This window comes from Phoenix dactylifera, chromosome 9, assembly GCF_009389715.1.
Source record: "Phoenix dactylifera cultivar Barhee BC4 chromosome 9, palm_55x_up_171113_PBpolish2nd_filt_p, whole genome shotgun sequence".
Classification (NCBI taxonomy): domain Eukaryota; kingdom Viridiplantae; phylum Streptophyta; class Magnoliopsida; order Arecales; family Arecaceae; genus Phoenix; species Phoenix dactylifera.
The window spans coordinates 4,387,340-4,529,733 of NC_052400.1; the positions used below are offsets into that span (position 1 = coordinate 4,387,340).

Genomic DNA, 142,394 nt, shown 5'->3' on the forward strand with positions numbered 1-142,394 from the left:
GCCAAACATTGGTGCGGCTCCTCCTAACTTCTAGGAGGAGTCCACACCTAGGGCTTCAAAGAAAAAGAATAAAAAAGGGGGCAGCCCCCTTTGGGATAATTCTTGGTGGTTCTTTTTAGGCGAGCGGCCTCCATCTCTCCCTCTCTTCCTTCTTCCATCTGCAAGGTAAAAGAGGAGCAGCAAGGATGTTTGATTCTTCCTCCTCTTCATCAGATGCATGGAAGAAAACAAAGAGAGAAAGGTGTTTCTCTCTTCCTCCTTCTTCTTCCATGGTAAAGAAAAGAAAAGAAAGCGTTTCTTCCTTCTCCTTCTTTCTCCTCTTGGAAACAATCAAGAGTTGATTGCTTAGAGAAGTTCCAACCATCAAAAGGGATCTCTGCAAGGGAGCTAGCACCCCGGTGAGATCGCAACCTCGATCAATCCAGATCTTCGTGTGGATACCCGTAGAGGCCGGACACTTGTGCGGCTTCAAGCGAACCTGATTTCCACGATCATCAAATAGCGGTGAAGATCTACCCGCTCAAAGGTAAAGATTTGATCTTTATAATTTTAATTGTAGATCTGAAAATTAATCAAGTAATTAATTTTAATCCTTTCCTTCAGATTTCATGATCTTCTGAGTTAGAGAACTCAGAAATTTTTTGAAATCTACGTTCCTCTGGACGTTCATGAGATGAACGACCCCGCGCGCGTCTTTCCGCTGCGATCGTCGCAACGCGTGTGAGGGTAAACCGACAGTTAGTACGAAACCGAGAAACTTGCCCGAGGTGACTCCGAAGGCGCACTTGGCAGGGTTGAGCTTCATTTGATACTTTCTGAGGGTGGAGAATGCTTCGTCGAGATCAGCTATATGATGCTTGGCCGCCCGGCTTTTCACCATCATGTCGTCTACATAGACTTCCATGTTGCAGCCTATCTGATCTTTAAAGACCTGGCTGACCAACCTTTGATAGGTTGCTCCGGCATTCTTTAACCCGAACAACATCACTTTGTAGCAATAGAGGCCTTTGTCGGTGATGAAGGATGTCTTCTCCTTGTCCTCGGGCGCCATTCGGATTTGATTATACCCCGAGAAGGCATCCATGAAGGTCAGCAGTTGATGTCCCGAGGTGGAGTCGACGAGCTGGTCGATGCTGGGAAGAGGAAAGCTGTCCTTTGGACAGGCTTTGTTCAAGTCGGTGTAGTCCACACACATGCACCATTTTCTGTTAGCTTTCTTCATTAGGACTACGTTGGCAAGCCAATCTGGGTAGGAGACCTTCCAGATGAAGCCGGCCTCGAGAAGTTTGTCCACCTCCATGGCCGCTGCTTGTTGTCATTCTGGTGTGGAGCTCCGTTTCTTCTGCCTTACAGGCTTGCAAGTCGGTTTTACCTGGAGTCGGTGAACCATGACCTCGGGGTCTATCCCTGGCATATCCGTGGGCGACCAGGCGAAGACGTCCATGTTGGACCGGAGGAACTCAATTAGGTGATCTCGTTCATGAGAGCTCAGGCCAGAGCTGACCTACACGGTTAGTTCTGGGCAATTTTCTCTTAAGGGGATTTGGATGAGGAGCTTACCAGGTTCTACCCGTTCTTTCTGGTGCTCGTCCCGCACTTCCAGGGTTTCAATGGGTAGCGCCTGGTCCGCAACTCGGGCCTGCACCTCAATTGTTTGCTCTGCTCGGCTTGGTGCTTTAGCCGGTTGCTTTGCTTTAAGGACTGTCATGTAACATTGTCTGGCAGTCATTTGGTCCCCACGAACTTCGCCTACTCCTTGTTCGGTAGGAAACCGCACGAGCAGGTGATATGTCGAGACCATAGCTCGGAGAGCATTGAGCTCTGGTCGTCCAAGGATGACATTGTAGACCGAGGGCAGACGGGACCACTAGGAAGTCCATCCTCATAGTGCTCTCTCGAGTGGCGAGCCCGATGGTAACAAGTAGGTTGATCTCGCCTTCAACCGGAACTGTGTCTCCGGTGAATTTGACCAGTGGAGCATTCATTCTTCGGAGCTGGTTTTCTGTCATTCCTATTTTTTGGAAAGCATCATAATACAGAATGTTTGCTGAGGCTTCCATTATCAAACAAAACATGCTTTATATCAAACTTGTTCATGACCATGGAGATGACCATACCATCATCATGAGAAGTCTCAACTCCTTTTAAGTCCTCGTCCGAGAACGAGATGGCTTCAGAAATGCGTCTACGCTTCGAAGGGGTCCTTCTCCTGGTTAATTCTCCGGCCGAGCTCCCTTCGGCCAGGCCTCTTCCTATGGTGTTGATGGTGTCAGCGATGGGTCTGTTGTCATTTGGATTTTCGGGTGGAACAGCATTCCCTGTCGACCTCCTTTCCTCCCATTGGTTCTATACAAACCGGTTAAGCACCCCACGGCGGATAAGTGCCTCGATCTCGTCTCGGAGTTGGAAGCACTCCTCTATGTTATGGCCGTGGCCCTGATGGAAGCGATAATACTTCCCAGAGGGGCATCGGGCCCCTGACTCCTGCATCGGTGGTGGAGGTCGGAAATAATCCCTGCCTTCTATCTCCATAAGATTTTCTGCTCGGGGCGCGTTGAGGGGAGTGTAGTTCTTGTATCTCCCCGGAGGCATCCGTGGCCGAGACGGAGATCTCGGCCGAGGCAAGGATCTCGGTCGAAGCTATGCCCGCTGTCGAGGTGGACTCCTTAGGCGGGGTAGAGTCTTCTCACGGCGGGGTGACCGACTCCTCGGACGGCCGTGCTCCTCACGGCATCTTTTTTGCTTTTTCGAGGCCTGCTCGGTCGTGCCTCGTCTGGAGGCGATAGCCTTCTCGGCTTTTCGCATACTTTCGAGCTCGGGGCAGCATCTCAGTAAAGTCGGCGGAAAAGTTCTTCTCAATAGAGAAGAGAAACCTGTAGGACCGAGCTCCAGTCTTTAGCACTGACATGGCTATCGACTGATCGAGCTCGCGTACCTTTCAGATTGCGGCGGGTGAAGCGGTCGAGGTAGTGTTTGAGAGACTCTCCCTCCTTCTGCTTAATGTCGAGGAGGGAGTCCGATGTTCGCCGCTGACATGGCTGGCAGCAAAGTTGGTAGCGAACTGCCTGTCGAGCTACTCGAAGGAGGACACGATACTCGGCTTTCGCCCAGAGAACCAAAGCCGAGCTGTTCCTCGGAGTGTAGCTGGGAAGGCTTTGCAGAGTACGTCCTCCGAGGACCATTGCAGTGCCATGAGGGCTCGGTAGCTCTCTAGATGGTCGAGGGGGTCGGTAGTCCCGTTGTAGGACTCTACCTGGGGTATTTTGAATCGAGGTGGGACCAGTTCATCCTCGATCTGACGGAAGAAAGGCGAATTGGTGGTGAACTCAAAATCGCCTTCATGCCTTGCCTTCTGGCTGTGGAGCGCCTCGATTTGACGCTCGAGCTTCTCGACCTTCCTGTCAAGCTTTCCTCCCTGGGGGATTGTTACGGTGGTCTGCTCTAGTGCTGGTTCGCCTGAGGCTGACTCGGCCTCTGAGGGCTGCGACCATCTGTCCAAGTTTCTCCCTAGCGACTCTCTCCGGGGAGACACCCGGGTTGAACCCTGGTAGCCGCGTCGTTCCCCATTATTGACCTGCGAGGAGTCATGAGGATCCTGGCCATGGAGAACTGGTTCACCTGGACGGAGCACCGATTGGATCTGAATCTGGAGAGGCGTAGGAGGGGCCTCCCTCTGCTGCAGGCCTTGGACTACCGCAGCCAAGGCTTGGACTTGATGCACCAGAGTGTTGAACTGCTCTGGTTGGACCTGAGAGACTGGGTCCGCCGGGGGTCTTGGCAGTGAGTTTTGGACCGAATGTTCAGGACTTAGTGCGGGACGCCGGAAGGCGTTGGAGGCTCCTTTGCTTCTTAGCTTCATGGTCACGACTCGGGCCCTTCCTCTAGCGCCAACTGTTGCTAGAAATTAGACCCGAGGGTGGCCACTTGGCTGAGAAGGAGGAGCTCTGGTGCGGGCAGTATGTCGGCAGGCTGCATCCTCTGGGGGACCTGCAAGAAGCCGGTGGCCGGGGTTTCCGACGCCGATCCTCCGATGCTTAAGTCAGAGAGGGCTTTTGTGGAAAAAGAGAGAGAGACTGCCGATAAGTACTAAATAATGCATAAATTAATATCTTATTCATAGCACCTATCATTATTTTAATTCACATATTTTGTAAATTCAACTAAAAAAATATATTTTCCTTCAACATTGCATTCTAATAATTTATCAGAAGTAATTTAGGTTTGTTTGATTTTGGTTGAATTCAACGTATGCAGGTCGGGTCGAACCCATCATTTATCTGGCTCATAACCATGAAAACTGATCACACTAGAGCACACGTGGCAGCTATCCGAGTGACACATGCCTGTATGCCAAAGTACATGGGATTTCAAAAGGAGGATCATGAACACTTGGATGGCAGGATTACTTTGCAAACAAATTATCCATCTAATCCTTCCACGTATTAGAGTTCCCTCAAGTTCCTTTCTCATTCGGGATAAGCCCCTCATACACCCACATCCAAGTCCCAGGCACCCATTCTCTTCGTCACAGACATAACCCCGTGTCGAAGCCTTCTCTATTTTAGCTTCAAAACAAAGTCATTCCCCAACTCTTCCGACATTCCACACGGTCGTGAGTATCACCCGCGACGGATTCCTCCCGAGTCTATCCATAGCTCCAAGTCCAACAATTCCACATCATATTCCCTTGCTCCGAGTTCATCCTTATTTACAAGCTTCTCAGCATTCAGCCGGATCAAATCCAAACCTCCACGTCCAAAGAACAGAACCGGTGGCCTATTCCTAGTTGAATAAAAAACTTCAAACGCTCCTTCCAGATCATCTCCCAGCATCCCATCTCCTCCCACAACCGGTTATTCAGCGATTCATCTTCATCTTCTGAACCAACCCGTCCTCTTCTCCGAATCACATCCAACATCTTCCCAGATTTCTTCTCCGCCATATCCAGCCAACGGCAACACGTTCCAGCTCCCTTGTTCGTGATCTATCTTCATCCCGTATCCAAACAAAATCCCTTGCTCCAGCTGCTTCATCCTCCCGAACTCTGTGTTCATCTTCCAGCCTTGCATCCGTTCCCAGCTATCAGCCGAGATCCCAACTTCTCTCCCCTGTTTCACGTTCAATCCCGTTCAAGCCAAACTCCCGAGCTTCACGACATCTGAACAGAGCCAAGGACCCCCCCTCCGCATGATCCACGGGATAGAATCAAACCAATCTTCTTCCGGAGTGATCCCAATGTCCCACACTCCTTCGTTTCTCCCGCTAGATCCTAGCTTATCCACGGATAAGGTCACACATCTTTTTCTGATTCGGAATTATTTCCCAGCTTCATCCCGTTCACATTCCATCTCCACGGGATAAATTCAAATCCCCTGTTCCGTGCGGATGAGAACCAACAACCTTCTGCCGGATTACTCCCATCCTCCCAAGCTTCCCGAACTTCCTCTCGTTCCAGATCAACTTGTATCCAGATTAGCAGGGGATTTTCAGGCAACCCCCAAGCACCCGCGTCCGTGAATGGCGTCCTCCCGTCGATCCCCGCAGCATCCCCAATCTCCCCGTCGATCACGCTCCCAGCAGCCAAGAGCCCGTCGGCATTCATTTCAGCGCGTCCCCATGATCCCGCAGCATCTCCCTTCCGGATTCAAGACCCCCCTACCTCCGCCACTACTCACGCCCGTTGATTCGCGAAATCCCAGCCTCCCCGCGCACGACCCAGCCTTCCATTCCACCCTCCTGCTTCTAATCCGGCGTCCACGAAGTTTCAGATGGCTCCGCATCTCTTCCGGATTTGAAATCCCAAGCATCCGCCCTCTCCTTCCTCCCATGATCAAGCCATCTACAAGCATCCCGCCGTCCGAGCTCCACGGATCGCGCAATCATCCCGACCGGTCCAGCCTCCTCCGCATCCAAGCACCCGCAGCGCCCTTCATCCGGATCCACCTCCCGATATCACGCATACGTTCTTTCCTCCTCTCCATGCGAAATCATGTGGCTGATCTCTGGTGGGGATCTATAAAAGGGAGGGGAAAAGAAGAAGAAAAGAGGGAGTTCTCGGTTGGGGGCTGGAGGGTGGTCGGCTGGTTCAAAAGGGGGGAAAGAAGGGGAGCTCGGGTTCAAAAAGAAAGAAACAGGGGAAGAGCCCTATTTTCCGAGAAGAAGAAGAAGAAGAAAAAAAAATATTTTATTTGTTTTAGGTTCCACCGGGAGGGAGAAGCTTCTTGTTTTGTTTTCTTTATGTTATTTGCAAAGAGAAGAAACATTAGGCTTCCAATCTCCATTTTTATTTGTAATCAATTTTCTTTTTATGAAATCTATCAATTTTCTTTTATACAATCCGTGTTCTAGGTTTAGTTTAATTTTTGTTTTTTATGCAATACATTAAATTTTTTTATGCAATTTATGTTCTAGGCTTTTGATCTTCTTAGCACTGTTTTTCATCCATTTTAATTTATGCCAAAGCTCTTCTTTGATTAGTTTAATATATAAATGCTCTTTGAATCTAAGTACATGTCTTTAGTTAATTTCAATTTAAAAAATATTCTTTGATAAACAGAGAATCATTTAACATCCTCAAATAATATTTTTCTTCTATCATTCAAAAATTGATTTCGATATCCGAGTGAATGTTTTAATTTTTATGCACCTCCAATTGCCTTCCTGTGGATCGACCTCTTACAAACCCCTATTCTTCAAGTAAAACAGATAAGAGTAAAACTAATTTAAACTTTGTTTGTCGGTATCTAACAACGATCTGTTTAGCATATTTTTAAGTAAACAGGAATCGGACAATAAAATTTTTGGCATCGTTGCCTGGGGAGGCAAATCGAGAAGCAAGAAACGATCACGAATATCAAATCGAATTTTTGGATGCCCGGAGTGAACGAACTCTGGTAGTAAGTTTTTTTTTTTATTTTTATTAATTTCTCTTGTTTTGATTATTTTTAGTTAACAATTTTGTAGTTATTAAATTCTGAAATTTTGAAATTTGGATTTAAAATTTTGAAAAAAAATTCAAAAAAATAATAATTTAAAAATTAAAAAAAATTTCAAAATTCTAAAATTTAAAAAATTTAAATTCAAAATTTGAGTTTCTGAAATTCAAAAATTTGAAATTAAAAAAAAAAGAAAAAAAAGCTAGTAATTTGATAGGGTGCAATCCTCTAAGGTTATCATACCTCTATTGGGGCTCCTTCACGGAGTAATCTCTAGAGCCTTATTCAATGGGGCATTCGAAGATTGACTGATGCATTAGGATTAGTTTTTTAGTTTACATTCAAGTTATTTCCTATATAAAAAATTTTAAAAAAATATATAAAATAAAAAAAGATTTAAAGAAAAAATATATAAAAATTAAAAAAAAATATTTTTGCTTGCTCATTTAATCAGTACAACCTAATGACATTCCATAAACTTTAAAAAAGAAAACATTTGATTTATTTGCTGCATTTAGTATTAAGCATTTGCATAAAATAATTTAAGGGCAAAGCCCATTAAAAAGATAAGGGTCAGGAAGTCCATTACCTGTCCTTAGCGCCAAAAATCACCAACCCTTGGCATACATATCCCTACAAGCCCAAATTAAATTAAAAATCACTTAGACGTTGGCCTTAGAATTTTCTCGAGCTCAATTAGGCTCTTGAAAGAAGCGGCTGAAAGCCACTCTAGTGGAGAATTATAAATGGTGGTGTCTAGGAAAGTTTTACAACAGTGAGAACTGTTACGGATATTGTGGTATCGGTGTATCCCTTCTGGCACCATCAGCACACCACGGGACTTTTCTTGGTTACTGGTTACTGGGATCGCTTAAACTGGTAGAGCTCAAGCTTAATCTGAAAGGGAAGATTAGGAGCTGTCTAATCTAGAGAGAATTTAGGAACTTTTTAACCTGATAAATCTCTGTGCAACTAGATTTAAAAAGCTACTAAACCTCACTTAATTCTAAGACTAATAGGGTCAAATGGTTGTGTGGTGTTGGTTGTGGTCATCTATGTCTAGCCCTTCTTTTCTCTTAGAATTTCGTTCATTTTAGGAGTCAAATCTAATGAATTGTTGATAATGCATGCATGGTAGAAGGTCATTAAGGAGTAAGTTGAACACTATTTGATCTGAGATTGATAGAACTTTTCATCAATCAACGAATTATAAGCCAACCGTCAATCTCTACAATGGGTGAACATATTAGAACTTTGAATGAGTTGTTCGCACCGCATCCGCTAGTCCCCCCTACTTGCATAGTATTACCAATTAATAATGCAACCCAATTCGAGATTCAGGCTACAACAATAAATATGATACCCAAATTTCATGGATTTGAGAGTGAACAACTGTATATTCATCTAAACAATTTTTGACAATCTGTCAAACGTTTAGAAATCAAACTTAGATGAGGAGGGTATTAAATTAAGGTTGTTTCCCATGACTTTAGAGGATCGTGCTGCTGCATGGCTACATTTCCTTGCTTCAAATTCCATCACATCATGGGAACAACTATTAGGAAGTTTATGGTTAAGTTCTATCCATGGTAAAAACTGAAAAAATTAAGGATGCCATCAGAACTTTTAGAGAAAATCTGAGAAATTTTTTTCCAACTTTGGGAAAGATTTCATGATCTTTTGGTCAAGTGCCCGCACCATAGGCTTGACAAGGCTGATCTAGTACATTTCTTTTATAAAGGACTACTCCGGCACATAGAAACATGATCGAGTCTATGCACAAGGGTAGGTTCATAAACCAAACCCCGAATCAGGCCTATGAATTTCTTGTTGACTTAGCCGAGAACGTCCAAATTGGAGTAGCTATGGTGAAGAAGTAAATAGAGATGAGTTCGGGTCTAGAAACCAGGTATTATGAAATGGAAGCAGACCCAGATATCAAAAATGTTATATCCAATCTGGTAACTAGAGTAAACATTTAAGTAAAAGTTTGATGCTTTCACTGTGTCCACTGGTTCAAGTTCATATAAAGAGTCAAATCCATCATGAAAGTGGATCACGAGTCATATAGTTTGTGTGTCTTGTGTAACAGTCTGGAGCATCTAGTGGAGTGCTGCCTAATTGCCCACCATAAAGGCCGAGTAAGCAAATGCTCTAAATTCATATAGTGCCTTTAAGAAGCCCACTCCCAATCGTTCAGCCAGTTTACCTTCCTGATAATAGGTTCACCCAAATTTCTCATACAAGCAGAACGAAGCTATTCAGCGTCAAGGTGGTCCACCAGGTTTTCAGAACAACTTCTCCAGGATAGGTCCATCACAATGAACCAACCTTTCGTTCCATCTGTACTCCTTACAATATCCTATCCACAGAACCTTCACATTAGAAACCATGATGGCTAATATGATGAAACAACAATAAGATTTTATCAAGCAACACACAGACCAATACAGCCCAAGCCCCAGACTAACCATTTCATATGCAAGCAATTGCAAAACTTGAAATTAGTCTGAGCCAAATAGCAAACTCTCTAGGGGATAGGAAGAAAGGTGAACTACCTAGTCAACCAGTGCCTAACCTAGTAGACAACAAATCGAGGTCAGAGAGGTCAGTATCAAATCGATTCTAATAGAAATCCGACCTATAAAGTCCAGGCAATTACCTTTAAGGTCTGGCAAGCAAGTGGACAATAAAGTCCAACTTTCTGAACACGTAAAAGAAAATAAGAATGAATCCAATAAGAACCCTATTCAAAAAAGGGGTCAAGAACAGGACAAAAGTAAGAACCCATAGAAACATACAAACCTAAGGTTCTCTTTCCAGTAGACTTCAGGACAGGACTCTAAAAAAAATCTAACTTTGATGAAATAATGAAAGTCTTTAAAATATTCAATAAATATACTTTTCTCGATGCCATACGACAAATTTTCCTATACAAAATTCTTGAAAGACCTCACCATAGTCAAAAGAAAACCAGCATTCCTAGGCAAGCTGTTATGGCTGTACAGGCTTCATCTCTCATTCAACAACAGATTGCCCCAAAATACAAAGATCTGGTTGCCCACCATTGAAATAAAAATAGGAGAGACGATCATCCAGAGAGCTCTATTAGATTTAGGAGCCAGTGTGAACATACTTCCCTACTATATGTACCAAAAGTTAGATTTGGAGAAATTAAAGCCCACAAATATTACCCTTTCCTTAGCAGATAGGATGGTGAAGTACCCAAGGGGATTGTAGAGGATGTAATAGTGAAGGTAAACAGTTTTACTATCCTGTGGACTTCGTTATCCTTGAGACCGAACCTGTAATACATCCAGATAGTCATACACCTATAATTTTAGGTAGATCTTTCTTAGCCACAGCAAATACTGTGATAAATTGTCGAAATGGCATGCTGAAGTTATCTTTTGGCAACATGAAAGTCGAGCTTAATGTCTTTAATATAAATAAACAACCACCAGACGATGAAGAAATCAATGAAGTTGACATGATTGAAAGTCTGGTTCAGAAGACTTTCTTACAAACTTATAGTAAGGACCCTTTAGAGGCTTACCTTGCCCATTCCGAGGAAGGGGTCGAGCATGCGCTCCCTGATTCTGTTCCCTTATGAGCATAGGTCGTCATCAGCCGACTGTTCTTCTCGGACTCTTCCAAAATCTTCTTAGATAAGGTTGAAAAAAAAGAATCTACATTTTGTCTAGCTGAAGACATAAAACTTAGCGCTCTTGGAAGGCAACCCACATGTAAATATTATTAATAATAATGAAATAAATATATAAAAAAAATGCAAATTTACTAACATGCAGGTTTGAGGGTTTTTAGCCCCAATTGTCAATTTGCCTACACCATATCAGGTAACTTCTTCCTCTAACTCCTATTGACTGCTTGTAAAAATTTCCTTTAACATTTAGGACAATGTTAGATTTAAGGTATGGGGGTGAGAATCATTTTTACGATTTCTCTAACTAAAAAAGATCATTAAAAAAAAAGATTTTCAAATTTTTAAATACTCAAATTTAATCTTTTTTGGCTGTGTACACTAACTAGGAATTGCTTTGACAATGAGCTTTGAGTTTAAGGCATATGAGTAGCAGTTCTAGCGTTGAGTTTCGTCACCCCTAAATTCCTTCTGCTAACATGATAGATAGATGATTTCACATCTAACACGTAAGCACATGAATAGTGGGGTAATGTAAAACTACAACTAATATGAATACTTTTTTCTGGATAGATTAAAATAATATATGTGTGGAATTGAAACACCTTATTTATTTAAAAAAATAAAAATAAATATAAAATAAGCTAGAAGAAGCAAAATATGAAAATGAGTTCATTTTAAGTCTTCTCACTGAGTAACCGGGTCTCTTGCTTGGCAAGCAGCGTGTTCGCGTAAAAAGGTGAGGATGGTCGAGATTAAACTCTGAGTGACTAATTTGGCCTTGGGAGCCTAGTTGACTTGAGTTATTAAGCCTGTTAGGGTGTCTTTACACCTAGTGCCCTGGAGCCATCTGGATTAGGAGTCATTGGCCCTAACACTCGCTACATGGTTAACTAGAAAGCTTAATAAGGCTAGATATTGCACAAGTCATTCTTCTTAGCATTCATTCTGAATAAAAGATAAATTTTGGGTGTTCATTACCATTGAACTCTAGAAAGTCTTAAAAATTAGAGTGATCATGTTGGAAGTAAATGAAAGCACTCATTTATATGATACTATCTTGCACCTCACTACATTCTCGACTTGTTAGCAGATAGATGGGGTGTAATGGAACTTGAGTTAGAGTCTGCTTAAATATGATAGCAACAAGTCTCTATTGTCCTTGCAATTCTAGTTTCATACAGTAATACTTGTTCAAATTTCAAGTTGAAAATTAAAAATCCCTGACTGATGAAGTTTGTAGGTAACTTCACTGCAAACCCTCACGACACAACACTCGTCCATTAGGGTAACTTAGGAGTTTAAAGGCTTGTTGCACGTGCTAAGTGTAATCGTGATACTCTACGAAAGTGGGTACATATCTTAGTTTGGTGCTTCAATAAAAAGTCATAGGTTAGACTACATCTTTTGTGCCCTCATTTTATCATTTTCACACTAAATTGCTAGAGACTAGCAATAAGCTAGTTGGAGGGTGTGATGAGAGCACAAAAGTGCAATCGTCATACCATCTTAATTAGTATTATAGCTAATCATTAATAAGAAAATTAACTAATTAACGTTGTATTTGTGTTTGAGTGCAAGTAATCCAAGAAACTTAATAACATTGGGTTTGAGCCCAATGCCCGGCAGCCCGAGCTCAAGTCAAGCCAGCAATTTCACGTGATGGAGCTCAGCCCGCGATGAAGGTCCCAACCGGAGTCCCAGTAATCACCCATGATGCATCCAATATCCAGTGTCCAGCCCGCGTCTCCTTCGACCGAGCAATCTCCCAGCGCCCATCAAGCCGTGATCGGCTCCCTCCCAGCAACTTCTTCCATTTCCAGTCTCCCATGTGCATTCCACATCCTCCAAAGTTCCTCTCCCGCGATCAACACTCACACGTCCGTTTCTTCTTGAGCCAGCAAATCCCAAATCCCAGCAGCCCAAGAGTCACAGGCGTCCATCTTTAGCGTCCCATGTCCTGTCCGTATCCATCTTCCACGGCACCCTCCAAGTCATCCCGTCGATCCTGCGGCCAGCCCCTCTTCACTGCGTCCGTGATCAACGTCCCAGCCGCTCGTGAAGCTCCTGTGATCGCATCCAGCCGCGTCCAAGCATCTTCCGTGATCAACGCCCACAGCATCCCGTATTCATCTTCCGCTTCATCACCGGCATCTTCCCAAGTCCGTGATCGGCTCCTCCCAGCAATCCCACGGCGTCCTCCCGTCGATCTTGCGGCCAGCCTTCCGGATTCGAGGCGTTCTCAGCGTCCGCCCTCTCCCTCCTCCCGCTTCCAATCCAGCACCCAAAGAAGGAAACCCATCTCATCTTCTTCCGTTCACGCCATCAATCCCGGAATCCCAGCCATCAACAGCCACCGTGCCAGCAATGTTCGCGTCCAAGGATTCCAGCTTTCCGATTCTTCTCCGTGATCCAAGATTAGCAGGGGATTTCAGCAACCCCCAAGCACCGCGTCCGTGAATGGCGTCCTCCCATCGATCCCGCAGCATCCCCAATCTCCCGTCGATCACGCACCCAGCAGCCAAGAGCCCGTCGGCATTCATTTCAGCGCGTCCCATGATCCCGCAGCATCTCCCTTCGGGATTCAAGACCCCCTACCTCCGCCTCTACTCACGCCCGTTGATCGCGAAATCCCAGCCTCCCGCGCACGACCCAGCCTTCCATTCCACCCTCCTGCTTCTAATCCGGCGTCCATGAAGTTTCAGATGGCTCCTGCATCTCTTCCGGATTTGAAATCCCAAGCATCCGCCCTCTCCTTCCTCCCATGATCAAGCCATCTACAAGCATCCTGCCTCATAGATTGCGTCCGAGCTCCACGGATCACGCCATCATCCCGGCCGGTCCAGCCTCCTCCGCATCCAAGCACCTGCGGCACCCTTCATCCGGATCCACCTCCCGAGATCACGCATACGTTCTTCCTCCTCTCCACGCGAAATCATGTGGCTAATCTCTGGTGGGGATCTATAAAAGGGAGGGGAAAAGAAGAAGAAAAGAGGGAGTTCTCGGTTGGGGGCTAGAGGGTGGTCGGTTGGTTCAAAAGGGGGGGAAAGAAGGGGAGCTCGGGTCCAAAAAGAAAGAAATAGGGGAAGAGCCCTATTTTCCGAGAAGAAGAAGAAGAAAAAAAAATATTTTATTTGTTTTAGGGGTTCCACCGGGAGGGAGAAGCTTCTTGTTTTGTTTTCTTTATGTTATTTGCAAAAGAGAAGAAACATTAGGCTTCCAATCTCCATTTTTATTTGTAATCAATTTTCTTTTTATGAAATCTATCAATTTTCTTTTATGCAATCCGTGTTCCAGGTTTAGTTTAATTTTTGCTTTTTATGCAATATATTAAATTTTCTTTTATGCAATTTATGTTTTAGGCTTTTGATCTTCTTAGCACTGTTTTTCATCCATTTTAATTTATGCCAAAGCTCTTCTTTGATTAGTTAAATATATAAATGCTCTTTGAATCTAAGTACCTGTCTTTTAGTTAATTTCAATTAAAAAAACATTCTCTGGTAAACAGAGAATCTTTTAACATCCTCAAAATAATGTTTTTCTTCTATCATTCAAAAATCGATTTCGAATCCGAGTGAATGTTTTAATTTTTATGCACCTCCAATCGCCTCCCTGTGGATCGACCTCTTACAACCACTATTCTTCGAGTAAAACAGGTAAGAGTAAAATTAATTGAAACTTTGTTTGTCGGTTCTAACAACGATCTGTTTAGCATATTTTTAGGTAAACAGAAATCGGACAACAATAAACTCCATAAAATCTTGTGACCATGGTCTGAAAATAAATTGTCGAACACCTCCATAGTCATTTCCCTCTTCACATCTTCCCTATGTGTTCATCCTTGGTGGCTAGAGTTGGAATACTTCTTTCTTTCTCTCTTTTTTTCGGGTACCATAAATCAAAGATTTTATTTTTCTTTTAAATACTTAGCAAGAGAAGTAAGAGAACAGGTGCGACTCTTGCTTGGAAAGTGGAAGAGGAGTCATTGGTCAAAATTAATGTTTCTAAAAGGTTCCTTGTCAACGTATTTTATGAAACTTGAGCTAAAAATTGAAGTTCTTATTATTCATTTCTATCTGAACCTCTTTTTGTCAGAATGTTTTTTTAAGATTATATTATATATTTGTCATACCGTTCATGATGTGTTTTTTCTAGAGTTAATTAAAAAAGTAAATTATATTTCAGATTTGAGGTTTTTCACACTAAATATCAAATTCAATAACAGCTATTTTCTTTCCTTAACTGCATTAAAATCAGAAAAAGAAAAGGGAAAAATCAATAATGCAGTTTAATGGACACGATTGCAATGGAGACTAGTCTTTAAACGTTAAACAAAGAAAAGACACTGTTACCAGCATCATTTCCACTGGCATAGGAAAATAAATATAGAAATAAGAAAAAAGTGGAAAGTGGTAATGGACTGATAAAAATAACAGAAGCATCCCATAATTCTATTGAAGACCTTAACAAAAAGCATCAAGAATTGCCCAAGGAAAAAAAAACTTATAACAAAAGTGATTCATAATTTTGTAAAATATAGTAAGCAGATCATCGTTGGAGTTCCATTCGGATAAAAGCCAACTGTGGTATTTGTCATTTGATTCTATAGATGCTTAATAAGAGTAAGATTGTTATATCATTGTGCTAATTTTAGATATACCAAATACGGGAGAGATGATAACAATTGAATTTGGCATTTTTCTCAAAAGAGAGAAGATGCATTCCTCCACTGGCAAGTGTGATGAGCAAGAATTGAACCCCAAACTATTCTCAGGTTTAAACAAATATAACATACTCAATCGTAAGCAAAGAAAGCATGAAGTTAGATTAGATCAATTGGATAACATCTTAGGTAGCCATAGTTGGCTGCATGAAATGCTCTATGATGCAAATGAACATCGGTGAGGACTCAGCTAAGTGATGCTGGTGAACAAAATTTACAACCCGAGGTGGACAAGTTAACCTTGTAAATTTTAATATATTGCTGAACATAGGCCTAGGGGATATCGGACTAAACATAGACAGCTACAAAAAGATCAAAAAAAGATAATCCCGCTAAAATCTCAATGAAGATATGCTTTTAATCAAAAGAGAATTTTTAAATGATATGAAGCTTGGCACTTAACATCCATAGCTAACCTCTTCCTCAAGTTCTTTTTGGTCTGCATGGAGAAGGTCCATGCCCCTAGAGTTTTCAAATTTGAATTTAACCAATTAACCAGATAAAAATGCTCTGATCTTTCTTGGTAAATCTTCAAATCTTCTTCTTTATCAGTTACTATGCGCTCTGCACCCCCTTCCGCCACCTCCCCGCCCCACTCCGCGCATGCTGGGGCCGGAAGGCTCCATGTGCTGGGTCCCACAGGGGGGGGGGGGGGGGGCGCATGCATCGATCCACTGGATCTCACACTCTTGTGGCTCTCGGCCTCCCCCGCCCCCTTGTTTTGGAAGACTAGTATTTGTTATGTAACCGAAAACAACTACTTAGTTTTTTTAGTCTTTGAGATTTAGTTCGTGCCTTGTGATTTTTTTTCTTTCTGCCTCCTTTGAGGCTTGTTGCTCTTCATTATTTATTGTTTAATAAATTTGGGTGCATTCTACCCTCTCTTCTACTCAACAAAAAAAAAAGAGAAAAAAAAAGTTATGAAGCTTAAGAAACTTCTTGACCTTGTGAGCCAGATTCACAAGAGGACCCTTTATGATTCTTGAACATGTAGTATCAATCTTTAACAACCTTAGAAAACTAAAGGCAACTGTTTCTATGGAAATGCCAGACTTTGGCATGAAATTTAAGGCAACAAAAGAGAATTTCCTAAAGTCCTGATGATATCAACTTTGGTAAGAAAATTTTTTCCAAGCGCAAGACAAATTAAGTTCGGATGGCCAGATAGAGACCTATAAGCCAAGGTTAGTGGCGAAAGGTTATAGTCAACGCAAATGCATTGAATATCAGAAAACCTTTTACCTGTAGCCATGCTGAAGTCCATTCGAACATTGCTAGCCATTGTAGTATATCATGATTATGAGATATGACAGATGGATGTAAAAACTGTATTCTTAAATGAATATTTTGAGAAAGATATCTATATGAAGCAGCCTTTGGGTTTCACTTTCCGTAATGGTGATCACAAGGTCTGCAAACTACAAAGGTCGTTTATGGACTAAAGCAAGCGTCTCAAAGTTGGAACACTCGTTTCAACGATGTAATCAAATCATTTGATTTCATCAAAAACGAAGAGCAACTATGTATTTATAAAAGGGTTAGTGGGAGGGCTGTTGTATTCCTCGTATTGTACGTGGATGATATTCTCCTAATTGGGAATGATATTCCTATGTTTACTTCGGTCAAGGTTTGGTTGTCTAAAAAAATTTTCATGAAAGATCTTGGGGAAGCATCCTACATTTTGGGGATTAAGATCTATAGAGATAGATCTAAAAGATGCTTGGCCTGTCATATAAAATATACATAGAGAAAATACTGAAGAGGTTCAGTATGGAAAACTCTAAAAGGGGATTGCTACCCCTTAGGAATGAGATTCATCTCTCCAAGAAGATGTGCTCCAACACATCTGAAGAGATTCAACGCATGAGCAAGATCCCTTATGCTTCGGCTATAGGGAGCATCATGTATGCCATGCTATGTACACGACCTGATATAGCACATGTGAGTGTCACGAGCAGATATCAGTCGAATTCAGGTGAGGAGCACTGGACAGTTCTAAAAAACATTCTTAAGTACTTAAGAAGAACTAAGGATATGTTCTTGGTCTTTGGAGGAGGATCAGAATTAAAGGTAGAAGGATACACATATTCAGACTTTATGATTAACATTGATGATAGAAATTCTATATCAGGGTATGTGTTCTTGTGCAATGGTGGTTCGGTAAATTGGAAGAGTTCCAAACAACCGATCATTGTAGATTCTACCATAGAAGTTGAGTACATTGCCGCCTCTGAAGCAGCAAAGTAAGCATTATGGTACAAAAAGTTTATTGAAAAGTTAGGCATGATGTCATCAGATGCCATCACACTGTACTGTGACAATAATGGCGTCACAACACTGGCTAAGGAGTCGAGGTCTCATCAGAAGTCCAAGCATATAGAGCAGCGATATCATCTGATATGTGACTACCTCGAAAAAAGTATGTAGAGGTGTAAAGAGTAAACTCCACAGACAACGTGGCGGACCTATTCACTAAGCAGCTGAGTCAGCAGAAGACAAAAGCACATCTTGAGAAGATGGATCTTAGATATATGTCTGATTGGTTTTAGTGCAAGTGGGAGATTGTTAGAAGTATGCTCTAGAAGCCAATTTGGCAGACACATTATAATTGTTCTGGAACATAAAATTTGTACTTGACCTTTTCATTGGTTAATAAAATTGGGCATTTTGTTCATTCATGTTATTATGTGTCCTTGAATCGTCCTAGGAATTAATAAGATAATAACACATATTCTCAAGAGTTGAGAATTTAAGACATGTGTCATTATGTAGTAAATTCCTGAATTGTTCCTGATCGATAGATCATCACGAAGGATGGTGATCGAACCGATAAGATTAGTACATAGATTACTTTTCTTGATGGACGAGTTTTAAGTCCACAGTGTGGAGACACTGGAGTGATTGTGCAAATTCTTGTTAGAGAACAAAGGTACTGATGAGAGCACAAAAGTGCAATCATCAGACCATTTTAATTAGTATTATAATTAATTATTAATAATAAAATTAACTAATTAACGTTGTATTTGTGTTTGAGTGCAAGTAATCCAAGAGACCCAATAACACTGGGTTTGAGCCCAATGCCCGGCACCCCGAGCTCAACAAATTCTCCAGCTACCATGCAAGCATGAAATCCCGCACCGTCCATCAGATCACCTTCCAAATCAGTCCCGTATCAAGGCCCCGCGATCAAATCCTCCATGCCATCAACGCAATCAAAGCAACCATCCACGTGCAAACCCAGTTCATCCCACGCACACCCCATTCCGTGCGATCACGAGAGATCCCAGTTCATCCCACGCGAGTTTCCTCCTCCGCACCAGCAGCTCTCCGCAATCCACCCAGCAAGCCCGTGATCCATTTCTTCCGCGTCCGCCTGCTCCAGCACCCGTCCGCGTTCATCACGGACCCTGCATCTGTCCGTGGGCCAAAGAAGAAGATCCATCTACTTCCGTCCGTGATGCACTCCTGCCTTTCAACGCCCAAATCCCAGCACACCGTCCGCATCTCCGGTGATCCCGCAACGTCGTAGCTTCATTCCATGGCAGCCTCCGTGTCCGGACATCCCGCAACCAGCCGGGAAATGAGCGCTCGCCTCCTCCCAGTAAAACTTCTTCCATTTCCGCATCATGCACGACATTCAACCTTCAGTCTGTGATCACGATGCCCTCCGCCCCATCCGCCCGCGATCAGCGTCAAGCTCCGTCGAGTCAAGCATCCCAGCTCCTCCCAGCATCACGCGACCGTGAATGGTGTCCTCCCGAGATCCCGCGGCCAGCCCTTCATCCGAATCAAAAGTCTCAGTCCCTCTCCCGTGATCCAAGCCTCCCACGGCCGCTTCTTCCATGAGCTCCAGTGATCCCACCTCACAGATCGCGTCCAAACCTCGGATCACGCCATCAGCTCCCGATCCAGCCTCCTCCGCCTTTGCTTCCGCCATGGTGCAGCCGAGATCCCGCACACGACCGTCGATAGCGCCCTCCTCCTCTCCCGGGATCCATCGGTCTTCGGCAATCTATAAGAGAGGACGGGAGGAGAGGAGGAAAGGAGGAGGGTGGGGAGCTCGGGGGGTGGTGCTCGTTTGGGCCAAAGAACAGGGGAGAAGAGGGTGGTCGGCTGATCCGGGAAAGAAGATGAAGAAGCTCTGTTTTTGAAAAAAAAAACAGAGCACGTTATTTTGTTTTTTTTTAGTTCTTCTTTTTCTATTTAGTTTTATTTTAATTAAGAGCAATGTTTTATTTTTAGTTTTATTTTAATTAAGAGCAATGTTTTTCTTTAGTTTGAGTTTATGAGAGCAATGTATTTTTTTTTAGTTTAATTGAAAGTTTTAATTGAGAAGTTATGTTTTGAGTTTCAGAACATGTTGTTCTTATTTTTAGTTTTATTTTAGGTTTTTCTTTGAGTTTTAATTTTTGAGAGTTTATTTAGGTAGAAAGTTATATTTATTCTACAATTTTAATTTCTGTTCTGCAATACATTAAATTTTCTTTCATTCAATTTATATTCCAGTCTCCAATTTTTCTAGCACTTTTTTTATCCATTTTCTGCCAAAGCTTTTCTTTGATTAGTTCAATATGTAAATGCATTTCGAATCTAAGTACCTGTCTTTTTTTCAATTTCAAGTAGAAAACATTCTCTGGTAGCCCAGAGAATCATTCAAACATCATCGAAATAATGTTTTTCTTCTATCATTCAAGAATCGATTTTGAATCCGAGTGATCGTTTTAATTTTTATGTAACTCTAATCGCCTCCCTGTGGATCGACCTCTTACGACCACTATTCTTCGAGTAGGAAAGGTAAGAGTAGAAATTAAATTTAACTTTTGTTCGTCGGTTCTAACAACAATCTGTCTAGCATATTTTTAGGTAGACATGAATCGGACGAATAGAATTTTGGCGCCGTTGCCGGGGAGGCAAATCGAGAAGCAAGAACGATCCCGAAGATCAAATCGAATTTTGGATGCCCGGAGTGAACGCACTCCGGTAGTAAGTTTTTATTTTTATTTTTATTACTTTTTCTTATTTTGATTATTTCTAGTTAAAAATTTCGTAGTTATTAAATTCTGAAATTTGAAATTCAAAAAAAAATAAAAAAAATTGAAAAATATTTCCAAAATTCAAAAATTTAAATTCAAAATTTGAATTCTGAAATTCAAAATTTGAAATTTAAATTTTAAAATATATATATAGAATTAAAAAAATAAAAAAAATAAAAAAATAAAAAAATGGAAAAAATTTCCAAAATTCAAAAAGTCAAAAATTTAAATTCAAAATTTGAATATTCTAAAATTCAAAATTTGAAATTTAAATTTTTTTAAATATATATATATAGAATTAAAAAAAATAAAAAAAAATTGTTAGTAATTGATAAGGTGCAATCTTCCGAGGTTATCATACCTTCATTGGGACTCCTTATAGAGTAATCTCCAGAGCTTATTCAACGGGCATTCGGAGATTGACTGACGCATAAGGATTGTGTTTAGTTTACAGTCAAGTTATTACTATATAAAAATTTAAATAAAAAATTAATTAAAAAAATAAAAAAATAGTAAATATAAATATAAAAAAATTTGCTTGCTCATTTAATCAGTACAACCTAATGACATTGCATAAACTTTAAAAAGAAAAATTATTGATTATTTGCTGCATTTAGTATTAAGCATTTGCATAAAATAATTTAAGGGCAAAACTCATTAAAAAGATAAGGTCGGGAAGTCATTACCTGTCCTTAGCCCAAAAATCACCATCTTGCATACTTATCCTAAACCAAATTAAATGAAAATCAAATTAGACGCCTTAGGGTTTTCGAGCTCAATTAGGCTCTTGGAAAGAAGCGGCTGAAAGCCACTCCAGTGAGGATTTAGCAATTGGTGATGTCTAGGAAAGTTTTACAACAGTGAGAACTGTTACGGGTATTGTGGTATCGGTGTATCCCTTCTGGCACCACCACACACCCCGGAACTTTTCTGGTCACTGGTTACTGGATCACTTAACTGGTAAGCTCAAGCTTAATCTGAAAGGGAGATTAGGAGCAGTCTAATCTAGAGAGAATTTCAGAAACTTTTTTAACCTGATAAGTCTCTGTGCAACTAGATTTAAGAAGCTACTAAACCTCACTTAGTTCTAAGACTAATAGGGTCAAATTGTTGTGTGGTGTTGATTGTGGTCATCTTGGTCTAGCCCTTCTTCTTTTCTTTTAGAATTTCGTTTAGGAGTCGAGTCTAATTAAGTTGTGGATAATGTATGCACGGTAGAAAATCATTAAGGGGTAAGTTAACACCATTTAACCCAGAGGTTGAAAAAAAAAGTATCGTCACATCCGACGAATTATTGATCAACCACCAATCTCTACAATTGGTGATCATATTAGAATCCTGAATGAATTATTCGCTCTTGCATCCGCTAGTCCACCTACAGTGTTGCCAATAAATAGCGCAGCCTAAATTGAAATTCGGGCTGCGACAATAAATAAGCTACCCAAATTCCATGGGTTTGAAAGGGAGGCAACCCAACATGTAAAAATTATAATATTATAATAATAATAATAATAATAATTAATAAATTACTAACATGCATGTTTGGGAGTTTTTGGTCCAAATTGTCACTTTATCCATCCATATCAGGTAACTTCTCCTATGTCCTATTACTGCTTTAAATCTTCTTTAACATTGAGGAAAATGTTAGATTTAGGTATTGGGATGAGAATATTTTTGATTTTTATGCAAAAAAAAAAATAAAATTAAAATTAAAATTAAAATTAAAAAAAAATAAAAAAAAGGAGTTCAAATTTTTAACTCAAACTCCAATCTTTTTGGCTGTACAAACTAGAAATTGCTTTGACAATAGCTTTGAGTTAAGGAATATGATAGCAGTTTTAGTTTGAGTTTTCGTTCCACCTATCTTCTGCTAACATGATAGAAGACGATTTAGCACCCACACGTAAGCACATGAATAGTGGGGTATGTATACTTGCAACTAATATGAATACTTTTAATCTTCGGGATAATTTAAAGTTATATGTGTGATGAACACCCTAATCCAAAAAAAAGAAAAAAAAGAAAAAAAAGATAAAATAAAATAAAATAATGAGTTTATTTTAAGTCTTCTCGCTGAGTAACCGGGTCTCTTGCTTGGCAAGCAGCGAGTGTTCGCGTAAAAAGGTGAGGATGATTGAGATTAAACTCTGAGTGACTAATTTGGCCTTGAAGCCTAGTTAACTTGAGTTATTAAGCCTATTAGGGTGTCTCTACACCTAGTGCCCTGAGCCATCTGGATCGGAAGTCATTGGCTTAACACTCGCTACATGGGTTAGCCAGAAAGCTTAATAAGGCTATATATTGCACAAGTCATTCTTCCTAGCATTCAGTCTGATAAAATAAAATAAAAAAATAAAATAAATAAATAAATAAATAAATCTGGGGTGTTCATTACCATTTAACTCTAGAAAGTCTTGAAAATTAGAGTGATCATGTTGGAAGTAAGTAAAAGCCACTCATTTATATGATACTATCTTGCACCTCACTACATTCTTGACTTGTTAGCAGATAGATGAGGAGTAATGGAACTTGAGTTAGAGTCTGCTTAAATATGATAGCAACAAATCTCTAATGTCCTTGCAATTCTAGTTTCATACAGTAATACTTGTCCAAATGTTGAGTTAAACATTAGAAATCCCAGACTAATGAAGTTTGTGGGTAACTTCACTGCAAACCCTCACGAGACAACACTCGTCCACTAGGGTAACCTAGGGGTTTAAAGGCTTGTTGCACATGCTAAGTGTAATCGTAATGCTCTACGAAAGTGAGTATCTATCTTAGTTCATGTATATATAATAATACTTTTGCACTCTCATTTCTGCACTAAATTGCTAGAGACTAGCAATAAGCTGGTTGGGGATTCAACGCCCAAATCCCAGCACACTGTCCGCATCTCCGGTGATCCCGCAATGTCCTAGCTTCATTCCATGGCAGCCTCCGTGTCCGGACATCCCGCAACCAGCCGGGAAATGAGCGATCGCCTCCTCCCAGTAAAACTCCTTCCATTTTCGCATCATGCGCGGCATTCAACCTTCAGTCCGTGATCACGACGCCCTCCTCCCCCATCCGCCCGCGATCAGCGTCAAGCTCCGTCGAGTCAAGCATCCCAGTTCCTCCCAGCATCACGCGACCGTGAATGGTGTCCTCCCGAGATCCCGCGGCCAGCCCTTCATCCGAATCAAAAGTCTCAGTCCCTCTCCCGTGATCCAAGCCTCCCACGGCCGCTTCTTCCACGAGCTCCGGTGATCCCACCTCACAGATCGCGTCCAAACCCCGGATCACGCCATCAGCTCCCGATCCAGCCTCCTCCGCCTTTGCTTCCACCATGGTGCAGCCGAGATCCCGCACACGACCGTCGACAGCGCCCTCCTCCTCTCCCGGGATCCAAGAGAGGACGGGAGGAGAGGAGGAAAGGAGGAGGGTGGGGAGCTCGGGGGGTGGTGCTCGTTTGGGCCAAAGAACAGGGGAGAAGAGGGTGGTCGGCTGATCCAGGAAAGAAGATGAAGAAGCTCTGTTTTTGAAAAAAAAAACAAAGCACGTTGTTTTGTTTTTTATTTTTTTTAGTTCTTCTTTTTCTATTTAGTTTTATTTTAATTAAGAGCAATGTTTTATTTTTAGTTTTATTTTAATTAAGAGCAATGTTTTTCTTTAGTTTGAGTTTATGAGAGCAATATATTTTTTTTTAGTTTAATTGAAAGTTTTAATTGAGAAGTTATGTTTTGAGTTTCAGAACATGTTGTTCTTATTTTTAGTTTTATTTTAGGTTTTTCTTTGAGTTTTAATTTTTGAGAGTTTATTTAGGTAGAAAGTTATATTTATTCTGCAATTTTAATTTCTGTTCTGCAATACATTAAATTTTCTTTCATGCAATTTATATTCCAGTCTCCAATTTTTCTAGCACTTTTTTTATCCATTTTCTGCCAAAGCTTTTCTTTGATTAGTTCAATATATAAATGCATTTCGACTTTAAATACCTGTCTTTTTGTCAATTTCAAGTAGAAAACATTCTCTGGTAGCCTAGAGAATCATTCAAACATCATCGAAATAATATTTTTCTTCTATCATTCAAGAATCGATTTTGAATCCGAGTGATCGTTTTAATTTTTATGCAACTCCAATCGCCTCCCTATGGATCGACCTCTTACAACCACTATTCTTCGAGTAGGAAAGGTAAGAGTAGAAATTAAATTTAACTTTTGTTCGTCGGTTCTAACAACGATCTGTCTAGCATATTTTTAGGTAGACAGGAATCGGACGAACAGGTACTGAGCATGACCAAAGCAAAAGTCACTTAGATGTCTATCCACTCGTCAGTGACTTATTTGATGCTATAGTTGTATGACTAGTACTTAGACCTACGATGTCTCAGCTAATCACGGTGAAATTGCCGTAGTTTGACGAGCATATAAATATAGGCCCTAAGGGTCCTTGTGATGCAGATTGGCTATAGTAGTTCACCGTCGGATTAGGATTGCATTTAGATGGGATCTATCGATCTTGATAGATTAGGAGTGATCTTATATGATTTATGAGACTAAGTTTGAAAGACCTTGGCCAGAGCAGTTTTGTAAAAAGAGTTTTTCAAACTCAAACTTGAGTCAAATAAATTTGACATATGACAGACAATAGGATTTGACGAGTTATTCATAACCTCCATTATGTCGGGATCCACGATAGAGATACTGTATCATACGCTAATTGTATCTAGAGGTTCATCCATTCCGTTCTGCTGGATTGCTATTATATGCTGTTAGGTATCGCTAGTGAATTGTGAGACCGAAGGCATTCACTTGATGATCAGTGAACTCTGAAGAGAAGAGTTGAAATTATTTCAACCCAATGAAAGAAGTTTTCAATGATATTTTGATGGAGATCACAATATATCTCACTACTAGACAGAATAGTACCTATGGGGTCACACACATTAGAGGTTTTGATCGTTCCGACGGTTGGATTGTGATTTAGAATCGCAATAGATCTTGATTGTCAAGTTGATTGACAATTGGTTTAACCCACCAAGAGTTAGCGAGTTAAAGAAGAAGGATTTACAATTAGATTGCAATTTGATTGATTCAATTGGGCTTAATCAATTAGAACTTGTTATTAGATAAGGAACTTAATTCATGAAGACCAATTTGGATCCTAATTGGATTAAGATTCACATGAATCAATATGGGGACACATTGGGTCCTACTTAGATTATGATTCAATTAATCAAGAGGGACCAAATGTTTCCTAATTGGATTAGAAAATTTAAGCATGAAAGAAAGGGAGTATTCCTTCCTTCATGCGGGCCATAGCAAGGGAGAAAACAAGGAGGGGCATCCTTCTCGTCACACGCCTAAAGGAAGGAGGGGGCGTCCCCCTCCTTTCCTTCATTGGTTCCACACACCACATGGAGGGGCATCCTTCCCTCCTCTTTCTCCTCTTCCCTCGGATTGCCACACGGCTCAAGGAGAGCCCTTGATCCTCTCCAATTCCTTTTAAGTAAGGGGTGTGAAAGAATTAAGTAAGGGGTGTGTAAGAATTAAGTAAGGGGTGTGGTAGAATTTGGAGGGATGAATCAAGGAGTGATTTCTCATTGAAATTATTCCTTGTTTAGATGGGCAAGAGATGCCTATAAAAGGAGGGGTGGCGTGAGGGCTTAGAAGCATTGGATGTGCATCAATTTTAGCCACCCACCCTCTTCCTCCTTCTCCTTTCAGGCGTGAGCAAGAGAAGAAGCAACGTCTTCGTCCTTCTTCTTCCTCTCAAATCAATCAAGGAGTTGATTGAAAGAGAGAGAAAATCAGCCATCAAAGCGATCTCTACAAGGGAGCTAGCACCCCAGTGAGATCAAAGAGCTTGGAATGATCTACCTCGTGTGGATACCTGTAGAGACCAGAAGATTGTGCGGCTTCAAGTGAACCAAATTTAACGATCATCAGATAACGGTGAAGTTCTACCCGCTTAAAGGTAAAGATAGGATCTTTACAATCCTTTACAATTCTAAATTGTAGTAGATATGAAATTAATTTAGTCTTTAATTTTAATCTTTCCTTAGATTTCATAATTTTCTGAGTTAGAGAACTCAAGAATTTTTTTGAAATCTACATTCCCTAGGACGTTCATGAGATGAACGACCTCGCGCGTGCCTTTTCACTGCGCTCGTTGCAACGCATGCAAGGGTAACCCGACAGGTAAAATATCAAGTGATTAGATATTAGATAAGCGCCTTCCTTGCATGGGATGGGTAGGATGTGAACCCTGACAAGGCCAAGCAGGTGATCGAAGATTTTGACTCGGATGGCGATGGGCTAATGGACTATCATGACTTTGTTAGGCTAATGGAGAGGGACAATGATAGAGGGGATGAGGATATGAGGAAGGCATTTGAGATGTTTGAGTTGGAGAAGGGGTCAGGGTGCATTACACCTAAGGGAGTGCAGGGGGTGCTGAGTCCTTCAGGGGACGTGAGGTCTAGTGAGGAGCATTACTAGGCTTATAATCAAACTGATTAAATTTTCTCAAGATTTTCTCAATATAATGTGTTTGAGATAAATTTATTTTACCATCATGTCAAATTATTTTAATACCTAAAATTACAAAAATCTAAACAAATCATGGAAGAAAACAATACTAGTATTGGTAATTCTCATAATAATGAAAATAATAAAACTAAAGTATGAGTCAACGAGTCATTTGGGTCAGGTTGGGGTCAAGTATTTGTCAAATCCAACCCATAACGTGCAAGCTTGGGATGGGATCAAGCTAGGTTAGGTTTGCAGTTTCAGTCAAGCATTTAGCTAATTTTTTATAGCTACAATATAATAACTAATAGTTATACAAAATATCACTAAAAAATTATATAAAACTAAAAATAGCCAACACAAAGTTAATTTTTTTAATCAAAAACTTTTATATTCATTGATGTAATTGATCATTATTAAGTTTACATACTATGGTTTTTAAAATATCTACATGTATGTGCCTATATAGTTGGGGATATTATAAATAAAATTCTATCAAAACAATTAATGAAATATATAAATTTAAATATAATCAAGTGAAAAATAGGTGAGAGAAGATTTAAGATTGAGAAAGAGGAATTAATGTAAATGTTAGGTCATTTAATGATTATGGAAAGATATTTAGGACTCGTTTGGCTCACGGAAAGAGTCTTTCGTCACTAAATTATTTTTTTTTGGAAAATTGATATCTAGGTATATAATGCCTAAAAAAGTTATTTTTACATGTTTGGTTGATCATAGCAAAACGATATATTTTGGAGTTGCTTATTATATTTGGTTGAGCATCTACTTTTTAGAAAAAGTTATGTAAAATATCTATTATATCTTTAATAAAGAAAAAAATATTATCCATTTGATCTAAAAGCTTAATGACGCATTTGTAAAAAAAAATTACACTATTTTTCAGCTCATAGAAAAGTAACTTTCCGATATCCTACGTGGTTTTTTTTATATAATATGAAAATCTTATTCTCATGAAAAAACTATATTCTCTTTCTTTTAAATTTCAATAAAAAATGAGGCATTTTTTTAATTTTTCTTTAACTATATTTTCGTCGTGATTGAAACAAGCCCTTGGAGTGAAAGATGAGGTCTATATACCACTGAGGTGGTAGCCCAGTGGAAGCGTGGCCTTACTTTCAACCAAGTAGTTCTGAGTTCGAAATGTACGGGCGTCGATTAAATTGTGGAGACCGGATGCTCCCTGCTCGGACACGGGGTCTAGAAGGGCATACCGCTCTACTGGTAGCTTTGGTGGTGCCAGGTGTGACGTACTCCACGTGGTATTCGTGCTGGAGCCCAGAGGGGTAACCGAGCCGAGCCCATGGGTGGGGATGATATGAGTAAAACTGGCCGGGGTGCCCAACACACGGTAATTTCTGCCCGCATCGAACATTCTCCTGGTGGGGTGGGAGCCCAGTAGGGGCTGCTACATGGAGGTGGGCTTGTCCCTTTCTCCCCTCCTTCCCCTTTTTTCTAAGCAAAAAAAAAAAATAAGGTCTATATGATTTGGGTTCTTGATTGGGTCGGATCAAGTTTGGGTCTAAGTTTGGCCATTTTTTGTTTATCAAAATTAGACCCAGTGATATACATGCGAGGCAGGTTGAAAATATAAGATATTTCTACCCAAAAGAAATATATAAGATATTGATCTGATCGAAGATTTAAATCTGGTATAATTTTTGAATCTGATCCAATACATGAATGTTCAAATATCGATCGAATTTAGTTGGATGGGGACCGGATCGGATGATGGGTTAATCCGACCCTTTTGCTGCCCTAAATACAATTGGTTGCTTTCCTTGTTTCACAGGTACAGGGGAAACGAACGGGACCACCTCAGTCAGCGACAGTCCCGCAAAAGTCCCGCCTGAGTCTCGCATGAGAGGCGGCGTCAATCGGATAACGGAATCTCCCATGGCTTCGGTGGCGCCGCCGGAACCCTTGTTGAAGGTAGCCGATCTCCCCGGACGCGGCCGGGCACTCGTCGCCACCCGCCCCATTAAACCCGGCGAGGTCCTCCTCTCCGACTCCCCCCTCCTTCTCTACCCTGCTACCCTCCCCTCCGCCGCCGTCTTCCCCTTTTGCTCCCGCTGCTTCCGTTCCTTCCGCTCCGTCGCGACCTCCTCCTCCGTCTCCACCGGAGGAGGCCCCCTACCGTGCCCCTCCTGTGCCTCCCTCTCTCTCTTCTGCTCCCGCCGCTGTCTCTCCCTCGCCGTGACCTCTTCCCATTCCTCCTGGCTCTGCCGCGCCCTCCTCCACCTTCCCTCCCTCCCCGTCGACCTCCACGCCCCCGCCCTCTTCCTCCTTGCCGCCTACAACCTCGCCGCCTCCTCCCCGTCCGACTTTCTCCGCCTCCTCTCTCTGGAGGGCGCCCTCCCAGACGCCCCCGAGGCCGCCGCCCTCCACCCCTTCGTCGCCTCCCTCCTTCCCCGGCCCCTCCCCTCCGGCTTCTCGCCGGAGCTCACCGCCGCGCTCCTCGCCAAGGATAAAAGTAACGCCTTTGGCCTGATGGAGCCGTTCCGGGAGGAGGACGCCGGGGAGAGGAGGGTGAGGGCTTATGGGATCTACCCTAATGCCTCCTTCTTCAACCATGACTGCCTTCCGAATGCTTGCAGGTTCGATTATGTCGATGGTGATGGGGATCGGAACACTGACATTGTGGTGAGAGCTATCCATGACATCCCAGAGGGGAGGGAGGTGTGCTTGAGTTATTTCCCTGTTAATTGGAGCTACGCTGAGAGGCAGAGGAGGCTGACAGAGGACTATGGGTTCCAGTGCGAGTGTGATAGGTGTCAGGTGGAGAAGAATTGGAAGGATGATGAGGAAGTGGAGAGCATGGAAGAGGAGGAGGAGGAGGGAGGTGAAGGGATGGAGACTTTGGAGGAAGAGAATAATGAAGGAGGAGATGGGGATGGGGATTTTCCTCATGCCTATTTCTTTGTAAGGTATCTGTGTGATAGGGAGAACTGTGGAGGAACATTGGCCCCTCAGCCACCATCGCCTCATGGTACACTGTCGAATGTAATGGAGTGCAATGTCTGTGGCCAGTTGAGGATGGAAGATAACATCAATGAAGATGTTGCTGAAGATGGTGATGGTAGTATGATCGATGAATGAACTTGATTGCCAGTTTTTGCAGGTACGCAACTTCTCTCTTTCCTTCTGTATGTAAGTGCCTTGACCTCAGTCCTTGATTATTTCTCACTTTTCCACTTTTTGGAATCAATTTTAGTATCAATCTCCAAATGCATACTATCTATGAGTGGACTTTTTTTTTTTCCTTTATACTGTTCATTAACTTTTCATGGAATTACTTTAAATGTACCTAGTCCAATTTTTTGTAACAATTTAGTGACCTTATTCCTATATTTCAAATTATTGTCAATTAATTAAATGATTATACTGCATTAGGAAATTCAGATTTCCTTATGAATAAGATGATGAGGTAATGAGAAGTGATATAGTGATAATAAATAAAAATAGTGATATAGTTGAATGTTCAGTCCTGTCACAAAAGAAATGTTTTGCAAGTGTTTTGAGAGAACTAAAAGTCAACAAACTCTATATTCTTATAAAAGATTCTTTGAGATGAAAACTGAAGTAATTTTTTATGCCCATAAATGCATCATTCATGGCTGCCCTACTTTTATAGTGTGTTCATCATGGTTGCCTTTAGTAGGAGGCCCTCCTAATTCCAATAGATGAGCAAAGCTTAAATGCATCACTATGTAGCATCTATATCATGCTTCTAGCTTATATTTCAGTCATATAATATGCTGGGCTCAAGGATGTATATGACAGCTTGGAGATGTGTCCTCCACTGATATGGCATTAACCTTGGGCTTAAATTAACATGAATTGTTGTAACTGGGCATAGACTATAATATATGGAGACATTGTTTGAAATCTTGGAAAATTTGTTTTCTATTATCTTCGTAACGAAAATTTGTGCATGGAATTGGGCAATTAAAAGGTTTCAAATACCGGTATTGTGTCTCCTACCAGTTTTTGCTGGAACAGTACATTACTAGTCCTGACACATGGTATGGGATTGCATTCCATACTGATACGTATTATACCGGTCTAGAAACCTGCCGGAACTATACAATGCCATTTGTACCACCCAATTCTGTTGGTATTTGAAACCTTGGGTAGTTATATAACTATGGTATTGCCCGTAGGATTAATGTAGTTATCTATCAGAAGTTGATATGCAGATGTAATGCTGATACATTAAAAAAGAGGGCCATCAAAGGGCACTCCTAAATTGTGAACATGAGCACACGGAGATCTCCAAACCATAAATATAGCTCATGTGGTTGCATGGGCTTAATGATGCACCATCGCTTGATGAGTTGGTTCAGCAAATACTTGTGTTACAAATTTGCTTAGTGGTTATTTAGAAGGAACCAGTTACATGAGAGTACAGTGGTGGTGTCCTAAAGTTGCCTTAAGTACTAGTGTATAGAGAAAGCATGATGGGTCCTATCTGGTGAATCAGTCCAAAAAAAAGATATTGTTACCAAGAAAAGTCAGAGTGGGATTTTGATATTCTTAGTATCAACTACTGTGTTTCATGGACATTTCAGTTGGAGATGGAATACGAGGACGTATTTAGGACTAGCGGCCTATTCATGCTATAAGAACTAGAATAAAACATAACTTTTGTTTTTTTGACAAGCTTCTGTGCCTTTCAGTGGAAAAATTCATATTCACGAAACTTCAGATAGGTGGGAAGAGTGTTGTTAACAATTACTAGCTAGCATCGAGGTGCCCTCCTTTCTGAGAAAGGCATATGAGCATCTGGAGTTGATTTATTGTATGTTTATATGCTTAAGGACATGTTGAAAGATATTGGATAATGCACTATGAGTTTGATGAACTGAAAGTAAGTTTGTACTGTACAAACCTAATTCTATGTAGATATGATATAAAAAAGCATTGAAGCAACTGACTAGAACTTGATGATGTATCAATGAAAGACAACATGCCATGTCAATACACCTTGAGGATTAGTTTTAGTTTCTTACAAATAGTGTTAGGCATTAGTTTGTAACCAGATTTTACCAAACTTTAGCATTGTCATGGTCAAAATTAAAGAGTTATGGGTCTGCAATATGCCATGAGATATTCCATAGAGATAAATAATTTTTTAGGGTATTTAGGCAAAGCAAATTAGAAGTCTCTTTGTTTTAATGGTACAAAAATATAAGCGGTATGAGACAATTTATTTTAAACGTTGGAATTATAAGCAATTTTTATATAGTTTAAGGGGCCTTGGAATCATATGTATTTTTGTTTATAGATATTTAGAAATTATAGATCATATTTAATGATTTAGATTTTTATTTTGAATCCCCTTTTTTATTTTTGAAAATGAAAACATTGGGAAATTAAGCAACTTTTATATAGTTTAAGGTATAAATCATATATATGCAATTAATATGCATACATGTGCACACATAATACATACATTAACTCATACAAACACACGCACCCACCTCATTTATATACAAATGTATGTATGTAGACATGATATGTACATGTATGCATGTATAGATATATATGTGTGTATGGATACACAACTCTACATGTATATATGTATATATATCTGTGCGCGCGTATGCGTATATGTGCATGTGTATATGTGTGTGTTGTTTGTATGTTTCTGTGTATATATGTGCATATCTATATACATATGTACATACATGTACACATACATATGCTATATGTATGTATGCATATGTATAAATGCATGCATGTATTTATGTATGTATTTAAGTATATAAATTCTAGACATGCCTCGCTTCTTGCCTTGATGAAGGGTTGCCATGTGATATTCATTTAGGCCAATTATTTTGCCATTGCTAAGTGGAACAAGTTTGTGATGGCCACCCATTTTGAGCTTGTGAAAAGTGCTCTTTGTTCGATTATTTCACTCCAAGAAATATGTGTTCCTATAGGTTCTACTTGACTAGGTCATAGCATGCTTAGTTTAGCGGTTCTTCATGATAAGATAATATAAAAAAAGGCAAGATTACAATATGACATAGTGTATGATTTATCCAAGTTAAATAATGAATACAAAGGGAAAAATGATATGCACTAGATTGGATTCGGTTAAGGAGATAGGTTATGATCTCACCCCTCCTGCCTAAAATTTTGAAACCCCTTAATCATTCAGGAATGTTGAAACAATGCGTTAAATGCACAAGAAGAATGCAAGTCTAAGTTAATTGAAATTACAACTAAAAAGAGAAAAAAAAGAAAAGAGAGAAGGTGAGATAGAGAAAACGAAGCTTGAACCTGGTGAAGGATGTCTAAAGTTTGCAAAAGTAATACTCCATTTATGAATGGAGGAAAAGAGTGGGTTCTAGGGAGAAAAGTTGGGTCAATAGTATATACTGGATCATGGATGAGTGTCCCTAGGTTAGGCGTGGACATGTGAAAGTGGAACATTTAAGAAGAAGAATAGAAAGATTTTAGAAAATATGAAATATAAGAGCTCAGACAAAAGGAGGAAAATGGAAGATAATGATGGAAGAGCAGTCTAGAAAGGAAGGTTTAAGTTATCTTGTTTTGGGGCTGAAAAGGAAAAATTTTCAATCGGATGCATGTGCTAATATGTGTCCAACTATTTGGACACATAAAATCTATGCATGAAGCTGTATCATCTTTAATAGCGACATGTTAAAAATCAAAAAAATAAACCGCATGCGTCTTTTCAGTCAGAAGCATAAACACCATACATCTGATAAATAAGAATTTTGAATTTCAAAATTGGGCACATGGACAAAATCCTTTTTGCCTAATCAGACACATAGAAAATGCATCAATAAAGAGAACCTTGGATTTTGAAGAAATACAAAAAAATAGAGCACATTGAGAGCAAAATCTGATAGCTTAAAAAAATTCTCTGTGGTCATAGAAGGATGGAAAGCATGTTGTGCTCTTATGACACCTAGGTAGCCCTATAGAATGCTCCAAAGTGGGTTGTCTCCAACTAAACACCCTGCTTCCCTCCTTGACTGCATGCTGCGAAATGGAGGGCCAATCAAAAAAGAAGATAATACTTGCAAATGGTGTTCATTTGCAAAGGCATTTCTAATATCCAATTCTGATGGACTTTTATGGAATTACTCAACATAAATAATGGGAGAAGAGTATTATTGAAAAAAATAACTTTGGTGCAAGTCAGTTTTCTCTCATGTTTGGTCCCCTGGCTGTGGAATTTCAGCTGTTAAGGGAGCTTGCTTGAATTTAGCTTGGGATCACAAGTGTCTGCCAATTGAAGTTATTGACTAGCAACCGCCAAACAGGGACAGTTCTTACAAAACTTTGAAATCTAGACTTGTCAAAGCTCTTTGAGAATGAATACTTTGAAATTAAAGCATGTTTTAAAAGGAATGCCATGTTTGATTCTTGAAACATAAGCATTAAATGAAGAATTTAAGTTCTTCATGACCTCCTATATGCTTATGCATGTAGTTTTCAACAATCAGACCTATATGCATATGCATGTAGTTTTCAACAATCAGAGCCTAAAGACGGAAAGAACCAAAACAGGAAAAAGGCTTATCAATGCTTATTCCTGAGCAATGTTTAATCAAGAGTCTAGTGGAGTCTGTCATCTTATTAGTGCTTTTTTGTGGGCATTGTCCAGTCAAGAGTCTAGTAGAGTCTATCATCTGGAAACTTGTGTACTCATTGATGGCCATGCACTATGCATTACCTTGTAGGATTTTGCTCATATCTTATGCTTACGTGCATTTGCTACTTCTATGAGACTGTCAAAAGGCCCTAGAAAAGTATATTTCATGTTTTCTTTATTTCTTGTTCAATGTGCTTATTTACTCTTTTATTCCTCTTTTTTTTTTTTGTATCAAATGCATCATTTGTTTGTGTGTGATTAATCCAGCATGTCTATGTCTGGTTTATGTGCCTGATTTGTTGGATCAAAATCCTCTTGGTTTTACTGACTTTGGCGATTTTCTCATATAAAAATGGTCTCCCTTACCGTCAATGCATATAAGCCTTCCCCTCCTCCTTGTTCATGTCTACCCTCAGAAATTCTTGAGATGGCATTATCATATGTGATCAGAAACAGTTTTGGTGAGGTGCCACTTGCATTATTGTAGCAAAAAGGTCATTATGAGAAAAGGACATTATTCCCAGTTACAACTGCTGGAAACTAATAGATTATGCAAGGTGCAAGGCGTCCAATGGAAAATCATGTTGATTTTAGGAAATTATATGTCAATTGGGTTCTCTCGCCATCTTAGTTTTCTCTTTTCTTTCTTGTGACCCTTGGGCTCATGCGCGATGTTCATTCTTTGCTTCTCTCTCCATTTTAGGTCATGGCTTCTCAGCTTTGCAAAGTGGATGAGAGATTTTAAGAATTCTCCAGGATCTCTGGGGGATCCCCACATCAGGATATTAGTGCCAGTGACATCACATTGCCTCTTTTAATCCTTTGTAACTATGTTGACTGGACTTTGATTGCAGCAATCTGTGAGATATGGAACCTAGTGATTCTTAAGCCTGTAGAGATGGTTCTCAAGGAAGTGGGTTGTTTTCTTGAGATCACTCTCTCCCAAGGAAAAGGCTGTGATGTTGCATAGGAAGGTCGGGTTGTCACTAATTGATCAATCTGTTACCTTGACCATGTCTTATGAAGGCTTACCTAGAGTTGCTGACATGAGGATCTGATTAAGAATAATAAGCTCAACTTGGAGTCTCTAGCACATGTGCTCGAGTTGGGTGAGGATTGATTGGGCAAATCTGCAATCAACATCTTCTAATATGGAAATGAAACAGGATATTATACATACATACGTACTTTCATGCATACATATTATAGGTATATGCATGTAATATATGTATATATATGTATGTATGGATGTTTATGTTTGCATGTGTGTACACTCCAAGCAATGGTTCTACAAAATAAATGATTTTTGGTTTGTAGGTAGTTTAGATGTGGCATATCATATTCATTTGTTAGATCTTCTTTTTGGAAGGCTCCATCTTCATATTTCACCTACGCAAATCTAGCTTCAAATCCTATCGACCTTATCATAGTCCTCTCTCTCTCTCTTATATATTTGTATGTGTGTGTATTTACATACATGCATATATATTATGTATGTGTCTATGTGTGTGAACTGGAAAAATTGACCTACCCAACTACTTTTTGTCATCTGTATAAAACAGCAATACGGATTCTAGAAAATATGGAGGAAGCGTTTGATTGTGGAATAAATTTTAGAAGCTTGTGCTGTTAGTTAGCGGGATAGGCCTATTCAATGCAATAGGGGTGTTTTGGTGTTTGGTTGGAGGAATAGGTGTAGGTAATAAGTGGACAGAATAAGGTGCATTTCTTGTACATTGAATTACGAGATGTTGCTGATTTTATCACAAAGATGAAATTTCCCTTCTACTTGCTTTATGTATTTATAGAGTGGATAAAGGCAAAATGGTAATTGGAGGGAATAGGGGCAAGCCTATTCCACGGTATAAGTCTATACCATCAGAATGGTGGATAGAGTATACCATGCGAGCCCACTTATACCCCCACATGATATAAGACCTTATTTCTGGGCCTTTTTTTGGTGTTTGGCAAAGATATCCTTTCTTGTACTTATTTCACATCCAAATAGGCCCGAAGAGCATCTTTTTGGTACTTATTCCTTGTTAGCTCGGTTAAAATTGTGGAGGGGATAGCTTTTTTGATTAAATGGGAACAAATGCCTGAATAAATATATTTTTTTTGTTAACATGTTTCACTGAATGTTATTCAGGAACAAAAGCAAACTTTATGGTTCTCATATTTTCTTCTTTATGCATAACCTTTTTGCTCTAAAATTATAAGACCACCATGACCTGGACCCTAGCATTAAACTACCTCTGGTACCTCTTTCCTCATCGCAAGTGACATCCTAAGGCCCTTTTTGGTACCATTGTAGTTTTTGTATGTTAGCTTTTCAAACTAAAACATGAAACTTGAGATAAAATATTTGTTTGGTAGGGGAGTTTTCATTTTTGTTTGCTTAAAAAAAATTAATATGGCTTAGAAAAAAGTGAAAGCTTGAAATAAGTGGCTTTCTAATTTTTTTGAAAAGAGAAACAAGTTCTATTTTATCTCTAATATTACTGCCGCAACCACCATTGTTCTCACCATTTTTACTGCCACCATCGTCATCGTCATATTTGCCATAGTAATCATCGTCGCCACCTTCGCCACCCCCATCATTGCTGCAACTATGGCATCTTTGCTGCCACCACCATCACCACTAATATTGCTGCAATGCTAACACCATCATGATGCCATTGCCATCGCTACCACCTTTACTACTATTGCCGCTATTGCCACCATTATCAGCGTCATTGCCAATGCAATCATTTAAAAAAGTTTATGTTTTTAATAGGGGTGGAAATTTACTGTCTCATTGGGGTACTCAACTCGACCTGAATCGGGTGCATTTTACTCGACCCACAGTGGATCCAGGTAGTATGAATAATGGTAAAATCCATCTCGAACCTATCTTGGATATGCATAACTCTTTACAAATCACCTTCCTGAGGTAAAAAAAAAAAATGATTTGCATGTAAACAAATAGATTTTGTAACTTTACCTGACTCGATATGTCCAACCCATCCCTTCCCCCTCCCCCCTCATCGCCCTGAGGCAAGTATAGAGCAGGTAAGGGTAATGGACCACCTGACCTATACTCAGCCCATTGCCATCCCTAGTTTTTAAAATAAACGGCTATACCTTTGTATTGTTAGATAGGCTAGCATGTATTTTCCATTTGCCAGGTTTGCAATCTTAGTATTGGACCTCGTACTTGTACCATCTTGGTACAATATTGGTATGCTAGTATGGGGGTTGGTTCGGCATATTGACACTCAGTATACCTCTTGTTCTACTTATAGTTTGGTACTCTGCGCCAATATGCACTCGTATATACCAATGTTACATACTGTTGCCCAGCGATGCAACCCAAAAGGGTGGTGAATTAGGTTTTCAAAAATTTTATAATTATGTGCAATGGAAAAACAACCTTTAAAGTGTAAGTGAGGTGAACTACGACAAGTATGTGCAGATATAAACTTTAAAGAATGAATGCAGCAGATGAAAAGATTACAAACACAATAAATACCAAGTTTTATAGTGGTTCGGTGTCAAACTCAGCATCTGCATACACTTCCCAAGATACCCCTTATGAGAATTTCACTATAATTTATTTCAAGAGCTCGATTGTTTTTCACGGGCTCATAATCAAATGCAATTGATTTTCTCTAGAAATCAATTGAAATCAACCAAAACCAACCCAATCGCAGCCTTCCCTAGGCTTGGTTACCCTTTACAATCTAATTACAAGTTTAGATAATCTTTCCCCCAAGTTTCAAGCCTTTTGAAACTTGTTACACACAAAAATAGAAAATACAATCAATAAAATAGTAAGTACAGAGCTCCTTAATGAGCAAAGTGAAAAGCCGTTGAAGCACGAGCTGAATGCAGTAGAAGCCCTTCTTTAAAGCTTGGTTGCCTCACTTTGAATGCTCAATTAACTGCTCTCAAGAGTATCCGGATGTATGCTTGGGGCCCTCTCTTGAATATCACTTAATAGCACTTAATATTTTCTTTCTTCTATCCTCCGATTTGTTTTGAATGCATGTATACCTCAAGGAATTGTTGGAAAAGAGATGACGAAAAGAGTCATTGGAGGGGTGATTTTCCATTCTGCACTCGCATGAAAACTAGCCGCTTGAGCTGTCAAATGTAGAGCGGTCGACTCGTAAAAGTCTTGGGTCGACTCAAGAAATGGCTGTTTTTCACTGCATTTTGTCTTTCGCTCGAGATCATTCTAAGGTCGACTCATGATCGGTAGGGGTTAGCTCTTGTGCTGCTTGGGTCGACTTGTAGAAGACCAGTTTTTCACTGCGTTTTGTTTCACCCTGAGACTGTTGCTAGGGTCGACTCATGGAAACATGCTAATCCTCTTCAGCATGCTTGGGTCAACTTCTGAAACCGTCCAAAGATTTGGCTTAATGCCTAAGCCTGTGGTCATTTAATGATCGGCTCCACTTATCTTGGCGTCAACTCCTCTACTCCAGAACTTTAACAAAACTTGTAAATTTTTCTCCAACTTGGGCAAATTGAGTTAATTACTTCTCCAACCAATCAAGTTTTTTAGGGATTGTTTTTGCCTCCTACATCCAACCTTAAGTATTCCAAAAGCACACGATTAGTAGGCTTATAATCAAAAATATTTTGTATTCATCAAAATCAAACCTTTGGGTCAACAGATACCATGTTCCTTAGTGATGTTACTCTTGTCATTTGCATATATTCAAAATAAAGAAAAAAAACAATTGACTATACAAAACATGTTTATGTTTTTAAAAATTAGGGAGCAGGAAAATATAGTTTCAGTTTTTAGGTTAAAAACAAAAATAGAAAAATGACAGTCATGTCAAATGCAACCTAAATGTTTTCTTTTAAGCTTATATTGCTTTGTCACCACCATTTAGGTTTGAACCTGAGACCTCTCACTCAGACGGAGAGAGGTGTCAACCAATCGAGCTTAGGCAACCTAAATGTTTTGTTGGTGAATATGTGGCAATAAGGGTTTGTGTTACCAATGGGAAATATCTATTATCTATGTCATGCACTTTGGCCTCATAATAGGGTCCTTTTTGCAAATTCTAGTTTTGCAGGCAAGAGAATGGGAATACGCCAGTTGGTTTTTGTTTTAACCTTGTAGAACTGCCTCCAACTTTGGTTGCTAGATAATCTATCTTCTTTTTGTAGTATAGTATCATCAGTTTTGTCTCTTCTTTTAGTATAGTATCTATTATTTATTATCTATGTCATGCAATTTGGCCTCATAATAGGGTCCTTTTAGCAAATTCTAGTTTTGCAGGCAAGAGAATGGGAATACGCCAGATGGTTTTTGTTTTAACCTTGTAGAACTTCTCCAACTTGGTTGCTAGATGATATATCTTCTTTTAGTAGTATAGTATCATCGGTAATAGTTTCTCTTCATCCCATTTGTGAGCCAATGCTGAAATCTTATAATAATTTCCACTTCATTAATTTCCACATGCATGGCTTTTCATGGTTCCAACTCAATAATTATTCAAAAAACAATTTTAAATTATGAACTAGAGCAATTTGCTTGAAATCCTTAAGGCTTTTCTCCCCATAATCTCATATGGTTAATAGTTCCATAGCCTGGACACTTTCAGTTTGTTAATGATCATATACCATTTTTTCCCAAAAAAATTGAAGTTCGTTTTCGGTTGCATCGACAGTTTAGCCTCCCTTTTTTTGTTGATTGGTTACTAAATCACTGTTAGGCAAGATTGCTGATATTGAAGTTCTCACTTACTGATATTGAAGCTCTCACTTACCTCAGTACTCAATATGCTAATTTTAGCCACAGAATTTGTGCTACTCTTTTTTATGTGCTGACATTTTCTTGAATGTTTGTTCTTTGAGCTCAGGGCAAGCTCATAAATGCTGCAGGAGGTAGAATAGCTGATCTTTTAGATCTTCCATTTGAGATTCGAGTAGCAGCACTGTTAGTAGGGTTTGGAGGGACCCAGGGCAGAGTTACAAATTCCAGTCCTGTGACAGCAAGCATTTGGGATTCTGGAAGACTGAGATGCAAAGCTTCTTCAGGTTTGCAAATATTGTTGTATTGAAGGCTTGGGATGAGGTCGCCATGGCACCTCGTTTGGAAGTTTCTCACAACGTTTTGGGTTCTCTTGAGTGCATCATCAAAAGTATGAGCATTGTGTTTTGATGTACTGGCTCTAGATCCGACATCATAGTTATACTGCAGTCATATAATACAGAGTCAAAAACCACTACAGCTGTTTTACCTCATTGTGTGTGATGTTTCTTGTTCTTCTCTGATGAGAAGTATTCAGGTGATGGCCATAATACCATCTGGTTTGGGGTCTTTAGCGTTTATTTCATCTTTAGGAATTCTCAGACCGTCCTGGCTGGCCACAATTCACCGTCAACAGTGCACCACAGAAACAATCCGAGATCAGGTTGGGAGGCCCCAATGCATGATGAATAGGATCCACATGAACTAGAACTCTGATTGGTGTAGTGCCCCGCTGATGTGGTGCACCTGGTGTATAGTATAATTTCTCATCTACATGGAAGACACGAAGCCATGTCATCTTTTACAATCGCGATTTCAGAATAAAATAATTAGTTACACTGTTTGTCCCAGGTCCGCTTATGATTATTACCCAACTATTGCATGCAAAGCTGTAGATCCAACCTTGTTTGCGGGACTCGGACTTCCAAATTCTATATGTAGAGATTTGTGTGAAGCCTTCCACCTCTTTTTGGAATGACTGCTGAATCAGGAACCTCGAATCCAGTCCATCCCCAGCCTCTTTGATAACTCTCTCCACCCTGTTGACTCGGTGGCTAACTTACTAGATCGCGGTAACTGATACTTTCTCTCGACCTTTCGGCAAAGCAACATCACTAAGGTCACCAGACTTTCTGCACCACTCCACAGTGTAAGCCTAACTCAGTCGGATGACAATGTGCTGTGTAGGTCCAAAGTACAATTCCACTGTGAATAGTGCTTGCAAGTTCCCGGTAGATGATGGATGCCGATCAAATTCGTTTGAGGTGCTCTGGAAGCTCACCATCCTGGAGAAAGTTAAGATTTTCGTTTGGCTTGGTTTTCATAACAAAATACTCACTGCTGAAAACCTCAAAAAGAGAAGTTCGAATGCTCCCATTCCTTCTCTTTTTCGCGAGGCAGAGAAAAGGATTGACCCATGTATTTCTAGGCTGTTGCTACTCTAGATGGGCATGAAGTTTCTTCATTCGAAAGCTTGTGATCCCATCCCTGACACGGAAGAACAACAGGGTTTTCCATTTTGAAGCTATCACTGATGGACATGGTGATACATCAAAGATGTAGCAGTGAAATTTTAGATCTTTGTTCATGAATCTATGCTTAAAACATGTTCAAAGGGTTTAGATAATCTTACCAAGCTATTACAGTGATCTTGGAGTTGAATATCTTGTCACAAGAACATGCTAAGACTATTAAAGTATATGATCCTTCAGTCCTTACCATCTGCAGTTGCAACAGTTCAGGTGCACAATTCAAGGAACCAATGTTTGCCGAACTGTACTGGATAATGTATCGGTCTAGTATAGTACACTATCGATTTAGTACCCATGCCGGCAAACAGTACAGCATGGTAGTCACTATCTCCTTTATTTTTTGTTTTTATTTTTTTTGTTTTCAATCTATATTGTTTTCAATTATTATTTTAATTATTGGATTTATTTAATTTAGGACTTTGATATCCTTATTTGTCATCAAATAGACAATTTAAGAATATATAATTGAATATGCATATAACATAATAAATAGACTGAAAGTACAAAACACATATTGACATCTAAAATTTTATGCAATGCCTATATCCATTAGCGCAAAGCTTTTCTTCCCGTTTAGGGATGGACATTCCAGAAAGTTTGCTTGAGAAGTCTGACAGCAAAGGGTAGATAGATGGACAAGTGTGCCCACCGCTGTTCAAATAGCTAGAAAGAGGATAATTGAAAGGAATATGATTCGAATAGCGTGGATCCTAGTGCCTCGACCTTCAAAACTTTTTGCTACCATCATACCACCGATTCAATGGTTTATGGATAGAATAGTAATAGGTGTATTTGGAGCTATGATAGAAGAAATCTTCGTTACCGCTACTCCTAAGGCAGAGTCCTAGTGGTAATTTAAGAGTAAGATTATGTAAAGCTAATGCAAATATAATTAAAGATAAAATATGATTGACTGATGCGTCCAAGATCTCCTCTCAAAGTACAGTTCATTTACTTATACTAGAAAACAATCCATGTATAAATGCCCACTCTCACTAACAATTCATATTTGGCCTCCACCTCTAGTGGTTTTGATAACTAATGCTGGCTATCCTTTCACTGCTTATGTTCATCAAAACAGCCAAACCATACCCTAGTAGATTGATAATTGTACCTGATCGGCCCTGTATTGTTGTTAGCCTCCATTTGGCTTCTCCCAGATAGCTTGCTTCGGTCGTCTTCCTTTAATTGGCATATAGCATGGTCTTTTGCATTTGGAAGTACCTTTGAACTGATCAGTTTGCTACTTCCATATAGTAATTCTTCACTTTGGTCCATCAAATATTTCTTTTACTAGCCATCCAGGTGACTACACAAGCTTTTGGTCTTGGCTCATGGCTTGGGAGCCCCATGTGATCCTACTTTACGGCCTATTTTTTGGAGAGTAAAAAACTTATACAAAAATCTGTAATTTTTTCGACAAGTATTTTCTAGCAATACTTAGATTAAAAAATAATTTACTCATATTCTTTTATGCATCGGAAAATAGCTCTGGAATCTATTACCCATGTTCTTTTGCATTACTACTTTCACGGGTAGATGGCCAAGATCTATTATTATATATAATAATATAATATATTATTATATAATATATAATGTCTCTTATTTTATATAATATAATAATATGATAAATTATTTTATTTCATTATTATTATAGGGTTAGCGGTATTTTAGGAATAAAATAGAAAGGTCATTTTACCTGCTGGTGGGACAATAACTTACCCTAGGTGGGTAAGACTTTTCTTCCATTTTATGGATAAATACTACACGTGAAAAAATAGCTTGTCCACCTAGTGAAGGATGACGATATTGGTAAGTTGGTCAATAGAAAAGTTGACCAACTTTTTCATGATATTTTTCCATCCAAGAATGAGCCCTTATAGCCACCACATGTATTGTGATCCCCAGACATTAGGATGTGGTAGAAATAATGCCTCCCATATCTTGTCAGCCGTCGATTAGGAGGGTGATGGGATTACAATATCCACTGCAATAAGTAAGACGCTCAGAAGTTTGAAACCCTTGTGCCTTTCGGAATTCCTGCACTTCTAGGGATATTCTACGATTATGACTCTAGTCAATATGTATTCCTTCCTTCTGAGGATTGTCTATGTGACTTGATGAGATGACTCTTCCCTCTGATTAGATCGCATCTTGTAAGACCGCAATCAATTAGAATCCTTTTAGGACACGACGATGTATGATGGAAAAGTCTTTTTAAGGAGCCTAGGGGTTTATCTTTCACCATCATCCTTTGAACCTAGGGGCTTATCTTTCACCATTGCCCTTTGTAGTTCTTGCTCCCTTTGCCTTCTTCAATCTCTTTCATCTTCTGTACCAAGATGAGGTAAGATCCTACTTCCCTCCATATTCTCGCCCATGAGGAATAGAAAGAGCTAGAGCGTTCTAGGGTTCTACAGTCAATATTTCCTCAGATACTAATTCAAAAGCACTTCAGCCTTTGCCCACCCCAAAGATACTTTCCTTTAAGAAAGGTAGAGGTTTAAGACCTTAATGTGGAAGAACCCCCAACTATCACTGACCATAGCCCCTTCGATGTAATCTCTAGAACTAGTGGCTCGACTGTTTATCTCGGAGAAGTCATTTGTTTGGACAAAAATAGTCTTTATGATATCATGGCCTTTTCTCATTCTCTTCTTGTGGCTAGTTGATCTTTGCTCTTTGCTAATATGTATTTGTAGTCTTCTTGACCAATACTTTTCATCTCAACCATAGCATGATCAGCCCCATCCTTCTAGACATCCCAAATGATGATTTGACCTATCTCTAAGCAAGACTATCTGTTATAATTTCTATATGCAGACTTATCACCATCTGTGGGCCGATATCACATCAAGAGTTCATTACCTTCTTTCGAGTTGGGTCTGTAGATACCTACTTTGCTTCTAGCCAGTTTAAATGGTCAAGGCACACCTTAGATTGGTCACGGTCCTTGCTAAAGACTATCTCATAGCTCATGCTTGTCTTATTCTAGACTATCTCAACCAGAGTTTAGAGAAATCACTTTTGGGCATCGAGGATGTGGAGGTCCTCTTTGGATGCTCCAGATCTGGCTATATGCTTACTTCCCGATGATTTGTTCATCTGTGAATGATGAGACTAACCTTGTTCCTATCAACCATAAATATGTTTACTTAGAAGGTCCATTCCTTCTCAAAGTACTTATGGTTCTTCAATGACGACCCTCCTCGTAGAGGCATAGCCTCCAGTTTGCTTTCTTCCATTCTCTGAAGCTTGTCTGACTCGTATTCCTAAAGGTTGATATGTCTCTAGTAGGGACCAAAGTTGTGGGCTTTTTTATGGAGAGACTTTTTAGTTCCTAGAGTTCTCCATGTTGGCTCCATTGTTGATAGATCAGTCAATAATAAATGGTGTATTAAGAATTACTATCTCAATTTATTTGCTCACTAATTTGGCCAAGGCATCTCGTGTCTTCCCCTTTATACTCTGAATACCTCGCTTGCTAATCAGCTACCTATCTTTGAGTTACATCGGATTGTATTGATGGACTTCTTATATGAATACTTTGCTTGGACTATCATTTTGTTCCTCTTGACCTTCAACCTGGCATGATCAAAGAGTTTATAGGTTGGTGGGATGCTCAAATAACCAACATTTGGTTTGAGATTTCTACCTCCTCCCTCTTGATCCAGCACCTGATACTCCTTTTGGTTTATAGCTGACCAACAGTAAGTTTCCAACATCTACAAGGAAGATTCAAGTCCCCATCAAGGGCAAAGGTACTCGTATTCTTTCTAACCAAATTGAATCTCTTTTTTTTTTCACTACATGGTTTCAATCATTTTTAACTAATCACTTTCCTTGTAGCTCCTGGATGGTTCCTCTGGTTCACAAGCCTAGGCCTGCTTCTCTTTGATGTGATGATAGAGTGAGATGCTCCATAAAGATAGATAGGGCCGCATCTTTCAAGTCTACTGTAGTTCTGGAGATCAGTGTGGAATCGCTTTAATGCGGCACCCTTAAAAGTGTGCGACCATGATCACTCGATCATGGTGTCCTCATTGAAATGCGGACTACAAACCTCTCGGTTCCTCTTCTCGCTTGAGAAGAGATTCTCGAAAAGATATTTAGAGTTTCTCGGCTGAGTTGAGAAGCATATAAATGTAGAACAAGCCATGACTGCTCGGCGAGCGTTAGCCGAGAACAAGATCGGCAAAAAAAGACTAAACGGGCTTGGAAGGACAAGTATGAGCCTAGAAAGAAGCCAAGGATGGGTAACCAAAGTTTCCACCAATCGAAGAGTCCAACTGGATAGTTCGAGAGGTATAGGCCTCTTACTACTCTTCAAAAGTAGATCTTAATAGAGATCGAGAATCAAGGCTACATGAAATGGGTCGAAAATGAAGGAAGCTGCCAAGAATGACAAAGGAAAATTTTATAAATTCCATCAGAACTTCGGTCATGACACCAAAGACTACTAGTAGCTCAAGAATGAGATCAAGACCCTCATCCAACAAGGGTACCTTAGTCATTTCATCAACCACCTGCAAGATCCGAAAAACACTAGGCCGGAGCTGCCTGCTTTTGAGCAGCAAATCGACAACCAACCTACGATAGGCATCAACACTATCTTAGAAGGTCCAGCAGCAGGTAGAATGAGGTCATCCACATGAAGGAGCTACGCATGCTCTGCCCAAGCAGGAGGCTCATATTTGAAGAGGTAGAGGACGGGTTAAGTGTTTTCTTCTCGGATGCTGACATGCAGGTTATGCATACTTCGCATGATGATGTTATTGTAGTTTCCTTAACTGTCACTAATTATAATGTAAAACATATTCTAGGCTGACTCGGGTTGAAGACCCTTCACGTTGTAGTGCCACCTATCATTTACTCATAAGGTTCTCGATTGGACATGGTGTACAAGAAATCAGAGGCGACCAAGCCTTGACTCGTCAGTGCTATTTTGTGACTTTACAAGAGAAGAATCCTATGAAAGTGCTACACATTGAAGGATTCAATACTCAGGGTGAGCAGAAGTAGAAGCGGAGGAAACCAACGGAGGAACTCCTCGAAGTTTCCCTCAGCGAAGCGAACCCAAGTAGGATAGTGCAGATCAGAGCCAACCTCAATGAGGCTACCAAAGCTCAGCTGGTGGATTTTCTCCAGACCAATGCTGACATCTTCAATATGACAAGTATAGGCTTTGATGTGATTGTTCACAGGTTGAGCGTGGACCTGACACATAGGCTAGCTCAGTAGAAGAAGAGGAGCTTTGCCCTCGAGAGACAATATGTTATTGATAAGGGGATGGACAAGCTCCTTGTAGCTAGCTTCATCTAAGAAGTCTCCTACCCTGACTGGATAGCAAACATCATCCTTGTGAAGAAGGCTAATGGGAAGTGGCTGGTGTGCATTGACTTCACCGACCTTAATAAAGCCTATCCCAAGGATAACTTCCTGCTGCCAAGGGTCCACCAGCTTGTGGATGCAATGTCGGGGCACTGGATGCTAAGCATCATGGACGCATTCTTGAGCTACAAACAAATTTAGATGGCACCCAAGGATGAAGAAAAAAACCTCCTTCATCACTCGATAAAGGGCAATACTGCTACAAGGCATTCCGTTTGGACCAAAGAACGTCAAGGCCACATACCAATGCTTGGTCAACAAGATCTTTAAAGACTAGATCAGTTGCAATATGGAGGTCTATATTGATGACATGGAAGCATTTGCTATTTTGAGAAAATACAACATGAAGCTCAACCTAAGCAAGTGCACCTTTAGAGTCACCATGGGAAAGTTCCTCAAGTTCATGGTTACTTAATGTTGGATTGAAGCCAATCCGAAAAAGATCTATATAGTGATGGAAACGACCCCCCCGCCCCCCCAGAAGGAGGTTCGACGCTTGATGGTCGAATTACGGCACTGAGTAGGTTGTGGCAAGATCAGTCAAGAAATGCTTGCCTTTCTTCAAAATGCTGAGGTAGATCAAAAAATTTCGATGGTCCGAGGAGCGCCAAGTCGCATTTGACCGACTCAAGCGGTACCTTAGTTCGCCATCCCTCCTTACCAAGCCGAGCTCACGAGACATGCTCTATCTTTACGTCGTGGGGTCCCCTTTTGCTGCGACTTAGTTCTCATTTTTTGGAAGGAGTGTGTGCAAAAGCCCATATATTACACAAGCCGAGTCCTCCATGATGTAGAGATAAGATATTCAAAACTTGAGAAGGTGGCTTATCCTCTCGTCATCTCATCCTGGAGACTTTGAAATATTGTCAGGCATACTCCATCATAGTGCCGACCGACTTGCCCATGTGATAAATTCTATAAAAGTTGGATGTGTTAGGCAAGTTGACTAAGTAGGCGTTGAGCTTGGAGAATTTGACATCTATTTTTTGTCCCCAACCAGCTATCAAGGCCCAAAGCTGGTGGATTTCCTCATGGAATGCACCATTCTTAAGGAAGCAAGTGTGGAAAAATCTCAAGAATAACATGAGTTGGAGGATGTTTGGATACTGTATGTCAACAAAACTTCTAGCTAGAATGGGAATGGAGCTGGGCCGATCCTCACCAGCCCAGATAGAGTTGTGCTAGAGTATGCCCTATGCTTTGGCCTCAAAGCTTCCAATAATGAAGCCGAATACTAGGCCCTGATTACTAGCCTCAAGCTTGTGAGAGAGCTTAGAGTTCGACATTTAAAGGCCTTCAGTGACTCCCAATTAGTTGTCAGGCACATCCATCGAGACTTCGAGGCAAAGGGACCCATGATGGCCAAGTACCTCCAAAAAGTCTCGCATCATATTTTCTCATCTTTTGATAAATTCAAGGTACAGCAAATCCTAAGATCTGAAAATGCATGAGCTGATTTACTCTCCAAGATCGCCACCTCAGAATGTGCAGATTTCAGGAAGATGACCTACCTAGAAGTCCTTGAGAAGCCTAGCATAGAGGAAGTATCTAGTTTGATCATGCAAGCTGATCTCAAACCAAGTTGGATTGACCCTCAGGTCAACTATCTCGAGGACCGAAAACTTCTGGAGGATCGAAGAGAAGATGGAGACTCAAATGTCAGGTAGCTCGCTACATCCTTCTATGGGGTACAATCTACAGAAGTTCATTCACCCTACCTCTCCTCAGGTGCCTCTGACTTCCGAAGTGGACTAGGCCCTTCAGAAAGTTCACGAGAGAATTTGTGGCAATCATGTGGGAGCAGGGCTTTAGCATAAAAGGTCCTATGGCGATGCTTCCACTAGCCAGCTATTTAAAAGGATGTCGCTAACTTTGTGAAGAGGTGTGATTAGTGTCAGCGACATGTGAACATCTAGCAGCTGTCGATCAATGCCCCTGGCCTTTCACACAATAGGGGATAGGCTTTCTCAGGCTTTTCCCACCAATAATTGAGTAAAGAAGGTTCCTCATAGTGGCCATCGACTACTTTACCAAGTAGGTAGAGTCGGAGCCATTTGCCCGGATCATTGAGAACAATGCTTGAGACTTCGTCTACAAGGCCATTATTTTCTAATTCGAGCTTCCTTGGGTAATCATCACTGATAATGGGAGTCAGATTGACAATGTTAGCTTCAAGGAGTTCACTCCAGAGCTTCAAATTGACTATCCACTGACTTCAATTGGGCACATACAGACTAATGGAGAAGCTGAAGTAACCAACAGAACCATCCTAGAGGGCTTGAAGATGAGGATAGATTGAGCAAAGGGACTAAAAGTAGATTAGCTATACAACATCCTTTGGCCATATCGAACCATACATCGAGCCCTGACAGGAGAAATGTCCTTCGACCTTGCATCGGCTCAGAAGCTGTAATCGCATTAGAGGTCTGCTTGCGGTCTCACAAGGTGGACTCATTTAACAAGCAACAATACATGGAGGTGTAAGTGTGCGTGCAGAGGGCTAAGCATGAATTTCAAAAAATTTTATGCGGAAAGAACGGGTTAAACATTTTAACCTAAAACATGCTTGATATTTTAGATATTTTGACTCTGGTACCAGTCGAATACAGTCTTCAACTGCACATCACATGTGACGCGGGCTCAGTGTTAATACATAGGGTGACACCCGCGCGTGCCTATCAAAGCACTCATCATATGAGCCCCCGGGTGGAGAGCCATGCTCATCACACGATCACACGTGAGAGTTTCCAGAAATCGGATAGTCTCCACTAATCCTTTGCTTTGATACTAAATATCACAAAGCCCTCAGATCCCGAGGATTGGGCACTCCCTTCCATCTTTTGGGTTTTGGGCAAGGGTTTTCTAGTTTAGATTGCACTCCCTTCCATCTTTTTAAGCTAAACTTTGGATAGTTCTAGCATTGATTAGGCCTTTGACCCAAGTCATGAGGGTAGAGATGACTTACACCTCATCTCAACAACCTAGTTGGCAACTAACAACGAGCACCACATGGATCAGGTTTGATGAAACTAGAGTAGGTGAACAGGTTTGATGAAACTAGAGTAGGTGAATATTATATAACTCTTGTTAAACTAGAGAAAGTTTGACTATGATCTATTTCATCAAGTGTGAGGGTATAGACTGAAGGAGAAGAGTTCAATCAAAAGTAGGCCAAAAGTCTAGAACTTAACTGTGATCAACCGCAATAGGTGGAACAAACTGAGGTGACTGAAGTAATTTCAAGGGTAGTCTCAAACATAAAATTGTATCTTAGGCTGAAAAGACATGATTATCAGCCTAAAAATTGTAGAGTAACCGTGCTGACGTATGTACATAGTGGAGGATAACTAGTGCCAATTACCAGAAATGGCAGAAGTAGAGGCCAGATGTGGGAGCACCCATTAGAGTGCCCATTTATTGTTTGCTAGTATAAATAAGTAAAATTGTACTTTGTATGGGACTTTTAAATAATCAATCTAATGTATTTTTATCTTATTTAGTTTTACTCCATCGTCTATCATATGCATAAGCGTAACCTAGCTTTCTACCTAGTCCAATGCTATACTATCACCATTGCTCAATGTTACATCCCTACTTTAGCCCAATGTTGCATCTTTTTACCCTAGCCCAATACTGTACCCTTCATCCATCTTCAAACAACAGTGTGAAAGTGGCGAAAGTCTTTGAAAAGCAAGGCATTTAGATCCACGCTATTCTCTATTCTTTCTTCGATCCTCATCATTGTCTATTTGGCTAATTAGACATTGATGGCATGCCCTTATACACTAATTGCATTGCCGTTGAAGACTCAGTGCCTTTTTCTACTAGCCAATCCAGTTTTTTGAGACTCCAAAGTTTTCTTGCACTTGCTCGGATGGGACGTAAAAAGTGCAAATAGAGATCCTCCATTTGGGTCAAGAAAATTTAGGTTGGATTGAGTTAAAAACTTGGTATCTTATGAGTAGTTGATTGTTTTAAGACACTAGTTGTTTAATTCATTGAAAAAATAAATCATGAAGACTTTTAAATATTAGATCAGGTAGATCAGAAACCAGAAGCAACGCTAAATACATCCTAAGCCTTATAAATTAGATTAGGTTTTAGATCAAATGTGTCAAACTGGATTATTATGACCGGAAGGGTCCTTGCACCGAGTTGGGTTAGGCATGAACCTCTAACCTGACCTGAGCGTCCGACCCAAAACCCAACCAGAGGCGATCCATCGCCAGTTATCTATTGCCCTGAAGGAGGACCCCGCTACACGCCTCCACCAGTCATGCTGGTCTTGGATCCTTAAAATCCCTAGAGTTCGCTCCCTGCTGCCTTCGGAGGAAGAGCCACAGCGGCATGGACGCCTTCCAAGCTCGCCGGCCGATCGGAGGGGACCCGCAACAGCCGCAGAGCCTTTTCTGGCACCCTCCCTCCTCCTCTTCCTCTTCATCGCCTATTGGAGGCTATCACCATCACCAGGACCCGCACCTCGCCCGCCTGCCCTCGCCTCCCGCCTCCCTCCCTCCGCACCAGCCAGGCTATCCCCTCCATCACCACCACCCACCTCCTCCCCCTCAGCAGCATCCGCAGCAGCAGTGGCTATATCCTGACAGCCGTCCCATTCTTCAGCAGCCGGCGCCTTCTTTTTTACCTCATCCGCCTGTTCCGCCCTACCACGCGCAACCGCCCGTCCCGTCTTATCCATCGCCGATGCCGCCAGCCCCCCACCAATACCTTTCCCCCGCTCTTCCTACTCATCCTCCGCATCGTCCCCCTACCATGCCGCCGCCGCTGGCTCATCATCATCTTCCGCCTCCTCCTACCGCAGCTTATCCTCCGCCTAATCAGGTCAGTCCCTTCCTCCTCTCTGCACTTCTTGACGAGGAAATATATTACGCTATGATCCCGAACTATTCTTTTTCTTTATTTTTTTCGTTAAAAGAATGTACCCGATTACTGGAGTTCGTATTCATGGAATTGGAGGTTGTTTTGGCGGTGTTTTCTTTGATTCTCTGGTTTATAATATATGCCTTGGTTCTTTATTGATGTATGCAGTTGCTTGTGTCAAATTTTGCGCAGTTCATTTTCATCTAGGATCGCTGAGAAAATCTTGGTCGGTTAATTCTCTGGTTGTGCGAGTTTAAACCATGTAAAATAATCACGCCAGATTCCTCTATACGAAATTCGGGATTAAGTAATAGAAGGTTGATTTTAGCTCGACAACTAGCTGAAAAAAAGGGCTGATCTTTCCCTTATTCTTTCTTCCTGAGGCCAATATCATACATATGGCACCAGGATTACTACTTAACACTGAAAGGATTTTTTTGACGAAATTATATTCAAGGATCCTGGTGTGATTAGAATAATGTTTAACGAAATGATTTGAGATGATATTATTAACTTCCAAAAAGCACAGTTCTTGGGCAAGTGTTTTGGCTTGCAAACATTATTCACATCCATAATATTTTGTTATGTTTTTCTTTCCTTTTCATTACCTAGTATAAGAGTAGAAAATCAGAAAAACTACTATATAGAACTTTCATTTCCTGTCATTCTCGCTTTTCCCCATGTCCTTTTGTTTCATAGATTGTTGAAGTGACTGATTTCTGAAAATAGGAGGCACTGAGGACACCAAAATTGTTGGATTTACCATTTCCATCTAGCACAGATTCTGCAAAGGAGCAGAAACACCTAGTTATGTGTTGGCACATCAATATTTGTTGTTGTTAGACATTATTTATGGCATGGAAGGGAAAAATGAAGGTTTTGTATTTTTGGTCTATTTATTTAAAGATTCATCTGATACGTCGACTTAATAACAGATGATAATGACTATAATACACAAATAGGTACAGTACAACAACAAATTGGTGCACATCTTTGTTTGGCATAATGGTATTAAATATTGGATATGGCAATGTAACACTCTGGCTGTAATATATAAGACTATTGCTGGTTTTTGAGAATTAAAATCACATAGTTGATGTAGGCTTTCTTGAGTCATTTGGTCAACTTGTCATTCAGTGATTTGTTCTTCATCACAAAAGGTAAAGAAGTCTAAGAGATAAATATCTTTACAAGTTCGACCTCTGAAAGTAGGTGATGTTGGATCTTTTGAACACTTGGTTGTTTGTAGGGGATATATGGACATCTCGTAATTGGATAACAGAAAAATAGAGTGCTTGGTGATTGCATGAAGGATCTTGAAAGGTGGAATAAAAAGAGGCCTATATGGATGTTAAAATAGGTTAGAAAGCAACCCAAATGCGAGGATGAGTACTAGTACTGGTACCTCACTAATTTGGTGTGGCATTGTACTGAAAGACAATATGCCTTTTGGTTTGGGCATCAAAAAATGAGTTGATGCACTATGCGTCAGTACAGACGAGCATTGAGGGGCATACTAGGACCGATTCTTTCTAGCAAGGTTTAAAATTCTATAGGATGGAGGTGTCCCGGTTTCTCCATGGAATAGGATGTCCTGTTGTCCTGTCTTGTCCTGACACCATTCCCGATTATGCATTCTGGTAGATATCCTCTATCTCTCTCCTCTTCTTCTTTCCTTTCTTTTTTTCTTTTTTTTCTTTTTCTTCTACGTTCCTTTCTTTTCTTTCCTTTTTCTTTCTTTGTTGACCCTTTCTTTCTTTTTTCCTTTTTCTTCTTCTCTCTTTGTTTTCTTTCTTCTTTCTTTCCTTCATTTCTTTTTTTCTCCCCACCTTTCTTTCTTTCATTTTTCTTCTTCTTTTCTTTCACTTTCTTTTCTTCATCTTTCCTTTTCTTCTTTCTTTCTTTTTTCTTCTTCTCTTCCCGCATGGATGGATTTTGGAGTCCCGACCTCGTCCCGATCTTGTTTTCTTATAGAAATGGGACGGGCTGGCCAGGATGCCCCCTGTTTTGCCAGGATGTAAAACCTTGCTTTCTAGTACAATATAGTATGGTTGGTTTGTATTGGTACTTAAATATTTGCTGTACGGTATGATGAGCCATATTTCAGCTTATATCTAGCCACAACCTACATAAAATGCACCTTAAAGGATCTTGCAATTTTTGTACCAAAAAAAGGGATCTTGCAAATTCAGATTGGTAATCTATGCCTTTGCTAAAGTATCCTTACAGATTTTTACTGTTGGAAATAGCAGCATATGATTCTTTAGAAGTTATTTGTGTATTATTTTAGGTTCAAACAGCCCATGGTTCTTTAAGCATTTCTAATGTTCCTAGTGGATTTTATATGATCAGCTCAAGGTTTTTTTGCCGACACAAAGTTTCAAATTTATGTGCAAAGGGCAGCTTTAGTTCTCTAGTCCCCTTTGTCCCCCCATTCTATCTTTTTCATTTTTTCTTTCGATTTGGATATATGCTTGAGCTGCTTCAATGCTAGTAATTAGCTTTACTATTTTTTTGAAGGCATTTGGACACTTGCTTCAACTTTATACTTTGAATCTACTAAGATTTGATTTCATGAAGTGGCCGCTTGTGCATTTTGGCATGCATAGACTTTGATAACATTAATTGACAAGTTAGCTTAGCTCATGGACAAATTGGTGTCTTAAATGTCCAGTACCATTATTTATCTGGCAGTGTACGTGCATGAGGTCATTTTTTCTTTGATCCATTTCTTGAGATAGTATTACCTTTTTTAGGTTCATTACTATTTTCTGGACAATGAATCACATATGGAAAAAAAAAGGTGCAACGGGATTACATATGCCCATGATTTCTTTATCCTTGTTTTGTTTGATCTAATCCGCTTGGAAATGGGTGCATGCAGGGATGGGGAAATCCATCGTGGGCTCAGCATCAAGCATGGGAATACCCAGGTTAGTATTCACTGTAATGTATACATGATTTGGCATTCTTGACAATCTCATTGTTTTACTATCATGTAAAATGCATACGTCTTGTACATTAAGTTTGATTGTTACACTAACTAAAACCCTCTAAGCTTAATTTATCCATAGCAAATGTGCCACTACTATGATATATTTGGAGTTAAATGTTTCAATCTTGTTTTGTCATTTCTGGATAGGCATTATCTCAATTGGCTTTGGTAGTTCCTTTATAGCAAAATAATGTCTTCTCTGATTTCTATCTTTGTATTTTATTATTACAGCTCCCTTTCTTCTTCAAATGCAATATTTTCCAAACTTTTCTTTTGTAGTTTTGCCACATATCCATCCATGTCAGCTTACTTATTCTCGCTAGGCTCTAGTTACATGCATGTTTCTTCTTAATAGGCACCCTTTTCTGATTTATATCATATTCTTAATGTTATCATATCTCGTAAAGTTCTTATTAGTTCTATAAGCTTGTTATAGTGATACAGATCTCAGAATTGCATATCCACTTCATTGACAACTTTTAATTTTGTTAGGAATTCTCTCATCAATCATCCATTAAATACAGTGGAATTATGATTTATTATTGCCTTGTGGCTTATGAGTTTATCTTTTTCATTCACTTTTCTGCTAAACAAAGCAAAAACAGAAGTTCTGTTTCTCTTCATACTTCTGAACTTTTTGTAGGCCCTGAGTTTTTATATCATGGATATTTCGATTATCTACCCATCATATGGTGCTAAACTTTTGTTCTTATCTCTTGCGGGTTCTAAGTGCAAAGTTATTTCTATTTATTTGATTTTACAACAACGTTGGTTTCTATAAATTCTTAAGCATAATGTATTAGAATGGTAGTGCTACAAAATTTAAACTATGTAAGTCTTCTGATGGCCATAATGCATGCAAGGTACCGTGTTATTGGGGTATAGATTTTTTCCCCTTCATTTTCATATTTTTAGGACTATATCATGATAAGTTAAATAGCTCAAAATGGTGTATCCGCTATTTCATTCAATTGGCTAAACATCTATTCCCCATCCTAGTGTCATCAGTGACCAGTTCTTTGATGCCTATAAGCCATGAATGTTTGCTAGGATGTGCAAGAGTCCAATAATAAAGTTTCCTAAGGACTCCTTTCATGAGTTGCATCCACTCTTAGGATAGGGCGATAGGTCTTAGGTATCAGTCTCTACCACAATATGAAACCTAGTCTGCGTCACAGATTCATGGTGAAAAACACAGAATTACTTTGCCAAGGGAAAATTTTCATAATCCAGTAAAATCTAGGATACATCAAAAATTAAAATGTGAAATAACAAGGATGTAGGCTATCAAAGACATGTCAATGAACCACAGATATCTAGAAGCACTTCAGAATTATTTGTGAATTGTTAATTAAAAGTAAAGCATACATATGGATTTTTGGTGAAGTAGTCTGTTTGTCATTAAGTTAATAATTACTTGGACGAGAAGTTTTCTTGAAGAATTACAGAAATTTTTGCTAGCTTTGCATGAAGAAAGAGACATACCATATGTGGTCTTGTATTCTATGATGTCTTATTGGTAGTATATGATACTATCTTCTGTATAAGTTGATATTGTTTATTGTTGGTTTGGACTGCTGGTTTGTCCCTAGAATTGCACATTTCTCAAATTATATTTTGAGATTAAGTTAATGGTCATTGTTAGCATGGTTTTGAAAAGCGGCCACCACATCGGATAGTTGAGGTACTGCATAGGACATATGCAGTATACAGGTGCATATTTGGGCACTTATGTGGTTGATTTCTAGAAATATTTAGAAATAAATATAATTAATAAAGTTAGTTAAATATAAGTTGAAAGCAATAAATAAAATTTCAGAGATAAAAGAAAATTTATGTATACACTTTCACACTTACTGGCCTATTTTAGTACAATATGACATGTTTACCTAAAAGAATACCAATAGTAGAATTCCTAAGAACCGTGCTCAAATTCAGGTACACTAATGCAATCACCAGATTTAGGAATTACCAAACGATGAACAACCTAAAAACAAGTAACATGTTTGCATGACTTATAATTAAGCTTTGAGAACATAGCTAAGAGGTATAGTATTTATGCTACTAATTTTGAAAAGACACTTAAAGTCAGTTTTCTTCTTTTTGAAGTGCCTTAACATCCATTCTCATTAGGTGCCATCTTCCCAAGCTGTATATGTGGGCCACTGGGGCTTTTTTAGGCTTCTCATGGCTAACTCTTCAGCCTAGTTCCAATGCGGTTCAGTTACCAGCCCATCAACACAATTCAGGCATGCATCCAGACATAAATTTTATGCATAATAATAACAGTAATAAGCACAAAATCAAAGATAAGAAGGCAATGCCACCAAAACAATAGGAATAGCAATTATGGTTTGATGAACATGCTAATATATAACTAGGGAATGATGTGGAAGTGAATTGCTATGTGGTCTCATTTTAGAGATGCTTTGCAGCATATGAAAGTTTATAAAAGGGCATCCAAGTGCGTGAGATTCCTGGGTGTTTCTTATGAGGCTGCCTTGTAAGTCCTATTGATTGCACTATTCTAAACATGTACTAGTTGTGGATCATGCAAGACTGTGTGACATCCTTTCTCGCCACATCTTCTTCATCTCCTCTCTTTTTTGCTTACAACTCCTGTTTTCTTCTATTATTTTTTTCTGCAGATCTATTTCATTTTCCTTTCTTTTTTCCTTTCTGATGTTTGATACTGTGACAAAGGTTAAGCTCATGCAGCAGAAGGCTACCCTACAAGGCAAAGTTCATCTAGAAATAGTAAGAAAGTGGGGTTTGGTATAGAGTACTGCATCCATTTTTGACCTGCAAATTGCAAGAACAAAACCAACTTAGAAGTTCTCTGCATTCTTATTCATGACATGCTAAGTCTTATGAGCATAAAAGCTCTTAATTGCCAATATTTGATCCATACAACATGACTGGTAGTTATTGTTATCTCAAAGGAAATGGTCTTAATGGAAACTGTCACCTGTTCACATCATTTAATCTATTTTCAACCTACTATGTATATCTCTGTTTTTCCTGCCATTTGATCTGTGTGATGAATAACTGTGATGACAAAGATAATCTCAGTAGGATGTTTCTTAGCCATCAGTGAAAAGCCATAAAATACTGAAAATGTACAGCTAGATAGGCATTTTCTGTTTCATGATGCATGCGCTTTGTGGTTATAATTCTTATTATCTTGGAGAATTAAGACTGAGTTGTCAAAGTTCCTTATAATCTCAATGATCTTTAGTTGGTGGGAAACAAAATTGCTTTTCTTAATTCTTTTTTTGATCCATGTAGTAGCAGAAAGGAACCTTCCCTACAATAATGAAGAAGATTGGGCTGCCAGGGCCAAAGCATGGGCAGCTGCTAAATCTGCAACAGAGAATCATCATAGACAGGCACAGATAATGCCAACTGGAAGAATAGAAGATCATGGTTATGCTTATCATGAGCAGTATCAACAAGCAGCTGGCCCTCCTACAGATAATCAACAGCCATCACATTCTCAATTAAGTAATCAACAATTGCCAGCCCACTTGATGGATCAACAGAAACAAGTTAGTCATGTTCATGGTTCTACATCCTTTAGTTCTGGGTCGTCATTTTATGGTACAGATGGACGTCCATATTACAATGCTGAAGATGAAGCTAGTGGTGCAGATAAAGATCATATGACTTCTTCGCAAAGAAATTTTGGTCCAAGTTCATCCACCTATGAGCAGGAGGTACCTTATTGTTATTCTTCTACTCAAGGTAATGCTTCATTTAGCATTTGGCTTTGTGCATGAATGATATCCCAAGTGCTGCTGCCATCTGCGTTGGTCATATGTCTTTGTTTTTATTTGACAATTTCATGCGAACAGTATCCTTTACTTTGGTTACTGCATGAATTTGCTGTCCATGAAGGACAGCTTTCTTTAAATTTGTCAGTTGTATTATTGTACTAATATTGAATGCAGAACCTCTGGAATCTTCAATAGTGAGCACTCAAGATGTTGACATTAGTTACAAGCTTTACAGATCATTATTTGTCCTTACAGTAACTGTTATTTGTTTTGGTCATATAGACTAATCTTTTGTTGATTTTCAGCTTCCATATGATGTATATGGCTATATTTTGATTTCTTAATATTCTTATCTTTTTCTGCAGAGACAGATGCTGTAATTTATGCAAAACTGAACAGCCGAATTTGTTCCCTAGTTTTGATGCATAATCTGGGATTATTTTCCAAAATTATAAGATCAAAGGAAAGACATCATGAATTTTAAAAATCACATGTAATTGCTGGAATTGGGTTTTAAATTTTAAGGTTCTAATTTCCCAGGTCAGGATGTTTCAGTACACTTGTGAGCATACCCTATCTTTTGCATCCTGATAGACTTTCAAGCAATGAAGAATTCTCCAGATCTATGCGTGTTTTTATTACTGTTAATACTAATTAAATGATGGAGGACCAATTGAGGACAGAAGGGTAGGTGTGAACTAGGATTTGAATCAGGAAAAAATCTTGATCTCCTGCTACTGAACAGGGAGAAATGATGCTTTTAGCAATTATAAAATATAAAAAGACTAGAGATTTTGGCCTTAGGTTTTTATATGAGATACAGTTTTGGAGAACAAGTTTCCCATAGCAAAACTTTCAACTTGTGGTGGTCCATAGCAGTCCTAATTCAGATCACATAGTTGAAGTTTCCATGGAATACAAAGGTGACCTTTAGAAAATTGCAAAACAGGGATAGTTCTATTAGAGATTGAATATAATAGAGGGGGGGGATGGAGGGATATTTCTAGTAGAGTTTGAATATTATGGGGGAGGGGCCGGTTTTTTTTTTTTTCTTTCGGGGGGGGGGGGGGGGGGGGGGGGGGAGCAAGCTTCTCTCAAGAAAATTTTATAGACATTTCATGATTTTCGTTTTTCTACAAGAAAGATAGGATTCTTCAAATAAGAGAGCAATCTCCTAGCAAAATCAGCAAAAACCCTGCTTTTTTTATTTCAAAAATCCCTCAAAATTGGGATATATATATCCGATCAACCACTTATTAACCCTGTTTGGACTCCTAAAGAAATAAGAAGGGAAGGTTTTGAACGCTGGTCAATGTTTTAAGGCACTGTCGCATTAGCAGGGCCAAACTGTAAAAACTTCCTAGAGAGTCCCCAATCAATTAAAGAAATGACTCAATACTACACTAAATCTGGACTGTCTAGGTGACTTTTAGAATCCTACTTGGATCTGATCATAATACTCTAGCTTCAATATGATTGCAAGGAACATGTCCGCATCGGTATGTTAGTTCTGGGCTGCGTAAAGAATGTTCATCCACTTCAATGGTTGTATGCATTGTGTAGTACCATACATCACTTCCTAATTTGCGGGTAACTACGGTCTTGAATTATCTGGTCTCAACCTTAATGTAAAAGATTGACATGTTTGATGTATCACTCTGAAAAACTCTGCCTAGGTCTGAAATATTTTTACTCTAATGAACAAGAAATATCCTTTCATTTTATTTGTGTGCCTACAGGGCTTGTGAGGATTAGATGAGAAGGTGAGTTAACTAATTGTATACTGTCTTGACAATTAGAATTAAATTGCCGTTTAGCTATTCTCCATTGGTAGGATTCATTTGATGTGGTTAAATTACATTAATAATCTCCAATAATATAAAGCGGACGCCTAATTGTCTTCTTGCAATATTTGATTTCAAGCAAAGAACTAGTGCATGATTTGAGCATTCATATTGTCAAATGGGTTAAAGGTAGAAACTAAAGGCTGTTTGCTTCAGAATTGGATGGTGGATTAGAAATTTATAGGTGAGCTCATGATCCTGAATTCATGAGCCTATCTAAGGAATGTCAAGTCAACATGTGTTGGCTTGCAAGATTCCTGAAGATTTAAATTGTTGAAACTTGAAAGTATCATATTACCTTATCAACTATACGAAGAAAGAATATGAAGGCTAATATCCTTTAAAACTTGCCACTTGGTTTACAATATAGGAATTCTGTCATTTAGTAGTTCCTGAAGCTCATGCACTGAATGATCATGAGATGGTTAAGTACGATGCAGAACCATCTTGGAAAAAAAATAGTATCTGTTATAGGAATTTACGTTTTGGCTGGTAATTGTAAATACATTTTGCTTTTGTTAATGAAATTTAAAAATCAACTTTTGTGGAAATCCACCATAGTTCACCTTCTTATGAATACTATGGGTTATCAAAGGAGTCTCCTTTACTGGACCACATTGTCAAGTGGGTTTTACATATTGAAGTCTTCATGCATCTCATTATTTCATTCGAAAACACCTCATCTGTTGCATCAAGCGACAAACAAAACAATGCAAACACAGGTGGTATTTTGCTATAGGCTTAGGGAATTTTTGTACAATGTCTTCTGTGAGCATGTCTTCATAAGATATGAACGAGAAAGTGGGTTTCAGAGATGAGATTGTTGCTGTTTTTGTGGATATATTTAAATTATTTAGTAGAGTACTTTTTTCTATCATTTCAGAGCATCATATATGTTTCTTTTTTTGCTGAGTGAGCTTTTTATGGATTTTCTTACTGAAGGATTCCATTTTATTTGATTCTACCAGTAAAGTTGAATAAGTTCGGTTACATCAGGATTCCTAGTTGTGCTAGCTTATCTTTTACCTTACCCTGATCTAGAAATTAGTTGGTTTGCTAAGATGTCATTGTGGGATATTGAGATTCTGCTTACCTTTTTGTGATGAAGACAGCGAGCTTATAAATCATGATAGGTAACTTCCGGAATATGATTGATAACTAGGAAAATGATAACGTTTGAATTAATCACAATGTCCAATTCATGGATAAATAATTCTGGTATGGATTGGTCAAGCCTTGTTGGTCATGGCCATTTTTCCAGATTACTGAATATTTCAATTGAATCATGAATAACCACTATTAGCTAGTCCAGGGAATAAGTTGAGGCTTCTATTTTGTGGTTATGGAGGTTTGCTGGTTCATGAATTATCATATATTCTTTTACAGATGACCAGGTCAAAGCCTATTGACTTTGGAGACTTACTGCTGTTGCTTTAGAGGGTTTGTCAGATGATATTGACTATTGTGGTGACCAAGAAAAATCATTTATTGTCAATCATTGTCTTCCACTTCTTGTGAACATATTATTTTCTCCAGATATATAATTGTTCATGATCTAGGTGGTCTACTTAAGAATTAACCATTTATTAGGCTTGTGGTTTTGGAAGGATACTAGCTTGTTAGAACTGCATGCAGAACTGTGGTGGTCTTTTTTTAGATGCTCTTTACTTGTAGAAGAGGATAGTGATGTTAATCCCACTTTAATTGCTGCTATTACATGGAAGATATGCCAATTTCATAAGTTCATGGATTTCATAGATATTTCCTAATGACACTAATAGTCGTTGCAATTTTCAAGAGGGAAAATATTTAGATTAGTTGTTTCTCCTGCCATTTGGTTGGTGACCTAGATAAAGAGAATAAAGCAGAATTTATGATGAAAATGAAAATGTAAAGGAAGCATTTACTCCATTCATTGAACATATTAATATTTTTTTGGGTTGCTATCAGCATGCCATGTCTATAGTCTCACCCATTTCTTAAAAGGTAGTCATTATTAAAAGAATTTATTTTGAGAAATATACTTTTACACCTCTTTGGGAGTGTATATGGTCATTATGTGTTGGTATGTGTATGTTTTAATGCATGCATGAGGTCTTTTTGCTTTGGAGATGTTAGAAACATGCTGGTTAAGAAATTGTTATTTAACTACAACATGGATTATCTATGAATCAGATCTGAGACCTAAATATTTTCTAAGTTCTATTTGAGTAGCTTTGTAGGCTAAGCACTTTATCTGCTGGTACTAGTTAGTTATGAACTCCATATAATTTCACCCTTAATATAATTGCTCCATGGAATGCTTTTATCTTTTATAATTTTTCCCTGCCATTCTGCACTGCTTTATAAAACATTAGTTATTGAACTGTACATATTTTGTCACTCTTAGGAGCCTGAAAGCCTGTAATCTTGTTTGTGATTCATGGGTAGTGTTGCAAGAAGATTGCCATCAAAGTTGCTTTATGTGGGAGTCTGGATTGTGGTTTGTGCTTCTAATGATAATTTGATCTTCTTCGCTTTGACTGTGCCATGTAATAGCAGGTGACAGAGAATCTGTGAACCAAAGTGAGAGCTTGCAGCAGCCATTTCCTTTACCTGCTTCATCAGTTCAAGAAGGGTTCCTTCATTCACAGTCCACATTACCTGTTCGAAATATCTCAGTGGAACAAGCTCATTTCACCCATATTGGACAGTCCTCCAAATTGATACCTGATGTCAGTGATCAACCGCTGGATTTTCAGCCTAGATCTGCTTCCGGCCTTGAACCACACCCACAGATTAGCTACGAACATGCTGATCTAGCAGGATCTGTGGGAGTGATGGATCATGATGCAATTGAGACGTCTATTCATTCTTGGACTCCATCAGCTGCTCCAAGGGTTTTTTCTCATATTCCTTTAGCTCCAACTGGAACACAGGTTGCTAAAGTCCTTCCTTTAATCCGTATAATTTCGTTTGCATATTTAGATCCTTGACATTAGGTTGCTGCTGCTGCTTACAGTTTGATCCTTCTTTTGCATCACAATCTTCCCTACCCGTGCCCCCTGCTCCGGTCTATGTAAGAGTTCCTGGAACAAACTTCAGGCCCAGCATCCCACCTGTCACTGCACCCTTTGGCTTGGGCTCTGGAACTTCTCTTCATCATGCAGCGGCATTTTCTGGTGATGCAAAGGCTGCATTCAATCTCTCTGAACGTCCAAAGAAGGTGCGGTTGTTAATTTTTCTAACACATAACTTTTTATCTTATTTTACAGTGTTTAACGGTTGTTCTCTGTAAATCTCAGTCTGCTGTACCTAACTGGCTTCGAGAAGAAATAATAAAAAATAAATCTGTTCTTGCAAATGCTGGTCCAAACCACCAAAACGGAAGCTCTTTCCATTCTATTCAATCTGAAGATGATGATAAGTCCTCTAAAGGTGTTGATCAGGCTGGCAGCAAGAGCATGGAATCAACCAAGTCAACTGAAGATGAGGAAGATGATGAGGTACAATTACCTTTCTTTATAATGGATATAGTTTTTCTGGTTGTCTTTTCACAGTTTGCAACTTAAAAATGTGTTCTGGCACATAAGCCAAAAGTCGTTCGTTTAAAATGTTGGCACTAGAATTTTTTTCGTCATATGATTCTTCAAGCCCTTCTTGTCACATCAAGGTTTCAATAACCCCATTTGCTTTTTGATCTTTATCTAATATTTCTCCTTTCACTGAACTTTGTGGCCAAGGATGTATGGTAAAATTTTGAAGGCTAGGGTTGAGTCACTGCTATCTCCACTGAAGATGGTTGGGTCAAGTGTTCAGTGATTGGTCTTGTGAGGATGTCCTGAGTTTTGGTGGAGCCGCAACATGGTTTTATGGTAATTGGCTTTTGGTTAGACCATTGGCAAGTGCTATTTACCATTGCTTGTGCCACTTAGTGTTGGCATCAAGTGCTGTATTTGACCGTGTTTAGACTTGACATGGATTATCACGTATACACACATAGTGCAATACATGTTCAGGGTATTCGTGTGTATGGAAATGCTAAACCAATTTCTTACTGAGTTTATCATCAGTTTAATTTAATTAAAAAAATCATGGTGAGTAAATAAAGAAAGAACAGATGGAACTTTTTTATATTGCTATGTGCACAATAATTAAGAGAGAGGGCAGGGGATGGGAGATTCAAGGGAACTGTTTTGTTGATGATTGTTGAAGTAACTGGGATTCTGGGACCTGGATAAACTTCTCATCAGTTCTGATTTTGGATAAAAGTGAGTCTTTTCTTCCAGCTTTGCTTCCTTAATAACAAATTGATATATAGTTAATCCCTTGTGTCCTTTTTGTTGCCAATTATTGTTATGACTGTACATATAGGTTTTACCTAGCTTTAACTCCAATGCTGGCAATATCTAGTCCTCAAGTTTCTGCAGTCCTAGTCCATTTTGTTTTTCAATTTACAAATGGCATTCCTACGAACTTATGCTGGCTTTTCCTCTAGAGGAAATCAGACAAATATGTAGTTCAGTATTTTTCTGTGTCCTAGAGGGAAGGATATAGATGCTGACAATAGGCTTGAAAATAAGCAATAAATGTCCTTCAGAAGTTCTAGTTGACCAGCAAAAGATGATAATTTATGCTTTCAATAGTCAATCAAGCCTTTAACTTTGTCTAAATGAAGATATCTGTTGGAGGATGTTGGTTTTCTTTTAGTAAGAGGCAGACCAAATTGAATATCGTAGAGCCTTCAGGAAAACCCAATAGGTTGCAAATATCTGAATTATGAGAGCAACCGTAACTGAAATAGACCGAGTTTTTCTTGATGCTGTAAGATAAAAATGTAAGATTGTGAAATTTGCAAAACAAGTCTTAAAGATTTTTAAGAAAAAAATTCTCCTTTGCAAAAGATTGGTAGGTTTTCATTTTTATCAACTAATACAAGATGATAGGTTGAAATTTGTGATCCTGTTTTATATAACTTGATTTCACCCTTAGCAACAACCATATTTGGTAGTGATGAGGGACACTCCATGATTATATTAAAAGAATAGAAGATATTTTGTATTTTTATAACTTTGCCTATGTTTTGTATGACTGGTTTCAAGCTTGGATAAAGGAGAGTTGTGGTAGGTTGACGGCCACTGTAAAACTATAATCACATCCCATGAACAAGAATCTGTATAAGAAAACTATTAGGCATTACCTACTATTGACGTGCTGCAGCGAACCAAACTTCACATCCCATGAACATGAATCTGTATAAGAAAACCGTTGGGCTTACCTACTATTGATGCCCTGCATCGAACCCTGTGTAATGAAAAGTGAGAAAAGGTTAACTAGGCATTTCTTGGAAGTGACACATGACATTGGCGCCCGGATGTGGTGAGAACTAGACAAGGGTTCTCAAACTTTAATGGAGGGCAAGTAGGCCTATGTTTTGTATAACTAGTTTCAAGCTTGGATAAAGGAGGGTTGTGGTAGGTTGACCGGCAGTGTAAAACTACAATCACATCCCATGAGCAAGAATCTGTATAAGAAAATTCTTGGGCATTACCTACTATTGACGTGCTGCATCAAACCCCATGTAATGAAAAGTGAGGAAAGGTTAATTAGGCATTTCTCGGAAGTGACACATGACATTGGCGCCCTGATGTGGTGAGAACTAGACAAGGTTTCTCAAACTTTAATGGATGAGTATGGTTAGAGAAGTTAGTCGAGGAGAGTAGGATACATCTAGCAACTTGGAATATAAGGTCATTAATAGGGAAACTAATGGAACTAATAGATATAATTGCTAGGAGGAGAGTTAAAATAGCTAGCTTACAAGAGACTAAGTAGATAGAGAAAAACAAAAGAAGTTGGTAAGACAGGATATAAACTTTGGTATACTTGGAAAAATTGAAAGAAAATTGAGTAGGACTTATTGTTGATAAGAGTTTCAAAGATGAAGTTGTCAACATTAAGAGAGTAGGAGATAAAATAATCTTGGCAAATTAGTGTTAATAGTGAAGTCTATTAATAATCTTGGCAAAATCATTAGGAACTTGAGGACTAGGTGGTGGAATTTGCAAGGAGAGAACCAAATGGTTTTTAAGGATAGAATGCTGAAGGAAAGAAAACAAGATGTAGATGGGAAATCAATGCTATGTGGGAAGAGATGACTAATGGTATTAAGAAAGTGGCTGTAGCGGTATTAGGAGAATAAAAGGAAATACGACCATCCGGTAAGGAAACTTGGTGGTGGCATGAGAAAGTTAAACTGGCGGTTAAGGTTAAAGGGAAGTGCTATAGGGGACTCCCTAAATGTAGAAATAGAGAAGCTTATGAAAGCTATAAGATGGATAAAAAGAAAGTTAAGAGGACGGTACAAGAGGCTAGGTTCAAAGTGTATGAAGAGTTATATTGGAAGCTATAAACTATGGATGGGTGAAAGATATCTAATAAGATTGCAGGACTAAGGAAAAGAAAAATTTGAGACTTGACTCTAGTTAAATGCATGAAAGATGAAGGCTAAAATATTTTGGTTAAAGAGGATAAGATGAAAGAAAGAGAAGTTGTTTTAGTAAGCTATTCAATGGAAGACGTGTTGACATTTTAAGATATCTTACTAATTCTATTGAGAATAGAAATTTGAAGTATACACATAGAATTAGAGTATTTGAGATGAAGTCTTTGGAAAAAATATTACGAGAAGTGGTTGGACTTGATAGAATCTTTATTAAATTGTGGAATAGTTTAGCTGATGTGGAAGTAATTTAGTTGACTAATTTATTTAATAAGATTTTAAACCAAAGTGCATGATGAATGAAGAGCACTATAGTACTGATTTATAAGAGTAAAGGTGATATTCAAAATTGTTATAACTATTGTGGTATTAAATTCACGAGCTATTCTATGAAATTTTGGGAGGATGATTGAGCATAAATTGAGGTGTGACACAAAAATATCTGAGAATCAATTTAGTTTTATTTCAGAAAGATTGACTATGGAAGCTATTTTTCTCCTTCGGAGGTTAATGGAGAAATATAGAGAAAAGAGACAAGATCTTCATTTTGTTTTATTGATTTAGAAAAATCATATGATAAATTCCTTAGAGAAATTTCATTGTTGGTGTTGGTAAAGAAATGAGTCTCCTTTAGATATATTAATATGATTAAGGATATATACAATGGACTGGTTACTGATGTGAGCTACCGATGGAACACTAGTGAGTTTTCAATCACAATAGGGATTTGTTCTAACTTCTAAGTCCTTATCTTTTTGCACTAGTCATGGATGTATTTACTAGGCTTATTCAGGATAATATTCCTTGGGTGCATGCTATTTGCGAATGATATAGTTTTAGTGGATAAAACTAAGATTGAAGTTAATTGTAAGATGGAGTTATGGATGAGTTTATTAGAATTTAAGAAAGAGTGTATTAGAATTTAAGAATTTTAAGTTAGGTAGGAAAAAGACGGAATAATGGAATGTAGTTTTCGTAAAGTTAGAAATAAATATGAAAACGGAGTAAAAATTGAGGATCATAAAGATTTTAAGAGTGATAATTTCTGGTATTTAGGATCGATTATTCATAAAGGAGGGAGGGATTGAAGAGGATGTTGTCTCTAGGATTAATGCAGATTGGATAAAATGAAGAAGTGCAGTTATGATATTTTGTGATTGTAGGATACCTACTAAGTTGGAGGAAAAATTTTATAGGAGAGCTATAGAGTTGACTATGCTTTATGGTACAGAATGCTGGGTAGTTAGAACAACATTTGCACAAGATGAGTTCGGCCGAAATGAGAATGTTGAGTTGGAATACAAGAAAAGTTAGAAATACTAATTGAGGATATATTGAGAGAAGGACGATTTTGATGGTTTGTACTTGTACAATGTAGGCTGAGGGATACACTGGTATGGAGTGATTTGATACATGTAGAAGAAAAGAAGGGTAGAAGTAGACTGAAATTACATGGGATTAAGTAGTAGAGAAGGACTTAATATCTATATATCTTTTAGGAAATGTGACCCTAAATAAAGCAGAATGGAGGAAATGGATTCATGTAGCCGATCCTGAATAGTTCGGGATTAAGATTTAGTTGAGTTGAATTGAGTTGAGATAATTCGTATTTTTGAGCACAAGTAAAACCATTTGGGGAGCCATTGAGACTAAGAATAGTGTATAAGATCAGAATTCTTGAGAATGTTATGATATTGCTCCTTAAGAATTTTCTGCATTACTTGCACAAAAATATTACTTGCCATCTACTAGAATTAGCTTTTGTAGTTATGATTGTTGGAAAGTTGGGTATCTTTTGTCTTATAGTTCTGACAAGTACGGAAACATTTTTTTGTTCATTTAATCACTCTTCTTTTCATATTTTTTTGTAGGATGATGTCGAGGCGGCAAGATCAGCTGCATTCAACCAGGAAATAAAGCGTGTCCTAACTGAAGTTCTTATGAAGGTTTTGTTTGCCCTCTAGATTTTAAATATGTCTATTTTCTTCCCTTGGTGCTGATTTATTTTCGATACACAGGTTACGGATGAGCTTTTCGATGAGATTGCTACAAATGTTCTGAATGAAGATAATCCAACTGTTGAAGGTGGATATTTATTCAAGGAATTTGCATTCTCTTCCAACTTTTGTACAATGCGTAGAAAATGTGGTGCATGTTGTATGTCATGTTTCTTGTCTTTCTGCTGCAGTTAGTGATCATGCTGATGTCGAAAATCATGAAGTCTCTTTTCCAGCAGCTTCAACACCTAAAACATCTGCTAAGGTTCTAGTTCCAGCTGGAAAAAGCAATAAAAATATTGGCGGTACTGGTGAAAATTCTAGCTCAAGCTCTTCTAGAGGAGACATACTGGGTCTTGCCAATTATGCTTCAGATGATGATGATGATGTTGATGATTGTGTTGGTGATGATGGGGGAACTCAAAGCTCCAATTTGCTGTCTTCTGGGATGGTGATTGATGCTTCTCATCAGCAGGAAACCAGTGGCAGGGTTTCTGCAAATGTACTTGAGAGAGTGGAAAAGGGGATTGCACTAGTCAACAAAGAGAAGCCTAGTGAAAATGTACACAAAATCAAGAGTCAGAGATATAGAACAGACCCTACTGGATCTCCTCCAAATCTTGGAGCAAGGGATAATGAAGGAAATTCTGTGATGCAATATGCCTCTTCATCTGACAATAAATTGCATGGTCGTGCAAGTGACAGGATGGCTCGCATTGGTGATGTGCAGACATCTGTTGAAAGTAGAAAGTTTTTTCAGTTTTCTCCAGATAGCTCCAATTCTCTTCAGTCAAACGATAAGGCAGGAAAGGAGTCTACTGTTGATGATGCTAAAAATGGGAAATCAGTCAGTGGAGAGGGCCATGTTAGAGAATCCAAAAGTATTTTGAGCAATAATAGACATCCAGAAAAAAGGAGCAATAGCGACTATCCTGTCAAAGAGGCAAAAGCTGTTGTAGATAAGACAGTACTTGAAACTTCTGGTGCTAAAAATTTTACCAGTCATGAAGGTAGGGAAAAAGTCAAGAAGGAAAAAAGGGATAACATTGAGGAGAAAGCCCAGGATAGGGGTGGTGGAGGAAAAAATATGAGGGAATCTGATTCCAGAAGCAGTTCTAAGCATACTAGTGCTAGGGATGACAGGAAGGATGTGACAAAAGATAAAAGGAAAAAGGACAAGGAAGATTGTGCAAAGAAAGGGGAGCAGATAAGGGATGAGAAGGAAGACAGGTCGACACGAGGTATGAAGGATGAGGTCAGGTATAAAACTAGAAGGCCCCCTTCACCTAGCAGTAGAGTTAGAAGTAGCAAAGAAAATTCTTTGCATGGTTATGGCAGTCTTTCAGGTGATGACCGTTCTGATAATTCAAAGAAGAGGTACATGTAGCTTCTATCTTTAGTATGCTTATATTAAGTGCCTTCTTTCTCTTGTCAATCTTAATGTTCCTGTGCCGCTTTATAGGAAGGTGCAGTCACACAGAGGTAGCTCGTCACCATCACCTACAAAGTCTAGGATCAGGTATAGTGGATATACATAAACAATCTCTCTGTTTGGCTTAGCTGAGAGAAATTTATATTTTTGTAGGATTTTTGAATCATCAATCATGCAGACATGTTCTAATAAGCTTTTCCCAACTGTTTTTTTGATTCAAGGAGCAACCATTTTTTCTTACTTTTAAGTTTTTCCATCTAGACTAAGCTTAGCCAATGTGCAATTTTATGTATTCAATATAATGCATTCACTTTCTGTTTTCTTCAGGGACAGAAGAAAATAAAATCAACAACTTTAGTGAAGCCTTATTAAATCTTGTATTGTGTCCTTATTCCATTCTTTAATTGAATTTTTTGCCACTTGTTCTTACCTTGAACCCTTCAAAAGCCATACCCTTTTCCTTTCTAAAATGCTCATATAGATAGGCACTTGACATTGTGAAGGAGAAATGGACTTTTTTCTTTGTTAATGTTCTACATAAGAAGTGTAATTATTGACCTAGGCCCTTGGTCCAAATACTGACTCCATCAGTCTGACTGGTTTATGATTAAAAATATTTAAAAATATTAAAAATATTAAAAATTAGATATGATATGATAAAATGTCTAACTATTTATATTTTTTCTATTTTTGATGAACTGTTTATTATTTTTTATCTTACATTAAATGCTACTCTTTAAGGCACATTTATCTCCATTCTACACTACCATTTAGTTGTAGCATAAATAGAAAAATCATGATTCATTTAATTGTAAAAAATGAAAGTAAAGTTGCATATAATATAGAAAATATATAAAATTTATTGATATTTTATATTTTAAATAATAAAGTTTTAAAAGTATTCAAATGCATTAAGTGAAGTATGGTAAGAAAGAATTGTTTATTTTCAATTTTGTATTGGAAATAATTGATTATTAAAATACTGAGTAATGATATGTTTTGAATAGCAGATATATTTTTTGTTGCTTGATAAACTGTCAAACAAATTGTTGTGTTGGTGGTTGAGAGCACCCTGCACAAGCCTTTGGTCACGTGGTCATGTATTTGATTCCCATCCTAGTCACGTTTTTCAAAATTTTTCTTTTCAATTGCTGACCGCACTTTCCACCGCTTGATTCAATGGTTTTCTCGGAAAACCAGCCAGATCAGCAAGTTTCATGTGGGTCCACCACATTTCTAGTCTTACATGAAATCTGGACAGGTCGTAGGTCTGGTTTGCTTGTTTTCTGGGTGGACCGGCCAGTCTAGTCTGTCTCTTATAACTATGCTATAGTTAGACATGTGTTGATGGTGTCATAATCTCCCCACTTTCTTGTGATTTCTACAACAGATTACAAATGATAAATTATGAACTTAAATAAATATAAGATAATCTGAGAAATGATAGGGAAGACAAGCATAACTTTCATTGATGTGCCAATGGGCCACCTCTTAAAGATCTGGCTTGGTAGCATGAATGAATTTACGCCATGCTTGTGCCAAGATAATAGGAAAAATAAATTAGTCTGCTGGTATGGCCATTAAATGTCAGTCAGGAGTGGGGTGTGGGAATGTGGGTGCGGGTGTGGGGAAGCAGATATTTCGGAAACACTTTACAAGGAAGCGCTTAGAAAGCAAGTGCAGGTTCAAGATTTTAGGAAGATTCTAAAGCAGGGCAGAAGATTCCAGCCATTAAGGTCTAGCCCAGCCAAATAGGGGAGCCAAACTCCAGTTGATCTTGGGCTTGGTATATATAGTTTAATTTCAGACAGTGCCCTAGACTTGCCTAAGGTTTTAGCCACAGGTCAAAGGTCAGGCCTGGTCCTGGCCAAGCCTTTCGAATTGGCACTCCTGAGTAAAAGTGCTTGCTCTTTTCCTCTTCATGCCTTTCCATTTGATTAAAGTGTTTTTAAGAAATTAGAGCTTGGACTGTGTAATAGTTTCAGGAAATGCCCTACCCACGTATAGTTTCATGCATGCCTTTTGTGTTGACATATGTGGCATGTGACTGTTTTAAATTTTTCAGAACCCTATTTGGACTACGAAAATTGCTTCCTATCATGTGCAGCGCAGATGGATTGACTGCTTAAAAAATGCGTAGGTATTGTAATACTTTGCATTTTTTATTTCTTGAAATTAGGGCAAATGGCCTTAACTGCATCTAGCCCCCCCCTCCCCAACCAAAAAAAAAGCTCAAACTTTAAAGGGTTGCCTATGGCCTTATCATCTGAAAACATCCGTTTTTACTATCAGGAAACATAAAAACATTTAATTATGAGTACGGATACTAATATATGATTTAAAATCTTGCCATTTTGGCTTCATGGTGGGCCTCTCGCCCATGAAAAGCTACGAAAGCAAGGACTCCACACCAATTAATTTATGGCTGAACTTTTTCTTATCATACCTTTCTTATGCTTTAAGTGAAACTCATATAGATGTGACACTAACTTGTTGAAGGCGCAAGAGGGGTCAAAATATGGTCCTGACAGATGAAGCTGAACCATTATTGTATATGTGGAGAGAGGACCTGATTTCAGCCCTCTTTCTGGAGGACTTTTGTATTCTAAATTTTAGATGCTCTCATTCACTTGTTGTCTCATCAATATTCCTGCTCTCATTTCAATTATATTTAAGTATGGGCTAATGTTTCTCAGTTGATGTCCTGCTTTTGGTAATTTTTTATGGCTTATTGGGATCTTTCTTGAATATGTTCAGAGAACCTGTATGCTCTAAAGAACTGACACTATGTTGTCTGCTGGTGTCCTGGGAACTGCATTAGTGGATAAAAATGATAAATTTTGGGTTTCGTTTGGTCTAATAAACTACAACTAGTATTACTTCATTTTTGTATTCATATTTTTTTTTCCGAGAATGTTATATCAAGCTGCCTCTGCTGTTCCAATTTTAGACTGTATGGGTTGGAATCCATGAAAGATGGAACTTAGCTGTACAAAGTAAGATGCTTGAAATTAGTAGTTCTATCAGATTATAATAGATTAGCCTGTTTGAGCAGTCAATTTCTAGTGACTGGCTTCCTTTTTTTTTCCACGTTATGGGTGTTGGTACTTGTTAATATAGCTAAAGAAATAACATTTTTATGGTATAAAAGATGTGATCTCTAGCATGCAGGTAGGTTCTGAGCGGTTAAAAGGATTAAGGACCAGCAAGTATGTGTATTTATGCTTTTACTTACCCAGTCAGTGTTATTTCTTATTTCTAGACAAGTTTCGCGGTCTCCACATAGCAAGCATTCTCACCGCAGGAATTCTCCCTATTCTTCTCTTGATCGGAGGTAAGAGGCCTAACATTCTGTTTTGTAAGATTAAGATTGTGTTATTCCTCGAAACAAGTTACATCGCAGGTGAATGTGAGATGGGCCCTTCTAGACCCTGGTTCACACCCAAGTGGTTTTCGTGTTACTAGTCTTTGATTGACATACTTAATCCTTTTATGCTGCAGGAGGAGATCTAGATCCACCACTCCGGTCAACAGGAGGAGATAACACAGGCATAATATGGGAGCAGTCGGAAAACATTGAAAGTTCAGTGCTGTATGTGATGTCATTGGTCTGACATCTTCCAGGTGGGTGGTCGGCTTGTGGCTACTTGCTACGCTGCTGTTACTGTTGCATCTAGGATAACTCTTTTATGAAGGAATGGGGAATCTGAAGAGGATCACTAGTTGGACCTATATAGGATCAGGCATGAAATTTTAGTGGCTCAATTTTCAAACTCTACAGGGAGTTCTAATGGAAGTTGGCGGTGGCAGCAGTTGGATTTTAGGGGTGGGGCGTTTGAGAGGACTCGGTAGTTGTGATGTATCAGTAGGAATTTAATATTTTTGTTGGTCAAGTATGGTTTCATATGTGCTTCATGTTTTGTATGGTAGGATGCTAGCTAAAATGGAATATATTCTCATGAGTATGTATTCTTCCCAACTATATAGCTGATGTTTGGAGTGCAATGTGTTCTTAGGAGTCTTTACCTGCTTCCATGTGGTTTGGAGTGTAATGTCAAACTACATTTGGCGTCCAATTATCTTTTTCCTAAAGATCCGGCTAATCTGCTGGTTTTGCATTTCCCCCATCAACTATTAGTTATCCCCAATATCCTAGCGCTTATGAAACATCTGGCTAGTTAATGTGCCATATAGCTTTCATGTTCAGCAAACGTGCTTGGGGCCTGTGAGTATATCTTTGCAGTGTGATTTTTCATGGCTTGCCCAAGTATTCAACTAAAACCTCATTATCATTGAAGCATTGTATGCTGAAACTCGCAAATGGTGATGCAGGGGTAGCTTTCTCTTGGCTTATTGTATTTAAGGCTTGTTTGGTTCGCGGGAAAAGAAGGAAGAAAGTGTGGTCAACGGAAAAGTAATAAGATATCTCTTATTTGGTTGGAGTTTTTAAATAAGAGAGATGGAAAAATTATATTTTTATGGAAATATAATTTTCACATTTCATGGAAAAGTCTTTTTCATGAGAAACATAAGAAAACTACTTTCGTATGAGGCGGAATCACTCTTTTTATTTTTTTCCAAAAAGGCTCTTCAGCATTAAAGAAGCATTAAAAAGGTATTAAAAATCTAATTTTTATTAAGGGCATAATAGGAATTATACATAACTTTTACAGAAAAGTGGATGGTCAACCAAACATAAGCACTTTGGAAATTTGTCACTTTTCTATTGTTAACCAAATATGCTAAAAGTATTTTTCTAGGCAACATTTTTTTTAGAAATTTATTTTTCAGAAATTATATTTTTAGGAAAGAAAATGCTTTCCGCAAACCAAACGAGCCTTTAGAGGCTACCATGGCAAGGCATCAACCCTTCTTGTTTGTTGTCTCTTTACTGGTTTCTGCCAGAGATTAAAAAACTGATTAAGTTTCTCGCACAACCCTACCGATGCTGATTTCTTAAGGCACCTTTTGGATTGAAGATATGTGGGGTTTGTACTCGTATTTCCTGAAAATAACATCAAACATGTTGGGCTGTTGACTGGGATAAGTTAGCTTGGCTATCCGCTAAATGCAGCTGTATGCTAAATTGGTATGACCTTGTGCCTGATGACTGTGGTCTCACTACGTTTCAGGGTATAACTTGGTTTAAACTCCTCCGTTATCTCTCTATTATTAGAGAAATTGACCAATTTAGGATATTATGTAATATAATAAAGAAATTTTTATTATATTATTATATTATATAATAGATTATTATGTAACAGAATCATAGAGATTTAAAGAGTAAAATTTTCCAAGTTTATAAAAAACACCTTTTTCTTTTCATTTATAGTAATACCCGCATAGCCTTTTCTCATCCTCTCGTCATCCAAGTACAAAGTTAACTGTAATTAATGCTTCGTATAAGACATGCTTTTTTAGTCAAGAGTTGAGATTTATATCTGTTTGTTCCTGTATGGAATAATATGTCGTTCTAGGGCTGGTCGTTATTTGATGGTACTCTATGTATCCTCTCTCTTTGCTGCCTCCCGTTGGGATTGATTTATCTACCATTACTTTTATTATTGTTTCTTCATGGGATGGATTCACGATGAGCTTCAATTAATTCGGTCTTTCTTAGGACCAAAACCCTGACAGTTGTAAGAGTGCCAAGACTAAACAATTAAATAATGCCCCAGCCTGTAGCTTTTGCTGGTGTTTTGATGCGACCGTCGATAGTTTGGCGTCCTTACATATTGGTGGATAATTATTATGTTCCGACTCTGATCTGATTAGACTCAACCATTCTGTAATTAAACATGTGGATTGGGTTGGGTCCAAAAATTGAGCTTGATCTAAATTACATCTAGATCTAATTTAGGTCAATAAAATAGATCTGACTTCTAACCCCCCCCCCCCCCCCCCCCCCCCTCCCAAAAAAAAAAAAAATACCTATCTCCAACTGAACCCGATCGAAATTATTATATACTAAACCACCTTGTAATTAATCCAAATTTAGATGGTACATTGCATCAATTTATGAATAAAATAAGAATTTTATTAGGGTGCTGCTAAGTTTTCCACCAGATAAATCCCGACCAACTGTAGGGGAAACTTAGAAGTGCCATAGCAAAATCCATAAAATAAATATTGCATTAGACTTAGGCATAGCATTCATGCATGCAGTACCGGTCTCAGTGTAGAATTCATTGCATGCAATACCGGTCTTCAGTGTAGAATTAATTGCATGCAGTACCGGGCTCGCTAGATCACTAAAACTCACCATTGATTACTGCTTATCGGGATGTCACCTTTTGCTCATGCCTTTGAAGCTATTGCATGCATTACTGCTCAAAGTTGGTTAAGGCTAGAGGCCGGTGGTTCCAAAATCTTTGGTCGCAGGGAGTTGGCGCTGGTATTTCCGCCCTTGGAACCATCGCCATCACTAGGGACCATCTGGAAACTCCCGGCAGGATATAGACCGCGGGATTGCAGCGTGGAGGGCAGGAAGAATGTGAATAGGATAGCGGAGGAGTGAGGGCGTGTGGGTCGTTCCCTTGTTTCTTGTGGGATCATATGAGAAAATAAGACCTTTCGAGGTCTTTTCACTCATCCCACCGAGAGTGGGCCATGGAACTCCGCCTCTTCCTTCCTCTCCCGCTCCCTTCCTCCCATGCATCATGCCCCACTCTAAGCCCTACCTGTCCGGCCAGAAGTTTCCAAACAGTCCCTAGCAGATAAGAGATCCTTAAGGAAGATTTTCCATCTCATAAAATAGAATTTTCTCTGTTCTCCACATCATCTCACAGTATGGGCAATGCCAATGAACAAGGGATGTCTTAGATTAGTATACTAGCTTCAACTGTCCATATCTTTTAGGTCTCAATGTGCAGAACATAAGTAAGAGGAGGGGGGTATCGCTAAGAACTTCTGGTTTTGCATCCTACAGAAATCATGGGCTGGATAATCTAGAAAGGCATCAACCTAATGATTATGTATTTTGATGGACGCCCAGGAATGCAAGCTTGCCTTAGATCATAGTGACACAAGAGCTTCCAATTGTTTGTAATATTATGAAAATATCTTCTCTAATAGTTTCATTTTCATCAATCAAGTAAAGAGGGAGTGCAGTCAAACTTTGCTTCATGATGTCATAGAAGAATCAGTAGCCAGACATGAAGTAGATGCAAAGAGCCATGCAAACTATTTTCAAGGTTGTACTACAAAGACCATGCATCAAATACCCAATGATGGGTTCAACTAAGAGTTGCTTCCAATTCTTTATTCGAAAATTAATCAATTGCACATGTTTTAGGTCCAGTGGGAACACCTCTCCGACCCACCACCATAATCCCCGTGTGGTCTCATCAATAAATACACCTCTAACCTCTATCTCAACGCCCTCCAATATAGCACCTCTAACTCTACCACTACCACCTTCCCGTTCTGTAACCTTGACACCAATTCAATTTGCCACCTCATGTCCTCTAGCCACCTTGTGGACCAGTGGCAATCTCGTTGTCTAAGATTGAGCATCTTTAACTCAATGAGAGGTACGAAGGTTGCGATTGTGGGTACTAGCGATTAGGGCATCTTCACCTTTTATCCTTATTTTTTTGCTTTTCTTTTCAAAAGAGCCACTCAACAATTCGAATAGCTGGACAGCTTTGGTCAATGAACAAAAATCAAGACTCTAATGAAACTAGGTCTACTATAGCTGCCATGTGGTAAGCCAAATGAGGTTCTTTCTTTTTTTTCTCCTTTATAAGACTACTAGGGGCTACTCCACATTTCTTCAAATGCTTATGGTGCAAGAAAAGGGTGAAAGAGAGTTGTTTCTTCATGTTTCTCTCTCTAAAACACTAAAAGTTTTTGGGAGAGAAGTCAGGACATGAATGGTGTTAAGAAATACAAATAAGAGAGGAAAAAACTACTCAGGAGTTCCTTCTATTCTTCCAACTATTCCCTCTCTCTTATTTAAATATTAGATGATCTTGGTGGGCAGTCCAATGAGGCCCAAAAACCAATAGCTTCCAATGGCACCCTAGCAACCTTAATCCAAGGGCCGTAAAAGGCTTTGCGTTAGAAACCACCGACGAGCAAATACTACTCTCAATAGTTTGTTTAGTTGAACAAGTAAAATTTTCTTGCTAGTTGGGGACAAAGGTGACCACAAATGCAGCATAGGTCTAAGAGATTTCATAGGAAAGTGTTGCCAAATTTTCTATCCTTTGGCAATAACCTCAGTTCCAGGTCTAATCAGCTTAGTAATATCCATATTTTTCTGCACCCTTGTGGAGCCTATTTTGTTTAAAGAGTGTCCAATAATCAAGGTATAGAGGAGTGCAGGCGGCTGTAGCAATCCTTAGAATCTTACACTTATCCTAGTACTCCCTTGGTAATTCTGACATTTGAACCCTATATAGAGGTGCCGTTAATGGAATCCTTGCCTTGCTTGAAGTTTAGAAACCATTCTTCTAGTTCTTGGATCTAGCGAGCAAGCACCAACGGTCCTTTCTTCAACACCAAGTCTTTGTGTTCCTCAATTGAGAATTTGAATAAAAGGACACCATGCATGAAATACAGAAAGGGTTTGATAATCCCTTTCAAGATTCCACCAAGCATTTAGCTCACTAATAGCATAATTTGAAGTTAATCCTCTAGCAAAGAACTTACCGATCAGGGATGAACTCCACAACCAACAAGCCTCTTTCATTTAACATCCCAGAAGATGATTGATAGAAGCCAAAGATATTTAACCCTGTGATATCTTGACTAGACCCTCACATATCGGATTCTATGATCAAAGATCTCAAAAGAGTAATATAATGGGTCAAAAATCACCAACAATGAAGAAGTAAACATGGATGCATCGAAAGTTATGTTGGAATAAAACCAAAGGCCCAATCCAAAATCCTTACTATCAAAAATTCTTGGACAACCTCTGAACCCTTCCAAGACTGATTAGAAAGAGGAAATGAAGTTACATTTGACTCGCAAGAGTCTATCATTAAGTTTTTTTCAAATAAGTCAATAATAGGTAAGCTATAATCTAGTATATATCAGTACGAAAGATGGCATCACTTAAGTCGGTAATAGGTGAATTTTAAGTTTAACACTTTTAATACATTTCGCATCAAGTTAGCTGTCCAATACATCTTGGATCATCTTAATTGGAGCTCAAATGAGGAAGTTATTGCCACTTCATTGGAGATTTGTAGCACTTGCATGTTGTTGGTGACGTTCAACATAATATGAGAATTTTATTACACCACTTATTTATTTAGGGATGATTTTACTAGAAATACTGGTTAGAGTCCTAATTGATGTCCTCAGGGAAAGGCTTGTTTTAGAAGTTTTGCTTAATAAGTTGGTCTTCTTTGAGTTGAAAAGAAGGCCCAATTTCCTTCAATGTATGAGCCCTAGAACCTATAAATAGCCCCCTAATTACTGAATTTTACATCATATTGATGAAAGTTTTCTCTCGAGTACAAGTTAACTCATGGTTTCTCTAGAATTTTCTTTGAATGGTGGATTCTGTGTATGTCTTGATGAATTTTGAGGAATGATGATGTAGCCAACTATTATAGTTCCTTAATCGTGAAGCATCTTGAAAGTGTCAATTGGTAGAGTCAAGGGTAGTGACAAGGCTCTTCAATAGCAAGATCGTAAGCTACTAGTATCCTTAGATAGTTTAGATTCTTAGATTTTCTTGACTTTAGATTTTTAAAATTATAATTTGTTATTACTTTAAGATTTAGTTTGTTTTCTACTTAGTTAGCCTAGTCTTCTAGTGGCTAGGTCTAAAGCTCATGCTAGGCCTCTTAGCCTGCATAAGTTTTTTGGTATAAGAGATCAGTGTTTCCTAGTATTGTTACTAGCAGCTTCCTTTTGAGACCTTGATTGTTTTACGAAGCATCTATCCTAGCTAAGGCTTCATTAAGTTTTAACTGACTTAAAACTCCTATTGGATTAAAAAATCTACTAATTTAAAATTTTGTTTTGCCTATGGGCTTCTAGTCATTCTCAAATTTTGATCACTCTAAAGGTTTGACTGGTCGGGGGGTAATCTAGTATAAAAAAATAATCATATATTAGATTACCATATTTGGTACAAAAAGAGAATGAGAGAGATGGTGAAATAAATGGTAGGTCTTATACCTATTTTATCGAGAGAGAAGGTAAAATAAATCCTACCAAAGAGGTAGTATTTTTCTCCTACACTGAATTATCGAGTGGAGATAATCTGAAATTATTATTGCTTAACAAATATACCATTATTTATATCATGTTAGTTTTACATTAACTATCTTTTATAACTAAAGATTTTAACTGCTAAACAACCTTTGTGCAGTTAATTAATAGACAGATATAGAAAACCAATGTGCTTGAACATATTTATACACATTACACTAATAAGAGCCTTTGGTGCAATGCCATAAACTTCCTTTGGGAAGAAAGTGACTCACATAAGATGCTCTCTCTAGTATACAATGGAATCAACTAATAAGATATTATCAGTTTTCAGAGGTCCATTTACTTTGATAGAATGAATCCCTAGACCATGCACACTCACTAGTCAAAAATATTTCACTTTAGAATTATAACATCTGATAAACTTTCTTTGGAAAGATGATTGTGTACATTAATTTCACAATGCATCTCAATCCTCTAAAATGTTAAACAAATCTTGGTGAATAGGCCACGTTGGTAGTCACCATCTATTGAAATCGACAATCCTCCAAATCAGGGATCAACCAGTGATGCCTATAAATCTATTCATTAACCTTGATGCACCAATAATATACAATCTATCAAATATTAATATAACTGTCAATTCCTTGAAATGCCAAACAAAGAGATCCTATAAATCTCAGTGAACAAGCCACTTTAGCGGTGAGCATCCACTGAAACCTACAACCCTCTACATGAGCGACCAACCAATTATGCCTATAAATCATTCATTATTCAGTCCAAATATGAGAGTACACAAAAATTGCAATAGCATATTTAAGGAATTTTATATAATAAAATTGTATTATAGGGACCAAAATGCAATTATCAAAGAAACTTTATGAATAAAACTTTATTATAGGGATAAAATTGTATTCAGTCCAAAATGTAATAAAGTTCTATTGCACGGACTAGAATACAATTATCCAAGATCCTTTATGGTATAAAATATCATCAGGGATTAAATCATAACTTTTCCTTTTTTACTTATTATTTATTTATTTATGGGCAAATTGGATTTGGACTTCAGGTCGAAACCAAATAACCATTTCTTCCTCTTGATCTAGTGAAGAAGGGGGCTAAAATATGTAGCCCTTTCACCTAATCTCAACTTGGCAACTGCCGAGGACCCCTTTTCGATAGACTGCTAGCCTCTCTCCATCCATTAGCCACTAGCATCTAGCAACTGAGTAAAATCGGGATCTAGCAACTCTCCTCTTTCAACAAAAATAGGATCGCCAATGGCCAAAACTAGCAGATGGAAAAAGAGATCTTGGGGCATCCAGCATGGCAGCTCAATGGCTCGATGGAGCTCATCATCGGCCCGTCCTAGGCGACCGCCAGAAATTTGTTCCACCACCTGATGGGAGGAGGGCATGATAGCAAGAAAGACATTAGCACCTTGTTCCTCTTCTTCTTCCTTTCATATAACTGTTTTTTATTTTTTTACAAAAATTATTTAATTTGATCCTAATCTCCTACAAAATCCAGCTCGGATACCAAATGTGGGATTTTTCATGGATACCATGCAGGAGATTAGAATACAAAAATCCATAAATAAACTAGAATATATTGAGGCATACCTTGAGATCCCTAAGAAGCTATTGATAATCACTATAGCAATATCCTACTGAAGCAGAAAATATAAGAGCAAGGTAGATCTTCCTCCCCTCTTTCTTGATGTTTTTCTTTTTAATGGGATAAGTGTCCTCTAGGAACATAAAAACCTCGATACCCTAAGATTTCTCTACAAATAAATATATATAAAAGTGAAGTAAGAACCTAGCCCAATTAGCATAATGCTAATGGATCCACCCATTACAGAGCTCATTAACCAGTCCAGGCCTGCACCAATTCTCACTGCACTACAATAGGGCCCAAAACATATGATCACAATTAGTTGTGAGCTCCTTAAATATTCATTTAAACTAGAACTTAGCTTGTATAACATAATAAAACAATAAAACCAGTCCATAATAAATGGAAGCCCACCTTATAATAAATTCGAACAATTACCCCAGCAAGAACAATCCTTACAACTGAATCATTGTGCTGCTGATGCATTACTAAGATATTGGATATCTATAGATACCCGTCAGCAACTTTAGTATCTTTCTTCTCTTGGCCCCTTATGCAGTAGTAGGCGACATGCAACAACTTATAATGAACATACCTCTTTAGAGTCATAAATTTAATAGCTCTCCAACATAAGCTGAATATCTGCATTCAAATTCTGATGAAAGCAAGGACAAATAGAGGTTATATGTTGCTTTGTTGTGTTTTCTTGTACTGCCTAGTCAAGTTTGCTTGATTCTCCTAGCCCAATTCTTCAAATTCTTCTCAGCAATTGCTGGAAGCACAAACTTACAAGATGAGAGGTACAATGAGGAGTGGAGATAATTGCCTTCCTCTTGTTATCATCACCTCCATTATGCTCATTTTGGCTGTCAGATAAATTACTGTAGAAGGACCCACACTTTGCTAATCAGGGAGAAAATGAGACCATTACCAGCTGATATTCAGAAATTAGTCATAAATTTGGTCCTGTGCCAACTGCGCAGGCACAACCTAGAGCTAGGATCATAGTCCCACAAGCCAGAAAGCACTTGGCGTTCCAGTTTTTTCTTCCTTCCACTAATCCAGTTGTTATGAAGGATTAGGCATCCTAGCTTCATGCAAGCAGATCTGACATCAGGCTTCTCCCACAGGCCTTTGTAGGCTCCATTAGGAAAGAAGTTCCTATCCAAGAAAAACACAGTCAGGTTTGTAGTGGGCTCCCGACATTGGTCATCACCAACACGGTTCACACCACCTTCCCCACATAAAACATCATAGAAGCTTGGCTGCTCCGATAAGACTGAACTAGATGCATGCCTCACCACCATCTCCATTGCAGCAATTGTAGTCAAATCAGAGCGAGCGAAGTAAAAACCAGAGTTCAGTCGCCTTGGCAAGTTTATGGGTCCTGCCAAAACAGAAATAGTTGAAGAAGAGAGTTAGTAGGTAAGAAAAAAATGCTTGGTATGCCAAAAATTCATTAGGACATAAAGAACATTAGTAACATGCAGAAACTATGACTAGACAGTCTTATTGAGAGTTTACATATATTAAAGCAAGTACTTAAATATTTATGCATAAAATATAGGAAGAAAAGGAAGCCAAATCATGTGATCCATTTAGTCTATAATACAAATGAAGAAGTTCACTTGATTACAGACTGCAGTCAGTTGTAAAATAAACAAAATCCTCACCCATTGCAAAATTCAATAGAAGATTATCAAGTGGAAAGTAAAGTTGAAAGGTATATTACTACTTTCCAATCAACAAAGTTAAAAATATCACATATTTTAGTCTTTTCCTTTCATAATTATGCAATTTAGGATTTTGAGCTGACCAAAAATAAGTTTTGAGTATTTAGAAAAGCAAAAACTGCTAATGTGCCAAAGCATTTCCAGTAAGGGATATCAAAGTTTTGATGATAATAAGAAAAGGTAGAATTTTACTGGCACCGTTCTGGTTTATTGAATATATAGGATTTGGGATTTGTATGTTGCTGATTGTCGATATGCAATTACCCTTTTCTTTTCTATTTAAAACTTAACAATGGAAATATTGATTTTTTCTTTTGCAGAAGAAATATTGATTGGAAGAGGTAAAATTTTACCAGAAATATTGGAAGAACATCTTTCCATGATTACATATGCTAGTAAACTCAGCCAATCTACAATGGTAATTCAATTAATGAAAAGAAACTGCTTATAACTAGAGCCTTGTTATACACCAGATACTGATCACCTTACCAATCGTATTACATAGAGCAATGATTCATGAGAATACATACTGACTGATTTGTTAAAATTAAGTGGATTGCACCAAGGATTATGAGTGTCACAAGTATGAGTTTACAAAATACCTGTTTCATTGTATTCATCTGACTGTGCCAGCAATGCAGCAGGACCAAAGGAGAGGAGAAATGGCAATGGGTTATCAAACCAATAGACATCAACATCACTCATTAGGACATTGTATCCCAATTTTAGTATCTGCAGAACTATTCGGGATTTCACTTTAGTCACTCTCTGAAAACACTCGGTGCCAAAGTGGCAATTATTGAAGCTGATATTGCTCGGAGCCAGTGGATCCTTGAAGACTGGCAAGCCCTAGATACAAGAATCATTTTGCTTACAAACATATACAGCTAGGTTGGCCCACCATTGGACTTTGAAGTTGAAGAAAATCTATGCTAAGCATCAAAAACTAAACCAAGATGGGAGCATCATACCTGCAATACTGAAAAATGATAAATTTCAGAATCAAGAGCACAGACTATAAAATTATGGACTGCCAATAGGCGTAAACGGCAGACCCAACTCATAAGCATGTCCCTGTAACTATCTCCAGCAACTGCAAGCACAACGGATTTATCCTCGTCTGCAATCATTTGGAGGAGTGATTCCAAAGAGAATGTAATAGATAATGGTACAGACACTTCAAAAGAAACCTTGTACGATGTCAAGAGAGAGTATTTGCGCTCTTTGTCTAATGAATTGATATCCTCTAGACAGGTTTTCCACTTCTTCTCTTTCCAGAAGTGCAAGAATCTTGTTGATAATTGTAATGTTTCCTGTTCTCGACTTGAAACTGGCTCCAAACTGTAAGATGCATGTCTGTTTGGTCCTTGTAAAAAATAGACAGTTTTTTTTGCTTGATTGATGAAATAATATTGCCCAAAACACTTCACAAGTTTAATTAGGTTACTAGGAGTGTTATTTTGTCGTAGGAAAAATGTTCCATATAGTGCAGCAAGATGATGGTTTCCTCTATACTCCCAATTTCTTTCAGCCACACCGCCAGCATGTGGAAGATACTTGTGAGACCACTGACCCAACATTTCAGGATAGAAACTGGATACAACCTCGGTAGCATCAAATACCAATCTTAAGTCTGATGACAACACCTCATTTACAAGCCATTCATTGTGAAGACCTTTCCCATATAAGAAAGGAGGAAGAATCCCAGCATGCAGAGGTAGGTCCCCTGTGTTCCATGCCATAAGAAACCTCTCACTCTGCTGCTGTTTTTGAACTAGATACTCCTGCAACTGGTTGAAGAAATATTGAATTTATCCATAACATCCTACTGACCAAAGCTATGATGTTTTATTATAATATACTCCAGCATACCTTCTCAAATTTTATTTTTTTGCCATCCTTTCGTAGCCACTGCTTCCCATTGTCAACTAACTGAAATGAAAAGTGTGAAATGTCTAGTGACTTGGAAAAAAGGAACCAGTCATGGTTGAGTTTGTAAGCATGATGTAAGGTAGTAAGGATGTCAGCCAAGAGAACAGTTTCAGAATCAATAATCATAGAAATGTCAGAACGAGAAGCTTGAGATCTTGCGACCATGGAGTGAAAAAAGGGTGTCCCCAGGAACCTAAAACAAGAACACATTGTCAGCAGCAGATATTTCGTCATCTGGTCAATATGCTTAAAGTGTAGAAAATAAGGGGAAACTATATAGCTTTGTATTACTATCAACAAAATACTAGCATAATATGCATCAAGAATTCTCTTTAAATTTTTAGCTCTGCAAATTCTAACATGAACTTCATTTGGTATGATGCCTCAGATTATTAAAAGAAGATGTACAGGACAAATTTTTGTTGATAAGTTCAACATTTAACTGTGTCACACCTTAAGCTGCCCAGAAATAGACAATATAACAAGAAATTGCTTGGTTCAATGAACCTAGTGGCAGCTTTTGGCTAAAGCTACTCACCATAAGAGAGGTGTTTCATGAGTGCAACTGCTCTTCATATCAGATTCTGATGCCATCATCTATGCCAATAAAATCCAGAGACACCTTTTACTGCTTCAATCTCCAATCTAGGTAAAGGGAATAGCAGTCAATTGCACCGAATTTCCTTTCTTCTTTTTTATCAAGACATATGAGTGAAAATAATAGTGTGCGCATGAAAGCATAAATCTAGTAAATAAAAGTAAGTAGTTTGGTGTATCTTCAAAACCTTTATTTAGTAAGTTTTAAAGTAGGACTGGTGATCAAGAGTCCTTGTTTCTCTATATGATAAGCCAAAAAGTTGTTAGGATCTCATTTTAGTTTATATATCTTTCAATACAGCATTCTGTAAGATTTTGAATTTTGCATTATGTGAAAACCTTTGGGTGCCCTCTTATCGAATGATTCCCAAGATTCCTAGTTTACTCCTAAAGCAAATTCATTGCATATGAATTATTTGAATGAAAGATTTTTTTAGAAGAAAAAATTGGCGAGATTTGGCACTTCTCTCTCTCTCTCTCTCTCTCTCTCTCTCTCTCTCTCTCTCTAGAGTCCATCTTACATAATATTCGCTCTCCAATCCTACTACCCTATTTTGCTCTTTAAACATGAATATGAAATCTATGATCTGATTTTTCTGTTATAGGACCCTATGGGCTGCCACCAACTGACAAGTCCTTCAGAAAGCTATTCTTTGGAATTGTACCTCACATAAAAGCCTAAGAATTTTTTTGACCCTTCTAAATTTATCATTTCTGAGTTGTTTCTGTAGCATAACAGTATGTTGATTTCTAATCTAAGTTCCAAACCCTAGTTTTTAAAATCTTTTGGTTTGAGGGAGAGGAAGAATTCCCTCAACCCACTCAACTTGAATCTTTAAAAAGAAATTTAAAAGAAGATCAAAGAATTGCGAAAGTAGGGCTTAAGTCATATTTTCTTTCATTGATAGAAAACCGAGGTACACCCCCTCTATGTATAATGATGAGACCCGCTCTTGCACAATTCGGATCGAATTCCTCTTCCTATTTCTAATAGAATTTTTTCTAAAATAAACATAACTAGCAGAATAAACTCAAAAAAACTAAAACTATTTAGGAGATAGATATTGACTTCTACATTAACTCTGCCTTCTATTGCTCTGCTTGATTCTTCTCAGATCAGAACATACACCCAATCAAAATCTTATCCGAAAAAGAAACTTTGATGCGACCGCCTATTTCAGGTCCCAAATAAAGAAATTTGTACCTGATCGCTACAAGAGCCGCCCCCTAAAAGCAAGGCATCAAGTCGCAGATCTCACAAAGTTACCGAGCTTTTTTTTAAAAATATCATCTTAATTAGATATCATATGACCAAGTTATGGCCTATGGAAGATTGGCTCGCGAGTCAGCTTTCCAATATGGCGGATCTCACTCCTAGACCCTATCCAGCCCTGCCTATAATGGCCAAAGTGGTCCACATCGAGTCTAGGAATCTTTCTGGATCATTCTTCAAATTCACCTGCATATAACCTAGCCCATCCTAACTAGTCTATACCATTTTTGGTGTCAAAGCAAAAGATCATGCCTTTTTTTCTTTCTTTCAAGTTCACCTCCATCTTCATACCAGGTTCCATATTAGTAGGGTAAGCATCATATGATACACCAACGTACAAACATGATCAAGGTGCTAAATCGGCACAGCACCCATACCACCTTTTAGTACATTACTGTATTGAGCTACTGTATCCTAACAATTTCATTTGCTGCAAATACAATACAATACATAGTACGGAGCAGTATGGTCCAGTAAAGAAAACTTTGTTACTAACAAAGACCAAGCATCAAATAAAGTTATGATGCAACCTTATGTTTCAACCCTAGGCATTAACCAATACCTTGACATTGACTAAGATCCATCCAATGAGAATGTTATTATTAAAGATTGTTCAACTAAAATCATATTAGACAGTCTGAACATCATGAACCTGCAATTGAAAATGCAATATGTCTTAATAATCTAGTTGAGAAGAACAGATTTTTCTGAATCAAGTTTCAAAAAATAGTTCTCCAACTACAGAGGTGCAAAGCAATCTTTGAAGAATTGATCGCATCTCAATGCTTCAAAGATCCATTCTTTGTTGATTTTTTGGATTCAAAGATGAATGCTATCAATTGAATGATCGAAAAATGTATGATCGTTGATCAAAGGAACTGAAAGAACCAATTGATAGGTGCTTGCAGTAAGGTCTTTGGATGGTCTCCATCGATCGATCATAAAGATTCAATAGTGGAGCATACGGACAAAAATCATCAAGAAGATCTCACAAATGAGACTCATACAATGAAAACAATAATGGCGAATAAAAAAATATGTTGATTTACATCTAACTAAGGTTCGCCGGACCGACCGTACCGACGTACCAGTGAGCACCGGTACTGGTACGGTACAGGCTGAACCAACCGGTTTCGGTCGGTTCAGCATACCTTGCATCTAACTATACTTGTGAAACTCTGTTTTAGATAACTCATAAAGCTTTAAAGTCCCATTTTAAGTAGGATTGGTTCACAAATGTCCAACTTTAGGCATATATTGGATTGGGTAAATCACAAAGTTATTACAATTTGATTGTTAGTTGCTTTAGGTGTCTTTTTATAAGTTTTATGCATTCCACATCTTGCATCCTAGGAAAAAAATTTGGCCATCCTTGCAGCGATTGGTTACCTGGTTTTCAAGAATTCTAAACTTGTATAAGAGGTCATGAAGAGCCCCTATAAGGGCCTACGAGGGTTGAATCAAAAATTATTTGCACATGAATTATTTGAATAAGATTATCATTGGCCAAGTTCAACCCTCTTTACTTGTCTCCCTCTTCTTGATCTCTCTTCTACAATCTGTACTATCTGCTAATATTGTCTGTATTTAATCTTCTAAACCGCGCTTTACTGTTGTTTCTATATTAAAACCGATATTTAAATTTCAGTTTTGGGACTTGTGGAGTATGACTACTTAATAAGTTTCACTGAGAAACATGCTCTTCGGACCTACGTCTCATCTAAAAACCAAAAACAAAAAATTTCTGGCCTTTTCCAAGATATATAATTGCCGACAAACATTGTTTCTGGTTTTTTTTCTTTAACAGTCCAGCAAAGTGATTTCTCAATCCAAACTCTAGTTTTCCATACCCTTCAGTTTTATATGCACATACACAAGCCCTTTCCAATTTGTCCAAAATCATATAAAAACTCTGATTATGCAGTCTCAAATGGCTTCAGACACTTTTTCTTTATTTGGCCACCATTTTCAAAGAAGAAAGTATATCTTTTTGGAAAGACATGAAAGAAATAGCAAAGAATGAGGATTTTAATAAAAACAAGTATTAGATCATAAGGGACGGAACATAATCGCCGTTTTAAGTTGTAATATGGTAAACCATATAAATGATGTGGGATAAAGTCCAACTTGACCACTTTGTGACCTCGGATCTTAAGATTCTCCTAGACGATGCCTAAAGACCTGTGTAGCTGCAATCTTCAACCGAAAGAGGGTTGAACTTCCTGGACGATGCACTCGTTTGTAGATCTTCCTGGAATCTCAAACCTGCACCCTCTTTCCATGCACTTCCTTACTTCAAGTGTTTATAAACATTCAACTTCCTTGCACCCACACCTGCACCTGCTCTTGATTCCAGCAACATAGTTCGAGACCACCAGAGGAACCAGTGATATATTACAAGACTCAAATTTTGGAGCAGCAATCCTTCTGTTATAGACACAAGCTGATTTTGCTTTAAGAATATTTGAATGCCAAAGGCCAAAGCATTGGATCATCCCACAACTTGCAGATGTTCAAATAGGCATCTACTTCTGCGGAACAACAGGTTCATTTTATGATTCTAACAAGAATCAGAACTAGCTCAGTTTAACATGAAGATCATTTCAGATAATCTAAAACCAAGTCAACTAAGAGCTAATTGGCTGAAGCAAGCTAAAATAAATGACATTGAGAGTCAGTCCCCAAGCCTTCTTGAATCCAAGTGTAAACAAGCTGATACTTAAGGTCCAGTTGGTTACTTGGTGTGATAATCAATATAAGTCGATTCCGTGATAATTTTGTCTAAATCATATGGATTCAACAGGGTCCATCATGTCACCAGATCATTCTGAGGCCACCTGGTATGGCATTAGATTACATCGTAGAATGGAGATGCCTGCAAGCTGTAAACTTTTTGTGATTTCCTCTTTCTCTCAGTGTAGTTTGAGTTGTTAGTGTCTGGATTACCGTATTTCCCTAAACCCCCTACCTAATTCCTCCATACTCATTTATGCAATAACAAACAGGAATTTCTCTTAAGGACTTAGAGCTAGAATTTTCCTTGCTTTTGTGCAACACAATAATGCTTTTGGTACTAATCAAAGTTTTTCCCTTTTCCTGAAGGCGCTATGCTTTTATTGCTGTGAAAATTCCTCATCTGTATAATGATAAGAACCCAATAAGAAGACTAGTGAGACTTTTATATGATTGAGAGAAGGGATTATGAGATTTCCATCTGGTTATCATTAGCTTTGGTAGATTCCCCTCCATCACTCTTTAAAATACCTATAGAACAAACTATCAGCCTTTATTCCATTTTTCAGCTTTCTCAAAAAACGTAAGATCATCATTATTTTTACCAAATATGCTTCCAAAGAGGTTTTATTGGATCAATTATTTAGCTTCACTTACAATGATAACTTGCAGCTATAAAACCATCACCATTTGCGAGTCCCAGGAACGATGAAGAGCAAATTCCCTCTCGTGATGCAAATAATCACATTTCCTATGAGTAAGTAGGTGCTCTAAGCAGCCTTAACGCACTAATAAAGCAATTTTTCTCATAACAGCCAAACTCATGTGCTATATCAGATGGATCAAGAGCAAATTCCCTCTTCTGATGCAATTTTTTGCATTTCCTATGAGTAGGTAGGTGCTCTAAGCAGCCTTAATGCACTAATAAAGCAATTTTTCTCATAACAGCCAAACTCAACTTAAATGTAGAAGACATTGATGTATTGGATGTTGTTTTGCATCAAGCTATATTCTACTATTCATTGTCTTCGTCTCAACATTGATATAATGGATGTTGTTTTGGGATTAATGCTTTGTTAAGTTGAGTTGAACTGAGTTAATATCTTTACTAGATTCTCCAAATGGTCTCCATCCAGCGCCAACTCCCTTGGTTTTTAATAGTTCAAATGACAACTTGCTCTACTTCTGACCATGTCTGCTCCAATAGAGACAATGATTGACATTACCTTCCTGGAGTTGTTGTTGCCATCTACTTGCACCCCTAGACAAACAATGTCCTCATCCTCCCTAATGGCATACATGACAGGACCTCTTGATGACTTGCCACATAAATGGATCAAATTAACCTCCAAGTTCACATTACAGATTTCATATGAGAATCAAGGAGAAATTCAAAACCTAAGTCTCGGTCAAATGGCAACCTGTCAATAGCCATCTGACTGTATGCTCTTTCCTGACCTATATCAACACAACCAAAAACCTGGATTATCCAAATGATGAACATGCTGATTGTCAATCTCACGAGATGAGGCTAAAGCATAATTATGCCATCTTCAATTGCTCAAGATCTTGGAGCAGGTCAATTGCAAGTCAACAACATCAATCGACAAATTAACCTATTGATCTTTCTACACAAGTTTCTTTTAATCCATAATTATTTTAACTGGTACAGATGCCAAACAATGACAGGTGAAACTTGAGAAGTACTCTTAGGCATTTCCTGGAAGGGCACCAATCCCACCTCCTCAAAGATCTAGTGGACAAATGCCAAGGACCATTGATCAAGGATGTGCACACATGCTAAATGCAAAACAAGCATGTCTGGACACAGATGCACACATTTAGGCAACAAGATAAAACTCAGTTTGTCACATGAAATCCGAACAAACGAGTCTGCAAAGATTTTGTACAAAGTAACTCAAAATGACCCATGACAGCAGCTGACAGGGTGCGGGGTGCCTTCAGCCTAGCCTCTCTCACTGAAGAGAAGCAGAAATAACAGAAGAAAAATCGGTTCTTCATGCTTCAAATACAAAATTCTGTCATGCCTACATATCGATCTTTCACCCAATCAGCCAAGCAAAAGTGTATGCCAAGCTAGTCAACTAGTTTGAGATCCAGTGAAAGATAAGTCACCTGATATTGAAGGATACAGGAAACAGTATGCATGCTGTAAGCATGGGTAAATGAAACAATTTTCTAAGCATCATTGAGAAACAACTGAATGATCATCAAGGCAGGAATCATATGGATATTGGCCTGTTGAGCAAAGTTACAATGGAAAAGAGATGGATGAGCTTCTTCTTTCCTCACTCTTATGCTCAGTTCTATAGGTCCCAGTAAGGAAAGAGGACAAGTGGAAAACTAAAGGTTTTTTCAAATATATCATCATATAAAAGGATGAGGTCTCCCTGATCATGACAGTGGAACCTCAACAAATGTTGTCTCAACTAAGCAGAGAAATTGCAACTTGAGACAGAGAAACACTCTAGCCACATATTATATTGTAAATAAGTAATTTATTTTTTAAGAAGATTGTGAATAAGTGAGTTAAGCAAATATCAATGGAATGATAGTTACATTATATTCAATAAATGTGGTTCTATGACAGAGATGGACTATTATGGAAGTGACCACATCTATTTCTTTGTCAGCAGGAAAAAGTATAGCCTTGGACCCTCAGAAGGAAGATTCTCCAAAGTTCCAACATAAGAATAGAAACGCCTTCAGGAGTTGTGACCATGAGAATAGTGGAGAAAACAGAGTCCAATAGCCAGAGTTCAAGAATAAGTTACAGTTTTCAAGCCCAGGGAGGGGGAAGGTCTATCACTCCGCCTAACACTACTCTATCCGATCCAAGGTCCTGACTTACCCCTTAATCCAAAAACATACAGGAGATGTAGTGCATATAGATATATTAATAATTTATACCTACTTTAATACAATGGACACAAATATAGGTAACTGGATGCAAAATTTGTATTAAATATTTTTTGAATATAGATATAAATACAGATTAGTCATTAGATACTAGTCATATAAATACTTGTTGCAATCAAATATACAACAAAATCCTGACACTATGTTACAAATACAGCCACTTTCCAGGACATTCCATATTCTTCATCGCGAATGCTTGCCCGTTATCGAACTTGACCAAACATCTTAGAACACGAGCAGACAACAACCATGCAGAATCCTTCCACTACTACCACAATTGATAAAAGACCTAATGATGTACTGACTTCTAAGCACAATTGCTGTTTTAAGATAAATACATCTCTACATTCTCATTTCTATTATAATTATTTCAATTGCCCCCATCCTGTTTATTGCATGGCCAATTTTTAATCCTGTTATGGCTTTGTTGTTGTTATAAATTATCCATTATGCCTCATGGCATGGAAGAATCCCACATGCTAAAAGAACCTTGCAGCTTCATTTGTCCATCTCTTATTCTACCAATACGCCTTTGTCTACACTCTTTTTCTTGGTCTAGGATTGTAAGAACACTATCACCACAAAGAACTCCTCAATGCTTCTCTTGACTGGAACCTGGTTTAAAAATTAGTTCCTTTGTTGCATCTTATACACCTTACCTAGCTCATCTGACATACAAAGCGTGTTTAAAAGGGAAGGTGCAGAATGCTGCTGTTAGCTCACTGTGTAGCACATAAAGGTATGGAGAGCGCATACGTGGGTGCATATGCTGTTCGTATGTTTAAATATTTAAATAAATAGATTAAAGAAAAGAAATAAATTAGTAAAATTCAAAAAACTATTATATACACACCAATTCATGCTCATGTGATTGGGCCATATATGCAGTTCATATTTTTAAATATTTTGAAAATAAATACATACATAAATGTATATACATAAAGTGGTCATAAATAGAAAAAAAGCAGAAAATTCAGAAAATAATAAGAATTAAATATGCACATTCAGACTTATTTGAGACTTTTGAGTCCATATTGACATGCTAACCTAATAAAATGACAATATCATCCTATGAAATATCGATCATGCTCAAACTTGCAACAAAGAGTAAACTATAAATTGCAATAAAGTATTGTTAAACATCTATAACAAAGTCTAAACTTTAAAATTTATTTCTCAAAAAATGTTATAAAGTTGAAGTACAAACTTTATAAATAAATGTGGCAAAAAACATATAGTACTTAAGGTATATGGTTTATCGCATATGCAACATGCAGGTGCATATGTGGCGGCATAAGTGGTACACGGGTACATATGTGGCCGCATAAGTGGTACATGGGTACATATGTGGCCAGACAGGTACATGTGGTCCAACAGAAAAAGGGACTGCACATGGCCTATGCGGTGCAGTCCAGAGGTAGCCTCCACATTTGTGGCCACATAGACCGCTTTTCAAAACAGTCCACACAAAATTTAAATATATAAACCTTTGTCCCATTCCACAATCCAATTATACATGCATATTATCCTCATCTCATTATTGGTGCAATATGTCCTGCAATATTAAACATCTTGAATGCTACCAACCAAAACATCTAGAGCAAAAGCATAGGAACAAGCTCAAAACAGATTATTGTTGCAAGTGCACTATGACCATAAATAACATAACTTGTCCAACTACTTGAAACACTTCTCACTAATCTTCTTTGCATTTCTAACATAATTTCAAGATACCACTGATGACCCCTAGTTTTTCAATGCTTTCTATATTACTTTTCACGTGATCTATATTATGTTTTATTAAAGCCAATCAACACCACATGTTTCTTTTCTTTTCTCTGCTTCTTCAACAATTCTATCAGCTTTTTCGTAACTTCACGTGTGTCAACTAAGAAAAAGAATGCATAGTGCAGCCACAATAAGTCAAGTTACAAGAGAATAAAGCCTTCAAAAGCAATCATTCTTGGAGCTAGATTGTATAAGATTTCATGCCTGTAGTAGCCCAGTGACTTGATCATTACTCTCCTTTCAAACTCAGAACTAAGCTACTAATGATGCTTTACGAAGTTAACCGTTGCTCTTTCCAACAGCATAGGCCTCAACATGCAACTCTTCACCAAATTATACATGCACCTAATTTTTCTGTCATGTCTACCATTTACAGATCTGTGTATCATCTCCCATGTCCCATCAATTACACTAAAGATAGGCGAAATAAGAAAAATTTGTTACCAATTAACAATTCAAGAACTTGCAACCCTGCATATTAAGAATATTTAACATATTGGTACTGATAGCTTGGCTATTTTTAATGTTTGCTTAAATGTTTATAAGTCAAATCATTCAAAAAAAAAAAAAGGTTCAAGAAAAGAGCATATCAACTAATCCTAATCCTCACATGGAAGCAATAAAAAGATGAATCATTATGCAGAGTGCTTGAAAAGAACTTCAAGACAATTATACTGGTCTAATTTAAGCGGTCATAAAACAAACAAAGGGGAGTAACAAGAGGGTCCTCCAGTTACAGAGGAATCTCCCCCAAGAAAAGGCCTCATGGAAGCACAAGCTATGGTAAATCTGCAATAACATCTACAAATTCGGAAAAAAAAAACCTAACAAACAAAAAATGAAGCAGAGTGTAAGAAAGCATGGCGACATACGTGAAATCAATGTCAGATTCGACCGTAACTCGGGAACCAAGAGTCCCGGCGAAGGCAATAATAGATGGGTGCTGCCCAAAGAGAACGACATCAACACCCGGAGAGAGAGCAAGCCACGACCGCACGGCCAGCTCCTGCCTTGCTCTGACCAAATCCAGTTTATCTGCAGAGAATGGCCGCGGTGCAGCATAGATTGTAATGCTCGGAAAACACCCATCGTTATCACAGAGAAGCTTCTGCTGGTGTTGCTTCTGGTCCAGCAAAGAGTAAAAGGAAGCAGTGATCAAGAAGAAGCCACAGATCCATCCAAAGGACGCAAGCAACACCGGCATTCCCTGAACCACATAGAAGACAGATGGATAAATCAACTAATTATGCTTATTCATCTACGTGTAGTAGAAGACGAGGGACATGGATGGTTAGATGGATACCAGGAGCTTGTTACGACGAAGGCAAGAGGAGGTGGAGTAACGAGGGAGGGATCCGTTCGTCATCCCGATCCTTCCCTTGCCGACTACTGCCATTGTACTGTACCATCAACTCTGCCCCTCGTCAACTTTGAAGAAAGATTGGATTCTGGTTTCTGCAAATGGAAGTGAGACTTAAGAAGTTTAAGCTGAAGGAAAGATGATGCTTGAACCGAAAAAGAAGGGGAAAAAATACAAGGGGCCGCGGGTCGATACAAGGAGAACTGCCACGCGCACATGGTGATGGTGCCTACAGCTTGAGGAACTTTAACCGAAAAGATGATGCGTATAAAAATAAAAATAATAAGGCGCACTAATCTGAGCACGCCCACTAGTCAACGATCGGCTTTCAAGAGTTAGGTTTTTTTTTTCTGAAAAAAAAGCGCAAGATGAGTTGGCACCCATCTTTGTCGTCGTCGACGGAGATCCAGCTGCCCGCTCTCCCTCCCCGAGCCCTATTTCTGCCCACAGCCATCCCCCTGCTTCCCTCGCCCCTCGTGCCATGCCTTCCTCCATCTCCCTCATGTCAGCCCCCTCGACCATTTCTTCTTCTTCTCCAATCCACCACCGCCGGAGAGAGACGGGGGAGGACGGTGCGGTGGCCGTTGACGAAGGTAGGTGGAAAGTGCCGGCGAGGAGGGCGGCTCAACCTCCGGAAAGTGCAGTCGGGGGATCGAGTCGGGTTGAATGGATATGCAGGAAAGGTCGTGATCTGGGACAGAAAGGAGGGCGGCAGCAGCGACACGCCAACAGCGAGGAGGTGGGAGATGGCAGCGGGGCTCGGGCCAAGCCTTAAAAGGAAGAAGGGCTAACGGTAGTGGATACAGTCCACGTGCGGCACGTGACAAATCATTCATACATGGATATCAATTTTGTCAAAAAGTATAAAATATTTAGACTGGATCGAGGTTGGCTTGGGTTTTGGAAAGCAAACTTGAAGTAGACAGACAGTTCGGTCAGCTTTCTATTTTGTCTTCTCCTCAGGAGTTTGGTTAGGTCAGAGTTTCGTAGGCTAGTTGTCCTGCATTGAATTTTTTTTTTTTTGGTAAAAAATTATTTTTTTTCAAGTCAAACTAAAGTCTGGTTATTGTAAATACATTATCAACCTAATTAGGATTCAAATTTTAACTCTAAATTCATACTTTACCTATAGCTTCAAAGTTTGGTATAAACTAGGCATAAATTGGCTTGATTACGAGATCTAGATGTCCCGACAACCTAATCATACATGATTGTTACCATGTTTGTTTTTCAATTCAGTTTGCTAAATCAATATTTACAATAACAGAGATTAACATAAAACTGTACGGATATTGCTCATTATAACACTATAATATATCATTTTACCCGTAGGGGCAAGGAAGAAGGTATGGCTTTGGCAAAGTGGATCCAAGGGTGACCAAAGAGAAGGTTTAGAAGGATTGAATGTCAAGAGCTTGGAACAGTATGGTGAAGCAAGTTATTCAATTAAGGCATCAAGATTGACCTCACTAATCATGTCTCTCCTTGTGCTGTCATATGCTTTGACTCCTTGAATGATCATTTTGAATGTGATCAGGTTGCAACCCAATTAGATAGCCATCCTCAATGGACACACATTCAAGTCTAAGCTGTTATCTATAAATTCCTGACTAAACTACGATGAGCATAGCCTTCGCGTGGTCGATTCCTTTGGTAGGCAGCTCTTCATCAATGAAAACACAATTTCTTCTTTCTAGTTGAAGGACAAGATTGTGGATCGGTGATTCTTTTGTCAAAAGCTTCAGGCAATCTTCCACTAGGCCCTGCTCTTTCTTGTGCATCTCTTTCAAGTTCCTCCATAAGCTGGCCTGCTCTTAGAAATGCTGGCTAGACCGATTCATGTGGTTGACTTTGTCGCATGTCCTCGTCACATGCTTTTGATTAACATGACCTAGTCAAGAGGTCCAAGATGTGGATCGGGTTAAGTGATTGTCGCATATGGAAGCGGATCTCGTACAGGTCCATGAATAAAGGTGGAGATAGGTGCAGGAGCTGGAATAGCAAGAAAGGGTGTGGAAATGGGAGCGGGTATGGAAATTGCAAGTGCTGGAGCAATTATTTGGTATGGAAACTAAATAGAAGTTATCAAAGTAAGTCACCCTCTGAGGTGCGGCAGGAATAGCTAAGGCCAAATTGAGCACAGGTTGAGAAGAACTAGGAGTCGTAGGAATAGCCTGGGAGAACAGACTAGATGCTAAGGAAGCCAAGGTAATCACGAGTCTGTGCTATGATATGGATGCAAATGTACTAGTATGGAGGATGGTGTAGCACTGAGGGCCAGTGAAAAGGGTAACCCAATGAGTTCAAGACCGCACAGCACCAGGAGTTAATTGAATCACAGCTTTGGCGGATGCCTTGATGGCATTGGAAGGGATTGAGACCCAGGATAAGTGGAGCAAGCAAGCTGATGCAGAGCCAACAAAAGTGTAGGATGGGGAAGGTGTGCGACAGGCACAATCATCAAAGTGGGGTCTCGGTAGGGATCATTGCCTAACAGGCTGATGGAATTTGATGAACCTTCCTCGTGGGGAGGTAAAGAATTTTGTAAAATTTTTGTTTAAGTAGTTGACTGAGCAAGGTTATTTTTTGTTTAACTCAATTAGATCTTGAATCGTGTGCTTGAGGACCCAACACTTGTCAATAGCATGCCCTGGCCCATTATGAAATTCACAATAAGCATTTGGATTGCATCCCTTCAGGTAAGTAGTGCTAAGGGGCCTCTTAGGGCTGAAAACGGGTCACATTTTATTTGACTATATATGTTTCTGCATATGCTTCGGATCGAATTCAGATACTATTTTTTTAGTCCGATTGGATTCGGATACGGATTTGGATAGTTAACTCAAAAAATTTCGAGATACAAATATGGAGTTAGATTAACCTATTTTATTTGGATTCGAATATCCGCATAACAAAGGAGCCTAATCCCCTTCACGAATATTAACCCATTAGGCTGTTACCTGCATAAGTTCATAACTTGGTAGGCCAACCCCCTTTCTTTTCGTCAAATTTCATGCTTCGTTGCTTCGATCAATTTAGCCGACCCTTTTCATCTTCTTTGACTTCGAGCAGCCAGCTAGGGCTCCAAGCCAAGTGAAGCTATGAAGCCCGGCGATTGCAATCACCATCGGCGACGACAAGCTACCTTACCTCTTCCTTCGACTCAGCTTGCTTTCACCTCTTGCCTCTTTTCATCTTCGAATCTCAGTCTTCGAGCGGCTAGGGTTTGAAAGGACCGAACAAAGGTCGGCGATTGCAACCGGCCACCGGCGATGACCAGACATGCCTCTTTTTCTTCGACTTAGCCACCTGCTTTCACCTTTTTCCTCTTTTTTGTTTTCAACTCTTTAGTCCTCGAGTAGCTAGGGTTGGGAAGGACCAAACGAAGCCGGCAATTGCAACTGGCCGCCGATGACGACCGTGAGATTCCAGTGGAGGTGCCACTGAACCAGGTTTTGTTCATTATTTTGGATTTGATTTGTCACGATTTTGCATCTTGGTTTCCTCTAATCAATTGAACCAAGCTCAATTTTAATCATCTGGCTTTCATGTTTAGTCTTTGCTCTTTAGAAATTAGAAGTCACATATTAAACCTCTTTCTAATCTGTTCTTGGTTTTTGAGTTTTTAAGGACCAGGGAAATTTTGTAAATCATCGGGTTGCCTGATCTTACAGAATAGGTGCCAGATTTTGTTGAATAGAGCACTCTTTTTTCTTTTCTTTTTTTTAATCATTTATGCTTGATAACAAAACTGTAGATCATTGTAGGCTTTTAGGCTTCTGCATCGTAATAACAGTGGTGTATCGACAGTCTCTATCATCTTATCCTTTTCTTTCCATTAGAATCCATTCATAATTGATTGTGCCAAACTTAATCGGCCTTACCAAACTTCGTTAGCCTCCTAGTCTATATAAAGGCTACTCCTATACATTATAACAGACGGACAGAAATATAATTCTCTTCTCTTTTTCTCTTTTTTTTCTCTAAATATTTTAATACGATATCAGAGCCACCGATATCATTAGGGGGGGGCGGGAGTAGCCTGAGCTTCGGGCTCGGCGGCTTTCAAATCCCACTTCTTCTCGTCGAGATTCTAATAAAATCCTACATTTTTTTCTTCTTTTTCTCTTTAATTGTTTTTTGTTATCTTTTCATTATTTTTTGTTTGACTTTTGATCGGAAGGTGACACTATCAGCCCACTTAGATCCTCAGGACTATAGTGTTTTTTTACTCTAAAAAAAAATCCAGTAGTAGTGCATGAAACCGTATTGTCAAAAGCTTGGTGAGTAAACTTAGCAGACGTGGTCTCGCTTCAAACCTCAACAGCAGCACGTCAAACTGTACCATCAGAAGTTTGATAGATAAACTTGGCATGTGCGGTCTTGCTCCAAACTCCAGCAGCAATGCGTCAAATCGTACCATCAGAAGTTTAGCGGGTAAACTTGGCAGACGTGGTCTTACTCCTGAGGATGATAATGTTATTTTGATGATTAACACAACCATTGAGGCCATATCAAATTAGAAATGCAGATTAACTCAATACATCATTGATAAATGGCACACCCTCGATACATTCACGATACATTAGAAAAATATGGTCAAAACATCTCTCAAAGATTAACAGTGGGATAAAATTTGTAGTAGAGAATGATAGAAAGCTTTTAAATTCATTTCGGCAAAGTTTCAAGTTGAGTATACTCTAAAGGGCAAAACTGTAATTTTATTATTAAGGGTATAAAACTCTAATGTGCCATGCATTTTAATTTACTTGAAATATGTTTTATTGATCCTATGTGCAAGTCTAACCCTAAGATGCAGAGAATCATGATTAGAGTCAATCCCAATTAGTTTGGAGTCGACCCCAATACATTTAGTACGCCATGGAACAAAGTGGCACGCCTTTGGAACACTCGGCACAGAGTAGGAGTCGACCCCAGAAGAGATGGAGTCGATCCTGGCATATTTTGGCACATATGGCACAGATGAATAGTAACTAGGGCTGACCCCAAGTTTTCTTGAGCCGACCCCAGCTTCAGCCTTCTGAAAATACAGTTTTCTGAAAATTACTGAGAGGGGCGACCCCAAGTCTTCTTGAGCCGACCCCAGAAAGCCTTGAGCTAACCCCAGTGGAACCAACCCCAAGAGAGCATGAGCCGACCGTAACTTGAGAACTCAAAAAACATGTCTCTAGAATCCCTAAGAGAGCCGACCCCACTATAGCATGGGTCGACCCCAAGAAAGCATGAGTCGACCCCAGCCTGAAAAGTTAGCAAAACAAGCTTCAGAATTTTCTGAGAGGGCTGACCCGACTGTAGCAGGGGCCGACCCCAACTTGATGAACAATGACTTGAGCCTACCCCAGCACAGGTGACAGCCCAACGGCTAGTTCTGTAGAATTATTTTTTAAGTACCTAGTGGCTATAAACAGCTACTTTCTCCATTCCAACGGTAGGAAAGTGATCTTTGGAGGTTGGAGAAGTATTTAAGAGCCACTATTCATCAAAGGAAGGTATCTTGGTGAGGATCTAAGTGTGCATTCAAGAGAAAAGGAAAATCCAAGAGAGTTTAATTTATTGCTTCAAGTTCAAATTCAAAAGAAGTGTGTTGAGCAGAATTTAAGTGCCTTCAAGAGCTCAACCAATTGAAGAGTGAAGCAATATTAGTGGAGAAAAGAAAAGCGGCTTCAAAGAGATAACATTTTTCTTTTCTTCTCCTTAGTGCATATTTATTTTATTTGCTTATTAAGGAGCTTTATACTTTGATTCATTTATTCTTCTTTATAGGGTTATTGGTGAGCTCGTAAAACCAACGATGTAGGTTTGTTGGTGAGCCCGTAAAACCAATGGTATAGGTTGTTGGTGAGCTCGTAAAACCAACGTAGGTTTTTGGTGATCCCGAAAAATCAATTGTAAAAGTTTTTGGATTCTGAGCCCGAAAAACAATACAACTGTAATCCGAAGGATTATAGTAAATTCTTAAGGGGACGCTTGGGGAGTGGATGTAGGTATCTTGGGGTGCACCGAACCATTATACTTCTTGTGTATTTGTATTGTCTTGTTTGTGTTTTCAATTGCAGATATATAATTGACACTAACTAAATCACTCAGACACATCCATTAAAAAGAGTTAAGGTTGAAAAATTTAAAAAACCTAATTCACCCCCCTCTTGGGTTGTCACATTAGGCAACAAGTGGTATTAGAGCAGGTGCTCTATAATTTTTTATTTATTGATTTTGACCTAACCATCAAAGAGCCAAAGATCATGACAACTCAAATAGATAGTTTTCTAGGAGAGAAACAATTAATTGATAGACCTCCACTATTTAATGGCATAAACTACACACATTGGAAAGCACACATGCGCATTTTTATTCAAGCACATAACTATGATTTATGGAGTATTATAGTCAATGGGCCACACACAAACACTAATCATGATAAAAAAAATGGCTCAGCAAAATGCAAAAATCATGAATATTCTATATTGTGCATTAGATGATAGTCAACTTAATAGCATATCTTCGTGCATAACTGTTAAGAAAATCTGGAATATGTTTGAAGTTAAATATGAATGCACTAACATTTTTGGTGAATCTGAAACTAGCTCTGAAGAAGAAGAGCAGCAAACTGAAATTAAAAATCTATGCTTTGTGGCACATGAAGATAAGGTATGTACTGGAACCCAAAGTGATTTTTTATTCAAAAATCAAGCGCATACTGAAACTCAATACGATTTTACATTTGATGAACTTCATGATGCTTTTTTTGATCTATACTTAGGATACAAGAAGCTTAGTTTGAAGAACAAGAATCTTAAAAAGCTAAATCTGAAAATTTCAGAAGAAAAGAATTCTATTGCTCAAATATAAGACAAATTAAATTTTGAAAATGAAAGCTTAAGGTTAAATTCAGAAGAATTGATTCAGAGAAATCAGAACTTAATTGAAGAAAATCATAACTTAAGTGAAGAAGTTAACAAACTAACATATTTTATTAACAAATTCACTATAAGTTCAGAAAAATTAAAAATGATATTTGAAAGCTAACATGTTGTTTTTGATAAATCAAGACTTGACTTGACTCTCTTGCTCAACAATAAACTCCTAAAGAAAAAGGTCATAAATTCATCAATCAAACCATCAAATAAGATAACTTATTTCAAATATGAAAAGAATTGGCACAACAAATGTACCTATAGATCTAATTCAATTAGATTAAATGACAAAGTTGTTCATATTAAACAAATTTGAGTTTCAAAAGAAACCATATGCACTAACCCTCAAAGACCCAAGCAAGTTTGGGTACCTCAAATGAAAATATGAGGGTGTAGATGTAGGTGTGCCAAGCTACCCATGGAACAAGTAGAACTTTCATACTAATAGATGCATTGATACATAATTAAGGATGAGTCTCAATTTATTCATTAAATCTAGTATAAAGTTTAACATTCTACATCGAGTATTGAAATTGTCTTTGTTTGAAATTGTGATACTCTCTGCATCAAAGTTTTAAATGCCTTATATGTATGTTAAATTTTATCTCAATGATCTTAGCATGAAATTTTTCTAGTACTTGCATAATAATAAGAAAACAATGAATGAATATGTGTAACCTTCTCCATTAAGTTTTTCAAAATCTAAATTCCCTCTTTAGTATAAATGATGTTGATTTCATGCTAAAACTTTATAATACTTATGAAATCTTATTTCATCTTTTGTGAATGTATGAATATAATTTGTCATATTATTATACCATTCATTCCTTATAAGATTATCTGAAATGTATTTTGATTTGCTTTATAAGTCTCATATATGGATCATATGTTAAATCATAATCATCTGAAATTGATCCAATCATAAATGATTAATGTGTTATGATCATAATGAGAAACTTACTTGGAAGTTTTATAATAACAAATCGTCTTCCCTCTTACAAGTAATTAAAGTGTTTCATTGAGCATAGTCATTGTATCAAATGATTAATATCTTTCTCTAAAAATTATCTCGAATTTTGCTAATTAACTTTAACTCATCATGTTTAATCTAAGCTCAAAAATCTTGTCAAGAATGAATATTAATTTCTTTGATCTATCTCTCGTAAGTCAAAAATAAAAATCTTATTTGCTTTAAAAGAAGATTGCTTATCTCTCTGAAATATGATTATTTGTGTTGAAAGCTAAATCATAATCAGAATTTTGATAGAAACATTAGTTTAAGATAATTTGATAAAACTCAATTTGTATATCCTATTGATAATTATTTTAAGCAAATAGAATCTAAGCTAAATTGATTCTGAAAACAAGAAATTGATTTGATCTTGATGAATCTTTCTATTGCCTCATATGCTTGTCCTTGAACCATTCTGCTTAATGAAGCTATCTCATTAGTTCAAGTGACTTGTGCTTGCTTATATTTAGGCAATCTCTTGAGTAGAATAACTTAATATTCAATTATTGATATGTCTTGCGTTGAGTCATGTAGTTAAGAAATACGTTGTATGAATATTTTGTACCTTGAAGAAACTAATGACTTTTCTTCAAGAAAGAAAAAGATTTTGCTAATAATGCAAGATCTATGAGCAAGAAATGAGATATTTCAACTTGAAGGACACTGCCTGTTGCCCAGATAGACAACCCAGGAGGGGGGGGGGGGTGAATTGGGTTTTTAAATTAACTTGAATATTTAAAACTTTGTGGATGATTAATTTAAAGCTATAGCAAGTTGTTTAACTAAAGCTAAGTGCTGTGAGTAGTGTCCGGGGAAGAAGATGAGAGACAATGCACTACAAACACAAAGTTTTATAGTGGTTCGGAGCTAACCCTTGCTCCTATGTCCACTCCCCAAGTCTCACTTGGGAATTTCACTATAACCCCCTTGGATTACAGCCGGTTGTTTTGCAAGCTCACAACCAAATTTGTTGTTTTACGAGCTCACAACGAACTTGGTCGGTTTTCCCAGGCTCACCGACTAGAACCAAACCCCGATTGTTTTTCCGGGCTCACAATCAAACCCTTACACACGTTGGTTTTAACTTGGCTCACCAACCAACCTTAAACCCCTTGATTCAATCCCCCGATTGAATCAAGTAAATACAAGAGATAGAAGAAAACAGAAAATAGCTTCTCAAAAAGCAGATTTAAAACAATATAATCGTAAAGGAGTTAGAAGCCCTCAAACGCTTTTAAGCTGGTGAAGAGGTATGGCTTCTGGAACTCCGGTCTCCTCTTGAAAGAGTGGTCGACTTGAATGCAGGAGGAGGAAGCTTTGATTGTTGGGAAGAAGTTGTTGGAGCAGTAAATGCAGATCTCCCCTTTTTCGTTTAAGAGCACTTGGAGAGCTTGAAAACTTGAATGCTTGGAGTGGAATGTCTATTCTCTACCTTGCTACAGTCCTCTGTGGCTATTTAAGCCAACCCCCACGGAAACTAGCCGTTACTCTGCTTTTTCTGGCCGTTCTGCACACTCTGCGCAGCCTGACAATATGACCGTTGGTGGGTTGGAGTCGACTCGCGCGATCAGGAGTCGACTCGGCTGTAGCAGGAGTCGACTCACGCTTTTCCGGAGTCGACTCGGCAACTGTTCCAAATTTGAATTAAAGTTGCAGTCTTGACTGGGAGTCGACTCGTCTTGACCTGGAGTCGACTCGCCAACTTCTGGAGCTGACGTGGCAATTTTGGAGTCGGCTCATCCACTGAAGTCCGTGGATCCAAATTTGAATTTTGTCCACTCGAGTCGACTCGACTGTCCTGGGAGTCGACTCGAATCTCAGAGCCCGAACTCCCGATTCTCTGTCTTTTGGCTCATCCAGTCTTGGAGTCGACTCGAACTTCCTTGGAGTCGACTCGGCTCTCAGTTTCCGAAAGTTGGTCTTCTGCCTTTTGACGTGAAGCTTGTCTCGGAGTCGACTCGAGCTGTCTGTGAGTCGACTCGAATCTCAGAGGCAGTAACATGGTCTTCTGTCTGTTGATGGTCGCTCAGTCTCGGAGTCGACTCGCATACTGCGGGAGTCGACTCGAATCTCAGAGTCCGAAAATCGTTCTCTGATTTTTTCTTTGTGTTTCTCTTGGAGTCGACTCTTACTACCCTGGAGTCGACTCGTTGAACATTGGAGTCGACTCGCGCACTTCGGGAGTCGACTCGTTGACAGTTTCTGAGTTGAAGCTTTCTGTCCTTCTGTCTGTTCTCAGTCGGAGTCGACTCGTACTGATCTGGAGTCGACTCGAGCTCGTGCCAGTGAACTTGATACGCTTGGAGTCGACTCGTGATACTCGGGAGTCGACTCGAGTCTCAGACATTGGTTCATGCAGACTTCTTAACTTATCCAAAATACTATGAACCAAGTCTAGAAACACTTGGACAGGATTTTCACTGAAACACTCAATTGAATTCATTAGTAATCACAAGATATACTCAAATGCTTTGAGCTCATCAAAATCAAATGGGGTTTTAATCAATCACTCCACAATCTCCCCCTTTTTGATGATGACAAAACTTTGAGTATATGTAAAGTGAATTGCTCATAAAACAATGAAGTAAAATCCATAAATGAATTCAAATGTCTGATAATTTAATTTATCCAAGTTTGAAAGGAGTGAAACATTAAATTTCGGAGTTAAAGCTCCCCCTTTCATTTGGAATTATATAAGCCTTCATATTATGCAATCAATTGTTCGGCTTATATGTCATTAATGATTTAGCTTGATTAAAATTCAGATTCTCCCCCTCAACATATGCATTCAACTATGTTTTGATTCTCTGAATTTCCTTTTAATGCTTTGAAGTTTTTGAACTGAATTTTATCTTTTTAGAGGGAAAATCTGTCAATTTGTTCTTGAGTAGGATTCAGCTAATCTCCGAATATCCCTTGAATAGATTCTGGAGATTACTCCATTAGGAGCCCCAAAAGAGAGATAATGAGCCTCGAGGTACCGAATCCACTTAGAACAAATTTGTGTGTGTTATTAAGAGTTTATCTTTTTATTTATTTCCATTGATTTCTTTTACATATTTTTTCATATTTCTCCCCTTTTTACATATTTTATACATATTTCTCCCCCTTTTTGTCATCATACCAAAAAGGAGGTAATCATACACAATCAATGGCACAACCAATCATCAAATGGCACATAATTGAAGATAAAATGTCTACTCATTGTATTGATATGAATGTGAATACATGTGAGAATACAATAAGTAAAGCAAAGCAAGACAAAACACAACTCAAACACATCTATGTCCTCCTCGAGGATGAAGCTCCCCCTCTCGAGGATGCATCTCCTCCTCTGGAGGGTGTGGCTCCTCCTCTCGAGGATGTGGCACCTCCTCTGGAGGATGGTGCTCCTCCTCTCAATCGGCTCTGCTCCATGAGGAGGGTGACTGCATCTGTCACATGTCCGAGCTGCGTGATAATAGACGTGGTGGCTCTGCTATGTGTAGTGGAGAGCTCTGTCACCGACGCCTGAAGTCCAGTCACCGATGTCTGTAGTGCGTCCAGCTTGTCGATGAGTACATTCGACAAGCGCTCGGCCCCCTCGGTGGTGGTGTGCATGTCACGACCTATCTCCTCTCGCATCTGTCGAGTGGAGCTCGTGACCTCACTCATGCTATGGAACTGGGCCTGGACCAAACTCCGGATATTGTAGATCTCTTCCCGTACATGAGCCGTCATGTCAGTCACGGCTGTCAAGGAAGGGACCAGGGCAGAGGAAGTGGGCGCAGAAGAGGGAGCAGGCACCGAGCCGCGGATCTCCCGAAGCAGCTCGTCCTTCAGATCTCGGACGATCTCCTGCCGCAGCTCCCGGAGCTGCTCTGTATCAATACGGACCTCCATAGATGGTGGAACTGAGGAGGAAGGTCCGGCAGAGGTGGTAGGAGCAGGAGGAGTGGATGGGAGGTCTGGATGGTCTGGAAGGTCTGGGTAGTCTGAATCTGGCTCAGGACTGGGTGATGGTCTGGTGGTCTGAGCAGTGAGAGTGGACTTCCTAACCCAGATCCCTTCTCTCTTCCGAAACCCCATCCTGTGCATAGTCCCCGTACATAAGCGATCAGTCCATCGCAAGGCACGATAGGGTTCCCTCTCAGGAATGGAAATCTCGTATTGCCTAAAAAGAAGAGTGAATAACATCCCGTATGGGAGTGAGAGCCTAGGTCTATCTAGGGGCTCACACATATACCTATAAATGAGCTTTGGGAAGTTGATCGGGGTGTCCTGAAGGATATAAGACATAATAGCTAAGTCCCTCTCATTCACAAAATCAAATCTCCCTGTCTAAGGGAAGATGGACCTGGATAGAATGCTCAAAAGGATTCTCACTTCAATAGGAAGTGAGCTAGCAGATACCTCATCTAGGAGGGACTGAGGTGGATGCCCTAAGACGACCGTAAGGGCCGCAACTCTATCCTCAGGGTGTGCGGGAGCCACCCCTACTAATGGAAGGTGAAGGATATGGGCAATGAGGTCCTCTGTGACACGCAATGGGACACCTACTACCGTGCCCTCGATACCTCCATCTCCCCGATGGACGGTACTGTAAAACTCTTGAACTAGGCCAGGATAGGTGGGAAGGTCCAAGGTGAGGAAGTACTCTAGGCCCTGGGCTCTAAGCCTATCGCCTATGGTGAACCCCTCCCGGGAGAGATAGTCGAAATCGACAAACCTCCCGGAGGTGACGGCCTTCCCGGCCAACGGCCTAACGAGAACCACCCTAGGCGGGGAACGATCCGGAGGTGGTTGCCTCGCGGGATCGTGCCGCGCCTTGGAGCGCCGCTCGGGACCGGCCTCGGGACGGGACCTCTTCCTAACGACGGCCTTACGAGGCATCTTGACCTAAACGGGAAGAAAAATACCTAGAGGACGGTGAAGGACCGACAGAGGAAGCTCGGGACGGACCGGAAATGACCTAGGAACGGACGGAAACTCAATGTCCGGCGAAGAATCGACGGAAAAACGGCTTGGAGACGATCGGGGATGACCTAGGAGTCGGCTCTAGGGCTTTGTGAACAGTGGCGGCTTGAGGAAAAGTGTTTGCGAAACGACAACCCTAGGGTTAAAAAGTCGGATCCCGACTGCGAGTCGACTCCCCTGAGTCGCGAGTCGACTCGACCTCGAGTCGACTCCAGAATATGCGCGAGTCGACTCTCTGTTAGCGCATGTAGACTTCGAGTCGACTCCCGACATTGTGCGAGTCGACTCCCCCTCAGCTGCCAACTTTGCGAGTCGACTCCCGCAAATGTGCGAGTCGACTCCCCCATAGGAGCCGGCTCTGAAACTTACTCGAGTCGTCTCTAACCTTGGCACGCACCTAAAAACCATGCCATAATCGTGCCAAATGAGGGAAAATCAGCTAATTAAGGACTGATTTGATGATCACTGTATAGAAACTCTATTTTAACCTCATTCTAATCATCAAAATCAATTAATCTAGTGAAAAACTCCCACTAGGATGGATCAATCACTCCTAATCCCCTTCTAAGCACACTAAACCTCTCTTCACTTAGGGGTTTTGTAAAAATGTCTGCTAATTGATTATCAGTACACACAAATTGGAGTGACACATCACCATTCAATACATGATCTCTTATGAAGTGATGTCTTATCTCAATGTGTTTAGTTCTTGAGTGTTGAATTGGATTTTTAGTGAGATTTATGGCACTTGTGTTATCACAATTAATGGGGATTTTATCTTGTTTAATGCCATAATCTTCTAATTGTTGTTTAATCCATAAGATTTGAGCACAACAACTCCCGGCTGCAACATATTCAGCTTCTGCAGTGGATAATGCAACCGAGTTTTGTTTCTTGCTAAACCATGAGATTAGGTTTTCTCCTAGAAATTGACAGGACCCGCTGGTACTTTTTCTATCCAGCTTACATCCAGCGAAGTCTGAATCTGTGTATCCTATTAAGTTTAGGCTAGATTCTTTAGAGTACCACAGCCCTATGTTCTTAGTTCCAATTAAGTATTTAAAGATTCTCTTAACTGCAGCTAGGTGTGATTCTTTAGGATTAGCCTGATATCTAGCACACATGCACACACTAAACATAATATCAGGCCTACTTGCAGTAAGATACAGTAAAGAACCTATCATACCTCTATAAAGTTTTTGATCTACAGATTTACCTGATTCATCTTGGTCTAACTTGCATGATGAGCTCATGGGGGTGCTGATTGACTTGTTTCCCTCCATATCAAACTTCTTGAGCATCTCCTTGATATATTTTGCTTGATTAATGAAGATGCCTCCTTCAGATTGTTTGATTTGAAGCCCGAGGAAGTAGTTCAGCTCTCCCATCATGCTCATCTCAAACTCACTCTGCATCAAATCAGCAAATTCCTCGCAGAGGCGATTGTTAGTAGCACCGAAAATGATATCATCAACATAAATCTGTACTAATAACATATCCTTATTTTTCTTTTTCAGAAATAATGTTGTATCTACATTTCCCCTAGAGAATTCATGTTCTAATAGGAATTTACTAAGTCTCTCATACCATGCTCTAGGTGCTTGTTTTAGTCCATAAAGTGCTTTGTTCAGTTTATACACATGATTAGGGTATTGATGATTTTCAAAACCAGGAGGTTGTTCTACATACACCTCCTCATTAATAAACCCATTTAGAAAAGCACTCTTTACATCCATTTGATATAGTTTGAAGTCCTTAGAGCATGCATATGCTAATAGAAGTCTAATTGCCTCAAGTCTAGCTACGGGAGCAAAGGTTTCATCAAAATCTATGCCTTCTTCTTGATTATAACCCTTTGCTACTAGTCTAGCCTTATTCCTTATAACAATTCCATTTTCATCTAGCTTATTTTTATATATCCATTTAGTACCTATAATTGGATATTCAGAAGGTCTCTCCACTAGATCCCAAACCTTGTTTCTAGTAAATTGATTTAGTTCTTCTTACATTGCATTTATCCAATTTACATCATTTTCGGCTTCTTCTATATGTTTGGGCTCAAAGTGTGAAACAAAAGCTAGATGATTATTCAAATTCCTAAGGGATGCTCTAGTCCTAACCGGTTGTGATGGATCATCTAGAATTAGTTCCTTAGGATGCCCGTGAGCATACCTCCAAGCTTTAGCTAGCCCATGATCCACTATAGGCTCTTGGTTTGACGATTCTCCTTCAATCAACTTTTGATTATCATCTTGTAATCCCATCTCATCTATCTTTTCTTCAAGTATTTTAATATCATCATCAAAATTAACCTTCTTACTAGATGAGATGTCACTAGAGTCATCAAAAACAACATGTATAGATTCTTCTATAACTAGGGTTCTTTTATTAAAGATTCTATAGGCTTTACTAGTTGTAGAATAACCTAGGAATATTCCTTCATCAGATTTAGGATCAAATTTCCCTAGATTATCTTTCCCATTATTATGTACAAAACACCTACATCCAAAAACATGAAAATAGTTAACTTTTGGTTTTCTGTTTTTCCACAGTTCATAAGGTGTTTTCTTTATAATGGGTCTTAATAAAACTCTATTTAATATATGGCAAGAAGTATTAATGGCTTCTCCCCAAAAGTACTTAGGGAGGTTACTTTCACATAACATCGTTCTAGCCATTTCCTCTAGAGTTCTATTCTTCCTTTCCACAACTCCATTTTGTTGTGGTGTCCTAGGTGCAGAAAAATTATGGGTTATCCCCTTTTTACTACAAAATTCGTCAAATAATTGATTTTCTAATTCGGTACCATGGTCACTTCTAATGGCTATGACTGAAGACTCTCTAGCATTTGTTACTTCCTTATGGAATTTTTTAAACATAGAAAATGCTTGATCCTTATGTACTAGGAACATGACCCATGTGTACCTAGAGTAATCATCTACTATAACAAGACCATATTTATTTCCACCTAGACTTGTTGTTCTAGTTGGACCAAATAGGTCCATGTGTAATAATTCTAGAGGCCTAGAGGTAGAGACACATTTTATGGATTTAAAGGAGTTCCTAGATTGTTTGCCAAATTGACATGCTTCACATATTTTGTTCTTTTCAAATTTTAATTTTGGCAAACCTATCACGGAGTCTCTTTTAACTAATTTAGTTATTGTGTCCATGCTTGCATGACCTAACTTACGGTGCCATAACCAACTAGCATCATTATCTTTAGTTTCATTTACAACTAGACATTGGTTATGTTTTGCAAGATCTTCTAGGTCTACAACATATACATTTCCACGTCTAATCCCTTTAAAAACTAAGCTATTATCATTAGGATTTGTTATAATACATAGTGATGGTTTAAACATAACATCATATCCTTTATCACATAATTGACTGATGCTTAACAAGTTATGCTTAAGACCATCAACATATCTGACATTATCTATAAAAGTAGAAGGGGTGATTTGAACTTTACCAATACCAATGATGTGACCTTGGTTGTTGTCTCCAAACGTCACAGCACCTCCCTTCTTAGCTTCAAGGGTGAAAAATTGGTCTTTATCACCCGTCATGTGCCTTGAGCAGCCACTATCCAAATACCAGCAATTTTTGTTGACCTTGGCTGCAAGACACTCCTACACAAGCAAATCATGTCATCTTAGGTACCCAAGTTTTCTTGGGTCCTTCATGGTTAGTCAAGTTGGTTCCTTTTGGAACCCATACCCTTTTAATCTTTCTTTTAGTTTTCCTTTTCCTATAGTCACATGCATTTGCCTTATGTCCTATATTTCCACAACAAAAACAGATCATTTTCTTAATTTTATTTTTCCCAGCTTTGACAAAGAAGTTACTAAGAAATTTTTGTTTACTTTTCGGTTTATACCCTAAACCCGCTTTATTAAATACGGCTCGTTGACTGTTAAGTATCATGTTTAACTTTTCAGAACTATATATGAATTTTTCAACTAAGGGTTTGTATTTGTTAAGTTCTTTAGTTAATTTTTCATTATCTTTAGTTAAGGTATTAGTTTTCTTAATTAAGAGTTGGTTGCTTGTCTTAAGTTCTAGATTTTCTTTGGTAATAGCATCTTTATCCTTAATTAAAGAATCATACTTACGGATATAAGTTTGGTTAGTTACTTTTAGTTCCCTGTTTTTAACATTAACATCCTTATATTCAATCATTAGTTCGTTAAACGCATCATAAAGTTCATCAAATGAAAAATCATAGTGCGTATCAGAAGTTACCTCATTTTCGTTGGCCATGAAACAAAAATTGGCCTTCTCTTCTTGTTCTTCATCCGATGATGAAGATGATGCGTCGGAGTCCGATAGGGTGGTGACAAGGGCTTTCTTCTTCTTCTTGTACTTGCTGCTCTTCTTTAGTAAGGGACACTCAGCTCGGATGTGTCCCGGCTTTTTGCACTCATAGCACCCGATCCCCTCACTTTCCCTTTCCTTACCTTTGTCCTTGCGGTAGGAATTTGAGGGGCCTCTCCTTTGATGATAGGACTTCTTGTGGTTGATGAATTTCTTGAACTTGCGCACAAGAAGAGCCTCACCACCATCTTCCTCATCTTCTTCTTCTTCACTGCTGCTGCTGCAAGACAAGTCCTTGTTAGAAGAAGTAGATTTTAAAGCTATTACCTTTTTCTTATGGGAGGACTCTTCCTCGTTGTGTTGTTTCATGGTAAGCTCATGCATCATAAGGGATCCAAGGAGCTCTTCAAGTGGAAGCTTGTTCAAGTCTTTAGCTTCTTGGATTGCCGTCACTTTAGCTTCCCACGACCTTGGTAGACACCGAAGGATTTTTCTGACAAGTTCACTGTTAGTATAGTTCTTGCCAAGACTTTTTAGGCCATTGACAATATCAGTAAACCTAGTGAACATGCATGTAATTGTTTCGTTAGAGTCCATTTTAAATAGTTCATATTTATGAACCAAAATATTTATTTTGGACTCTTTCACTTGATTCGTGCCCTCATGGGTCACTTCAAGTCTGTCCCAAATCTCTTTTGCAGAATTGCAAGTAGAGACCCTATTGAATTCATTACGGTCTAAGGCACAATAGAAGACATTCATTGCTTTAGAGTTTAATTGTGCCTTCCTCATGTCATGTTCATCCCAGTCCATTTCTAGTTTAGGTACCTTAACACCATCTACGTATATGGATGGGATGTAGGGCCCATTTACTACAATGGACCACATCTCATAGTCTTGGGCTTGGATGAATATTCTCATCCTAGCCTTCCAGTATGAGTAGTCAGATCCATTGAAGAAAGGGGGTCTTTGGGTGGACTGACCCTCAATGTGAGAAGATCCAAATGGGGTTGTCATTTTGATCTTTTAACTCTTGAGTGGAAGAGTTTTTGGTTCTGATACCACTTGTTGCCCAGATAGACAACCCAAGAGGGGGGGGGGTGAATTGGGTTTTTAAATTAACTTGAATATTTAAAACTTTGTGGATGATTAATTTAAAGCTATAGCAAGTTGTTTAACTAAAGCTAAGTGCTGTGAGTAGTGTCCGGGGAAGAAGATGAGAGACAATGCACTACAAACACAAAGTTTTATAGTGGTTCGGAGCTAACCCTTGCTCCTACGTCCACTCCCCAAGTCTCACTTGGGAATTTCACTATAACCCCCTTGGATTACAGCCGGTTGTTTTGCAAGCTCACAACCAAACTTGTTGTTTTACTGTCACGACCCCCGCCCCGTTCCCGGCGGGCCGCCGCGACGGTCCTAGGGTGCGGGTAGGCATAAGGCCACCAGCCACCACGTAGAACCCTACTACCTATCAATCATCAATAAATCTTGAAAAATTTGGCATGATACATGCACAAAATGATCACTTTTTCTATAGTGACCTGTCAGGATTATCTCAATACATATAACAACACTACCTGTCAGAGCAGCAATCACATAATCTGTCACATAATGAACCTGGACAATATATATCAATACATCATCTCAGGCATATAACTCATCTGCACACATATATATATATATATACCTGCTTCCTAATCCATCCATGGTCAAACCCATATCCACAACAGGATCTATGACTGTAACTATGCACTATATACAATAGAAGGTTTATAATACACCAAAAGGTATAAACCTCTATCTACATTATATTATACTATACTATGGAGCGGCACAGCTAGTAGGTAACCACTAATCCTGCTCCTCTCTATACAATACCTTTCCTGCAATCAAAAACATCAAACTGGGGAGTGAGTATATAAATACTCAGTGAGTGGAGTAGAGAGTACTATACACATGAGACAAGATATAATCACGGCTCGAGGTAAAATCTCAAGATCAATAACAAGATGAACATGAACTCAACATAAAGAATATGGAGTAAATCATCAATATCACCACAATCAATATCAACTCATCTGAAGCATATATGGAATAATCAAGTCAACATATATGCTACTCATGAATATGCTCAACAGATCATAATGCTGGAACATACAAATCAGGTGTCAATATGCTGAAATCATCACTAGACAGCTATCGAGAGGTGGGTTTTACGCCCCAGGCGAACCAGCAACAACTCTCTACTACCATATGCATACATCGAATATGACACCACACCAATATGTAAATCATCACTAGACAGTTGTCGGGAGGTGGGTTTTACGCCCCAGGCGAACCAGCAACAACTCCCTACTGTCACATGCATATGCAGGATAAGACACCATACCGATAACATAAATGCTAGACAGCTGTCGGGAGGTGGGTTTTACGCCCCAGGCGAACCAGCAACAACTCCCTACTGTCACATGCATATGCAGGATAAGACACCATACCGATAACATAAATGCTAGACAGCTATCGGGAGGTGGGTTTTACGCCCCAGGCGAACCAGCAACAACTCCCTACTGTCACATGCATATGCAGGATAAGACACAACACTGATCATATAAATGCTAGCCAGTATCCAGAACAGAAATCCATCTCACATCTACATACTAAACGGCACCTCGCGGGAATTCTACATCCGCGGAAAGCCATACTGCACCTCGCGGGGTCTTACTATGCCCGGCGGCAAGCAGAATATAAGTCGTAGGACCGGCCGATCCTACGCCTAGGGCCGTGTCCCCCCTAGGAAGGGACTGGGCTCCGCCCACCCAGAAGGCTACTATGTGCACAAAGGCCGATGTTCAACCCCATCGACTATAGGTGTCCTGCAGATACTGCCAAGCCATGCATAAATGCCATAATGCACCCTCCCAATACTCTACTAAAAAGGAGTATGATCAAGACTACCACTCACTCGATCATGACCCAATCATAAACTAACATCAGGGTTAGGAGTGAGGGTCAAGGAAGTGCAATACAACTCAATATACCACTAAGAAGGCTCTACAAATCTTTGAAATGGAGGAAATGAAATCAATTTACAAAAGAAGTTATTTCACAATTTGGAACCAATTTAATTACTCATAAAAGAGTATAATCAAGCTACGACTCACAAGTCTTTAAAATAGGGGAAATGAAATCAATTTACAAAAGAAATCATTTCACAATTCGGAATCAATTTGATTACTCATCAACCCCTCGTAATTCCTCTCAATGTTCCCTCAAATGCATGTACAGAATAATCAAGCATGGAGAATCAAGATTATAGAGGAATCTACTACAACAATTAATCAATAAGCTCAGATGGAATCAAGTCACACTTGGCAACATTCATGAAAATGAATAAGGAATGTGCTCATGGTGCAAAGTACAAACTCCCACTCACCTGTCAATCCGGCACAGCCCTGATACGCCTCCAAAAATCTACAGCAGGCAGTGGGAAACTTCTTCCTCTTGTTTTCTAGCTTCTTGCCCAACTGTGACATGCATTTACAATACATTTAGTCTTGTATCAAGGGCTATAATCTACGTGCCAATTATAACATAGGGAACTTTAATTGATTCAACTCCCCTGTTCCCTGAATCTTTTCTTTTCTTTCTTCTTTTTCTTTTTAATTAATTAACTCACCATTTATGTGTATTAGGGACTCCCTTGCATGAGTACAAGGTCCCTTTTAGCTTGATCTAGGCTTAATACCCTATTATAGCATGAAATCCCCTATTTTCCACCCGGATGAACAGTAACCCGGACCGACAGCCGGTTACTTCATCCCGGGTTTGATCCACTTTTCAGACTCCAAATTTGATGAAATTTTTACCTAACATTCTACACTCATAGAGGATTCCAAAGAGATAACATGCATCATCATCGGAGGCCGTTTGACCCCCTAAATAATTCGCCGAAGTTGGGACTTCGACACAGTTTTTCCGTAGTATCGGAAAAATTTGTCAAAATCTGATTCTTCCTCTTTTAACCGCCTCTACAACCCTTATCCGACCCCTCTAGACTATATCCACCCTTTGTATAGCCTAATGTCATCAAAAGACTAGATAGGGACGGATATTTACCTTTTTCTTTTTGGAAATCGAGGTCCTTGCGTAGAGGGGAAGGAGATCTACGTTTTTCCCTTCAGCTGGAAGTGCAACCGGGACTCCCTTCCACCTCGAATCCCTCTTCCTTCTTCTTTTTCTTCTTCTTCTTCTCTTTTTCTTTCTCTCTGTGTCGTCTGAGAATCCTCCCCCTCTCCTCTCTGTTTCACTCCCGTGAGCCAGCTCAAACCCTCCAATTAAATCACATCAAGATACTATTCACCCTTTTTTTAATATTATTAAATTCCCATTTTGCCCCTAACACTTCAACATATCTACTGTTATGCCATTAACTTTTGATTCCTTTCCAATTTTACCCTTACCACTTCAACTTATCTACAACTATGCCATTATCTTTTGATTCCTCCCAATTTTACCCCTTATATTAATTTTAAAGGACTATTCTATCCCTTTTTATATAAAAAAAAAAATTTGGGGTTATTACATTTACGAGCTCACAACGAACTTGGTCGATTTTCCCAGGCTCACCGACTAGAACCAAACCCCGATTGTTTTTCCGGGCTCACAATCAAACCCTTACACACGTTGGTTTTAACTTGGCTCACCAACCAACCTTAAACCCCTTGATTCAATCCCCCGATTGAATCAAGTAAATACAAGAGATAGAAGAAAACAGAAAATAGCTTCTCAAAAAGCAGATTTAAAACAATAAAATCGTAAAGGAGTTAGAAGCCCTCAAACGCTTTTAAGCTGGTGAAGAGGTATGGCTTCTGGAACTCCGGTCTCCTCTTGAAAGAGTGGTCGACTTGAATGCAGGAGGAGGAAGCTTTGATTGTTGGGAAGAAGTTGTTGGAGCAGTAAATGCAGATCTCCCCTTTTTCGTTTAAGAGCACTTGGAGAGCTTGAAAACTTGAATGCTTGGAGTGGAATGTCTATTCTCTACCTTGCTACAGTCCTCTGTGGCTATTTAAGCCAACCCCCATGGAAACTAGCCGTTACTCTGCTTTTTCTGGCCGTTCTGCACACTCTGCGCAGCCTGACAATATGACCGTTGGTGGGTTGGAGTCGACTCGCGCGATCAGGAGTCGACTCGGCTGTAGCAGGAGTCGACTCACGCTTTTCCGGAGTCGACTCAGCAACTGTTCCAAATTTGAATTAAAGTTGCAGTCTTGACTGGGAGTCGACTCGTCTTGACCTGGAGTCGACTCGCCAACTTCTGGAGCTGACGTGGCAATTTTGGAGTCGGCTCATCCACTGAAGTCCGTGGATCCAAATTTGAATTTTGTCCACTCGAGTCGACTCGACTGTCCTGGGAGTCGACTCGAATCTCAGAGCCCGAACTCCCGATTCTCTGTCTTTTGGCTCATCCAGTCTTGGAGTCGACTCGAACTTCCTTGGAGTCGACTCGGCTCTCAGTTTCCGAAAGTTGGTCTTCTGCCTTTTGACGTGAAGCTTGTCTCGGAGTCGACTCGAGCTGTCTGTGAGTCGACTCGAATCTCAGAGGCAGTAACATGGTCTTCTGTCTGTTGATGGTCGCTCAGTCTCGGAGTCGACTCGCGTACTGCGGGAGTTGACTCGAATCTCAGAGTCCGAAAATCGTTCTCTGACTTTTTCTTTGTGTTTCTCTTGGAGTCGACTCTTACTACCCTGGAGTCGACTCGTTGAACATTGGAGTCGACTCGCGCACTTCGGGAGTCGACTCATTGACAGTTTCTGAGTTGAAGCTTTTTGTCCTTCTGTCTGTTCTCAGTCGGAGTCGACTCGTACTGATCTGGAGTCGACTCGAGCTCGTGCCAGTGAACTTGATATGCTTGGAGTCGACTCGTGATACTCGGGAGTCGACTCGAGTCTCAGACATTGGTTCATGCAGACTTCTTAACTTATCCAAAATACTATGAACCAAGTCTAGAAACACTTGGACAGGATTTTCACTGAAACACTCAATTGAATTCATTAGTAATCACAAGATATACTCAAATGCTTTGAGCTCATCAAAATCAAATGGGGTTTTAATCAATCACTCCACACTGCCATATAAGGTACAATAAATATTCACATGTAAACAAGAGAGAGGACCTTCTTCAGCCAAAAGTTTATACATAAGAAATCCAGTAGATATTTGACTTGAAGAATGCAGAATGAATTGGTAATTTCAGATACCTCTCTTATAAATTAGTTGAGCAAAGTCAATAACTTAAATCTTATTGTGGCATGATTAAAATCTTTAATTACTAATTTCTTGATATCATGTCTACATATGTATTGATTGACTTATGCTTTTGAAAATTGTTTTATGATTTTTTCAAACTGAATTATACCTTTGCCTATGTGATGCATAACCATGAAATACACAAGTTTATGCTTAAAATTTTGATTTAAAATAACTTGTGATAAGCTATGAATCCTTGAGCATAATGAAAATGTTGTTTGTTTGCATGATATACATCTATATGATACATTAAATTATTTCTTTATTCTACTCTTTCATGTATATTACTTGAAAATAACAAAGAGATAAAGAAAAGAAAATGAATATTGTTCAGAAAAAGTAAAAGTAAATACTCCAATCTTAAGTAAAAGTAAAACAAGCATAATATATTCAGCACATTTGTGAGACTTATGTGAGCATTCTTTTGGAAGGGATAAAATCTGTAATAAACTATATTTAAACAGGGAGAGTTTGGAGTGAACATTTTTAAAGAAAACGGTTTAACCTTTCTATATTGCTCATCATAGAGATGGTGCCAATGGAAAGGCTAGTGGTAGTATCCGGTACTATTTGATCCAACTATTCGGTGTAGGGCATATTAGGGATGGTACAAAAGGGAGACTAGTGGTAGTATCTCGTCTCCTTCCAACTCCACCGGATAGGGAGCAATAGAGTATAGAGTATAAGAAAGTAAAAACAAAAAACAAATGAAGATAATTAAAATGTTCATTAATTGCTTAAAGAAAGAAATTCAAAAAAAAATTGAGGGAATGAATCACAAAATAAATGAAAGTATACAAGAAGCTTGTGAAAAACTAAATGAAGTTTCAATCACTTGAAAACATACCTTAAGGATAAAATCAGTACAGAATTATATTTAAGTAGGAGGAGTTTTACTTGAAAAGAATTGATTTTGATCATTGACATTCTTGTTCTTAATGCTTTAATATATAAAGTTATGACTTAATGCATATTATGTTTTGCATGTGACATGATGTTTTGAATTATATATTCAAATAACAAATATCTTCTTTAAATATAACTTGTAATGCTCCATACTTGAACAACTTGTTTGAAACATGTTTCTACCAATAGCAATTTTATTTTTCTTTTTATGGCATTCATAATTTGAAATAGGCTTTAACTTTGCACACAAGTCTTTGCTTCACCTTTGATTTTGAAATAACTTGTGTTCCAAAGCCTAATGAAAATTGTTTTCACTTGTATTCCATACTCATTAATGATATTTTGAATTTCTCTTGTACTCTTTTGATCAAAAATTTTCTTATTAAATCGGTTCTAATGCTTGAATATTTGAAAAATTACATAAAAATTTTTGAAAGAAATTTCAGATTTATCGTTCATGATCACCTTTAAAATCTGAAAGATGAATATATTTGCAAAAAGGAGAAGAGAAGGATACTTCTATTTTAGTGAATATCTTCTGAAAAATAAAAGAAAAGGATAATCTGAATTTGCAAATTAGGCAGAATGAATTGATTCTAATTTATCTTTCAACTTGCCTAACATTAGTACATAATGTCCTCCAATTTGTACCAAAATTCAATATGAATTACAAAGATTCTGGATGTGCTCTAATATTTTTGAAATATATGTTTTCAATTTTAATAATTTAAGATGAGCGACAATATAAAAGATGTATATCTCAAATTATAATCTTGAAAACTTTCTTGAAATTTTTTATGAAATTTAGAATCTGATTTTATATAAAAGCTTAAACTTAATTTAAAAATGCTTCTATCATTGCATTTTTGTAACCTTCATTATATGCTTCAATGATTGCATCATTTTGTAGAATAACTCAATATGATTCCTAGATGAAAACTACAGTTTAAGAAAAATAGAATTAATTTTGATGCCTTGGTTGTTTGCTCCGATATGCATCTGAAACATATCATTTTCTATCTTATAAGTTTACTGAAATTGGTCTAAATGATGCATTTTTCAATAATCTTGATTGCAAACAAATATTTCTAAACATATGATTTTATTTTGATATTAAAAAGATTTATTGTGCTGAGAAACTATGACTAAGAAATTAAAATTTATAAATATATACTTGAGTGATCTTCTATATATTTTTTCTGCATAATTAATTGCTTCTATCATTAAAAGAAAAAGCTATTTTTAAGAAGAGAGTGAATAATCCTAAAGCTTGAAATATTTCAACTCACTCAAATAATTCTTAAAGAAAAGAAAATATAATTGCTTTTGGAAAAAAAGAGCTTCAAAAGAATTATTTTTGATTAATATTTTAGTGCATATTCTCAAAAATTAAGAGGGAGCATAATTTGCTCTTGAAAGATTAAAAAGAGTGATTGCTATAAATCTTGAAAAACTCTAGATCACTCTACATTCTTGATATCACAAAATTTCAGTTTTATTTATACTTATCATTAAAATTTGAAATTCAATGAATGAAAAGAATGTTTAAAGACAACGCATCTTTTGAGGGGGAGCTTTAAATATTCAATCTATTTGCATTTTGCATCTTATTCAAAAGTCACATTCATTTGATGCATACCTTGAATGTTTTATATTTGATTCATAATCATTATTGTCAATTTCTGAATTTAACTATGTTACTTACAAAGTATGAACTGATATCAAGAGCCTTATATAAATGAAAGAAAAATGAATTTTCTTAAAGCTAAATCATTTACTCCATGTAAATTTGGCAAAGGACTTTTAGTATGATTTTAATGTCTAATTAGTTTCAAACTGATATCAATTTAAGCATATTTTGGTACTAGACATTGTGCTTCATTGAATATCTTTTGAAAGTTGGATTTTCACTTATACTTAATTGGTAAATCATTTGTTTTCAAAACTAATTGAAAAGGATTTCATTTGTCTTAGTATTGAAAATTTACTTTGGAATCTACTAATGAGCTCTTATTGGCTTGCATTTTAGTATTTCAATCCTAAGCCAATTCGTTTTAATTGATTTTGATGTTATGATCTTTAAAGGAGTAAAAGAAAATTTTTAAAAGAGCTCTAAAAGAACTTTCAGAGCATTGGATTTTATATATACTCTAAGATGTATCATAAATTGCATGAATTTATATTTTGGTATCCGTGCCCCAATGCTTTTATATCTTGGGAGAACTTTAAAATCATTAAAAATTAATAATTCAACATGATCATGTATTTTTCGAGTATATAAGTTTTGATTTTTATCTATTCTTATACTATACTCTGAAAATTAATTAAATTGCTCTCATGTTGCTATATACTTAAAATATTAAAAAAAAATTTAAATGAAAAAGCTTTCATATGTTATTAAAGATCTTTCAAAAAACAGGGGGGGGGGGTTGAATTTCCATTCGTGCTTTTATTGAATATCATTCTTGATACTCCTTGAAATAACTAGAACAAGATTCCATCTACACTTGATTTGAAAACTATCTTTGGAATCTATATTTCGAGATCTCTTCTAGCTCGTATTCAAATGTCTCATTCTTAAAGCTAAACTTTTTATTCTTGATTTTGATGATATTTGTTACCCCAAAATTGTCTCAGGTTTACTCTTTTTGAAAGAGAAGTAAAAGAACTTTAAAAGAATGTTAAAAAATCATCAAATTTGATATGATCTCATCATAATTTTGAAACTATCTTAATTGGCTCTGTTCTATACTCATTATCTTACCCTAACATTATTGCCTTGAGTTACATTTCATATTCTTGAAATAATTTGACATGCATTGAATAAAATATTGTCTTGTGCTTAATGTTTTATTATTTTGCAATCTTTTTTATGTTGTCAAAAAGGAAGAGAAATATCTGAGTATATGCTCATAATGCTTTATGCCTTGAATTGAATATAAATCCGTTTAGATTGAAATATGTTGATTATGTTAAAACTGATTAACTCTAAAGCATTATCATGAAGTGTGTTCTTAAAGTGTCTCTAAGATTATGTATTTATTTTGACTTGTATTTGCTCTTTGTGGTAGTTTGTATTTCTTCGCTAAAACATTGTGCTTTTGGCATAGATGAAATACAATGTTTCTTTTGAGTTATAATCTTTGTGATTGTCATTACAATGCTATCCATTTCATTGTTATTCATTCTTTTTGATGATAACAAAAAGGGGGAGAAAATATAAGGAAGAAACTAGAAGCAAATTCTATAAGAAAAACTGTATAGGGGAGAAAATATAAAAGGTGTATATTGTATACTTAAGGGGGAGACGTGACAAAAAGAAAATCTAAATTCTGGCACATAATCATAGAGATTTTTCTTGCCTCGATACATAACTTGAAACTCTTGCATTGGCACAAATTTTTGGAGTCTTATCTTCAATAAAACACGTACAAGAGTAAGGGGGAGTTAAACTAGAGTTCAAATTGGCATAAATTTGGATTAGATAGGGGGAGATTTTGGTTGACACACTCTTTAATTTAGAAAATTCTGAATTTTCAGCTTTTAAAGCATTTTCTAAACTTCAAACCTCAATTATCATATAAACGTCAACTTAGGTATACTCAATATTTTTGTAATCATCAAAAAGGAGGAAATTGAGGATGATAATATTATTTTGATGATTAACACAACCATTAAGGCCATATCAAATTAGAAATGTAAATTAACTCGATACATCATTGATAAATGGCACACCCTCGATACATTCACGATACATTAGGAAAATGCGGTCAAAACATCTCTCAAAGATTAACAATGTGATAAAATTTGTAGTAAAGAATGATAGAAAGCTTTTAAATTCATTTCGGCAAAGTTTCAAGTTGAGCATACTCTAAAGGGCAAAACTGTAATTTTTATATAAGGGTATAAAACTCTAATGTGTCATGCATTCTAATTTACTTGGAATATGTTTTATTGATCCGATATGCAAGTCTAACCCTAAGATGCAGAGAATCATGATTAGAGTCGACCCCAATTAGTTTGGAGTCGATCCCGATACATTTGGCACGCCTTGTAACGAAGTGGCACGCCTTTGGAACACTTGGCACAGAGTAGGAGTCGACCCCAAAAGAGATGGAGTCGATCCTGGCACATTTTGGCACATCCTGGCATATATGGCACAGATGAACAGTAACTGAGGCCGATCCCAAGTTTCCTTGAGCCAACCCCAGCAGGAGCCGACCTCGAATTACCTTGAGCCGACCCCAGCTTCAGCCTTCTGAAAATACAGCTTTCTAGAAATTACTGAGAGGGCCGACCCCAAGTCTTTTTGAGCCGACCCCAGATGGAGCCAACCCCAGGTAGCTTTGAGCCGACCCCAAGAGAGCATGAGTTGACCCCAAGAGAGCATGAGCCGACCCCAGCTTGAGAACTCAAAAAATATGTCTCTGGAATTTCTGAGAGAGCCGACCCCACTGTAGCTTGGGTCGACCCCACTGTAGCATGGGTTGACCCAAGAAAGCATGAGTCGACCCTAGCATGAAAAGTCAGAAAAACAAACTTGTGGATTTTCTGATAGGGCTGACCCCACTGTAGTGGAGGCCAACCACACTGTAGCTAGAGCTGACCCCAGAAAAGATTGAGCCGACCCCAGCCTGATGAACAATGACTTAAGCCGACCCCAGCATGGGTGACAGCCCAATGGCTAGTTCTGTAGAATTGTTTTTTAAGTCCCCAACGGCTATAAACGACTACTTTCTCCATTCCAACGGTAGGGAAGTGATCTTTGGAGGTTGGAGAAATATTTAAGAGCCACTATTCATCAAAGGAAGGTATCTTGGTGAGGATCTAAGTGTGCATTCAAGAGAAAAGAAAAATCCAAGAGAGTTCAATTTATTGCTTCAAGTTCAAACCCAAAAGAAGTGTGTTGAGTAGAATTTAAGTACCTTCAAGAGCTCAACCAATTGAAGAGTGAAGCAATATCAGCGAAGAAAAGAAAAGCGACTTCAAAAAGATAACATTTTTTCTTCTTCTTCTTAGTGCATATTTGTTTTATTTGCTCATTAAGGAGCTTTATACTTTGATTCATTTATTCTTCTTTGTAAGCTTGTTGGTGAGCCCGTAAAACCAACGGTATAGATTTGTTGGTGAGCCCGTAAAACCAACGGTGTAGGTTTGTTGGTGAGCTCGTAAAACCAACGTAGATTTTTGGTGATCCTGGAAAACTAATTGTAAAGATTTTTGGATTGTAAGCCTAGAAAACAATCCAACTATAATTCGAGGGATTATAGTGATTTTCCAAGGAGACGCTTGGGGAGTGGATGTTGGTGCTTTGGAGTGCACCGAACCACTATACTTCTTGTATGTTTGTATTGCTTTGTTTGTGTTTTCAATTGTACATATATAATTGACACTAACTAAATCACTCACACACATCCATTAAAAAGAGTTAAGGTCGAAAAATTTAGAAAACTCAATTCACCCCCCCCCCCTCTCCCTCTTGGGTTGTCACATTGGGCAACAATTCCAAATCTCAGCAGCAGTGCGTCAGAAGCTTGGCGAGTAAACTTGGCAGGCATAGAGAGATGGGCACTGGGCCGGGCCGCCCATGGCCCAAGTAATAAAAAAATGTCACAATAGTGAGCTGGGAAGTTCTTGATTCTAATAGCAATAGAAATATTTGACTTTATTCACCTAAATACAAAATAGTAATGAAGTTGTTCATATGTTCATAATTATAATAGCAACATAAACCTTCACCAACATTTCTCAATATCTACATTATAAGCATAATCCTAAATAAACAAGTTAATGACTCATAAGTAGAGCCATAATTAGATCAAGCAAAACATCCATGTCATGGTTATTTAATGTGCAACTTTGTTTTATGCTCCTTTCTTCTTGTAATTCATCAATCTCAAAACAATCAAGAGGGAGTGGATCCTCTTCATCATCATAAGGTTAAACTCAGAATCTTTAGTTACATGATTATGGCAATAAAAAAGACACCAACTTAAATTCTTTATTTTTAAATTAATTTTTAAAAAAATTCATTGCCAGAACATGAATCTGGGTCTCTCTGGTGAGCTTTCGTCCCCAAAAAACTTTCTGATGTATCTTAAGTTGAGGTTTTGTATAAAGGCTCTAAAGTAGAGCTTTTGCTTAGTAGACTTTTTTCAGCTTTTGAAGGAGTAAAAAAATATTTTAAACTTTTACTAAACATCTCAAAATCACCCAAAGGAGCTTCTAGCCCTCTGAGAAGCACTTTTTAACCCTCCAAAAGTAACGCTAAATGAGGCACTAGTCCTTTTGGTGGGTTGGCTTTGGCTTTTCCTTTCACGATATTTTGCCTCTTAAATTGCTTGTGGGAACTCAAAGTGGACAACCAGCAACCCTTCATACACATGCATATAAGCTGATTCATAGTCCATGATTCTTTATTTGGGTAGTAAGAAATTTTAAATTATGTAAATTGCCTTGGAAAAGAACTGAGCACAAATTTTACTATATTATCACTCCCGTAGCATTCAATTTGCCAGCCAAGTCATTCATCTTTATAACGTGCTTTTGTAGATCATTGACTCCATCATGTATCAAAGTGGTTAACTTATTCATTAGCATTCCAGCCAAGGCCTTATTGGATGCACCAAATTGCTCCTACAGAAGCAAGATTTTTAATGGCCAACTTATTATCAGGAATTGATCCCTTGATATTCTTTGTGATTATAGTAGTCTTAACACTCATGAGAGAAAATCGGTTGGAGCTCTCACTTTTCATGTCATGCCTTGCATTCAGGCATACTTTCATCTGTGGGTTGGTTAGATTCATTAACTCGAAGGGCCAAATCTAAGTCTAGGCATCCTAAAACAATGAGAACCTTCTCTTGTCAATTAGTGTAATTAGATCCATTCAGTATGGAGACACTAGCTAGTTTGTTGTGATATGAGAGATGCAGATATCTAAACTGAAATCAATAACATGCTTGCAGCTACCATTAGGGGTGGCAATCGGGTCGGGTTGGGTCATAAACGGGTCGGATTACATGCAGGTCGGGTCAGAAAATCATAAATCTGAATCCGACCTGTTTGTTAAACAGGTCGTAAATTACAACCTGAACCTGTCATGTTTAATAAACATGTAACCCGACCCGACCCGTTTAACCTGTTTAATAAACAAGTAACCTGTTTGTCCAACCCGACCCGACCTATTTAACATGTTTGCCCAATCCGACCCGTTTAACATGTTTAGACCTGTTTAACCTATCCAATCCAACCTGTTTAACCTGCCCAACCCGACCTGTTTAGATCCGTTTAATCTGTTTAGACCTGTTTAACCTGTTTAGACCTGTTTAGCCCGTCCAACAGTTAAACGGGTTAAACAGTTTAAACGAGTCAGACATCTAAAATCCGTATCCGACCCAATTAATAAACAGGTTAAAAGGGTCGACCTATTTACAACCCGAACCTGTTTAGGCCAAACCCAAACCTATTTATGGCGGGTCGAACACGGGTCGGTTGGCAGGTCGGGTTATATTTTGCCACCCCCAGCTACCATAATGATGCAGATAACCACAATATGGTTCCAAGTAAAACTATAATTAACTATCCATTCACAATGCAAAATACAATTCATACCAAATAAGGAACTGTAATCTAATGCAGAACGCATGAATTATAATATTAGGGCATATGATACCCAATATAAATAGGAATACAAGTGATCTATGACTTTAACAAGGCATATAATCCAAAATCAAATGTAATACTATGAACAATCAAGTAATTATTTAAATTATTCATTTGATAATGAATGCAAAGATTTGAAGATATTTCCTTGGACATGGAACTCCTCATTTTGAAGCAGATCTTGTTAATCAAATAAGTCTCTAATTTTAGTATTGAATTACAATCACCTTTGGATCAACAAAAAAATAACACTCTTTAATACAAGATCATAACCATCAAAATAGAAGACCAAAAATCTCTCAATAGTTCAGCTACTTCAAAGTCTTATCTTATTCCTATCTTGTTCCAGGTCCTTTGGGGCTACACAAAACACATTGAAACCCAAAATATGAATGGAGATTGCAAGGGAAAGTAATAGGGACATATATTAAAAAAATATAAATAATTAGTTAATGCAAGGTCAGATTATAGAGAACATAACTAAGCTGTTCACCATCCTTTCCTGAGCTCAAGGGCTCTTGTTTGGTCAAGTTTCAAAGAAAAGTGGAAAAGATATGTTGATTTTAGTGAACCTTTCACAACTAATTCCCTAACATTTCTTCAAATTTCAAACAAAGCCCCGAATTAGGGGATTATGACCGTTATGAAATACAATATAGTTATAGGGGCTTAACATTAAGTCATTAACTTTTCTATGTTAAGTTGTTTGTGTTCGGGTTCAATTTGGAACCCAAACACAACCAGCGCCCATGGAGCTGACCAGTTAGCCTTCTCTTTTCCTAAATCAAGAAGGAAATGAGAAGGGAGGCAGCACCTGGCACCCTGTCAGCATGCCCGAGCTAGCTAGTGGACGGCTGCCGAGCACTGGATGGAGAGGAGCTCAGTAAGAAGCAAAACAACAATGTTGGAGAGTTTGAGGTAAGCCTGAAAACTGCAAAAAATCCTTTTCTTTTATTTCTTTAACTCAATCTATAGGATTAATTTTCTCCCACTGTTCTTAAATCCTCCACAAACATCTTCCTTGGAACATCAGCAATTCTTAGATCTGGCAAACATAAGTTCAAACTAAAAACTCAAAATTCACTAATTTATTTAATTCTAAAAATAATAAAAAAATTAACTTGTTACTTTCAAACCATTTAATTTCAAAAATCATGAAAGTATTCCCAAATTTTAATATAAAATATCAGATCATGTGTGACTTGCATTGCATGGTCATAAATAATGACACCACACTCTAATACAACTATTATTAGTAACCACAACAACTTGCATGCATAGGGTTGGTGATCTTGTAATCATGCTACTGGTTGGAGAACATACCTTGCATTATGGATTCGACACTATAACTAAAGAAGAAGCATAGCATATCAAAGATCACGTGACATACCAATCTTCTCTCTTACTCTCTTACATGAACAAAGGGGATTGATAGGCACCTACTCATTAGTGGAGATCGAGTTGTTGAAAGTAGGATATTTCTTAAAAGCTATTTGACAACAAAACTTATTATTTTGAAATATTTCATGGGTATCTCTCCTATATGGTCATAAATAGTAAGAAGGTTGTGTCATACAAAGTTCTTTTAAACCAAAACAAGATATGCAAGTGTTGTTATTGGACAGAATGATCAAGTGGATGGTTGTGTGTTGCCCAGAGATGGTCACCCAAGAGGGGGGTGAATTGGGTGTTTTAAAATTCTTCGGCTAATTAAAATTAAAACACACAAATATATGAAATAAGGTAATGATAGTGGGATGAGAAGACACAATCACAAACACACGGTTTTATAGTGGTTCGGAGCTTCCACCGCTCCTACATCCACTCCCCAAAGCGCCTTTGGGTATTTCCACTATAATCCAAGATTACGGTACGGTAGTTTTGCGAGTTTACTACCCAACTCGTTGTTTTACACCGGGCTCACAACAAACCCTAAACCCCCAATTTCTCTTAGGCTTGGGACGCCTTTTCCTTATTCCAAGTCCCTTGACTTGAACAAGCACTACAATCAAAGAGTTTACAAAAGAGAATAAAAGCTCTAAAAAGCAAATATATCAATTATGAACAATTTAACCCAGAAGAATCTTTTTGCCGTTGGAAGCGTGGGAGATGTTGATTCTTCCGATGTGGAGTGCGTAGGATCGAGTGTGAGCTTTGAATCCCAAGCGCACGAGAGCGGTTGAGCTTGAAATCACAAGAGAACCTTGAATGCACTTGATTTCTACACTTTAATGCTCTCACTCTCTTGAACTTTTCTCTCTTGAATAATTTTGCTTTTGGGTTGGTGAAGAGTTGTTGAGAACCACTTAAGAGGTCCCTTTTATAGCCCAAAAAGCAAATATAGCCGTTAGAAACAAAAAGAGAAGGATTTGAAATTCAAACCAAACCTGAAAAGCTGTCAGTCGCGTCCCAGGCGCTCCGGGGACGTCTCTGCTACAGCGAGAGACGTCTCGCCTACAGGATTTTTACTTTTTACTTTATCTGGGGTCGACTCGGCACTTTACGGGGACGTCTCGGCTTGTCTGCACTTTTTGAGTGGGGACGACTCCGCTTGTTTGGGGACGACTCCGCTTCTTTATCTTTGAAAAATATGTCCTCTGGAATTTCCTGAGAGAGTCGACTCCACTCTTTCAGGGGACGTCTCGGCTTGTCTGCACTTTTATGCATGGGGACGTCTCCGTTATCTCAGGGTCGACTCCGCTTCCTTATCACCGCAGAAACCATTCTCTGGAAAACCCTGAGAGAGCCGTCTCCGCCATCTTGGGGACGACTCGGGAAGTCTCCTTTTTGCTTGCGGGGACGACTCCGCGTACAGCGGGGACGTCTCGCGCATATCCCTTGAAAAACGTCTTTCTGCCGCCACTGAGAGAGTCGACTCCGCTACTGAGAGAGTCGACTCCGCTAACGCGGGGATGACTCGGCAGGTGTCGGGGACGTCTCCAAGTGTGCCAGTTCTTCCTGTTTGTGCCAGAGACGTCTCTGAAACTATCAGGAGACGTCTCGGCTGTCCCTGAACTTTTTCTTTAGCTCAAAATATTCTTCAATAAATTCATAAAAATTATGGAAACTTGCCTAGACATTTCTTAACAATATTCTAAGTAAAACACATGAATTTCTCAATTGAATTGTTAAGATATAATGGAATTTGACTCTAGTGTTTTGTATTCATCAAAATCCATTAGGGGGTCAACAATCTCCCCCTTTTTGATGATGACAAAACACTGAGTATATGCAAAATTTGAAATTTAAACATATACACAGTATTGATCAGATATACAAGTATAATGTTTTGATTTGAACTAGATACAATGTGCATCACTCAAATTTCCTTGTGCATAGAATTGTTCTTAAATGATTTTATCATATGAACTGAATTTGAATCAAGTTAGAATGAAATATTGATGCTGAAGATAATTGAAAGTTAGATTCTTTTTGACTCCCCCTTTCTTTTCCAGAAGGGCAATTATCTTAAAAATCAATATTCTTCAATAACCATATCCCTTACAATATTGATACCACCACTCCCCCTTTTTGTCATCAACAATGAAGGGGACAAATTATCCTTAGGTGCTTAAGACTCAATTTATAGTAGAATTCAGCATTCATTTTACTCCCCCTTTGATATTCAGGTTGTGCTCCCCCTATTTCATATGCTTTGATAAGTTGTGCCAAATTTAAATACTTAATGTATGTTTTGAGATTCTTATGACACATCAAGAGGCACATTCATATTCACAGAAACACATCCACAGAAATGGCAATGTACACACATTTTTTAAAAAGGGATTGTAATCATGTATCATTGTGAGATTTTGAAGTCATTACATAGTCAAAAAGAAGAAATCATTACAAGTATTGATTTCTAATACAAAAGTGTTTCAAAATGGCCTAGGATTTACAAAAAGAAGATCCTACTGGATATCCATCATCGGCGTCGTTCCTCATGGTGCCTACCAGTTGTACTTTGTGCATAAGCCTTACAGGCTGCATCTATGAAACCATTGATAGAATCCATGAGGGTCTTAAAGTGATCTCCCTGTGACTTGTGGAAACCTGCCACAAGTGCTTCAAACTCTAAGGTTGCCATCTCAATTCTGCCTCTAAGTTGGGCAACTAAGGTGCCCACATTGCCATCTGGCTTTGTCAATTCTTTGAGGCTCTTGGAAATGGCCTTCAAGCTGTCCTTGAGCTCTAATGATCTGCAGGTTTCGGTGGCACCCACCCCAATTATTTGTTGCTCTTGGGCTTCAATTTGAGCTTTAATATCTTTCAGCTCTTGTCTGATGGGGGCCAGCTTCGCAGTCATCATGGATCTCATCTCCTCCCTCATCTGCTGACAAATGACAGATGCTAAGGTGTGCATCTGCTCCTCTGATAGGAAGGAGGTCCCACTGACTGGAGGAGGTGGTGGCATGGATGTGGAAGGTCCAGCTGAGCTGGAGGGAATATCAGGGATGTCCATGTGGCTAGGTGGAGGAGAGTGATGGTCAGACTCATGATGTGGGATTTCAGGCTCTATGGTTTGTGCTTTTCTTTTTGGAACCTTGACCCACGACCCATCTATCTTGTGAAATTCCATTCTTCTCATTGAGCCCTCATTGTAATAGTCGGTGTTTCTTAGGGCCTTTGCAGGTTCATTTGGTAGTATTGGAACCTTGAAGTGTTTAAATATTAAGGTAAAGATCATGCCATAGGGTATACTAAACCTGGAATACCTATGACATTGGGCAATGTAATTTAGCATGAGTCTAGGGAGGTTTAGGGGGATCCCTTGTAGGATATGGTGCATTATAACTAAATCTCGCTCCGAAACAAAATCGAAGCGACCGGTTTTAGGGAATAGGACCCGATTGACAATGCTTAAAAGAAGTCTCATTTCTGCATTTAGGTCCTGGGAGTAGACAACATCAAGAGGGCCGCAGTCCTCTCTTCCTAGAATCAAGTTTAGGGCTATTTCCCTTTGGGGATGTGAGGTCGGTGCCTCACCGTCCTTAGGAATTTGTAGGACAGTGGATAGGACATCCCCATTAATTTCTACCAATGTCCCTCGGACATATGCAGTGTACCCTAAGTCCCCTAAGGCCATATCACTAAACATTTCTCTAACAAGGCCGGGGTAGGTCGAGGTTTTGAGGGTGCTAGGGTTTGCGATTTAGGGCAAATGGAAGCTAGGTTTTGAGGTTGAGAGCAAATGGAGGCTAGGGCTTTCCGTTTTGGTCGGGAATGAGGGAGAAAGCTCGAGTCGGCTCGAGCGATTTCGACCTATTTAAAAAGTCCTCATTCGGTCCCCGAGACGTCTCGGCGACTAAGGCGAGACGTCTCCCCCTGGGGGGACGTCTCGGCGACTTGCCAGAGACGTCTCCGGCACAAAAAAAAATTTCAGACTGCATTTCCAAAATTTTTGTTTAATCACCCTAATCAATCATGATTTCTTTTGATAAACACAGAGTGAATTTGTTTGTGATCCTCCCCCTTAATATTACATCTTATAATGATTTGATAATGATTTTTAACTTATTAATGTTGAAATGAGGAATGTTTGACCAAATTTCGAATACCCATGATATAGGCTCTGAAAATATCTCTATGAAGAGTCCAAGGGAGGGTAACCATCCTCCGGAAAGTCAAGCAGTTCGTCATTTAGCTTAGATGAATTTATGTTTTCACTTATGTTTGCCTTGAGGTGGATTACTAGTTCGAGTAGCAAAGCAATGCAATACAAGTTCAATTCATTTGCTAGGATCATACAAGCTCAAAGCATTCCTTAAGAAATTGAATCTATCTTTACAAAGGGGCTTTGTAAAGATATCAGCTAATTGATTTTCAGTACATACATATTCAATCACCACATCATTTTTCAACACATGATCCCTAATAAAATGATGCCTAATCTCTATATGCTTTGACTTAGAGTGTTGGACAGGATTTTTTGTTAAGTTGATTGCACTTGTATTATCACACTTAATTGGTATATTGTCCATTTTAATACCGAAGTCTTCAAGTTGTTGCTTAATCCAAAGAACTTGGGCACAACAGCTTCCGGCTGCAATGTACTCAGCTTCAGCTGTGGACAAGGCAACTGAATTTTGTTTCTTGCTAAACCAAGAAACCAAGTTGGCACCCAAGAATTGACATGTGCCACTTGTGCTTTTTCTGTCGAGTTTGCACCCGGCAAAATCAGCATCGGAATATGCAATTAAGTTTATATCAGATTGTTTAGAGTACCATAAGCCTACATTAGATGTCCCTACTAGATATCTAAAAATTCTTTTAACAGCTTGCAAGTGTGATTCCTTAGGACATGCTTGGTATCTAGCACACATACAAACACTGAATAATATATCTGGTCTACTAGCAGTAAGGTAAAGTAAAGAGCCTATCATACCTCTGTACAATTTGCAGTCTATACTTTTACCTTTTTCATCTTTGTCAAGCTTGCAACTTGAGCCCATGGGTGTGCTGATTTCTTTTGCATCCTTCATCTTGAATTTCTCCAACATTTCTTTGATATACTTGGACTGACTGATGAAGATGCCTTCCTCTGATTGTTTTATTTGCAGCCCAAGGAAGAAGTTGAGCTCACCCATCATGCTCATTTCAAATTCTCCCTGCATAAGCTTGGCAAATTCTTGACAAAGACTATCATTAGTAGCACCAAAGATTATATCATCCACATAAATTTGTACAAGCAATAAGTCATTTCCTTTTCTTTTAATAAAGAGGGTTTTGTCCACATTTTCTCTCTTAAATTTGTTCTTAATTAGAAAATTACTTAATCTTTCATACCATGCCCTAGGAGCTTGCTTAAGTCCATACAATGCTTTATGCAATTTATACACATAATCTGGATGTAAGTGATTTTCAAAACCTGGAGGTTGTCCTACATAAACTTCCTCCATTATATAGCCATTTAAGAATGCACTTTTTACATCCATTTGATAGAGTTTAAAATCCATGAAGCATGCATATGCTAAAAGCAGTCTAATAGCCTCTAATCTAGCAACAGGAGCAAAAGTTTCATCAAAATCTATTCCTTCCTCCTGATTATATCCTTTGGCCACTAGCCTAGCTTTGTTTCTTAATACTATTCCATCTTCATCTAGTTTATTTCTATACACCCACTTGGTGCCTATAATTGAAACATTAGGGGGTCTTTTTATTAGAGTCCAAACTTCATTTCTTTCAAATTGGTTTAATTCCTCTTGCATAGCATTCATCCAATTATCATCTTTTTCAGCTTCTTCTAGTGATTTAGGCTCTATTTGTGAAACGCAAGCAAGATAATTACTAGTGTTTCTTAAAGAGGATCTAGTTCTTATACCTTGTGAAGGATCACCAAGGATTAGATCCTTTGGATGACCATGTGCATACCTCCATTCTTTAGGAAGATCTTGATTTTTTGATGGAGGTTGACCTTCTTCATCTTGCTGATTTGTATCTTCCTTGACCTCATCCTCATGTTGTTTGTCTTGTATGGAGAATTCCTTCATTCGGTCTTCAAGTATACCTGCATCACCATCTTCTTCTTTTCTAGAAGAATCTCCATTAGTTTTATCAAAAACAACGTGAATAGATTCTTCAACAACGAGAGTTCTCTTGTTGAAGACCCTGTATGCTCTACTAGATGAGGAATAACCTAAGAAGATCCCCTCATCTGGTTTAGCACTAAATTTACTGAGATTGTCCTTTCCATTGTTTAAAATAAAGCATCGACAACCGAAAACATGAAAATAACTTATATTTGGTTTCTTACTTTTTATCAACTCATAAGGTGTTTTCTTTAAGATGGATCTAACTAAAGCACGATTTAAAATATAACATGAGGTATTTATTGCTTCAGCCCAAAAATACTTTGGTAGATCCGATTCGCACAACATGGTACGAGCCATATCTGCTAGTGTGCGATTCTTCCTTTCTACCATCCCGTTTTGTTGAGGTGTCCTAGGTGCCGAGAAGTTGTGATTGATACCATTTTCTTCACAAAATTTTTCAAAATACTGATTTTCAAACTCGGTACCATAATCACTCCTAATTGCTTTTAGTTTAAGATTGAGTTCATTCGAAACTCTATTATGAAACTTAATAAAAGCGGGAAAGGACTCATCTTTATGTGCAAGAAATGAAACCCATGTAAAACGTGAAAAATCATCAACAATTACAAGACCAAATTTCTTACCCCCTAGACTAGCAGTTCTAGTGGGTCCAAACAAATCCATGTGAATTAGTTCTAAGGGTTTTGATGTTGAAACTATGTTTTTAGACTTAAAGGAACTTCTTGTTTGTTTCCCTAATTGACATGCAGCACAAATTTTATTCTTTTCAAAGTCTATTTTTGGTAGCCCTTTGACTAGATCCTTTGTAATTAATTTAGAGATTAAATCCATGCTAGCATGCCCTAACCTACGATGCCATAACCAACTAGTCTCATTGACTTTGGGATTCATGGCTACAAGACATTGGCCATCCTTCATGGTGAGATCATCAAGATCTACCATGTAAACATTTCCATGCCTATGTCCTGTGAGTATGATCTCATTATCAATTGGACTACTAATTATGCATAGTGACGATTCAAATGACACTTTAAAGCCCTTGTCACAAAATTGACTTATACTTAATAAATTATGTTTTAGTCCATTAACTAACAATACATTATCAATAAATGAGGAGGGTGATATGGAGATTTTACCAACACCAATAATTCGTCCTTTAGCATTGTCTCCAAATGTGACTAATCCTCCTTCTTTTGATTCCAAGGTGACGAGGAGACTCTTGTCACCGGTCATATGCCTTGAGCAACCGCTATCAAGATACCACATTCTCTTTTTATTTCCGGCTGCAAGGCATACCTGCAAAATGATCATGTGAAGCTCTTAGGTACCCAAGTTTTCTTGGGTCCTTCGTGGTTAGTGTGGTTGGTTCCCTTAGGCACCCATACTTTAGTTATGTTTTTGGCTTTCACAAATGTACTCTTGTTAGTTTGGATTTTTCTTTGAATACAAGAGTAGGCTTTATGTCCATTCTTTCCACAATGAAAACATGTAGGTTTTTCAGTTTTTACATCTTTTGCTTTTACAAAGAAACTCTTTAGATACTTTTGTTGTTTATTAGTTTTATATCCTAATCCGGCTTTATTGAAAACAGCTCTTTGATTTGAAAGAATGAGATTTAATTTTTCAGAGCTTTGTGTGAATTTTTCAACAATTGGTTTGTACTTATGTACCTCATTCTTGAGATTCAAATTTTCTTTAACTAGTTCTTCCTTATCTTTTTTAAGAGATTCAACATTTTGTGCAAGTGAGGTATTATTATCGAATAGGGATTTTACTTGTAGATTTAATTCCTTAATTAGTGTATTTGCCTTTTCATTTTCAATGTTAAGTTTTGAGTTTTTGATTTCTAGGTCAATAGTGTTAATATTTTTATTGCTCTCCTTTTTATTTAATAGATTTTCAATATCTTCCTTTAGTTTTTGATTAGAGGCTTTTAATTCTTTATTCTTTGCTCCTAACATACCACAATCACCCATAAGTTCTTGAAAAGCCTCATATAATTCTTCTAAAGTAAAATTTATAGTTGGGTTTTGACATACCTCATCGTCTTCAAACGCCATGAAGCACAAATTGGCGGTCTCTTCCTTTTCTTCCTCGGAGGATGATGTGTCACTATCATCCCATGTTGCCTTTAATGCCTTCTTCTTCTCCTTTCCAAAATACTTCTTTTGTTGAGGGCATTTGGAACGAACGTGTCCCGGTCTCTTGCAATCATAGCATATGATTGGGTCTCTTTCTTTTTCCTTTTCTTTTTCCCAATCATTTCTCCCTCCAAATTTCTTTCTTGGGAAAGGTTTCTTTCTTCTCATGAATTTCTTAAATTTTCTTACTATCAAGCCCAAGTCCTCATCTTGGCTTTCTTCTTCACTCTCACTACTCTCTTCTTCACACACACTTGAAGTAGCTTTGAGTGCGATTGTCCTTTTCTTCGGCAACTCTTCTTCATGTTGCTTCATTGTGAGCTCATGCGTCATCAATGAGCCCAGTAGTTGTTCTAATCCCAAAGTGTTGAGGTCTTTGGCTTCTACGATTGCCGTGACCTTTGCTTCCCATGCTTTCGGCAAAGACCTGAGAATTTTACTCACAAGTTCCGGGTTAGTATAAGATTTACCCAAACTCTTTAGACCATTAATTATATCGGTAAAGCGAGTAAACATGCATGTGATGGTTTCATTAGGTTCCATCTTAAACAATTCATATTTGTGAACTAGAATGTTCACTTTGGACTCTTTGACTTGATTTGTACCCTCATGGGTAACTTCAAGCCTATCCCATATTTCCTTGGCGGAACTACAAGTAGAGACTCTATTGAACTCATTTACATCTAAAGAACAAAATAGTGAGTTCATGGCTCTAGAATTGAGTTGAGCCATCCTATCATCATTCTCATCCCAATCCTCCTCAGGTTTGGGAACTCGAATGCCATTAACCACATGTGATGGTTCTTGTGGTCCCTTGACTATAACCCTCCACAAGGCATAGTCTTGTGCTTGAATGAAGATTTTCATTCTAGTCTTCCAATAGGTATAATTTGTCTCATTGAAGAGTGGAGGTCTATTGGTTGCTTGCCCCTCGGCAGGAACATTGTTAAAGGGTGTTCCCATCTAGATCTTTGGCTAAGACGGTTAGGTCTTTCAAGAAATACACAGAGCACCTGCTCTGATACCACTTGTTGCCCAGAGATGGTCACCCAAGAGGGGGGTGAATTGGGTGTTTTAAAATTCTTCGGCTAATTAAAATTAAAACACACAAATATATGAAATAAGGTAATGATAGTGGGATGAGAAGACACAATCACAAACACACGGTTTTATAGTGGTTCGGAGCTTCCACCGCTCCTACATCCACTCCCCAAAGCGCCTTTGGGTATTTCCACTATAATCCAAGATTACAGTACGGTAGTTTTGCGAGTTTACTACCCAACTCGTTGTTTTACACCGGGCTCACAACAAACCCTAAACCCCCAATTTCTCTTAGGCTTGGGACGCCTTTCCCTTGTTCCAAGTCCCTTGACTTGAACAAGCACTACAATCAAAGAGTTTACAAAAGAGAATAAAAGCTCTAAAAAGCAAATATATCAATTATGAACAATTTAACCCAGAAGAATCTTTTTGCCGTTGGAAGCGTGGGAGATGTTGATTCTTCTGATGTGGAGTGCGTAGGATCGAGTGTGAGCTTTGAATCCCAAGCGCACGAGAGCGGTTGAGCTTGAAATCACAAGAGAACCTTGAATGCACTTGATTTCTACACTTTAATGCTCTCACTCTCTTGAACTTTTCTCTCTTGAATAATTTTGCTTTTGGGTTGGTGAAGAGTTGTTGAGAACCACTTAAGAGGTCCCTTTTATAGCCCAAAAAGCAAATATAGCCGTTAGAAACAAAAAGAGAAGGATTTGAAATTCAAACCAAACCTGAAAAGCTGTCAGTCGCGTCCCAGGCGCTCCGGGGACGTCTCTGCTACAGCGAGAGACGTCTCGCCTACAGGATTTTTACTTTTTACTTTATCTGGGGTCGACTCGGCACTTTACGGGGACGTCTCGGCTTGTCTGCACTTTTTGAGTGGGGACGACTCCGCTTGTTTGGGGACGACTCCGCTTCTTTATCTTTGAAAAATATGTCCTCTGGAATTTCCTGAGAGAGTCGACTCCACTCTTTCAGGGGACGTCTCGGCTTGTCTGCACTTTTATGCATGGGGACGTCTCCGCTATCTCAGGGTCGACTCCGCTTCCTTATCACCGCAGAAACCATTCTCTGAAAAACCCTGAGAGAGCCGTCTCCGCCATCTTGGGGACGACTCGGGAAGTCTCCTTTTTGCTTGCGGGGACGACTCCGCGTACAGCGGGGACGTCTCGCGCATATCCCTTGAAAAACGTCTTTCTGCCGCCACTGAGAGAGTCGACTCCGCTACTGAGAGAGTCGACTCCGCTAATGCGGGGACGACTCGGCAGGTGTCGGGGACGTCTCCAAGTGTGCCAGTTCTTCCTGTTTGTGCCAGAGACGTCTCTGAAACTATCAGGAGACGTCTCGGCTGTCCCTGAACTTTTTCTTTAGCTCAAAATATTCTTCAATAAATTCATAAAAATTATGGGAACTTGCCTAGACATTTCTTAACAATATTCTAAGTAAAACACATGAATTTCTCAATTGAATTGTTAAGATATAATGGAATTTTACTCTAGTGTTTTGTATTCATCAAAATCCATTAGGGGGTCAACATTGTGTATTCCACAAGGAGAATTGTATCATTTTGGATAATCAAAAATGTTTGCAGATGCAAATGAGGTTGGGCATTGCTTTTATATAGTTAATTTGTACTGATGAATAATATATTGGAGGTAATATATTCTCGTAGTCATCAGAGTAGTGTATTTTGCAGCCGCATGATGTATATGATTCGTACTAAATAGTCAACGACATGAGACCATCTTTTAGAAACCACTATTATAGTTGGAGATGTCGATTTATATCTACAACATACCAGACTACCCACTATATTTTTAGTTCAACAAATTTGAGACTACACTTGTGTTTTGAGAATGATACTTTAGATTTTATCCTTGTTGGGGAGCATAATGGTTTATCTTGTCACAAGTTGGAATATGAATTGTTTCAACAAGGAATCCACATGTGATTTTTTTGCCTATATTATTAGAGATAGTCAAAGGAGTCCTAGTACGAGGCAAAATTTTAAGTAAATTAAATTCATAGTATAATTATTTATCTTGAATATAACACCTCGAGTTTCCAGTTTGATGCCACACAATCCTATAGATTCTATCTTAAGGCCGGTCCCTCATATTATAAATAGGAGAGGATGGGGTACAATGCTTTAGGGGTGCGTAACTTTCTCATATCATGTTGACCACTCAAGTAAGAGTTCTTTAATGTTGCAAGCATAGAGAGAAGGAAGAAAAGAATAAAGAGAAAAGGAGATTGATGAGTAACTCTTGGAGGCTCTATGTGGTGTCTAGGAGATCTTCATCCATATTTTTTCCATCTTCTTGTATTCTCAAATCATCTATGCATGTATTAATTTGTCTTGCTATGTATATAATCTATATATATTTTCTTGGTGATTTATCAAAAAAGAGTAATCCAATTTCTTTTTTTTATGTGACGTCATGATATTAACTGCATGTTGTCGGGCTTTGTATTTATAGATGTTACTAGACCATTCATAATAATCTGAGCACTTAAAGGATCCCATCTCCCTATGTATGTAACCCAGAAATCATGATTTGAAGGAGGGTTCAGGATTTACCAAAACAGTCCTATAGAGAACCTAAGTAATCATAATTTAGCCTACAATAGGAAATAATTCTAATAGTCTCCTTCAACATTTTTTTCTAAGAATTATTTGCAACAAGATGCATTTTTTTTAAGTAACCCAAGTTCAAACCTTCCATCTGGTTTGATGAAGCAAAAGGATTACTAGTCAAACTGATTGTAGAATGGATTTAAATTATAAATGACCCATTTTAGTCACGCATGGATAAATC

General features: G+C 38.5%; 3 protein-coding genes across 8 annotated transcripts; 2 read left to right on the forward strand and 1 right to left on the reverse strand.

The window, feature by feature from the left end:
- Positions 1-28,662: 28,662 nt before the first annotated feature.
- LOC103696291 (histone-lysine N-methyltransferase ASHR2) lies at positions 28,663-40,761 on the forward strand. 2 transcript variants are annotated; one of them, XR_005513244.1, is made up of 2 exons: positions 28,663-30,032; positions 40,377-40,761. XR_005513244.1 is itself a non-coding variant. In XM_008777858.3 (2 exons), exon 1 carries the CDS (start codon positions 28,743-28,745, stop codon positions 29,979-29,981), a length of 1,239 nt encoding a protein of 412 aa, XP_008776080.2. In that variant the 5' UTR covers positions 28,667-28,742; the 3' UTR covers positions 29,982-30,003; positions 40,377-40,761. The 2 variants fall into 2 exon arrangements, 1 of the variants encoding a protein (XP_008776080.2); XM_008777858.3 differs by having other exon boundaries at positions 28,667-30,003.
- A 10,680-nt stretch (positions 40,762-51,441) lies between these two features.
- Positions 51,442-74,626, forward strand: LOC103696292. Of its 3 annotated transcripts, none has more exons than XM_008777861.3 (12): positions 51,442-52,029; positions 54,953-55,001; positions 58,355-58,807; positions 63,225-63,601; positions 63,685-63,888; positions 63,968-64,168; positions 69,036-69,110; positions 69,183-69,249; positions 69,353-70,538; positions 70,624-70,680; positions 73,856-73,927; positions 74,095-74,626. In XM_008777861.3, exons 1-12 carry the CDS (start codon positions 51,538-51,540, stop codon positions 74,135-74,137), a joined length of 3,276 nt encoding a protein of 1,091 aa, XP_008776083.2. In that variant the 5' UTR covers positions 51,442-51,537; the 3' UTR covers positions 74,138-74,626. The 3 variants fall into 3 exon arrangements, with proteins under 3 accessions (XP_008776083.2, XP_026656637.2, XP_008776082.2); XM_026800836.2 differs by having other exon boundaries at positions 58,358-58,807; XM_008777860.3 differs by having other exon boundaries at positions 51,443-52,029; positions 58,352-58,807.
- A 7,203-nt stretch (positions 74,627-81,829) lies between these two features.
- On the reverse strand, positions 81,830-97,500 carry LOC103696294 (beta-arabinofuranosyltransferase RAY1). 3 transcript variants are annotated; one of them, XR_005513245.1, is made up of 7 exons: positions 96,683-97,500; positions 96,252-96,586; positions 85,989-86,241; positions 85,088-85,906; positions 84,719-84,965; positions 82,798-83,770; positions 81,830-82,165 (listed from the first exon to the last, which is right to left on the reverse strand). XR_005513245.1 is itself a non-coding variant. In XM_039129868.1 (6 exons), the coding sequence occupies exons 1-6, from the start codon at positions 96,773-96,775 to the stop codon at positions 83,325-83,327; spliced, it is 2,193 nt and encodes a 730-aa protein (XP_038985796.1). In that variant the 5' UTR covers positions 96,776-97,500; the 3' UTR covers positions 82,693-83,324. The 3 variants fall into 3 exon arrangements, 2 of the variants coding, with proteins under 2 accessions (XP_038985796.1, XP_038985797.1); XM_039129868.1 differs by lacking the exon at positions 81,830-82,165 and having other exon boundaries at positions 82,693-83,770; XM_039129869.1 differs by lacking the exons at positions 81,830-82,165; positions 96,683-97,500 and adding an exon at positions 86,587-86,693 and having other exon boundaries at positions 82,693-83,770; positions 96,252-96,375.
- Positions 97,501-142,394: the final 44,894 nt, after the last annotated feature.

Excerpts from the sequence above, each read along its gene's own strand:
- LOC103696292 (XM_008777860.3), top strand. The coding sequence starts at position 51,538 with ATGGACGCCTTCCAAGCTCGCCGGCCGATCGGAGGGGACCCGCAACAG. Across the intron at positions 70,539-70,623 it reads TCTGATAATTCAAAGAAGAG|GAAGGTGCAGTCACACAGAG; the intron begins GTACATGTAGCT and ends GCCGCTTTATAG. Across the intron at positions 70,681-73,855 it reads CCTACAAAGTCTAGGATCAG|ACAAGTTTCGCGGTCTCCAC; the intron begins GTATAGTGGATA and ends TCTTATTTCTAG.
- LOC103696291 (XM_008777858.3), top strand. The coding sequence starts at position 28,743 with ATGAGAGGCGGCGTCAATCGGATAACGGAATCTCCCATGGCTTCGGTG.
- LOC103696294 (XM_039129868.1), bottom strand. The coding sequence starts at position 96,775 with ATGGCAGTAGTCGGCAAGGGAAGGATCGGGATGACGAACGGATCCCTC. Across the intron at positions 85,907-85,988 it reads AAAAAATAAAATTTGAGAAG|TTGCAGGAGTATCTAGTTCA; the intron begins GTATGCTGGAGT and ends TTCTTCAACCAG. Across the intron at positions 83,771-84,718 it reads AGATGAATACAATGAAACAG|GACCCATAAACTTGCCAAGG; the intron begins GTATTTTGTAAA and ends CTGTTTTGGCAG.